Source organism: Danio rerio, chromosome 1 (assembly GCF_049306965.1).
Source record: "Danio rerio strain Tuebingen ecotype United States chromosome 1, GRCz12tu, whole genome shotgun sequence".
NCBI lineage: Eukaryota > Metazoa > Chordata > Actinopteri > Cypriniformes > Danionidae > Danio > Danio rerio.
In genome coordinates, this window is record NC_133176.1 from 30,109,201 (window position 1) to 30,253,379 (window position 144,179).

Here is a 144,179-nt window from a genome sequence, read left to right on the forward strand (position 1 = left end):
CCCCTGCTTTTAGAGTGAGAGCTATCTAGTCCTGAAGATCGGTCAAGCAGCAGGTTCAAAGTGCAGTTAAAGTCCCCTGCTAGTAAAGCTGCATCTGGAAGAGAGGCTAACAATATAAAAAGATTTTCAAATAATGTTGGATTATCCTCATTTGGACCATAAATATTAACTAAATTAATAACCTTACTTATATAGGTTTCTTGTAATATCAAATATCTTCCAGCTTTGTCTAAAATGGTATCGTTTACTATAAAGGGTATAGACTTATGGATTAACAACATAACCCCTCTAGAATGAGAAAAATAACATGAAGCAAAGACCTGGCCTGGCCATCTTCTTTGCACCTTTAAAAGCTCTTCTTTTAGTAGATGAGTCTCCTGCAGAAAAACTGTAGAGGATTTTTTTAGAGATTGTTTAATCCTTGTTAAAACTTGTTTAATCTTAGTCATATTTGTCATCCCCTTAACATTCCAAGAGGTGAATTTAAGTTTAGTTTGTGAGATTTTCTTTAAGTTCAGATGCATTGTGTATCTTTATCTACATACATGTTTAACAAATAATATCTAAATGTAGAAGTTAAGTAAGAGATTTGCCTGAGTATGGTGCAATTATTAAAATAATACATCTGGATCAAAATTTCAAAAACCTGCATTGAACATACTACCCTGGCTGTCTAGACAGCCTGTCCCCCCTGCCCTCCCCACATAAACATCTTGGAGTACAGTTATGTACCACCACTGATCCAGTATCCAAAAGGGAGCAGTTAAATAAAACTAAGCAATTAGCAAGAAAGAGAAAAAAAAATGAAGTAACTTTGTGTATATCTCCTGACATCATTCTATAGTTTTATAAATATTCACCCCAGAATGGTCTTAGACACTGGAAATTAACTCTTTAAGGAAATCCTTTAGTGAGAATAATTCTCTAATTTAGTGACCCATGGACTAACGTTAATGTCAATAAATGAAAAGAAAGAAAAGACAAATCTGCGAGAACGTATTTAACACAGAACAGACTGCATTTGAAATCACTTCAATTGATCCTATTAAATTTGAGAATCTGACAAACGTTCCTTCAAGTCTTTTATGCATCTGATGCTTTCTGTAGTCCCTGGATGAATTTCTCGGCACCCGTCGGGTCATTGAACTCCCGGGTTTGTCCATCAACTGTCAGACGTAGCTTTGCAGGGTAAACCAGTCCATAGTTAATGTTAAACCATTGCAGCAGCTGTTTAATACCGTCAAAACGCCTCCTTTGGCAAAGCAACTCCGTGGACAGATCAGGAAAGAACTTGACCTCCTGCTCATCATACATAATTTTGCCTTTAGCCCTGGAAGTGCACATTACTCTGACTTTATCCTGAAAGTGTTATCAACACTCTCTGAGATCCTCGCTCGGATTGTGGCCTAACCGGTAATCTGCGCTCTCTCTATAATGGGTGAAGAGGGAAAAGTATCTAGACCCAGGGATTCGGGTAGCAATTTTTCCAGGAAGGCAACTGCATTCGGATTTTCTACCTTTTCGGGAAGATTAACCAACTGAACGTTCGATCTCTGTAAGCCATTTTCAAGGTCGTCAAGTTTGCGTGTGAGGTAGGTAATGTGTTTTGTTGCTTCTTTCAGCTTTCTCTTTTCTGAGTTAACCACATCTTCAACGTTGCTTAAGCGATCTTCTGCCATATCCATGCGTCCAGAAAAATCTTTCACATCCCTTTTAACATCATGAATCGCGCTTAGCACTCCATCAAGCTTTGAGATAAAGTCACTTCTCATTAGATCCAATTTCTGAATTACATCTACCTCTAGGCAAGTGATGTCACAGGTTGTCTTTTCCTGAGGTTAACTGCGCACGGTATCAGATGAGCTAATGCTGCTAGCATCGTCTTCCTCGCCACGTTCCGTAGCTCGAGAAAAGTTTAATTTTGACTTGATTTTACTTCTTTTTTTGATGGCGTCTTGGTTGTTGAAATACCACGAAAGGTTTATAAATCAAGTTAATAATAATAAAAAGGCTGTTATTCAGGATTTTAGACGAAAAATGTCAGGAGCTCACAAAAAAAACGTGTGCCTGGCTCGGAATCATAACCACGCATAACCACTTTTATTGCCATGTTTAAGAATCAAGAGAGTTTGTCCGTAAATAATCTAAAAAGGGGCGCCACTACTTGTCAAAGGTCTTTAAAGAGCCAGTAAGTGATAGTCTAATCTTTTCCAATTTAATACAAGTAAACACTTCATTCATCCATGCATCAAAAGATGGTGAAGAGACAAGTTTCCACTTTAAAAGGATGAGACGTCTCGCTTTTAAAGCAGTAAAAGCTAAAGCCTTCTGGACCATTACTGAAAGGTTGCCATCTACTGCCAACACAAAATGGCCAGAAGTGGATTTGTATCCAGATCTATGTCGAATGCATCTTTTAGAGTTTTAAATATTTTAGTCCAATAATCAAATAATTTAGGGCATTCCCACAACATATGGATGAGATCCGTTGGTGACTGTTTGCACCTATTACATGCATCGCTGACAGAGGGGTGTATTTTAGCAAGTCTAGCATTAGTGTAGTAGACCCTATGTAGAATCTTACATCGTATAAGCCCATGTCTTGCACATGTGTAGAGGTATGTGTGAGGTCAAGAATATGCTCCCAGTGTTCATCAGAGAACTCAAAACCTAAGTTCCCCTTCGGGTGGAGAACACCAATGCTATTAGTGGATTTGAATTTAGGAAAATCCACGAATTGGGAGGATTCGGTTCAGAAGCCGCTTGTCTGAAAGAGTATTGAATGGGCCAATGAATGCCAATGAATTGGCAGCATAAGCTTGCACAGGTGTGCTTCATTGCCAATTAACCCAGCTTATAAGCACACGTGGAGCAAGCAGACGCCATCCTTTTCGCTTCAGAGACTTTTCCGATCGAATCGATGAGGGTTCCTCTTGCTGGCTACAGTGACTTCCGAGCGAACAAGTGTCTCCCGGTCCAGAGTGGGTATCCGCGGCGGCAGATGGTCGAACTGGGACTCTCCCTTGCCTGCCGTTCTTTGGGTTCGTTTCTCCAGAGCGGTGTGTATAGTTGCATTTTTCCTAAAAGAGCAACAGAGTCGTGCAGCACATCCTTTTCAGGGCACTCGGGCAGTTGCGAGGGTCTCAGCGGGAGCTAATCTGCCGCCCAAGGGCTTGCGGACCTCCCTCCAAGTGCTCCATCCAAGCTTCGGACACTGGGAGTGATCCGTCTAATCAGATGGTAACTCTTACACTCGCTGACACCGGAGATCCACTAGCACAATGGTGCTAGATGTCAGCGCACAGTACCACTAGGCTACCGGCGCCGACCCAACGGCACTTTTTATTGCCATGAAAACATCAATGAAAGAGCATTTTTTCCTTCCCCGGATGTGACAGCACAAACCTTGCCAGTCCGGGACGCGCTGCCTTCTGGCTCGCATGTTCTACGTGCTTTGCCAGTGGCTCACGAGCGCTGGGGGGACGGTCTCCTTTCCCTCAGCCCTCTAGCCCCCTCTCCGGAGTCAGGGTGCGGAGCCAGAGCGAATCGCTCTCCTCCAGCTCTTCCGCGGGACCCTTGCGCTTCCCGGATCAGCACACCCATTCCGAGCTGCCCCAACGCTGGTACGTCAGCGATTGTAGCGATGACTCCATTAGCGAGGGCTCTGCCTGCCTGGTTAGCGCAGGCCAGCCCCTCACGGTGGCTCATACGCACAATCAGACTCGGTTACGCGATTCAGTTCGCGAAGCGGCCCCTCCGCAAAAAGAACGGACCTTTTTTAAAGGAGATGTGGGAGTAATAAGGTCGCACACACGCGATGTGTTTCTTTCCCAGAAAGAGTCACAACTCTCTGCCCACTTTCCATCGGGAGCTGGTTGCATTTCTATATTTATGTTCGGTCGATTTTTTTTCGTGGGAAGCGCAACCAGCGGGATGTAAAGTTCAGTTCGATGTTCAAGTTCATTTTTCTTTATTTTTTGACAGCAGCAGATATTATGTTTTAGGTATACACTTAAATAGAGACAGTAATGCTAGCGTTTTTTGTCTGTTTTTTTGCCTTTGTAAATTCAAAGGAGCACTTCATCTAATTGACAGTCATGGAGAGTTTAACTTGCGTTAGCTATAATGTGAAGGGAATTACATTAGGAAAAAAATACTGAATCAGCTTAAGACACTAAAATGTGGTGTTGCAATGTTACAGAAAACAAAACCACATGGAAGCTATTCTAGACTGGACCTTTTCTGCATTTCAAAAAATGAAACTGCACAGAGTAATAGAGTGCAACATAGAGCCCATTACTTTATCAGATCATAGTCCATTTGCTTTAAAATTACATGTGGGCCAATGTAATCAGTTTAAATATTGGAGGTTCAATGTTTCAATACTTAATAATGAAACACACAAAAAGAAATACAGCAAGAATGGAAAGATTATATTAAAACAAATGATAATGGATCTGTCACTCCATCTATCTTATGGGACGCTGCCAAAGCAGTAATGAGAGGAAAGATCATTGCACTTACATCCAGAATAAAAAAGCAAAGGGAACTCAAACGAATCAAAATTGAGAAGGAAATAAAACGATTAGAATATCAACATAAAAATACTGGAAATACAAATCTCCTGGAGCAATTGAAGCAAAATAGACAAAAACTAAATGACCTACTGACTTATAGGGCAGAAGGTGCTCTAGGATATACAAATAGAAAATATTATGAATTTAGTAATAGGGCAAGTCGGCTATGGCAAGCCGTTTTAACTTTTATTCCTCATCAGGATATGTATTCTTCATATCAACAATTCAATTTTTGATATCAACAATTAACATTCTTGATATCAAAAACGTAATTGTTGATATCAAAAATGTAATTGTTGATATCAAAAATTTAATTGTTGATATCAAGAATTACATTTTTGATATCAACTATTTAATTTTTGATATCAACAATTGCATTTTTGATATCAACAATTACATTTTTGATATCAACAATTCAATTTTCACTAGTTAAAAGTCACCAAAGACTGCCATTCAAATTTAATTGTTGATATCAAGAATTGAGTTTTTACTAGTTAAAATTAAATTCTTGATATCAATAATTTAATTGTTGATATCAAGAATTACATTGTTGATATCAATAAATAATTTTCAACTAGTAAAGATGCTCATTTTTGATATCAACAATTCTTTTTTCACTAGTGAAAATGTTAATTTCTGATATCATGAATGTAATTGTTACTAGTGAAATTAGTAATTTTAGATATCAAAAAATTTATTCCCTAATTGTTGATATCAGAAATACAATTTTAGATATCAGAAATAACAATTTTAACGTGTTGAAATATAATTGCATTTTTACTAGTAACAATATAATTATTGATATCAATTTACCTTTGCAACTAGTGAAAATATAATTATTGATATCTATAATGACATTTTAACTAGTAAAAATACTCTTGCAGATATTTAGAATTGTAATTTTTACACATAGAAATAGCTATGGTAATGAGCTCATTAATATTCATGTGATTTGGTTTTCCCACAATTCCATTGGGCCAGACCAGGAACAAAGATGGTGGAAGCAGATGCACAAAAACGACTGTTGTCTAGTCAAAGATCAGTTTTTAATTTAGTTTTTTAAATCTACAATCATAACAATATATGTTTAACCTTAAGACCAAAAACTATTAATTTATAAAATAAGTATTTTAAAAATAAAATAAGTAAATGCTTGATTTGTGAACTGCCTATATCATAGTGTTATATTGACAAAACAATATATCAGATTGGAATAGACAGGGTATATTAAAACTCAAGAGATAAAACTGTGTCCTTAGTTAAAATAGGGTGTAGAACTACATAACTAATTGTGTCTGAAAATTTGACATCAAAGTGGACAAAAAAAGTTATATAGAAAAATGTCACCCTGGCCTGCACACTCCTTGTCACTTGTGCAGTACATTTTTATGGAACAGAATTGTACAAATCTGATGCATAATTGTACCATTACAGTGACAAGACACTTTGTACTTTAACAGTGTCAAATCTGTTCCTTTAAGAACTATTTAAAGGCATTTTGCAATATATAAAATCATGGGTCAATTTATTTTCAGTAAATATAAAACATCAAACATATTTATAAACATTTTTTTTTCTTTTTGTGTAAATGCACCTTTCTCCTTTACAATAAAGAATAAAATATACTTTAAAATAAATCAAAAGATCTATTTTTTCTAATAATTTCGCAACACTTTTTACTAAAATGTGGTACTGAAACACTTTCTCTTATGTACAATATTTTTTTCTCCTATTTTTACACAATAGCTTTGTAAATGAATTTACTTAATATTAAATTAGAAATTGAATTATGCAAAAAGTACTGTAACGAGAAGGCGATGCAGTGGCGCAGCACATTCGCCTCACAGCAAGAAAGTCTCTGAGCCTCGGCTGGGCCAGTTGGCATTTCTGTGTGGAGTTTGCATGTTCTCCCCGTGTTTGCGTGGGTTTCCTCCAGGTGCTCTGGTTACCCACAGTCCAAAGCGGTACAGGTGAATTGGGTATGCTAAAATTTACCATAATGTATAAGTGTGTGTGAATGAGTGTGTATGGATGTTTCCCAGTGATGGGTTGCAGATGGAAGGGCATCCGCTGTGTAAAACATTTGCTGGATAAGTTGGCGGTTCATTCTGCTGTGGTGACCCCAGATTAATAAAGGGACTAAGCCGAAAAGAAAATGAATTGTAATGAGCTACTGTATGCACAATGTTTGATTAGTTTAACCATAGTAAAATGTCTGCATGAACACTTTGCAGGACTTTTGCCAGCTCACGTGCACAGTGGAAAGCAAACAGCAAAAGGTGCAGATATCAATAATGAAACTGTATTTATCAGAAAATGCTTCTCAATGTTTATTAAAATGCCTTAAATGTTTAGTTACATTAGCTTTGTTTTACCAGTATTTTTGTTTCTCGAAACATGCTTTTAAATGACGGTTCATGTTTTAATATGGAAATTATTCATACAATCAATTTGCCTTTCCAGTCATATATATTTTCATAGATATTGTAAGGAGGAGTTGTCCAACACTGATGTACCGTTTTTAAAAGAACAATTGTGTATCTTCATTTCAACTGTACCATAAAAGGTACAGAACAGCATCATAAGAGGCCTTTTCTGTACCATATAAGGTACAACTTTTACAAAGGTACACAAATGTTTCTTAAGGAGCCTTATTTGTACCACATGTACCTTTTTCTGACAGTGTAGATAACAAACCAGTCTTATGTTGCATGGATGTATTTTTACCTATAATGGGTAAAAAAAAAGTATTAATTTTTATTTTGTCAAAAAGCATCAGTAAAGATTATGTGCTTGTGCAATTTCCTACTGTAAATTAGTCAAAACTTTGCTGCTTGATTAGTAACATGCATTGCTAAAGGCTTAATTTGGGCAAATTTAAATTATATTTTCTCAATATTAAATTATTTTGAACCGGGAGATAGCAATCATGTGTTACAACTCACATAAAAAGAAATATAACTTATTACTTATTATTTGGCACCCTAGGCAAGATTTTAGGTGGCGCCCGTCACATCGCAGTAAATTCCACTGCTAGTGTATAGTCATAAGAAACTAAATCGCTTTTTGATCGACTACTACAAGCTGGGAAAACATCAGATAAATATGCCAATGCAATTAACGTTATTGCTGAATAGATCTAATATTTACACATTTGCTTGAAGAAGGAATGATGGGGGTAGTTACATTACTATTATTATTTTCCATAACATCTATGCCCTTAACGTTAGCTAATGTTAAAACTAACAGATAGCACTATAGCTGTTTATTGAATAGCAATATGTCAACATTGGGATGTAAAAAAATATGGGACAACAAATAGCTTCAAATATTATAATACATAGCAAACATTAAAATGGCCTATACAGAAATTAAATAAAGCTATACAATCTATTTCACTTTTAATTTGCATATTGATTATGAAGTATATGAAGTTACTATAGTAATTAAGTGAAGAGCAGCAAATGAATCTCTCATTGTGTTTTGTTTGATAACAGAGGTGTTCATGTAAGAATGCACTGATCTATAATGAAAGCATTCGACTTTAGTAACTGTCTGTGGTAAATTAAGAAAAAAATGTGTTGTGCTTAAAATAAAACACGCAGGACAGAGCAAAAAGAAAAAAGAAGCACTTTTCCGACGGTCTCTTAAGCTGCTTTTCCACTATCGTGCCAAACCGTTCTAAGAACACTTCGGTACGGTTACGGTTGTTTCTCCACTTGAGCCTGGAACGGCGCGGCACGATTACAAACCGTTCTCGGCCCGGAATTCTCGGCACGAGCCACTTTTCCACTATCGTGCTGAATCGTTCTTTAAACAGAACTGTTCCATTCCGTGCCAAACCGGACCAGACAGCACGGATACGGTTTCATTTTCCACTGTCGTGCTGCGACAAAGCTCTTTAAAACATTACACAAACCGCATCACTAGTTGCCTTGGTAACGCAATGTAAACGGCTCCCTTTGTTCAATTAAAGTTAAATAAGAGCCGAAACTAGTTTTTTTTTCATAAAAGCGAAAGCAACCATGTGACTAAACACTGTTATACCGCTCTATCAAATAGGTGCTAAATATAGGTACATGTGCACCCTTATTTATCTATACATTGCGCAGCTCTGGCTAAATTTATTTGGAGGGAAAATTACCAAAATGTACCGTGATGATTTAAAATAATTGGAGGGGAAATAAATAGTATTTAAAATCTCTGAACATAACAGAAAAATAAACAATGATAAGACAACAATAATAGTGCATTTGCATTATAGTGGCAAATATAATTTTGGACAGGCCTTGTGAAAGGTGAGCGGGCACTTTCACTAATAAAAACACAGCACATAAATTATTTCATTTTTAACAATTAATTAAATTACACTGCAAAAGTTGATAATGATATAAAATATATTACATTTTTTGTTTTACTATTCAAACATTAAATAACGAATGCAGCAAGTGAAATAAAAACGAATATGAAACACATATATAGCAGGATTTAAAGCATATAAAGCACTATTATATTTAGCAAAATGCTGCTCTATTATCTTTTTATTTTGATCATTTTATTTTTATTATTATAATTATTTTTTGTGTTCATAATTAACTAACAAGCTGTAGGCGAATTATTACTAGACGTTTTAGAAAATATTTGCGTAGCTATATTAAAGATCACCAAGAACAAAAAAACAAAAACACAGAAACATGTTACATGCCTCATAAATGTCATATAACTTATGTATAACTGAATCATTTAATTGCCTAAAGCTGAAATGATAAAAAATTGCTAATTTTATTTTTATCAAACATTTGTCAAAACGTATTGATATTTTTTTGAGTAAAAGCAATACTGACATTTAAGAATCCATATTTATTTAATTCATTCATTCTTTTGACTTGTTTATTAGTGCATATGCTATAATATAAATCATACAACAGTACCTTGGACAGTTACAGTGCCGCTCCGTAAAGTTTTCAAGCAAAGTCTTTTGGACGGCCGACATTACAACACGAACACGCCGTCCTTCAGGTGGTCTCGCCGGTATTAACAAGCTGTCCTGGCTTTGAATTAAAAAGTGCAATTATTTCCTCGTTGTTAAAAGAGTCTGCAAGTTGGTGTTCCATGGATATGGTGATGTTGTTGTGGAATTTGGACATCGACGATGTGAAGCGTGACTTTATTCGCTTTATTCGCTTTATTCGATGCGCAGCAGGAAAAAAAAGTCAGCAGCGCAGGTCGCTGACATGTCTCTCCCGGATCCGAGCGAGTTTTGTGCTGTGAAATACAGTGCTGCGTGCAATAAACTCACATTCAGGCAGGCGAAGTAGGTTTGTATTCAAGTCAATGAAATAATAACTTTAATGAATAAAATATCTTCGTAAGAATGTGATGAGTTATTCACTTCTCTGCCAGATAGGCTATATATACTGCTCTATGGTTTAAAACCCTTTTCAAACTGTATCGTTTAGACCTGGATCATTATTTTATATTAAATGTACAGTAGTTTATTGAGGATGTCTGATGACTAGCGCGCTTCTGCTGAGCCAGCTGTGGTAGCTTAGCAACCGAGTCGCGACGTCAACACACAGAATCTGTCAGCACAGTTCAGCACGGTTGTCCAACCGTGCCGAGAATTCCGGGCCGAGAACGGTTTGTAATCGTGCTGCGCCGTTCCAGGCTCAGTGGAGAAACAACCGTAACCGTACCGAAGTGTTCTTAGAACGGTTTGGCACGATAGTGGAAAAGCAGCTACGGTTAGACAACCGTGCTGAACTGTGCTGACAGATTCTGTGTGTTGACGTCGCGACTCGGTTGCTAAGCTACCACAGCTGGCTCAGCAGAAGCGCGCTAGTCATCAGACATCCTCAATAAACTACAGTGCATTTAATATAAAATAATGATCCAGGTCTAAACGATACAGTTTGAAAAGGGTTTTAAAACCATAGAGCAGTCTCTGGCAGAGAAGTGAATAACTCATCACATTCTAACGAAGATATTTTATTCATTAAAGTTATTATTTTATTGACTTGAATACAGACCTACTTAGCCTGCCTGAATGTGAGTTTATTGCACGCAGCGCTGTATTTCACAGCACAAAACTCGCTCTGATCCGGGAGAGACATGCCAACGACTTGCGCTGCTGACTTTTTTTCCTGCTGCGCATCGAATAAAGCGAATAAAATCACGCTTTGCATCGTCGATGTCCAAATTCCACAACAACATCACTAAATCCATGGAACACGAACTTGCAGACTCTTTTAACAACGAGGAAATAATTGCACTTTTTAATTCAAAGCCAGGACAGCTTGTTAATACCGGCGAGACCACCTGAAGGACGGCGTGTTCGTGTTGTAATGTCGGCCGTCCAAAAGACTTTGCTTGAAAGCTTTACGGAGCGGCACTGTAACTGTCCAAGGTACTGTTGTATGATTTATATTATAGCATATGCACTAATAAACAAATAAAAAGAATGAATAAATTAAATAAATATGGATTCTTAAATGTCAGTATTGCTTTTACTCAAAAAATATCAATACGTTTTGACAAATGTTTTATAAAAATAAAATGAGCAATTTTCATAATTTCAGCTATAGGCAATTATATGATTCAGTTATACATAAGTTATATGACATTTATGAGGCATGTAACATGTTTCTGTGTTTTGTTTTTGTGGTGATCTTTAATATAGCTACGCAAATATTTTCTAAAACGTCTAGCAATATTTCGCCTACAGCTTGTTAGTTAATAATGAACACAAAAATAATTATAAAAATAAAAATAAAATGATCAAAATAAAAAGATAATAAAGCTGCATTTTAGTGCTTTATATGCTTTAAATCCTGCAACATATGTGTTGTTTCATATTCGTTTTTTTCACTTGCTGCATTCGTTATTTAATGTTTGAATAGTAAAACAAATAACAGCCATCGCTTAAATGGTTTCATTTTACTATCAAAATGTAGTATATTTTATATCATTATCAACTTTTGATATAAATACGCAGTGTAATTTAATTAATTGTTGAAAATGAAATAATTTATGTGCTGTGTTTTTATTAGTGAAAGTGCCCGCTCACTTTTAACAAGGCCTGTCCAAAATGATATTTTTGCCACTATAATGCAAATGCACTATTATTGTTGTCTTATCATTGTTTTTTTCTGTTATGTTCAGAGATTTTAAATATTATTTATTTCCCCTCCAATTATTTTTAATCATCACGTTACATTTTGGTAATTTTCCCTCCAAATAAAATTTAGCCAGAGCTGCGCAACATATAAATAAATAAGGGTGCACATTTAGCACCCCTATTTGATAGAGCGGCATAACAGTGTTTAGTCACATGCTTTTGCTTTTATGAAAAATAAATAAATAAATAGTTTCGGCTCTTATTTAACTTAAATTGAACAAAGGGAGCCGTTTACATTGCGTTACCAAGGCAACTACTGATGCGTTTTGTGTAATGTTTTAAAGAGCTTTGTCGCAGCACGACAGTGGAAAATGAAACCGTATCCGTGCTGTCTGGCCCGGTTTGGCACGGAATGGAACAGTTCTGTTTAAAGAACGATTCAGCACGATAGTGGAAAAGCGGCTTTACTGAGAGAGCTGAGCTCCAGAGAGGGGGAGCTTAAGCTTGAGCTCCACCTTTTTTGCACTTCTTCTACGAGTGATGTCACTGGGGGTAGGGTTAGGGGTGGGGTTGGTGTACGCATTAAAACAGCTTACAGGAGGAGGAGCGACAGCTCATGCTCCCCTTCTCTGGAGCTCAGCTCTCCTAAAATGGCTCTGCAGCGAGCACCACTTGCCTCGTGGCGCGAGCTCTCCTTGCAGATTGCGAGGGCTTTAACGGAGTTGTGGTCGAAATGTCAAGCGAAACATAGGAAAGAGAGGGTCGCGGGATTTTGGGGTTTTAGTAACTGTAGTACCATGGGACGGAGAGCAGAGGGCGGGGTGTAGGAGACTGTACCAAAAAGATGAGGACCAAGGGGTGGAATTACGGGAGTTTTCCGGGTGAAATAACAAAAAAGGGTGGGTGGAGATAGATGTAAAATAAGGGAAACTCTTTGAAAATGCAGACAGACTGTGGTTTAACTACAAGCGCTGCGTTCAAGTGAGCAACCTGCGCGCACGCAAATGGGAGTGGTTTGTCGAGTCGTAACACCAGCGGCGGCCTATAAGGGAGGGCAGAATGACACTCGTCATTAATTTATGCACAGATCCAAAAAGGCAATTGTTGATATCAAAAATAGCTACATATCCTGAGAATGAATACAAGTCAAAACGGCTTGCATTGGCAAGCCGTTTTAACTTTTGTTCATTCTCAGGATATGTATTCTTGATATCAACAATTACATTTTTCATATCAACAATTAAATTATTGATATGAAGAATTTCATTTTAACTAGTAAAAACTCAATTCTTGATATCAACAATTAAATTTGAATGGCAGCCTATGATGACTTTTAACTAGTGAAAATTGAATTGTTGATATCAAAAATGTAATTGTTGATATCAAAAATTAAATTGCTGATATCAACAATGTAATTCTTGATATCAACAATTCACTTTTTGATATGAACAATTACATTTTTGATATCAAAAATTAACTTTTTGATATCAAGAACTGAATTGTTGATATCAAGAACGTTAATTGTTGATATCAAAAATTGAATTGTTGATATGAAGAATACATATCCTGAGAAGGAATAAAAGTTAAAACGGCTTGCCATAGACCACACAACACATACACTTTATCCACAAATACGCTTCATTAAACATGTACACAGACATCACCTATTTGCTATAAAACTGTAGGTTAACTATGTTCATTTATAATTAATTTAAATTTTATTGCAACTTTACCTTAATTTGATTGTAATGCAATAATGTGCATCTTTAGTAAAGCTACTTTGAATAAATAAATACGGTAAAAAAGCACTATACAAATGAACTTGAATTGAATAATTTATGTTTAAATGTCCATGTACTGAACACTTATAATTCAATTATGCGCATTGTATGCCCATATTTTTTTAGGGCACCACTAATTCCACATATGACCTTCAAAACATAAAATTTTTCTTTAAAATATATATATTGTTTTATTCCAGATTGAAATACAAAATTACAAGAAAAATGCAGCATTTAACTTGCACAGGAAAATGTAGATAATGGACATACACAAGACATGCACATTAATAAGAGAAGAAAACAATGAGAATGAAACAAACAATGTGAGCTTTTTTATAAGCAATCCATCCACACATTGCACACTACATATTACATAAGACAGGAGCCTTATTGAATAAAATTGTTATAACATTCAAACAGAAATTAATAAGCACAATTTGGCTCCAATTACAAAATTGAAATTACTTACTCTTTCAAAAATTCCCACTTAAGAATCAATTTATGACAAAATAATCAAGACTTAAAAAAAAAAAAAACGTGGTTATTACTATATATAATTAAGGCTTTATTTTATCTTTGATAGTGTGTGGCCTATAAGACCATTTTAAACCCATGGGGAAAAATACACATTGGAACATTGGAATTTATTACAAAATGTAAATGTATATAGTCTCTGAATTATGTAAATAAACATGAAAAACAATGGAGGCAAAGTAGGATCATAATACATGTCATTTTAAATGAAGTAAAATTAACTTTTACTTTAATCATCATAGATTTATATATGGGAATAAGATTACTACTCTTTTTCCAACATTAAGCACATGATTTTGTTTTAATAAATTCAAGACCAGTATTCAAAATTAGGGAACACTTGTAAGCTATTTAGCTACAATATTTAGTAACAAAACAGGTTTTTTTTTTAAGCCTAGTTCACACTACATGGCTTTAAACATTGGCAGATGCAGTGCCGTTTACACTACAAGACTTGATTTTTTGTCTTTAAATCTTTGGTGTTCGCACTATGCAACGCTACTTAAATGATCCACAAAAGGGGGCTCACACACTACATAATCTGACAACAACCCGTTCCCCAACAGCTCAGTCAAGCTACCAAACCACAGCCAATGAAATGTTGAGGGAGGAGCCGGCAGAAAATCCTAAACACTATTATCTGCTTGTGTGCTGATGACATCACTCACAGCTTTTCAAACTTCTATGAAAGCTTTCAAGAGAGCATTTAAAAACAATGTCAGTCAGCTGATGCATACCTTTAATGACCATATCAGACTGCATTGCTGTCTGCTACTTTTTGCCGTGACTTTAAATATGTGTGCCTTTTTTGCCTAGCAACTTCCTGCTTATATAAACATAACTTTCTTATAGCAATAACATAAATTTACTTTATACATATCTTTCAAAACAGCACATTCTGTGCCGTAAAAAAGCTCCTGTTTATCAAAGTAAAAAAATGAAAGTGAGGCCCAGACCTTTATGAGTGTTCTAGTATCTTAACTACATATTTATAGGCTGTTTTACCAAAAAGATCATATTTTTAGGGTGACTGTGTCATAAACTTTAAAGACAGACATTCAAAGCTTACTTTTAATATCTCAATAAAAGCTTTAAATGTATAGATGACTGGACAATATGACGTCTTATATGGAACAGTCAGAATGAATGCTTTGGTTAGATTCTGGCCAATCTCAGACATTTCTGTTGAGCTCCTGGGCACAACGGCCATTCAGCTCATGCTGATATGCTCACATATTGGCTGCATCTCGTCATTACATCTGACCGAGGGGTTAAGTCGGCTGAATGGTCTAGAATATTTAACATGCTTGATATTGGATCTCCATTAGCGATTTTTTTCAGATCACAGCCTGATTTATTGGCAAGCTCATTAACTTTAAAATCAGGCTCAAATCATGGCTTAAAATCCTGTAGTGTGAACAAGGCTTAAGGGACAGAAAATGGAAAATGGGTCCCACTGTTTTTATGTTTGTTGCAACTGTAAAACTCTTTTACTGCTACTGAACTAAATGAGAGCATTCCAATGTAAACCATCAGTGACAAATTCTTTCTTGACTTTGCATGACTAGACTATAATCCTCACCGCTGTTCATTGATGAGTGTAAATGTATCTTTTTTTTATTACTAATTGATGAGGGTTTGTGCTGCAATGCCTGACCAAGATGGTTGAATTAAGATACTTCCATGACTCCAGCTAGACGCAGCATTAACTTAAACATAAGTTCAATTTGATGACATTTAGGCCAAGCCCTAGTTTTCATCGAGGCCGCTTGCGAGTTACAAAAATGAGGACTCTGCGAATTGCAATCAGTCTGCCTTTAAGAGTGTTCATCGCAAGAATTGTAAGCTGGGCTTTGTTTTCCAGTGGTAACACAGCCAACAGCCACCAACACCATGCAGGACCATTGGGGTTTCCCTAAGAAAAATAAGACCAGAATCAAATGTTAATTTATAGGATTTCTGCCATTTTGAATATACACTTATAAAAAGAGCAAATAGCAAAAATATTAAATATGTCAATAAACTGGTGTAAAATTAGCAAAAATCAAGCTGGATATTACACTTCAATACATGTGGATGTGATTTGATGTAATCATTCACCTGTGGGTCAGGGTCTTTGACAGGTAGTGGTCCAAAATGGCTGATGATTTGATTCTTCATGTCATCTTTAAGGGAAGTGAACCAGGCCATAGCCTGATCATACACAGAGTCATGCAACTTCAGGAGCTCAGTCAAGTCCTCTCCTTCAGCCTGAACACACATGCAGAAACAGTATATTGTGTCTCGCTCTCCTTTTGTAAGGTGTTTAAGGGTCACGAAACACCAAAACACATTTTTTGAGCTGTTGACAGTCGTATATGTGTCCCACACTGCTAAAAACACTATTAGGACACCTATATTTCACTAAAAAGTGTAAATTGGTTGTTTTTGCGTTATTTCAAGCAAATTCGTACTTCCTGTTTGAAACAAATTTTTGAAGCTGCGTCACGGTCATGACATAATAGCCTGTATTCCAGCGGCTCTAGTTGCTGGTGATTGTCCTGTCTCTACAGATTTGGTAAGTGAGCGACCAGTGCTCTTTGTTTATTCAGTTTGTTCGTATTAAGTTGACTATTGCACTGAGTGCAAACATAGCACCGCATTTTGTGACCGGAATAACACGTGCGGCTTTCTGACGCTACCTGCCGTGTGCATCTAAGATTCCGGGAAATGCAGAGTTTTTTTTCTCTCATTCGCCGTGCGGTATCAAACATTGCATGAAAAATACACGCTTAGAGCAGATCCTCGAATCAAATATCGCGTTTGTCGCGAGGGGCATGAATGAATTCCCTGAATGAAAGAGCCAAACTGCAATTAAAGTCCAACATTTAATAATTTGGCAAATAATTCGAATACAGATGTCCATGTAGGTTAAACACCATCACTTTCTCATGTGTGTGTATTTTGACTGAAACTCACGCGTGCCCATATAGACACTCCCACACCATCCCACTTTAGTTCCTCCGACACTCCCCCCTAAACAGATCTGGACACGCCCACTTTTCTGACTTTTTCCAAAGTAGAGGTGTGAAAACACCCTGCTGAAACGAGGGGGTTTCATGGCCCTTTAATAGTTGTCTTTTGAACAACTGTAAAATCAGCCATCCTCCCCAAGATTCTGTAGCCTATATAACTAGACTGAGAGACCAACCATTTAAAGGGCTTTGTAGATGTTTTAAGTTAATAAGCTGATTTGACCAGCGCCCATATATAAATATAAAAATAGAGCATATCTTGTGCTAACAAACTGAAAAAATATAATACCTTTTTATCCTCCAAATATTCAATCTTGGCTGTGTGGTATCCATCTCTCTGCCCATGACTGAGAACTTTAAAACGAGCAATGCCTATGGTGTCCACTACTGAGCGCCCATCTGGAAAAAACTTGACATCTCTCACTGCCAGCATACAGCCGTGGTCTGCAAACCTGTTAATTACACACACCATGCATTTTATTTTATGCCATGTTAAAAATTTTAAACACCTCATTGTGTAAAATCTTTTTAGAAATCACAAAAATGTATACACAGAAACAAATCACAAACATAGTTATCACTGAACCAAACAAATAACATGTCTTGTATTTTCCTTAACAGGAACATGGTCATTTTGCTTTTGTGAAAAGTGTATACAATGAACAAAACAATCCTCTCAAGTAATTTACCCGACTGCCACTAAACTTGGTCAACATTATGCAGCGACACTGAATATCATGAACATTATGCAAAGACATGACATTTCATGTATCAGTAGTCAGTAGATGAGTAGTGCTTTTTTTTTTGACCGATCGCCACAAAACCAGTGCTGTAAGAATATCTGGACTGCCCAGGTCAATAATTATCAAAAAAAAGTTTAATTTTATACTTTGGAAAGCTGTAACAGGCTGATTTACTAAAGGGGTGTGCCTACATGCACCTACATTCTTGCAAACACATAATGACAACTCAAAACTTCACAAAATCTAATGTGGACAGGTGGCATATAACTTAAGCAGGCAAAATTTTGTGGAGACTGGATAATAGGTGGCACTATGACAGTTGGAAATGTTTTAACAACATGTTAAATGAAAGCATTAAATGTACTTCATCTACACACTTTTTTTTACAAATATTCTTGATCTGCATATCATATGATAGGGCTGCTTATACTGAACACTTTGACACTAAAACCACTGCTGTCACTCAAGTTCATTTAAGATTCTTCAATATGTGCAAAACCTACTTTTGCAAACTAGTCCCTGTTGTTTTGGTCAATCACCACAAAACCAGTGTTATAAAAATATCTGGACTGAGTAGATTAATAATTATTGAAAAAAGTTTATTTACAAAAGGAGCACTTACATGCCTGTAAACGTAAAAAAAAAAAACTTTATAACATTGGTTGTATCCAGGTGACATATGATAATATGTCAATATTAAGCAAAATGTGTGAAGTAAACACAATAGGTGGTGCTATAACAGTAGAAAAGGTCTCAAAAAAGTTTCATTGTGTCTTTATGCTTATTTCAGTGGTTAAATTACCATTTTAAGGGTTAGATGAAAGCACCAGACCATTTATTGCTGTTGTCTAATCTTTTCAGTTCAAATTGACATAAGACTGCAAAAACAAATGCTCATTTTACACAACTTTTTATAAATACTCTTGATCTACATATCACATGGTAGATCTGCTGTTTCTGTGCATGTTTTCTAAAATATATCTGCTGTCAGTCAAACAGTTTATAAAGTAATGTATATTACATTTTTAATCTTGCAAACTAGTTATACTGTTTTTTTGGCTCTACATCAGCATAAGCAGTATGTATATATGTGTGTATATATATATATATATATATATATATATATATATATATATATATATATATACACACACACATATATACATATACATATATACATATACATACACACACACACACACACACAGGCGATCAAAATTAGAGAACAATTTATAAATAATTGAACAATTCTGAAGTAATATCATCTCTACTGCTCAACAGTTGAAGGATTTTTGACATGCTACCAGAACACCTTTTTCCCAAAATAATAAAGGCATTTCAACAAAAAACATTATTTTGCAGAAAACGCACTGATCAAAATTAGAGAACAACAATTACTGTAGCATGGAAAAAGATTACAGCAAAATTTTCTGAAGGTTACAACACTCAGCAATTAGTAGGAAGTGTACAGGCCTCTGCTCTGAATGACTTCAGCAAATCTGTGGCCACAAGACAGCACTAGTCTCTCACACTGCTCTAGTGTGATTTTGGCCCACTCTTCTTCCAGTCTTCTTGACGGTTCAGTAACAGTAATGGGTTTCTTGGCCATAACTTTGTCGCCAAAGATTTTCCAGAGGTTCTCTATTGGGTTGAGGTCAGGACTCTAGGCAGACCATGTCAATATTTCAATGTTTTCAGTTTCAAGGAACTGCTTTACCCATTTTGCTGTGTGACACGTTTTCCTGCACTAACACTGCGGGCTGATTGGGTAATGAATGCAGGGAAGCAACTATATGTCGTTGAAGAAGGTTCTGATAAACATTTGCATTCACTCTGCTATATACCTGTAGAGGCCCAACTCCTGCTGCAAAAAACATGCCCCAAACCATGACACTTCCTCCTCCACTTTTTTACTGACTTCTTTATACACTTTGGGTTCAGTCTTTCTCCAGTTTGTCGCCGAACATAATGTTTCCCATCGGACCCAAATAAATTAAACTTGCTTTCATCACTGAAGTAACTTTAGAGCGGTTCTCCTCCGTCCACACAACATGCTCCTCAGCAAAGCTTAGTCTAGTCTTTTGATTCTTTCTGCTAATGAGAGGTTTGGTGACTGCAGAGTGGGCTTTCAGTCCAAATGCTCTTAAACGTCAAGACACTGTATGACGAGACAGATCTTTACCCTTTTCAGTGCCGAACTAGTGAGCAGTTCCAGCTGTAGTGTAAAAACGATTGCCCATTGAGGTCTTCCGCAGTATCCTGTCCTCTCTTCTGTGGATGACCAGCCTTCCTGAGAGACTTGAATGAACTGTGATGTTGTAAAGAATCAATATTCTATGATTCGTATGTTAGGTCGAGAGACGCATTGTTTAAAGTTATTTTGTTTATATTGTGTCATGTCTTTTTCCCTGTTCTTCTTTTGTTGCCTTGACTCCTCCCCTCCTGAGTTTCAAGCAGGTTGCTGATTGCTTCCCACAGCTGTGTTCACTTACCATGGAGACGTGAGAGGGGATAAAAACACAGGCCAAACACTTGGATGTTGAGAAAGGAGCTAGAGAGGAACCTTTCTCCAGAGCACTAGCTGGGTTTCAGTTAAAGCTGTTGAGAACTGTTGAAAAGTTGAACTGTTGTGATTTAAGATCTGACTTGTGTATGATTGGTACTTGTTCTCTGTTGTGGCTAAGAGCAGTACCACGGTTTAAACTTTGATTTCTTTCTTTTGCTTTTTCCCCCAGGAAGCAGTAAGGAGGTGGACGGCCATTCCTTTTTGTTAGACTTTTTCTCCTGTTTTGAGGTCAGTCAGGGAGTCAGTGTAGTTTTGTTGTTGATTTTCATCATTGTTCTCTTGTAGTTTATTTAGAGGCTTTACTCCCAGACAGAACCCTGTTTTGTTTGTTATTTTGGCTGTATTCCACTCCTGAAGTTAGAGCTTCCTTAACACTCATTGTGTGACTCTTTGGTTTTGTAAATAAACTTTTGGAACTTTACTTTTTGTTGTGTTGTGACTGGTCCCAGTTTAGTGCTCTTTAAATTAATATTGCTGCGTTCATTGTATTTTCCCCTAGACTTGTGTAAGACGTAACAGTGATGTTGTAAAGAATCAATATTCTTGAAATCACAGATTTGGAACAACCAACTTGTCTTGCTATGGCTGTCATCCCTTTGGCCTTTATCTGGACAACCTTCTGCCGAAGGCTTTCAGTCACTTGAGGAAGGCCCACCATCTTGCAGAGTCAGTGAAACTGGAAATTAGGCTGCCAGGTAAATAGGGGTTGATAGATAATCAAGGGAATTAGCACCAGATACCAGATTGACACCAATAACTGGGAGGTATCTGAATGTGTTCTCTAATTTTGATCAGTGTGTTTTCTGCAAAATAATGTTTTTTTGTTGAAATGCCTTTGTTATTTTGGGGAAAAGGTGTTCTGGTAGCATGGTATAGGCGAGACGAAAAATCCTTCAACTGCTGAGCAGTGAAAATGACATTATTTCAGAATTGTTCAATTATTTATAATTTGTTCTCTAATTTGGATTGAGTGTATATTTGTATGTATGTGTATATATATATATATATATATATTTTTTTTTTTTTTACCCTGGTGTAAGCCTGTAAATCCTACAAGAAATCTCAAAACCTCAGTTCCCCTTTAGATGGGGAACTTCAATGCTATTAGTGGATTTAATCCACGTATGGGGATTTCGTTCAGAAAGCCAATCGTCTGAAAAAGTATGTAAACGGGCCAATTAAATGCCAAATGAATTGGCAGCATCAGCTTTTGCACCTGATGAGGGTTCCTCCTACTGATATCCAGCATTTTTGAGCGAACAAGAGCGGTCTCCTGGTCCAGAGTGTATACACGTGGCGGCGGACAATCGAGCTGGGATTCTCCCTTGCCTGGCGTTCTTTTGGGTTCTTTGGGTCCGGTCCTCCAGAGCGGTGCGTATAAAGTTGCAAATTACCTAAAAGAGCAACACAGTCGTGCAGCACATCCTTTTCAGGATGGCGCTCCAACCGTGCATTTCTAAATGCAGTGGTTTCCTGTCCCCTGATGATGGGCACGAGCACTGCGTTTCATGTCTGGGGGTCCAGCATGGTAATGCATTGCTCGTGTGCAGTTCATGTCATCATTGCGATGCCATGTCTGTTGTGCAGTTAAGATCACGCTGTCCCCAGCTGTCCCACTTGCACTGCAGCGGGCAATCGGGCAGGTCTGAGGGTTCTAGTGGGAGATTATCCGTCCCCTCTTGGCCCCTCGGACCTCCCACTCCTCTAAGCGCTCCATCCAATCTTCGAGCGGAGGAAGTGATCCGTCTAACCAGATGGTAGCCCTTACGCTCGATGACAAAGGGGAAGTCCACTACTGCATTGGAGGGTGGGCTTTCATTGTCCGATGATAATTCAGACCCGCTCACCCCCTACGGGCAAGTGAGCGCTGTCAAAAAAAAATCCTGAAAAGGACATGTTAGGCCTGCCTTTCCGGGCTACTTCACGCAGCTCACGGAGTCCTGGAGGGCACCTTTTTCTGCCCATGCTGCGTGTCCCTCCGCCCTCACCACTCTTGACGGTGGAGTAGCCAGGGGCTATGAGGCAATTCCTCAGGTGGAGCGCGCACCTCTTTTCAGCAGGGTCCGCCTTGTCTCCCGTCCAAAGCCTGTAAGTTATCTGCCTCCCACCGTGTGCTTCCGCCTTGCACGCTATGGCCACCTACCAGCACTACCAAGCACGGCGTTGTCCCAGCTGCACGAGAGTGGGTCTGACGCAAGCTTGCTATACGAGCTCCACACCGCAACGACTATGCCACTAAATCAGCTGCGTGTGCGTTGGGGAGGACGATGTTTACATTAGTGGTGTAGGAGCGCCACCTCTGGCTAAACCTGGCTGATATGCGCGAAGTCGACAAAGTCCGCTTTCTTGACTCCCCCATATCCTAGGCTGGCCTGTTCGACGACACTGTTGGTGAATTCCCAAGGAATTCAAGGCGGTGAGAAAGCAGTCTGATGCGATGGGTAATGTCATCTATCAGCGGGACCGTAAGCCCGCTCTGCCTGCCGAGCCATTCACACCTGCTGCTCCTCACCTCCGGTGAAGCAGATGCATCAAGCACCTCGGAAGCAAGCAGCCTCCACTGCCCAGGGCGCCATTAAGTCTGGTAAATGGGCTGGGAAGCGTCCCTGAGATGGGTCATTCGGAGACATCAATGAAAGAGCACTTTTCCACTTCCACTTCCTGGATGTGACAGCCCGAACTCTGCCAGTCTGATACGATATGCCTTCCAGCTCACAGGTTCTGTGCAGTTCGCCACTGGCTCACAAGCGCTAGGAGAACGGTCTCCTTTCTCCCACCCCTCGAGCCCAACCCCTCCAAAGCTTGGGTGTGAGGTGAGAGTGATCCTTGCGCTTCCCGGATCAGCACACCCACTCCTCGCTGCCCCACTGCTGGTACGTCAGTGATTGTAGCGATGAGTCCATTAGCGAGGGCTCTGCCTGCCTGGTTAGCGCGGGCCAGCCCTTCGCGGTGGCTCATACGCACAATCAGACTCAGCTATGTGATTTAATTCGCAAAATGGCCTCCCAAGTTCACGGGTGTGTATTTCAACAGGGTCAGCCCCCTGTCCGCCCCTGTCTTGCGAAAGGAAATTGCTGTCCTCTTGGCGAAGGATGCAATCGAGCCGACCATCAAGCCTAGATGGAGAACGGGTTATACAGCCCGTACTTCATCGTGCCAAAAAAAAAAAAAAAAGAGCGGTGGGTCATGGCCAATCCTAGATCTGCACATTTTGAACCGTTGTCTGCACAAGCTGCTGTTCAGAATGCCCACGCAGAAGCGCATCCTTTGGTTCGTTCGTTCTCAGGATTGGTTTGCAGTGAAAGACCTAAAGAACGCATACTTCCATATCTTCATTCTTCCCCGCCACCGTCAGTATCTGCAGTTTGCTTTTGAAGGTCGAAGTTGGCAATACAAAGTCCTCCCTTTCGGGCTCTCTCCATCTCCGTGGGTCTTCACTCTCGAGAGCAATTGATTATGCCCAGAGAAAAGGCACTCCAGCACCTCCACCTGTTGGGGCTTCAGGTCATCAAAAGAGCAAACTTGCCCTCGTGCAGAGGATCTCTTTTCTCGGGCTGGAGCTGAATTCGGTCACCATGACAGCGCGCCTCTCCGGAGAGCACGCTCAGCTAATGCTGAACTGTCTAAGTTCAACAGCAAAATAGTGGTCCCACTGATTTCAGAGGCTCCTGGGGCATATGGCATCCGCAGCCGCTGTCACACCGCTCAAATTACTCCATATGAGACCTCTTCAGCACTGGCTTCACAATCCCTAGACGCGCATGGCACACGGGCACAAACCGAGTCACTGTTACTGCGCTGTGTCGCCGCGCCTTCAGCTCTTTGAATGACCCCTCATCCCTACAGGCCAGAGTGCCTCTAGGACAGGCATCCAGTCATGTTGTTGTCTCAACAGATGCTTCCAGCATGGGCTGGGGGGCTGTGTGTTGCGGGCATGCAGCTGCGGGCCTGTGAAAAGGAACCCAGTTGCATTGACATATCAATCGCCTAGAGCTGTTGGCAGTGTTCCTCGCTCTCCACAGTTTTTTTTTTCCGATGCTGAAGCAGCAGCACGTGCTGGTTAGGACAGTTTTTTTTTTCCTGACAGAGGGCTCTCTCGGCATGGATGCACTGGCCCACAGCTGGCCTCGGGGCATGCGCAAATATACGTATCCCCCAGTGAGCCTGCTCGCGCAGTTACTGTGCAAGATCAGGAACGACGAGGAGGAGGTCTGGCTAGTTGCGCCCCTCTGGCCCAACCGGACCTGGATGTCAGAGCTCTCTCTCCTTGCGATGGCCCTCCCCTGGCAGATCCCTTTGAGAGAGGTCCTATTCTCTCAGAGACAGGGCACCATCTAGCACCCTCGCCCCGATCTTTGGAACCTCCACCTGTGATCATTAGACGCGAGGAAGACTTAGGTAACCTACTGACTGCGGTGGTTAATACTATCACTCAGGCTAAAGCCCTCTCCACAAGGCGCACCTACGCCCTGAAGTGGAGTCTACTTACTGAATGGTCTGCCTCTCGCTGCGAAGACCCCCAAAATTGCCAGATCAGCGTCATGCTTTCTTTCCTCCAAGAGAAGCTGGAAAGCAGGCTGTTGCCCTCCACACTCAAGGTTTACATGGCTGCCATCTCCGTTCATCATGACGCGGTGGCTGGCGGCACCATGGGAAGGCAAAACCTCATCATCCGGTTCCACAGAGGTGCTAGGCGAATTAATCCACCCACCCCTCTCTCATGTCCTCTTGGGATTTCGCCCTTGTTCTCACAAGCCTGCGTGCAGATCCCTTCAAACGACTCAACTTAGTATCTTTAAGATTTTTGTCCCTGAAGACAGCTCAGCTGGTTGCGTTGGCATCGATTAAAAGGGTCAGGGACCTGGAGGCATTTTCGGTCAGGGACTCGTGCCTGGAATTACTCTCATGTTGTCCTGAGACCCCACCCGGGATATTTGCCCAAGGTTCCTACCAAACTGTTTAAAGACCAGGTAGTGAGCCTGCAAGCGCTGCCCCCGGAGGAGACCCAGACCCAGCCCTTTCATTACTTGGTCCAGTTCGTGCTTAGGGATTTATCTGGACCGCACTTAGAGCTTTAGATCATCTGAGCAGCTCTTCGTCTGTTATGGTGGTCGGCAGCAGGGAAGTGCCGTAACGAAACAAAGGTTGGCCCACTGGATAGTGGATGCCATCTCCCTCACTTTCCAGAGCCAGGGCGAGCTGTGTCTCCCAGGAGTGCACCTCTAACAGATATCTGTAGAGCTGCGGGCTGGGCGACACCTAATACGTTTACAAGGTTTTACAATCTGTGAGTGGAGCCAATTTCCTCAAGGGTATTAGGTAACCCTTGACGATTGAGGAAACAACTTGGTTAAGGTGTTGAAACACGTTTGCTGCGCCATTCTCACTAACACGGAGATATGTGCGCTTATTCACTCTGTCAGTAAAGTTCCCGGCTTGGATGAGCCCTGCAGATTCCTCCGAGGCCCCCAGCACTGACTTGGGAATCACTCGCTGGCCCATTACGTTGTAGGTCTGCCCTCTGGTCAGCCCGCGTTTTGGGTATAGGTGCCCGCTTAGCGTGATCCTTACTAGGTGATCCCATATGCTTATTCAGCCACGGTGCAGTTCCCCCTCACAGGCGTAACCTTGTCTTCCCTTTCCGATTACCATTTTACATATGCGTACTCCCACTTCTCAGGGCTAGTCCATATATTCTGCCATCATATCTCCCCATTAAATAGCACGTGGCCTCCACAGCGTCCTTCTTATCATGACTGAACGCTTTCCCAATGTATTGTCGTATTTAAATTCCTAGAAATTATCTAGAAACTTGCGGCTCCCATAAATATATCCAAATCTGTAAATCTTCTCTGAAGTGGAATAAGTAAGGGCCAGGGATCACGTTGGAAGGCCGCACCTCTCTATGATGCAGGTGTGCTCACGCTATGCCTGGCTATCCTCTCATAGGAGGCGAAGGTAAGGTGCAGTCATTATGGCGTTTTCCAGACATTTCCCCATACGGGGATTAAATCCACTAATAGCATTGAGGTTCCCCATCTGAAGGAGAATGCTCTGGTTACTAAAGTAACCCCCGTTCCCTGAGGAGAGGAACGGAAAGGTTATATTGCATTGCCATAATGATTGTTCCTTAGCTGTAGGTATCAGTCTCTTCAGCTTAAAAAGATTGCCTCATCTTGCTTTCGCTGTGCTTTTATGCTAAATTGATTGAAACAAGCATCTGGTGCGCAAGCTTATGCTGTCAATTCATTTAGCATTTCATTGGCCCATTTACATACTCTTTCAGACAATTGGCTTTCTGAACGAAATCCCCATACGTAGAATAAATAAACTAATAGCATTTCCGTTCCCCGGGGGCTACTTTAGTAACCACAGCGTTATTCAAGCACATGTGACATATTATACACAAATATGCTAAATTTAAAGGAGTTTGAAGTTTAAAACCATTAGAAGTGTTAATCAAAAGTCATTTCATTTCATTATCTTAGCCATTAGATGGTAGCAAAAGACTACTGATTGGTTACTGAGATCTTTTTTTATGGTAAAAACACTATTGCGTTTAAAATAAGTCATAGTCCAAGCTTACCATTCATATGACAATATTTTTTTTTCCAACTTATGACATAATTACACTGAAATCTGATTATCATGTATATAAAATTCACATAAGTCTTAGTAATAAACATTGTCAACTTTAATTTAGTTCAAATATCTACATGTGGCACAAAGTGTGTATAAGAATGATTATTGACTATTGTTGATATAATATTTTAACCTAAGATTTCCTTGTATTTAAGTGAGTCGACATTGTCCATTGTGGATGTGCTTGTCACAGATGAATTTTGGCTTGTCAAAGACTTTGTAAGACCAAGATGCATACTGAACCTAGAATTTTGTATAGTTATACCAATACACAAAACGGATTTAAAAAAAAAAAGAAAAGAAAAAAAATTATATCCACATTAAAGATTTCAACATTACTTCAAGTACCATAACAGAACAGCTCAGTATCTTAACATATGTTTATGGAATAAATGCAAGTTTGCCTAGAATACGTTTGTGAATAACTACATACCACCTTTAGTGCAACTCGTCTAGCATCATGATGTACACACATCCACACACAGGTTTTGATTATTATGTTGTTCAAGGGAGACGAAAGAAAAAAAACTGTGTTCCTTGGGAAGTTATAGTAGGGTATTAATTGTTTTGTCTATTGCACACCAAGAAAGTCCTAGCAGTGTCATATGTTTTGTTTTTAACTGGTAACTGGTCATGTTGGCAGGGCCTATCTGCACAAATTTCATAATAGAAGTAGGCGAGTTTTGAAAACTATTACAAATCAAACAGCTGTTATCTAAAGTGCATCCCAGGATCTAATGATAAAAGAGTTAGACTTGTGATTTTAAGGTCGCAGGTTTACCACGACTGACAGGGATTGTGGGGGGTGGGAGTTCTCAGAGCTCTCACCACCCTCAATACCAAGGCTGAGGTGAGTCCCTTTGGCAAAGCACACTCCAACTGTTCCCTGTGCAGTGCAGCAATGGCTGCCCACTGTGTAATGTTGATATTTAACTAAGCATTCATATATAAACACTAATAAGCAAAGTTTCATACAGTGGAGTATTTCAAACAGTGCATATTAAATATATACATGATTATTTTAATCTAAATGTGTATGGAGCAGCATATTCCATTTTGTGCCCACTTCATGGGATGGAAATATTGTAATCCGCAGTCCCTGTTTGTCTCTCTGTGTCTGAGATCATGTAGATTAGAAGGAAAATGTTGATTGTGTCAAGAACTTTGTCTTTCGAAAAAAACAATGTCAAGAACAAAGGTTATTCACTGCCTCCATTGCCACTCTAAACTTATAAGCTTAAACAAAAGGGGCAGGGCTAGATCAGCCTTCACCCACAGAAGGGTTCCACTTATGATCTCTCATTGCCCACAATCATCTAAAGCTAGTCTCAGCTGCTGCTATTGTCCCTCCAGTATCCAGCCCAATGCTCTGTAAAAAATAGCAAAGAGATGCAGCTGGAAATCCACAGCAGCCTACCTCAATGGGAAACAGAGCTGCTTACCATGCTTAAATAAAAGCTTCATCTATTAAGTTTTGGTACTTTGCTTTCATTAATCAATAAGAGACAGTTAGTCAGTCCTCCCAAAGCACAGTTAGATCAACCACTTAGGTAATTTTTGAGCCAAATCGGGCCAAAGTGAAGTCACTGATACTTCCTATGGTAAGACGAGTATCATTATTAGGTCAAATTGCATCTCCCAGCCAGATGCTTGACACAAAATGAAGGGCAAAGTTCTTTAATTTTTGCTTGATTTAAAGCAAAAAAACGATATAACTAGAGAAAACTCCACTGTGCTGCTGAGTGAGAGTGCTTCTCACTGAACAGCGCAGCATCGATGATGTAAGCGTGCCCAGGCCCGATTGTGGTGTGAGTGCGGGCCGTCGGGGGAGACGGGAGGGGGGACAAGCGTGCTTTGGCCTGGTTCGAGGCAACGGTAAGGTATGAAAACTTTTTTTATAAGCTTTATTTTTTGGAAATTTTTGCCTTTAAATGCTTAAAGCTCGCCATCACCAGACTGATCAGTGAGTGGAACTTTAATATAAGCTTATTTTGATAAGCTTATATTATATGAACTTAAATTTGATTCAAGGCCTCTTACCCTTTCAGTTCATCAGCAATACACATGCCAAACTGTTTGGTCCCTGTTTCCAATGATCTGCGAATCATAAGCCTGTATCGAGGCTCAAACACATGCAGTGGACAGGGAATGGTAGGAAATGCCATGGTGCAAACAAAGATGGGAACTTCCTGGTTTAAGCTGAAAAAAAAAAAAATTATATATTTATATATATAATATATATATTAATATATATATATATATATATATATATATATATATATATATATATATATATATATATATATATATATATATATATATATATATTAATACAATAGAAATATACATATGAACAACAAACAGTTCAGAACAAGAAAACAAATAATTATTACTCGCATAACAAACACATATGCAATGATTTTAAAAAACACATCTGAAAAGAGGGTGTAGAAATGTCAGAACAAAATTCCAGAAAGACACGAAAAAAATGTAATAAAATAAGGTAACACTATAATAACTGCACACTATGAATCACTTATTAAGCAAATAGTTAATGAATCATTTGTAAACTCTACATTAACACTACATTAATAGACAGTTTAGCAAAATGTAACAAATGCTGTATTCTTGACTTATACACACATATATAATGTGCTTAATCCTCAGGGGTCTGAGGTGATTTTGGGGCCCCTAAAGCCTAGTTCACACTACAGGATTTTAAACATCAGCAGATCGCTGTGCCGTTCACACTACATGACTTGACTTTGTGTCTTTTAATCTCTGTGGTGTTCACACTACGCAACACTCTGTAAATGATCCACAAGAGGTGGGTCACACACTACATGATCTGACAACAACTCATTCTCCATCAGCTCATTCAAGCCATCAAACCACAGCCAATAAAATTTTGAGGGAGGAGTCGTCAGAAAAAGCAGAACACTATTGGCTGCTTGTGTGCTGATGACATCACTGACAGCGTTTCAAGCTTTGGAGAAAGCATTTAAAAACATCGTCAAATTAGCTGATTTATCAGTGGATTAATCACTCATCTGCAAGGTTCCAGTGGATAGATACAGAGAGTTTTTAATTTTTGTAATTTTATAACTGTTTGAAATAAAACTAACATATTTATAACACCCTGCCGTTTTCTAACTATCAGTGTATTTCTTTCTGACATTGTTATTTTTTTTTACTGTTTTTTTACAAAACAGTAAAGAACTGAGCATTTCTGCCATAAATTACCATATTGGACAAAAGACTGCATGCATGTCTGATACTTTTCGCTGTGACTTTAAATATGTGTGCATTTTCTTGCCTAGCAACTTCCTGCTAACATAAACAAAACTTTCTGATCGCAAAAACATCAGTTTACTTCAGATATCTTTCAAAACAGCATATTCTGTGCCGTGAAGTAGCTCCTGTTTGAAAGTGAAAATGAAAGCCAAGACCTTTAAGTGTTTTAGTATCTTAACTACATATTTATAGGTTGTATTACCAAAAAAATATGATATTTTTAGGGTAATGGTGTCATTAAATATGATGCCAGACATTCAAAGCTTAATTTTAATATCTCAATAATAGCTTTGAATGTAAATATGTTGTGACAATATGGCGTTTTATACGAGAATGGTCAGAATGAGCAGTATGGTAATTCTAATAGTTACAGAATTCTAGTTCCACTGTTATATAGCCTACTCTCATGTCTGTGCTAACGCAGAATGAAGCGAGTGCATCGATGCCCATTCTGACCAATCACAGATGTTTCTGCTGAGCTACTGAACACACGGGCATTCAGCTCATGCTGAAATGCTCTCTCATTGGCTGCAGCTCGTCACTACATCTGACCACACGTGGGGTTGAGTCGGCCGACTGCTCTGGAATATTTAGCATGCTAAATGTTGGATTTCCGTCTGCGAGGTGTTGGCGACGCATCAGCGAGCCTCGTTGATGCGTTGTTCAGTAGTTCACACATAAAGAGCGGTGAGCACCCGCAGATTTCTTCCCGATCACAGCCCGATCTGTCAGCGAGCTCGTTAACTTCCAAATCAGGCTTAAATCAGGCTTAAAATCCTTTAGTGTGAACTAGGCATAAGATGTTTTGACATGCCCTTGACATTTTGCTTATTACAGCTACTTATTACATAGTACTGGCCAACATGTTTTTCTTTTGTATTCAGCACAAATTATGTGTGGTTAGTTGGTTTTGGAGGAAAAAATGTAGCTGGAATAAGGTCCAAAAAGCACACTGAATGGGCCTGAACAAGACTTTTGAGTAACCACTCTTCGGCAATTTGTTAAGTTTGTTTTGGTGATCTCGGCTCTATGCATGAGTGACAATGATCATGAATAAATCACACCTTGAGAGACAAAAGACACCCCCTACTCACCCATCAAGGTCATTGTAAAGCAATGTCCAGCTGCAAAAGCTAGCCAAAACGAAATGCTTGTTGTAATACTTGCTGTATGACCATGTAAACACTCTAGAAAACAATATACAGTGCACTCCTCACAAATTTATCTTTAAATTCATATTTTAATAGGAAGCTATACAATTATATTTGTGCATATACACTAGATTAGTCAGTACTGAAGCCAAATCAGGAGTTTCCCTGCAGAGAACTGCTGTGTACTCTGCATCTCTATTAGGAGATACTATGGGATACAATCCCTCTCTTATAACTTCACCGCACAGGTGAAATCAATCCAATTTAATTGGTGGGACTGTATGTGTGTGTGTGACGTCAAACAGGGAGGTTTAAAAAGCACCACGGAAGCAAAAATCCATTTTCTTCAGTTATTTCTCTCTTCATTCAGATGCATGAGTCTTTTCCTCCTACTTACAAGCACTGAAAAGGCACTACATTAAAACATTAAACTGACTTACAAACACATGCTCTCTTTTTGCATCACTATAAAAAATAATAGGCTATTAGAAATATAACATTATTAGTTAGTTATATTTCTAATAGCCTATTAGAAATATAAATCCTGCGCTTCCCCGTGTCCTTGTGTTATCACGGATCAGGACACGCACGATTTGTGTGTGCGCAGTGCCTTTGTCCAGGAGCATGTACAATCAGTCCTCGAGAGGGGTGTTTGTACTCGTTTTAAAAAGCCCTGGCCGAGTGCTGTGAAGCGTTTTCCGCGGCTCATTTCCACTCGCTCTGCGGCCGAGTGGCGCATGATTTCGCGGGAATTACAGCTCGATCTGAAGGTTAAAGAGACAAAACTCAAGGGTTTTCTTCTCCCCTTTGTCCTCCAGATCGGTGTCCTTTCAGCACGAGTCGGATGCCTGCTACGACTGCCTTTCCACTAGCATTGTGGGATTGTGGCTCCGCCTCTGTTGTTCCCCCATTTATCCCCAGGTCATGATGAACTGGCTGAGGTTAAGCCTGTGTTGCTTAAATGAATCCCCCAAAAATATTATAACATATATTATAATATAGAACATAACAATAATAATAATAACAATTATTATTATTGGCGAGGCTGTGGCACAGTAGGTAGTGCTGTCGCCTCACAGCAAGAAGGTCGCTGGGTCGCTGGCAAGAATATGCTGCAGGTGAATTGGGTAGGCTATTGTCCGTAGTGTTTGAGTGTGAGTGTGAATGTTTCCCAGAGATGGATTGCGGCTGGAAGGGCATCCGCTGCGTAAAAACTTGCTGGATAAGTTGGCGGTTCATTCCGCTGTGGCGACCCCGGATTAATAAAGGGACAAGAACATGAATAAATATATAATAATAATTATTAATATTATAAATGTAAGGGGTCTGATTTTTAATGAGGACCTGCACAGGGAAGTATTAACCTGGAGCAGGTCTTACACAGCCTGTATGATTAGCCTTGTATTAAGCTATGGCTTGTTTAGATTACACTGTTGCAGAGTAATGCTTCATATCAAGGAAATTATCATCTGCAAAGACCCTGCTTTGCCATCAAAGCCTGTAAAGATAATAACATCGGCTCTGACTGGTGAAGTGTATGAGGCAGTAAGTCAACTGGTTAGTTGTTGGCATACAATTATACAATCATACCAAATAGACCGTCCAATGGACGCCTATGGGAAGGGTAAGGGCCGTTGTCGAACGAGACCTGATTTTGGCTTAGGACCTGTCTCTCTGTGCTAAATCCATCTGGTACTAAGAAAAAGGACAAATCCCTCTTCTTTGACATCCCCATTTCACCCGCTGGCTCATTATAGAATCTGTTGAGCGGGCAGAGGGGGGTGGGGCTCCTACTTGAGTTTCCTTCCCTAAGAAACCGTTCTTCTGAGGCAATTTATCCGCTCAGAATTGTTGGGCAGAATAGTGTGTTTCATCCATTCAGCCCACAAAAACAGCTGGGGTGGGAAGCAGCACCCTCAGGAGACTTCTAGAAGAAGTTCAAGCATAAGATAATTCTTCGGGCAGCCCCTGTGAGGAGCAAAGGCCACCTCCTCGTGCCCCACAGGGAATCCATCCGCCAAACCTCCCACCGCTTGTGCCTCATGGCGTGGAGACCCCCGGTGTCTTCGACCAACGTTTTATACCAAAAGTGGTGGCGCTAGTGGACTCACCCCATCTACAGAGGGTCCAAAAGCAGCTAACTTGGTGGCCTTCTGTCGTGAGTTCACTTCAGTGCTCAGAGTTAGCTATCTATGGGAGCATAGAGGCCAGTCTTGAGGGACTGGTACCCCTGTGGATTTTTCTGGCAGAATGGGAGCGGCTGCCAAACGTTTCGCAGTAGGGTCATTCCTACATTAAAAAGAAGCTATGTAATGCAGTTTGGTTTACATCCCACTTGTTGCAATAATGTGGTTTACATTTTTAGTAAAGTTAAAGCAGGCTCTAGTTATGGAACAGGAAGTAAACTCCCTTCTGAGGAAGAAAGTCATAGAATAGATCCTCCTCCAGACATGGAGTCAGGGTTTTTATATTGTTACTTAATTTTTCCAAAGAAGGATGGAGGGTTTTATCCTTCATTACATAAAGACGGCTAAATCACTCTGATCAAATGCTGAAGTTCAAAACAATGAATATCAGCACCATTGTGTCACAAATACAGTCTGAGGACTGGTTTGTCACATATCCTTCCTTCAAAGTCACAGAAGGTTATTGAGTTTCGCCTTCAGAGGCAAGGCATATAGGGTTCTTTCATTCGATCTGGCATTCACACCCCATACGTTCACCTAAGTAGTAACGAGCCATTGATTTTGCTTTGGCTTTTTATTCCAGTTAAAGGAGTTAGCAATTACACATAGAGGTGTTGTTCTTGCTTATTTAGAGAAGTTGAGGTTGCTGCTAATCCTAAGGAAAAGTGTTATTGTGCCAGTTTGTGTTGAGACAGAAGTTGGCAGATCATTTTTAGATGTTTTATGGGACTCCACAACGATGTTCGTGTGACTGTTTCCCTACTCAAATCGAGTTAATCTGGATGGCCGTAAAGAGTTTCAGGCTAGGCCTAGCTATCACTGTCAAACAGTTTCAGAGGCTGGTTAGCAGCAGCCACAAAACAGGGTTGGGTCTGCTACACATGAGATTGTTACAGTGGTGGCTCAAATCCAGGGATTTCGCATAATCAAAGCCTTGTGACATTATCTACAAGCTTTATTGATAAAGTGACAGCCCTGGTTTCTGTCCCAAAGCCCTACATTGGGAGTAATCTCTCAGCGCATGGCACTGACCTCAGATGCCTCTCGTGAGGGTTGGGAAGTGACCCTGAGGTGCCTTCCCACAATGGGGCAAAGAAGGGACCATCTTTTCCACATGCATTTTAATTGTTTGGAGATGTTATCAGTGTTTCAGGCTCTGAAACACTTGCTTCCATCAAGTAAGAGGTCACTATGTGTTAGTGAAAACCGACAACACATCGGTGGTCTTTTATATCAACCATTAGGGGGTCTGAATCCGCACACACTGTGCTGGTTGGTGGAGCAGATCCTTTTGTTACTGACACAGCCAGCACCATTTGGGCTGGATGTCATGGTGCAGACATGGCTGAGGCTTTGTCTGTATGGTTTTCCCCTAATCGCTCTGCTCCTGGAAGTTCATGAGAGAGTCCATTAAGGGGGCTGAACCTATTATCGGTGGCCACTTATAGGCCTATATGAGTGTGGTTCTCATGCCTAATGTCTTTCCTTAAAGGGCCATGAAACCCCTCGTTTCAGCAGGGTGTTTTCACACCTCTACTTTGGAAAAAGTCAGAAAAGAGGGCTTGTCCAGCTCTGTTTAGGGGGGAGTGTCAGAGGAAGAAAAGAGACATGGTGTGGGAGTGTCTATTTGTGCTGAGTTTCAGAGTCAAAATACACACACAGGGAACAAAGTGACTGTTTACATGGACATATGTAGTTGAATTATTTGCCAAATTACTAAATGGTGGACTTTAACTGCAGTTTGGCTCCTTCATTCATGTCCCTCGCGACAAAGAGATATTTGATTCGAGAAACTGCTCCAAGCGTGTATTTTTTATGCAGTGTTTGATACCGCACAGCGAATGAGAGAAAAAAACCCTCAGCATTTCCCTGAAAGTTAGATCCACACAGCAGGTAGCGTCAGAAAGCCGCATGTTATTCCGGTCACAAAATGCGGTGAAAATCATACACAAGGTAAAAGTTTGGTTATAGTGCCAACATGTTTACACTCGGTGCAATAGTTTGTTCGATACGAACAAACTGAATAAACAAAGACCACTGGTCGCTCACTAACCAAATCTGTAGAGACAGGACAATCCACAGCAACTAGAGCCGCATCTTTATTAAGAGGAGACTACAAGCGAATCCGGATCTCAGCGTTTGCAGATGAGAACAGCTCATCTAAAATCATCAGGTAAACAATAATCCTCCTTAGACATGCAAGTTAAGTTATTGTTGTCGAGCGTCGCGTACACTGTTAATCCACACGTGACTCCAGCTGCACTCTCACAGAGAGAAAATGAAAACAAAACTTAACTGCAGCAAACTATTAAAGCAACACTTCACGCATGTTTTGTCAACACAACGTGGCGTCTCTGTCGTCTAAACACTGTGACAGTAATAAATATTAATGAAGTTGCACAATAGAGCACGCTGATTGGTTTGAACCAAGCTTTACTCATGCAGTAATGCATCACACTGTAAGACGTATTAAGACACACTCTGGTACAGATGTCCAGTCTGCACGCTGGAATACATCCTATTATGTTATAGCCGTCACGCAGCTTCAAAAATTTGTTTCCAACCGGAAGTACGAATTAGCTTGAAATAACGCAAAAACAACCAATTTACACTTTTTTAGTGAAATATAAGTGTCATAATAGTGTTTTTAGCAGTGTTGGACACATATACGACTTTCACCAGCTCAAAAAATGTGTTTTGGTGTTTCGTGACCATTTAATGGCCTCCCATGGGAGATTCTCATTAAGAGTTCTTCTGTCCCAGGCGGGGGAGTGATACAACCTCGTCCGGACCTGTGGAAGCAATGGGTGTGGCCTCTGAGGGAACCCATCTCATAGATCTTTGTTTTTCAACTTGCGTGTTCAAACCATACTCAGCTCCAGAGCCCCTTCCATGAGGAGATTGTATGCCACCATGTGATATTTTTTCACTTTGTGGTCTACCGAACACCACCTGGGTACAGTTTCACTGCCTGTGGGGTTGGTGCTGGAATTTATCCAGGAGCATTTTTATATATTTCGCTTTATGTACAGTTTATGTAGCAGCAATGTCCGCAAATTGTACAGATGGTCTTGGCAGAGACTGGTGGTCAGATTCCTCCATGGATCCAGGAGGATGAGGCCTAATTGCACCATTAGAGTTCCCACTTAGGATTTGTTGATAGTGCTCAAAGGGCCTGTCGGCAGTCCCTTTTTTTAAACCCATTGAAGAGGTGTCAAAAGTTTCTAATGCTCAAATGGCATTTTTCTCTCAAAAGAGAAGACTTATATATACTGTCTGTAGCTTCCTCTTGTTTGAAATTCTCTCCTGGCATGGTGAGAGCATTCCTGTACCCCAGAACAGGGTACTTCTTTAAAGGTCTTCAATGAGGTGGTAGGACCTATGGTGCTGCAGGTCTTTAATCCTCCACCATTTATGACGCAGATCAGAAGAGTTTAATACCTCTGGATGGCGTTTAATGTAAAAACCGTTCATTGTGTATGACCCACCTAACATGGGTGCATCTGCGTCAAAGCAGATGCTGAGCCGGTGCATAGTCGAGGCTATCTCACTGACTTATGGGGCCCTGGACCGTTCTCTATCAGAGGCAATAAGGGCCTATTCCACCAGGGGTATGGCGGCTTCAAAAGCCTTATTTATTCTGGCCAGTATATGACTGGAATTTGCAATACAGCAGGGTGTTCTACCCTGCAGACCTTCAAAAGGTTTTATCAATTAGATCTGGATCCCACTTCCAAAACCAGTATTTTTTCTTGAATTAGGAGAACTCATACCTGGCATATCAAACTATGGTGTGTTTGGGCATTCCCATAGTGTCTCCTAATAGAGACGCAGCGTAAGAGTTTCTGGCAGGAAACATCTCAGGTTACGCATGTAACCATGGTTTTCTAAAGGGAATGAGACACTGCGTCGCTCTGCCATACTTTTTCAAGCCTGGTGCGCTTCATTAGAGTGAGGGGTTGTATCCCATAGTGTCTCCTAATAGAGACACAGCGTCTCGTTCCCTTTAGGGAACCTTGGTTACATACGTAACCTGAGACGTTATCTAACAAAATAACTTAAGATAAGGATCCAAAAACTACTACACCCAAATGTATATGCTATAGAAAAATATTAAATAGTAATTGGAAAAAAAAAAAAAAAAAAAATCAAGAAACAAAAAACAAAACAAAAAAACAAAACAAAATTTTAATTGAAATTTTGTAGGTTGTAATTTTTTTTTGCAATATTTAGCTTGACTTTAAATTGTATTATCTTTCTGTTTTGTTTAAATGCACCAAAATACATTGCCTATACTGCCACTGAGAAATTGATGGGGTGTACTCAATTTTGCTGAGCACTGTGTTTGCACTCATACAGCATGCACAAAAATATATATTTGAAATGGTATAAAACACATTTGCAAAACTGTTGTAATACAAACTTTCTTGTGCATTAATCCAGCATTTTATAATAATGTATTATATATAGCGTGCTGTATTTGTGGGCATGTGTTTGTTTGTGGGCGTGTGAGCAGCTTCTGTCATTGTAATAATGGCAGACGCGGGAAGAGCCGGCGTGATGCACGCTCTGCTGGGAGAATACTATGCATTACCTAGCGAGACAACAATTGTTTTCAAAATGAGTTGTAAAAGTTCACCTACTAAGCTTTATGCAGGTATGTCTCTCATGTATTCAAAGAGCATGTATGTCACATGGATGAATAACAAAGCCTTGTGGGTGTGGACCTCAGACTAAGAAAACTAGACAGTGTTGGCTTCATACTGATTACTTTATCAAACAATATGTTTTCAAAATGCACTCACTGCATTTAGAAATAGACATTTCAAGCTTTCTAGAAATATATGTCTCATGTCTCTGTGTTCTGTTTTTGCTTTTTTTGTTTCAGTGCATTTTAGTGATGCATTTCTAAAAACAGTTTATGTTCCTTATTTTGCAAAAGCACACTGTTTTGTTGTTATTGAGAGTGTACACAAAAAAGTAGACACCTAACAGATTCGATTGATGTATTGTTCTTATCTGTACGATCAAAACTGAAAGTGTAATTTAAGTTCATTTCGGCGTTATCAAGAGAAGATACCTCAAAACATGCATTCGCGTTCTTTGACCCCTGAGGGTTAATGATTGAATTTTCATATTTTCTTAAAGATTTTTTTAATTACTAAATTAAGTATTTCATTATTTACAAAGCAAATACAGTGCATTTGGAAAGTATTCATAGCGCTTTACTTTTTCCACATTTTTTTTTTTGTTACAGCCTTATTCCAAAATGGAATCAATTAATTTATTTCCTCAAAATTCTACACACAATATCCCATAATGACAATGTGGAAAAAGATTTTTTGAAATTGTTAAAAATTAATAAAACTAAAAAAAATAAAAATTAAAAACCATATGTACATAAGTATTCACTGCCTTTGCTCAATACTTTGTGGATGCATTGTCAGCTGCAATTACAGCCTCTAGTCTTTTTGAATATGATGCCACAAGTTTAAGCAAACATGGGCCCCGTTTACACTAGTGCGTTTTAGTTTTAAAACGGCGTTTTAGAATGAAAACGGTCCGCTTCCACACTCTCGTTTTACCCAGCGTTTCTAAACAGCTCTCCGTCAACACCAAAATGCTGAAAACGCACATCATGTGACCACACTCACACTCTCGGGAAAGCGCTGCAGCCCATCTACCCAGATGAGAGCTGTGCTAGTCGGACTTCTCATCAAGCATCTCCCGCTGGATCTAATCTCACGATATTTATTAAACGGGATATTTCATTCATCTTGTTGTCTTTATCTAACGACATATTCCCTGACTTTGGTCATTGGAATCTATTACTTGTTCTCAGGTAATGTGTTTTGGCTGAAAAGATAAAAAAGATGATTAATGATTAATGATTAACAAAGATAAGTTAATGATTAATGTAAGCACGTAGCCTATTCTGTATATTGACTGATCGCTTGCCTTTATTTCCTATAATGTATAAACGTATTGTATATTATACTTTTATAATGGCCATCATTGATTATTAAAAGTGATATTCAGCAAAAGAGAGGGAATGTTTCGTATTTTCACTAAAATTGAAAAGAAGGCGTTTTCGAAACGCTCCGTTTTCGGCACTTAAGAACTCCGGCGTAGTGTGGACGGTTGGCCTAACCGTAGCAAAACTTATGCGTTTTCAAACTAAAACGCATTAGTGTAAACGGGGCCTTGTATTTGGGAATTTTTGACCATTCCTCTTTGCAGTACCTCTCAAGCTTTATCATGTTAGATGGGAAGTGACAGTTTACTGCCATTTTCAGATCTTTCTAGAGATGTTCAATAAAATTTAGGTCTGGGCTCTGACTAGGCATTTAACAAGTTGTTGTAAAGACACTCCATTGATATTTTAGTGGTGTGCTTTTGGGTCATTGTCTATCAAGTAACCATTGGGTTGTTGATCACCTCCCTGACTAAGGCCCTTCTCCCCCGATTACTCAGTTTAGATGGCCGGACAACTCTAGGAGAAGTCCTGGTGGTTCCAAACATCTTCCACTTACAGATGATAGCGGCCACTGTGCTCATTAAAACTTTCAAAGCAGCGGAATTTTTTTTGTAACCTTCCCTAGCCTTGTGAATTGAGACAATCATGTCTTGGCAAGCTACAGACAATTCCTTTGTCTTCATGCTCGGTTTGTGCTTTAACATGCACTGTCAACCCTAGGACTTTATGTAGACAGGTGTATGCCTTTTCAAATCATGTCCAATCAACTGAATTTACCAAAGGTGAACTCCAATTAAGCAGCTGAAACATCTCAAGAATGATCACTGGAAACAGAATGTACCTGAGCAAAATTGTACCTGAGCAATTTAGGCTATGAATACTTATGTAGATATGTTTTATTATTTTTAATAAATTTGCAACAATTTCAAAAAATCTTTTTTCACATTGTTATTATGGGGTATTGTGTAGAATTTTGAGGAAATAAATGAATTTAATCTATTTTGGAATAAGGCTGTAGCAAAAATTTTTTTTGAAAAAGCGCTATTAAAACTTTCTGGATGCACTGTATTTAAGGGTAGCTGGTGGTTTATAAGATCATTGAGAACATGTAAGTAAATAATGTTTAATGTTTAGTTATTCCCCGATGTACTGACACAAACAAGTTTTGACACAAGATAAAGTATAGATATAGATATATGGAATCCATGGCTATCCAAGCGTTTTTATCGATTTCCATTTATTAAAAAACTGTGAAAACTCAGACAACAATCTAATTAATTCTTGTTGACTAGCATCTAGATGTTTAAGTTCAAATAACAACTTTTTATTGTTCTAAGAATTCCTCAACCTACCTGCAATGCGCAATAATCAGGCGACTTCAATTATCTCATCTGCATGTCAGTCACAAAATGTAAATAGTGCTCAGGAATGCCACAGGACTTACCTGTATAGTTGTGTAACTTTCTCTATTATTATATGGTTAAAATCATAATATCTTATAAAGGTTCACGTTTATCACAACCTTGTGATTTTTTTGGCCTGGTGTTAAAATAGTGTAGTTATCTGTGTATCGCCACTGTGTATTACCTTATGAGGTTCAGCGTACTTGGTTTGGAAGAGTGATTCTAATACAGGGGGGAGCACTACAAATTGGTCACCCACATTAAACTGTTGATGTTCAGTGCAACAATCAAACAGCCATTTTATTTTTCTAAGAACTATCAAGCTGCTCTTTAGCCAGTTCCTAGGCCAACTAAAACAGCAGTTGACGAAAACCCAAAACATAGTATGACAATTTTCCAGGCAGATACAAAATGGTCCTTTGATAGTGCAAGACAGCCAGCAAACCATGGACATTATGTGCAAAAACAAGTTTGTTTGGACTATAATCAATACTTTGTTGGCTGCCAGCATTAGCTTACCCTCCACCAAATCTCTACCCATCTCTACACAATTAACCTAAAACAAAAATTTTAAACTAATATGAAAGCCCCTGTTGTGCATGATACACGGTGGCCAAATTGTGTCTAATCCCCAGTTGATAAAGACTTTGAAAAAAAAAAAATAAGTTAAACTACTTTCCTGATTGGATTGAATAATCTTAGGTGAACCAAAAATTTAAATTAACTGAGTGAGGGCTTTTATAATAGACTTTGTGTTAATAGAATGCAAAGGAAATGCACATCACTGGAAGCAGATACTCACTCAAGCGAATTAGTGGCCCAGCACATAAGGCTGTGATGGTCACCATGACAGCCGGGATTGTCTATGCAACTGGGGTGGTAGTACGTGACGTCACGCACTCTAAAACACAAATTTTCGTTATGTTGCTAAGTATTACATTTCTGTTAGAATATAATGTTAGGCATGATTCAGCAAGTTCAAGGTCAAGTTCAGCCATGAATCTCATTGTAAAACTAAATGTTACATTAAAAATCTGGGAACATTTTGGATCCATGGCGAATGAGAAAGGCAAACCAATAATTTGAATTAAACTATTTGTAGGGTTTGTTTAAAAAAATGTGCTGAATGGGCAAACACGTCAAATCTCCAGAGCCATCTCCGGTCATGTCACCCAGCCACGTATCAAGACAAGTCTTCTACAAACGCCCAGCTAGTCAGCCCGGTATTGCAGAGGCCTTTTCAAAAATGGCCAGATACAAAAAAAAAATGTAACAACATATTTGGTAACGTTTTGTTGACAACACGCCGCTCACCAATGTAGAAAAAAAACTTCTTCCAAAAAAGTAAGATACTCCTAACAGGCCATGGTTGCGAAAACGTATCTGTGCATTTGCACTACAAGCACACCGTCTGAACATGTAATGAGTGCTGCTGTAAACATTGTAACCCCAATTAGGTTTTCGCTTAAACTGTACAATGTCAGCATCTTAGTTTTCTGGCAAAGATTTTAAAATATGATAAGAAAACAAAAGGTGGACATTTATACGCAACCCAGGCTCATTCTGGGAATGTAGCCCCGCAGACGTTACTGGAGACCGCGAAATACGTCCCGGGAGGTACGCAATTGTGCTGTTTTTTCCGTGTCTTGAATGTCTTTCGCAAGCGTGCGCTGTTCTAGCGTAAAAAGCCGCTGGAGGCTGCTGTTGAGCAATCGTCTGTCCGACTGTCTGAACTAGAGGTCTGCATTCCCGCGGCTGGAATAAATTTCCGAATAAATCGCGGGAGCGGTCGGTAACGGGTTTAATTTGGGACGGGAGCGGGCTGTCTAGCAATATATGCGAATGTGAGAGAGAGAGAGAGAGAGAGAAAGAGTGAGAGAGAGAGAGAGAGAGAGAGAGAGAGAGATTATTTCCAGATAGCAAAATACACTCGGGCCAGTTCCGGCTAGATTCTCGCCTGCCGGAGACTTACCACTCAGCCCGGCTCCGGCTGTCGGACTCCAGATGCTTGTGGACTCATCGAATCAATCGGGCCAGATGCGGCGGCCGTAAGCGAGCCGACGCTGCCGCATCCGCGCCGGAATCAGCCCGAGAGTAATGTGCGCTGCGGCCCGGAGCTGGCGCGACTCAGTATTTATATACCTTTATATAAAACCTTTTGGTATCACATCGGTACTTGATACATGGTATTACAAGCCTTTGAGTTGATATAACAGCAAACGCCTTTGTGTCTGCTTGGTGCTTGTGTGTGTGTTAGTGCGCGCGCACGCGTATGAGAGAGAAAGATTTGTCTGTGTGTGTGTGCTTGGTGCTGTGTGTGTTTATACAGACAGCTTGGCTGTCTGGACTGTATAGCTGGGGGATTTTCGGTTTTATTCTCCCCCTGGCGCGGCGGCCAGAAATCGAGGCGGGTCAGGCAGCGGGACAATAAATTCTTAATAAAAGCGGGAGCGGTCGGGTTCGGGCTAAAACCTGGCGGGTGCGGGCGGGAGCAGGATTCAAAATTTAGTCCCGCGCAGATCTCTAGTCTGAACAACTGACTGGGCGGCTGGCCAATCCAGCCACCCTCCTCCTCCTCCTTCTTCCCTAAACCCAAGTGACGATTTACAAAAGCCGTCCAGAAAAAGAAAAGCCCTCGTCCGATTTTGACCACGTTTTCAGATTGCAGCGCATTCTCGCCCCGTTACGAACTTGTTCACTGTAATTTTTGGATTCTTCCCCGTAGCGTTCGCTTGAAAAAACGAAATGCGTACCTCCTGCCACGTAAATCGTCCGCGGGGCTACGTTTTCAGAATGAGCTTGGGTTGGTTATACTCTCTTTTTTTTTCCAACATCTGACTTATATTGTTACTTGTAGGCTAATATTTTTTGTTCTTCTTATTATTAGTTAATATTTATAATATTACTGATTAGTAAATTGTCATTAAGGCTAAATGTCAAGTTCTTAAAAATGTGACGTTTAATTATAATTGTAACTATACTGTTTTAAGCAGTTAAAGTTATTTAATATTTAGCAACACATTTTATTGGCTGTATTGTGTTGTTTCAGTAACGCAGGTTTAAAAAAAAAACGTGTGTTTGTATGGATATTTTAGCATAATTCTTTGGTCTTTGTTATTTGTTAATATAAATATAACTAAAATGTAAATTAACTTAGGCAGGCTACTTGGGTAAATTCAGAGGCGTAATTTGTTGGTGGTAGGTTACGGGGGGAACATTTGCCAGTGAATATTGTCCTATCCACTTAGGAGGAGAAGCTTATTTTATTATTATATTAATTGTTAATTTTAATGATTATAAACAACAACTGCCTTCGTTTGAGAAACACCATCACGGTGTCATGTCTGCAATATTTTCTCGTTGAATAACAGATAATTCATGTTATGAATTTTCCACGTCATCTCCCCAGCCAGGTTTTCATCTACAGTTTCCGCTTTAGTTTCTTCTCCCTACAATAAAGTATATATAGCATGCTCTGTGCCGCAGGATGTCATAACTGAGGGGGCATTTTAATCCCATAGAGGCAAACTTGACCTGGTGACTGATTTTGATCCCTCTTGCTCCTTTCATTTAGGCTATAAATTCACTTATTTTTTTACTTTGCATTACTGCCTAAGTAACTGACTTAATGCAGTAATATACTTTTACTGTAATAAAAGTATATTATTATGGTAATAATAATTTTATAGTAACAATATTAATATGCAGTTTCGCTATTACTGATTTATTCAATGAAGGTTTTGCAATGATGCATTAACGCAGACAGATCATGGCTTCAGTGCCAAATGTGTGCTTTAAATTATACATTTTTTTCTCCTTATTTCTTTCCGTTTTATTTCAAATAACATACATTTCAGGTAAAGACGCCAAACTATTTCTACACATGCAAGCTAAACCACGATCGTATAACTAGTAAATAAATGATGAACGAGTCATAACGCTTCATTAACCAACCAATATTAGTGTTAGGAAAAAGTTAAATGTTCCAATTTAATGTCATTTAAAAAAATATATAGCTAAATGTGTTACTTAGTTACATTTTTATCTATTTATTTAGATTTCAGATTCATTATAGAGCCATGAACTTATAAAATCAATATGCTAACTGTATTTTAGCCAATAAAATTGGCAGACAATATATTTTCTGGTGTTTAATTTTGCATGAGCAAATAGCAGTATAGCCTATTTTGCATTTTTTTAGATTATTATTCAGCCTGCAACCTGCAGCGCATGTGAGAGATTTATCTGAGGCAAATGCACTCCCTTTTTCATTTATAACACTGTAAACTTGACTTATTAATTACTTTGAATACTATTTATAATAATAAATATAATACATTACAATATGAATTAGAGTAGACTACTATAGAACTATGCAGTGTTCAACTAAACATTTTTTATTAGGCTAATATTAATCCCTAACTGAAAAACTATTGTAAAAATGTAAAAATGACTGGCAGTTAATTTAACGGCAAATTTTGTTTGCGTTTTTCTCTTCAGATTTGCTGCTCACCTAATTCATCCTGTCATTAACTAATCCAGTTTTTGCCTGTGTGAGTTTAGAGTGCGCCTCCCCCGCCGCATTCGCATTTATATGGGCGCACCCTGACCTGACGTGGGGACCAGATCTTTGGAGATCTCTGTTGCTTTAAATTCACAATTTTCATAATTTAATTACTTTTCAAATTATAAAATATCTAAATCTGTGTTCTGAAGGTTGGATGGAGGGGATGTTAGTAATTAATGACAGAAAGAATCTTCACTTTTGAGTGTATGAACTTCTGTCACAGATTATTTTACAGCACAATTGACAAAATTGACATTGGACTACGGTGATGGTATCTATGTGCATGCTCCGTCTAAAAGTCTGAATGCATTGGATATTGTTTACCATGGTGCACTAAGATTTATAACTCATTTTAAATCCCTAACTCATTATTGTGTGCTGTATACTACCACTCAAGCATTGGCATATCCTTGTTTACAAATCTATACTGGGATTACTTCCATCATATCTACAGAATTACATTTGTAAAAAGACTGTTCTTAACTATGGTCTTCGGTCACAGGACATTTACTTACTGTCTGTTCCTGAAGTGCAGACTGAGATGGAAAAAAGACTTTTAAGTACCCAGCACCTTTTGCTTGGAATAATCTGCAAACACAGTTGCAGTTCAAAGAATTGATTTCTCTACATGCTTTTAAAAAGAATATCAAAGATTTGGAAGTTGAAACAGGTTTGTAGATGTTTTGAATAGTTTGTCAGTGTGTTTCATGTTAACTGTAAGTTGTTTTTGTCTGTTGGACTCATGTGACTTGTGTACTGCCTAATCTTGGCCAGGACGCTCTTGTGAAAGAGATTTCAATGTGTCTTTCCTGGTAAAATAAAGGTTATAATAATAATAATAATAATAATAATAATAATAATAATAATAATAATATTAATAGTGGTAATCAAAAATTGTCACCGTCACAGCACTACCAACACAGTCAATGATGATATAATTCTTTACAAATGATTTATTAACTATTTGCTAATCCTAAATAAATGATTCATAGTGTGCAAATTAAAGTGTTATTTTACTTCACAATAAAAAAGACAGCTTACTTTGACAGTTCTTTCATCTCTTCTTCATAAACTTTTCGCCTTTCTGTTAGTTCATCACTCAAGTACTGCTGCAATAGTTCTTCAATTAGAAGAGTTTTGCAGTACGCTTTAGTGGCCAGATACTGCAAAAAAAGAAAGATATGTTCATGTTGGATAACTTTAACAACTTCATGAAACAACATAAGGATTAGTATTCATTCAACACATGAGGACTGAAATAGGGAAGAGAAAAAAGTTTTTAGGCATTATGGTTTGACATCAGTTCATTAGTGCTTCCCATTGCGCTTGGCCTTAATGATAACTCTGAATGTAAAAAAAAAAAAAACAACTCAATTTTACATAACTTTTTTTATAACATTATAAAGTCTTGTCAGACTATAGATAGATGGTTTATATAGATCTGATAACTCTGCAGACCATAGGAGATGTTCAAATTCACTTTTATGTTTATCAAACCACTCTGTTACCAGTCTTGCTGTGTGTATTGGTGTATTGGTGCACTATTATCCTGATACATCCTGATGCACCACCCTCAGGATCCTGCCTATCTAGCACAATTACTGGGCCTAGGGAATGCCATGTTTTTGCAGACCAAATTATTACTGATCCACCGACATGCTTCACTCTGGGTATGCAACTGACTGGGTGTTTCACTTTTTTGGGGCTTCTCCACTATTTAACATGTGGGAAAGACAGTGAATGTGAACCCGTCAGAGAATAATAAATGTTTCACACTGCACATAGCCCAAGATATTTGCTCCTGGCACCTTTGAAACCTATGTTTGGCATTGGCATGAGCTACCAGCGGACAGTTTTGGTGGAAACACAACAGTTAAGTTACACAATTCTGCAGTGAGTTGTACAGCTGTGGTTTTGTGTTTTTTGGATACAATCCATGTTAGTACATGGACATCCCTTTCAGAAAGCTTTCTCTTGTGTCCACAGTACTCTTGTTGGATGTAGTTTGTCCTCCGTGGTGGTATGCAGACTTACCTGTATTCACCTTATTCTTTGCGCACGAGCGGGCGTAGCCATTTAAATCTTTTGGCTCGAGACTTTTGGTCTCTTTCACTTCCATTCATTTTAAGAAGTTAAAAACAGCTTTTTATGCTGCTTGATGTTGCAAACAGATTTTTTCTTATTATATTATTCGGTCCCACTTTATATTAAGTGTCCTTAATTATTATGTACTTACACAGGAACTAACAGTTTGTTACAATGTACGTATTGTGTAAATACATGTATTTATTGTGTAGTTATGCTTAATTTAATACCTGTATGTAATTACATCTGTAACTAACTTCTGTAATTACATTTGTAAATACACTGCTGACCATTCCCTACACCTTAACCCACCCTTAAACCTACCCTAACCACCAAACCTATGCATAACCCAACCCCTATCCCAACTCAAGAGCACCACAAGTGTTCTCAAATACATTATGAACACAGTAAGTACATTGCATTTATTTTTTGATGCAACTACATAGTAGTTAAGGACACTTAATATAAAGTGGGACCTATTATTCTACTTTTTATGTATAGTCAAGCAAACACTTGTTTGTAGAGCAAGTAGTTTGATGCCGTTTTCTGCCGTTTATTATTCCTAGTCATGTCTCCCATAGGCAACTGAATCGGAAGTTCTTAGCAAAATTGCAAAAAAACGCACTTCCGCATTGTAGAATAAAATCAATATCGTGGCTATTGACACATTACAAAGACTTCAGCAAGATGCACACCAACAATCTGTCCTCTTTTGAACAGTAATCTGTCACCCATGATATTGTGTGCATTGCAATATTTCAAGAAAAACTATGGTATTACTCAGCTAATTAAACTTTCACACTCTGCACTTAATGGTTTCAATGAAGATTGGCCACCAGGCCGGTGAAATTTAGTCCTGAAAATCAGAGCTTGTATATAAAATAAAATCATATATATATATATATATATATATATATATATATATATATATATATATATATATATATATATATATATATATATATATATATATATTAGGGATGTGCGGAGCAGCCGGTATTTGTATTTGTATTTGTTGAGGGGGGAAAAGTATTTGTATTTGTATTTGTATTTGTATTCGAGTAAAATTCAAAATGGCGGAAAAATATATATTTTTTTCTATTACACTTCTAATTTACGTTATAGTGAAAGTCTTGTTTAATTATACCCATTATATAAATTATAGATATGCAATATTGGTTGTTGTTTTTGAACATGTGATAAGAAATGTCATTGAACAGAAAATAACATAGAAGCCATTATCTCATCCATGGTTAAACCAACAACTAATAAAATACCATTGTGAATATTATGAACCCCACCACCACCGTTCTTGTTGAAGGACACTGAATAGACAGAATAAAAACAAATAATACTTCAAAAAACTGTTCTTCTTCTGAAAGAACTTCTTTCCAATGCACAGAATTCCAAATACTAAAATTAACTAAATAAATCTAAAAAAAACCCTGCCCGGGAGATCTGGCAGAACAAAAGTATTCTATATAATACTAAAAGATACAGCCCTGCTATTGTCATCTGCCAGACACAAAAAAAGACACAAAGTTTGTTTGTTTGTTTTTTTTTATGTTTGAAACTGACTTGCTGGGGCAGAATGTGGCTGTGTTGATGGTTTGGTGCTTGTGGAGGATTTAGCAGAACATAGCTGTGCTGATTGAGGGGATTGAAGCTTGTGGGGGGTTCACAGACAGTATCAGGAGAGGATGCTTTTAGTGCATGTGATAATACATTACATAGAAGGTTGCGCGGTGCTCTGTTCAGTGAGAAGCGCTCTCTATGGCAAGCCTTTTTAGCGTTTAAATCTTTGTTCTGACTCCATAAATATCTTAGAGATATCTCTAATTATATTTTGACTAGTCATAATTATAATTCCACTACTCAGAATGACAATTAGACATATCTGCAATTACAATTGTACTAGTACGAAATCAGATGAATTTTGACTAGTAACAATTGTAATTAGAGATATCTCTAACTGAGTTTTTACTAGTCATAATACATTTAGAGATATCTTTAATTCATCATATTTAGAGATATTTACAAATATATTTGAAGATATCTCTAATTAATTTACTAAAAGTCTAATTACAGTTGTAGATATCTTGAATTGGATTTTTGACTAGTCAAAATTCATTTGGAGATATCTCTAATTACAATTGTGACTAGTCAAAACTTATTTAGAGATATCTGCAAATATTTTTCAATGGAAGTCAATGGAGGAATATGACTAGTCTATCATAATATATTTGCAGATATTTCCAATCTGACTAGTCGAATTATAATTATGACAAGTCAAAATATAATTAGAGATATCTAAATATATTTATGGATAGTCTGAACAAGGTTTAAATGCTAAAACGGCTTGCCATACGCTCTCATCCAGCAGCAGAGTGGAGAGTTCTCTAGTTATATCCTTTCAGTCGTTTGTTATGCAGTGACATGCAGTCAAATATATCGCCAAACAGTCTTTAGGGATGCGGTGACACGCAGTCAGATATTTTACCGGACAGATCCGCCACTTTTGGCGCGCATAAACAATCATAAAGCTCTCGTGCTGCAGGAATGATGAGATCTGCTGAAGGCGCGCAGCTGACGTGCAGTGAGGGGTTTGCGTCTTTAATAAACTACGGCAGTTTGCGATCACTGAACAGTAAGAATGATTAATAAATCCTATGAAACAGCCCCTTAAAAGTCACGTCTCGCTTTCAGTTTCGGGCTTTGGCGTGTTTTGTCTCTCTCTCTCTCTCACTCACTCACTCACTCACTCACTCACTCACTCACGCGGGCATGCACTGTGGTCTCATGAGGAAACGCTGCTTTTTGATATAGTGTTTTTCTTGCTCCCGAATACAAATAATTTTTCAAGTTTTTGTTCGAATCAAGTATTCGTAAAAACACGCTATTCGTGCCTTTCCGAATACCGTATTCGGGTTCGGCTCCACCCTTAATATATATATATATATATATATATATATATATATATATATATATAAGGGACAATCAAAATAAAGTGATAGCCAATTGATAGCTACTATGATACTGGGTACTGGCTCGCCATGTAAAGCAGATTGAAGATAACTACAATGACGGGGCTCGAGTCTAGTGAGGAATGGTTCCAGAAAGTAGGTGAGACAAAAACAGTATTAAAAAAAGAAAACTAAATCTGAAAAAGTGGTAAAAGTCAGGAGAGGGCTTTTTTTGGATTGCTTTTTAAAATTGTCGGTTGGGTTTAGGGAAGAAGGAGGGTGGTTCAGTTGATTGGTCAGTCAGTCAGTCAAACAGTCAGTCGACAGCGACCTCTGGTGGATTCACGAAAATAAAAATGCAGAAAAACGTAAAAAAAAAAAAACTGCAAAAAACGTAGCTCCTGGCATGTGTTTGGCACACTCTAGAAATGTATATAGAGGAATTTTTTCAGAATGAGCATTGGTTGGCATTAGTTTAACAGTTAAATTATTTTTAGATAATAATGTAAATGATAAGAATTTGATTGATTTACTGTTTACAAATGACCTGCTCTTTTCATCCAGTTGACAAGATTTGTTGCATTTCTCTGTAAGTGTTGCTGGACCAAAGTCGTACATTTGATAACATTGATCATAATGTTCTCCGACATGGGCTCGATTATGTTGGTATTACTGAAACTGCTATAGCTTGGTTGAAGTCTATCGAAACATAATTAATTTGTATCAGTTAATGAAGTGGCATCATATCAATTCAAACTACACTGAGGCTATCACAAGGCTCACTTGCTTTTTACATTATAAATGCTACCACTAGGCAATAACATTAAAAAGAAACATGGAATTAGTGTCCACTGTCATACCAACAATACACAAGTTTATATCTCCTCACAACCTGACAATTTGTACAAATTAACAAACCCAATATATTGTATATCTGATAATAACAATTGGATGACTAATTCATAATGGTTCCAAACCATTATGATTTTCTTTATTGCACTAAAAAAGATGAACACTAAAGAAGATATTTTGGGGGAAAAAAGATGAAAAACTAACCACATTTGTTTTTCTATGCAAGACAATGGTTACAGGTTTCCAAACCTCATAAACTTATCTTCTTTTGTGTTCAACAAAGGAAAGAAAGTCAAACAGGTTTGGAACAAGTGAACAATGGATTAATGAAAGAATTTTACATTTTTGGTTAAATATCCCTTTAAAAAGGTAATTTTATAAAGGGCCTTAAAAAATAATTACCTCTGAGAGGTTCTCCTTACAGAGGGGACAGTTAGGATTGTGGTCCAAGCAACGTTCTAAACACTTGAGGCAAAAAGTGTGTCCACAGGGTGTGGTGACAGGCTCATAAAACAGTCTGGAATAAAAATAGTGAGAGATTTTAGATATGTACACACTTAAGCATTATTTTCAAAGAAAAAACATTATTACCTCATACAAAGAGAACATTCAAAGTCAGCATTGTCCAAAAGCTGCAAAGGAACTTGCCGTTTCACCACCGCAGATGAAAACACATGATCTGTATACAACAAAATCAAGAGAGTCAAAGCAAAAAAAAGTGTTTGTACAACTATCCATAAAAATCGAAATAAAATCAACAATAACCTAAGTAAAATTTATTTATTCATACTAAAGACTATATTATCCAGTATTAGCTATTCATGAAATCATGGCTTTAAACCACATACCTTCTTTGAGCTGTTTACTTGGAGGCTCAGATTGTTTAGAATTTTCAGTCCATTTCCTTTTTAGAACTGGTGGAATAAATAGTGAAGAGAGGCCAACACAATTCACATTTTCAGATAATTGAGAGTTCCCATCTTTGATTTTACTGCAACTGAGAGTCAGATCCTACCAAAAAAGAAAGAAAAATATGGTTTGAGTGACTGTTTGATGGGATTTATTCTGAAATGTGTGTGTGTGTGTGTGTGTGTGTGTGTGTGTGTGTGTGTGTGTGTGTGGCATGAGAGCTTGACAATACTGTCAATCGTGTGAATCTCATGACAATTGCGTGAGAGTTGGTAGCCCTGTTGTATATGTTAAATCATGGTTAAATCATACAGTAACCTTCGAACAGCCTGCTTTGGTTCCATCTCTAGGAATAATGGTATTAAGAGAACTGAGGAGAGATGTGGGTTTAATACGAGAGGTGCAGGCTGGAAGGGACGTAGCCAGACCATCATTTACAAAGACTGAAGAGAACATGTGGCTCAGAATCTGTAAATACACAAATACATAAAACATAATACTTAAAATCATCCACCACTGACAATTTCATAAATATAAGAAATCAGTATGTAATTATGTCTTTAAACAATCTTCATACCTTTTGCATAAACATTTGTAACTGCATAAGTTTGAATCCTAAAGTTTGATCACATACTGTACATACATTCATACATCCACTAGGTTGAACTAGAGAGGCAAAGCACTGTATAAACATTATAGAATTGTTCTCAAATTTATGATAAATGATCAATCATATAATTGTTTAAAATAATTTTTGTTTAACTTGTAACACAGATTTCTTCATGTAACAACACAACCACAATACACAATCAAGATCCTGGCTTGACAGCCATATTTATTACAGAAATTAAAACACAGGCATGTTAATGCTATTCGAATTTTAAAACAATCAATACCAATAAAAAAAAAACATTTTTAAGTTGGATTCTAAGTGGACTGCAAAAAAATTCCAAAATACAGGCATTGCAAATATGGAAGTTGAAAAAATTATAATAAAGTATTAAATACAAACAATTGTTCTCATAGTAAAGTACATTTATCTAGTTGCTAAGACAGTCCAGTTCGTTGACATAACTTATTGATTTAGTGGCTACAGATACTGACGTGTAGGCATCTTTGTTTCTAGGAAACGCAACCGCACGCACACACAGACCAGGGCTGTGGACGGAGGGGGGGGGGGGGGGGGGGGGGGGGGGGGTTGGGGGGGTTGGTGGCCCTGTGGCTAGAACCACTGCCCCTCTGTCCTTCATTGGCTGAGGTGCCCTCAGGAAGCACTTGCTCTTCACTTTGTGATCGCGTTGAGCACCTGACCCTAAGGGTCTGTGCTCTGTGCACGGGCCTGACACAGACAGACACACAGACAGACACACTGACAGACACACACAACGCACACAGGACAGGGCAGCCGGAGCGACTAACTTCAAATCAACACGCATGTTCGCATTCATCAAATTTGCTTAAACTTTGCATTCTAAAGTATGGTTGTATTTCACAAGGATTCAGACACAACAACGCAAAGCAGACACTTTACAAAAGTTGCATTTAAGGAGGAAACGCGTCAAACTTAATAAAACATTTGAGGGCGTGTGCTGAAAGGCAATGGAATGCATCGTCTTTGACAGCTCGCATCTTCATCTGGCACTTTTTTGAGTACATTTACATGGACACCAATACTCCAATTTTAATATGACTAAGATAATACTCTTAATAATAGTCTACCTTGTAAACAGTTATTTTTAATTACCTTAAAGGACCACCGAGTCACGAAATAGAGAGGTTTTTCTTTCCGTTCACCATGGTGTATCAAATTCCATTAAAACAGAAGTCAAAAGTTAAAAATGAAACACCCGAAATTAATTACCAAATACATACAAACTTAGACTTAGACTTAGAGAACTTTATTGATCCCGCAGGAAATTGCTTATGTAATGACTGCCATAACACACAAAACACAGAAACACAAAACCACAAGACAAAATAAATAAATTAAATAAGTGAAATAAGTCACATAAATCCAACCAATCTATAAAAGGAAACAGCCACAATACATAAGTATACAAACTATTATACAAGATATTACACTTAAAAGAATCAGTGGTAACTAATACTATTAAGTCATATATCAAGTAATGAAAATAATATTAACCAAAACCAATAATATTACACATAAAACAATTACACATAAAATATTTCAAGCAGTAAAGTGATTCAGCACTCATTTAAAAAACAATGATATTGCACTAAAAATATTTAAGACCCAGTAAAAAAAAACATACAAATATTGCACCTAGTAGATTATTGCACATCATAAAACATAATGCACAGACTTCCACACACTAAAACCCGTAATAAGTAATATATGGCACGAGCAGCAAGGTATTGCATAGATTACTGTAAGGGTGAGTGACTGAGGGAGACGTTATGAAGTCTGATAGCAGTGGGAAGGAAGGATTTTCTGTGGCGTTCAGTGGAACACTTTAAGCTGGTAAGTCTGTGACTAAAGGTACTTCTCAGCTCGTCAACCACATTATGAAGAGGATGATCTACATTGTGCATAATTGACCGAAGTCTGCACAATGTTCTCTTTTCGGCCACAGTTTCCATATTGTCCAATTCCCCACCCACCACAGAGCCAGCCTTCCTAATCAATTTGTTAAATCTCTTCATATCTGCCACTTTTACACTACCACCCCAGCACACCACAGCATAGAAAATGGCACTGGCCACTATAGACTCATAGAACATACGCAACATGGTGTTGCAGACTCTAAAAGATCGGAGTTTACGTAGGAAATACAGCCTACTTTGACCCTTCTTATATGTGACCAGAGAGTTCTTGGACCAGTCCAGCTTATTGTCAATATACACACCCAAATATTTATAGTCCTGAACAATCTCCACATCCACCCCTCTAATGGACAAGGGAGTAACTGGAGATCGTCGTGATCTTCGCAAGTCCACCACCAGTTCTTTGGTCTTTTGGATATTAAGCTGCAACTGATTCAGCTCACACCAGTCCACAAAACTGTCCACAGCCATCCTATATTCCTCTCAAAGACCTTCATACTGTGTGAAGTAAGTGCTACTGGCCTGTAGTCTGATGGAACACTAGGTCGCGCCTTCTTGGGTACCGGAACCAGACATGATGTTTTCCACATCACAGGAACTTTCTTAATACTGAGGCTCAAATTAAAGATCCTCAGCAGTACTCCACTTAACTGAGAAGCACACAGCTTAAGTACTTGTGTGGTTAATACGTCTGGACCCGGTGCCTTAGCAGGATGGAGTCTGCATAATTCTCTCCACACTTGGTCCTCAGTGATGATCATAGGTGGTTTATAAGAGTCTGAGACACCAATGAAAGGAGGAGAGGCGGTGGAGGCTTCAGTTGGTACGATGGTGAAAGAGGAGGAGGGAGAGGGCGTGAAGTAGGGCAAAATGCTGCAATTTGACGTGACACTGTTGGGGGGAGCAGATGCACTAGGTGCAGTAAGGGCTGTGTCAGAGCTGGAGAGTCTGGAGAGAGGCCTACTGTCAAACCTGTTGAAAAACATATTAAACTGATTGGCCCTATCCACATCACCATCAGTTCTAGGGCTGCTGGTCTTGAAGCCAGTAATGTTCTTCATGCCTTTCCACACATACCTACTGTTGTTCTGTTGCAGCTCTTGTTCCAGCTTTTTCTTGTATCTCTCCTTACCCTCCTTTAACCTCACCGACAAGCGCCTCTGTACTTGCTTAGCTGCTTCCTTATCACCTGACCTGAATGCCATCTTCTTTTCATTCAGAAGGGCTTTGATATCTTTAGTGACCCATGGCTTGTTGTTAGGAAAGCAGCGTATGGATTTTACTGGTACAGTACTATCCACACAGAAGTTGATGTACTCAGTGACACAGTCTGTGAGGTTATCAATGTCCATACCATGTGGCACGCACAGAGCATCCCAGTCCGGAGTCTCCATGCAGTCTTGCAGGGCTGCACTGGCCTCTTTTGACCACTCCCTCACTGTCCTAACAGTAGCTGGCTGCCTCTTTACCAGTGGTAGGTAGGTGGACTGAAGGTACACAAGATTGTGATCCGATCTACCTAGAGGTGGAATGGCTATACAGCTGTATGCCTCTTACACATTAGCATACAGTAAGTCCAGAGTCTTATTTTCTCTGGTGGGGCATTCTACATACTGTGAAAAGGTGGACTGTGTCCTGTTTAGTGAGACATGATTAAAATCGGCTGATATTAAGACGAACGCGTCCTGGTGCATTGTCTGGAGTCTAGCAGTAGCGGAGTGAATGACGTCACATGCCGTCGTAGCATTGGCCGATGGAGGAATGTAAACAACAATGGCGATCACATGTGAAAACTCCCAGGGCAGATAGTATGGACGTAGCCCCACTGCTAACAGTTCAATGTCCGGGCTACAGATACGTTCCTTAATCACAATGTGATTCGGGTGGCACCATCTTTCATTAACAAAAACAGCAAGTCCACCCCCCTTGCTCTTTCCACTCTCACGCCGAGTTCTATCCGCCCGGACACTCGAAAAGCCAGCCACGTCCACGACTGAGTCAGAAATACACTCATGCAGCCATGTTTTAATAAAACACATCAAACTAAACTCACGAAATTCTCTGTGGCATCTGACCCGTGCCGTAAGCTCGTCCATCTTATTTTCCAGTGACCTCACATTGCCCATAACAACAGACGGCAGGTTAGGTTTATACCGTCTTCTCAGCTGCTCATCAGACAATTTCCCATTCCTCGTTCTTTTCCCTCGCACCTTTGATCCTCCACGGCAGCCTCTCTTAGTCTTCCCCCTCCGTAACTCCGCGGGTCCGGGGTATAAACAAAAACCGGATCACAACCGCTAGCTGTGTTAGCATTAGCAGCGTGCGGCAAGCTCAAACAAAGAGCAGTAAACAAAAACAAAAAACACAGAGATGGCTCTCTCTACCCTCATGTTTAAGGAGGGCACAGCTTACTAACACTAATAAACTAAAACAAAAAAATGAAAAATAAAGACAACAAATTAAAAACTCTAAAACACTAAGACAAGACACAGAGCAGTCAAAACATGCTGCAGCAAGCTCGCGCCTGCGCACATAATTAAACGATTTGTATTTAAGAGTAGTTGGAAGTTTTAAAGATCATTCAGAATGAGTGAGCACTATTTGTACTTTATAAATCCCTTATAAATGACAATTAAAGGCTCCGTATTAAATGAACAATAATCTTTGCGATCTTGTCTAAAAAGTAAAATTACTCTAAAGTTTAAACATTGCCAAATAACAGTAGTGACAAAATACGTGATAAAATTGGATAAAAAAGCACAATAATTTAACAATATAATATGATGCAATGCTAAAACTGTACAGTTATTTTATTTTACATAAGGTTGCAAAGATTTATTTTTCATTTGAAGTGCAGTTTCATTTGTGTATCTTCAAATCAATGGGAATGAATAAAGTTGTTTATGTCATTTTTCTTGTGAAGAATTTAACTGAGCCGTTAATTGTAATTTCATAAGGGATTTAAAAAGCATAAATAGTCCTCACTTTAGATTAGGTCAAAAAACTAGATGAAGTTAAGTTAATACAAAATTTATTAACATACAAATTAACTATTAATATATGCCTGAAAAATAGGAATTATAAACAATGATTTCAATAGTTTATTAATCTATTACTAACTCATTCTGAATGATCTTTGAAAAAAACAACTATGCTTAAATAACTGGTTTGTAAATAATGTAATACTTAATTTGGTAATGAAAAATAAATAAAGAATGAAAGTACAAGTATTAGGCACATTATAAATGTGGTTACAAGTCAAGAATAGGGCATTTATGGGGGGTGCTAGTGCGCATGTGTATGGAATAGACGTGTTTGAATAGGGCTCCTCTTTGTGGTTTCTAAAAACTAAGTTTATACCGTGTTTTATTTATATTTTATGTTTAAATTGTATCTATACGTTTTGTTCATCACGAACTGCATCCATTACTGACAATGCCAAAGCCTAGTGCCTTCAACAAAGGAATGAGCGCCGACGACCAAGTTTCCAGAGCTAGTGCTAAAGCTAGCAGCTTATCCGACATGGTAGAAACATTCCATTCTGCAAGGTGTAAATGCCCGCTTTGATGCCTTTGAACATAATTTTCAAAAGCTTATGGCCACCCAGGCCGAGCTACAAACCCGGCTGGCCAACCAAGAGCTGGGGACCAACGACTTTGAGGTGAGGCTTAAAAAGCTGGAATCTAAGTACTCAGAGCCCTGGAGACTTATGATGAAAACTCAGAAAATCCGCCTCATAATTGAGTTATGCTCTCCCACTTTGCAGTTCCCCTTCGGTTAGGGAACTTCAGTGCTATTAAGTGGATTTGATCTTTGTGAAAATCCACGAAATGGGAGGATTCGGTTCAGAAGCCGCTTGTCTGAAAGAGTATTGAACGGGCCAATGAATGCAATGAATAGGCAGCGTAAGCTTGCACAGGTGTGCTTCATTGCCAATTATCCCAGCATATAAGCACACCTGGAGCGAGCAAACGTCTTGATACAAATCATCTGCCAAAGGTATGTGTCCAATTTCATGGTTACCCCATTTTACAATGATGCATAGGTCCACTGGAAGTGGAATGACTGAGGGGAGGATGCTGACATTAGCATCTTGGAATGTTAAGGGGGTCAGAAATACTGTAAAAAGGGAAAAAGTATTCAAACATCTTAAATCTTTATCAGAGGATGTGATTTTCTACAGGAAACTCATATCACAGCTATCGAGCAACGAAAATTGAGATGCAGCTGAATATCACAAGTATACCAGTCAAAATTTACTTCTCATGCGCATGGGGTAGCTATTCTTTTCTGAAAAAATATCCCATTTCAGTTTTCATCTATGCTTACAGACCCTTATGGCAGATATATTTTAATTACTGGATTTATTAATTCACTGCCCCTGACTCTTTTGAATATTTATGGACCAAATACCGATGATCCTAATTTTTTTTACGAAGATATTTGATTTACTCCCTGACACAAATAATTCTAATAATATAATTGGGGGAGATTTAAATTGCTATTTAGATCCTTATTTAGACAGATTATCGTCATGCCCCCCCACCCGGAATCAAATCGGTCAGGGTCTTAAATAATTTGCTCAAATCAAGAAATATGGTAGAAATCTGGAGAATACAGCACCCAACTGATAAAGTTTATTCCTATTATTCACACGTTCACAAATCTTATAGTCGTATAGATTACTTCTTAGTTGACTCCCAGTTAATTTCTCGTGTTACAGAAACTAAATATCACAGCATACTGATTTTTGATCACAGTCCTATTACAATATCTGTTGATCTCTCCCTCCCAAAACAGTCCTATTTTTGGTGTTTTAACTCTTCTTTGCTTACAGACAACAAATTCATAGACTATATGACAACTGAATTGAAAGAATTCTTAGAATTTAATGATAATGGTGAGGTGTCAGACTCCACGCTCTGGGAGACTTTAAAGGTGGTTATCCGTGGACATATTATTTCTTATGAATTCATAACAAAACATACTCCCTTAGTCTAGAGTCAATATATCAGACTTCAAAATCATCTGAAGATTATGATAAAATAGTAAAACTTAAATATGAATACAACTCCATCCTTGGTGATCAAATAAATAATTTACTCTTAAGAACAAGACAAAAATTTTTTGAAACTGGTAATAAGCCAGACAGGCTGTCATAACAACTTAAAGGAGCCCATGCCTCTAAATCAATTCATAGTATCAAAGCTAAAGATGGTACCCTATTGACAAACCCTAAACACATCAACACCCGTTTTAAAGAATTTTATAGTGAACTATACACCTCTAGTAATATGGCTGTAAAGTCTGACCTAACAGATTTTTAGGATTCTCTTGAAACGCCTGTTCTCAGTGATATAGCCAGGAGAGAGTTAGACTCAGACCTAACTTTAGATGAGATAATGTCGGCTATTAACTCTTTTACAGCAGGAAAGGCGGCTGGGCCAGATAGCTTCAGCTCAGAATTTTTTGTCCGTTTTTGTGACATTCTGGCCCCACTTCTTTTTAGAATGATAATTGACTCTAAAAAGAATAATATCCAACCCAACACATTATATGAATCTAACATATCTCTTACTCTAAAAAAAAAAAAAAATAGGGATGAAACTGATCCAGCTAGCTACAGGCCAATTGCCCTTCAAAATGTTGATAGAAAAGTTCTTATTAAAACATTAGCCAATCGGCTAAATAAACGTATATCTTCCTTAATACATTCTGATCAGACAGGATTTATTCCGGGCAGATTTTCTTTTTTATTGTACGTCATCTCCTTAATATATTATACGTTAATCACTCCAAAGTTACTGAACCGGCGATTCTTTCTCAGGATGCACAAAAGGCCTTTGATCAGGTCGAGTGGTCCTATATGTTTGGATCACTACAGAAGTTTGGCTTTGGCGAGACTTTTATATCGTGGGTCAAGTTAATTTATTCCAGATCAATGTGCTCAATTTTAACAAATACTAACAGATCATCCAAATTTCTTTTACATCGTTCATGCAGCAGGGCTGCCCTTATTCACCTGCTCTTTTTGCTATCGCCATAGAGCCCCTTGCTATATCTATAAGACATCATAATGACATCACAAGTCTTGAAGTAGGGGGAGTGAAGCTCTCATCAGCTTATATGCAGACGATGTGATATTGTATTTGAGGAACTCTGGAAGATCTGTTCCCACGCTGTTAGATTTAAATACTTCTTTTGGGAAGCTGTCTGGATATACAATCAACCTCTCAAAGAGCATTTTTGTTCCACTTTCCACCAACTTTAAAGCCGTTTTTTTTTTGGAAAACTTTCCATTTAAAATAACTAGGGACCATTTCACATATTTAGGTTTAACAATTCCTTTAGATCAAAAACACTTATTTAGGCTTAATCTTGCAGAGTTAAAAACATAGAAAATTGGAAAATCCTGCCTTTATCAATGATTGGACATATAAATTCTATAAAAATGGTCACTCTCCCTAGGTTCCTATACATCTGTCAAAATCTCCCAATTTTTCTCACCTCTGCATTTTTTAAAGAGTTGGACTCAATAATCTTACAATATGTTTGGAATTACAAAGCACATCGGATATCTAAAGTTCATTTACAGAAGCCCAGGTCCATGGGTGGTCTGGGTTTACCAATATTTAGACATTATTATTGGGCTGCCAACATTAGGGCTCTAATGTACTGGGAACAGGGGGTTACCAGTGGCCTGACCCTCGAGGCTCCCTTATGGGTTCGGATCGAGACTGGTCTGGCTGCTGGAATTGCACTGCCAGCCCTGCTATTTGCAAAACCAGACAAGCCCATGTTCTCAAATAAGTTAAGTAACTCGATTAGAATTTTAAACCAAGTAAACAAAGTCTTGTCCCTACCAGAGACCTCTGTGTACACACCAATATGTGATAATCATTCTTTTTTACCCCCACAATTTGATAGAACATTCTTTGTTTGGAAGGAGAAGGGTTTATGTTCCATAAAGGATTTCTATGTTGAAGAGAGACTTGCATCATTCAGCCAGTTGAGAGAAAAGTCTAATTTACCACATACACATTTTTTTCGTTACTTGCAAGTAAGGCATTATGTGAAATCTAAAATTTGTAATTTTTAATGTATCCCTGATAAGCATGTGTCTTCTTGAACCCTCCCCAGTCCATTCATCTAATTTCAAAGTTTGTTGGGTTGTTTGAAACCTTTGCCTCAACTTCTAATGAGAAATTTAAACTGGCATGGAGGGATGAACTTGGATAACTGAGATATCAGAGGAACTATAGGATAAGTGCCTGACTGCAGTACGGTCCTGTTCGGTTAACAGTAGGTTCCAGTTAATACAGTTCAAAGTAATGCATCGGCTGCACTACACAAAAAACAAATTACACAAAATTTTTCCTTCTATTTCACCTATGTGTGACAAGTGTCAAATTACAGAGGACACCACAGCTCATGCATGTTGGTTTTGTCCTACTTTGTTTAATTTTTGGACAAACATTTTTGATTTATACTCCAAGGCCTATAATATTTCCTTCCAACCGGACACAGAGCTTGCTATTTTTGGCGTTTCAGAACACTCCCTCACCCTTCCAAAACATCTACAACAAGCCCTTACTCTAGGCATGACCGTGGCCAAGCGGCTAATACTAAAAAACTGAAAATCTTCTTTACCTCCTTCTTTTCGAACCTGGCTAATGGATATGGCCTCCGTTATTCACTTGGAAAGGCTCAGATTTATCAGGTCTAATTCCAACAAAAAATTCTTTGCTCCCTCTGAGTCCTTTCTTGGATACTTTGACCTGAAACGTGCTCTATCCAAATCCTGCACCCTTCCTGAAAACTGATTGGTACACTACCTTATAGGACTTTTTGATGTCTAAATATTGCGTAACACTACATTTTGTATCCCGAATGTATGGCTAAACCCACATGTACGGCAATTCATATATTTACTTGCAAAATGTGTATAATCTGAGACAATATTGTTTGTTTGTTTGTTGTTTTCTGTTGTACTTAAAAAACCTTAAAATAAAAGTATATAAAAAAAAGAATAGGACATTTGTAGCTGCAGTTATAAACTGCTTATTAATGTTTATTAAATGTAGAGTAAATTTGAGTAAACAGATAATGAAGTCACTATTTGCTAATGCTTAATAAATGGTTCATAGCGTGTAGTTATTATAAAGTGTTACCCAGATCGGATACTATTGGCGGATCGACGTCTTAAATTAGTACTGGAGGTAAAATTCTAGGACTCTATTTTGACGGTCCATGCGCAAATCGCAAAAAGCAGGGCGCAAACACTTTCAGGGCGTGTCAGAATGCATTTTTACTAATATAAGGATGGAAAAATTTGCTTTGTGCTGTGGCGCATGGTCTAAAAGGGTTGAGTTATTCAGAGTATCATCTCCCGATCCCTTTAAGAGTCAGTTGCATTGCGCCATAAGAGCATTTGCTATTTACATGACGTAAAGTAAGTGTGAGTGGAAAAACTGAGCATTTCATTTGCAGGAAAACAGTTAAACAGAGCATCTACCGTGCAAGAATGACAGATAAATGATCTACTTTCACTTTCGCTCTCGTGGATAGGGAAACCTTTACGCACAGTCATCAATTAGCCTCTAAATAATTAATTTCGTTTGTTAAGCGCAAATATTTGTTTCAAAACTATTACTAAATTCAGTTCTAATTTCCAGCAAACGAATAAATGAACAATAATAACGAAGTGTGTTCAAAAACCTGAGTTATATCCTAAAACACATGCTGTGCCCCATATGGTCTAAAACCTGCAGGTGGGTAAATCTAAGCTTGTTTTTAATAAAACAAATATAAATACGCATATAATAAATAATACTGCTAATAATAATAACATTATACAAAAGCAAATTGTTATGAATGAACTGGAAAGGCCTTCCGAGATGAAGAAGGCATAAAAGCAGTGGTTTTTCATATTTATATAGGCTAGAAAATATGTTTTGTAATATTTTAATCCTTTATATGTATATCCTATATATGTATATCCTATATATCTCCTTAATAATAAATTTTTTTCATGTAGAAAGATAATTGCGTATTGCTCTAAATCTTGTGTGTATTAAGCAGTGTGTAAGCGAGGCACAACGCTGCGCTGGACTTTAGACCGGATTTGTTTTGGTCTATTCAAAAAATCTATTATAGTTTCTCAAAATAGCAACGTGCCAGTAATGCGCCTCAGAACGTTTTCCTTTTTAGACCAGAACGCCTATGGGCACACATGAGCACAAATGCATTTTCTATTTAAACAGCGTGGCGCAACGCCTCAAAACCACTCTTGCGCCAAGCTGAAACTAGCAAAAAACTATTGTGTCGCGCCTTGCACCACATTGCGCCGGGTGTATGATAAGGCCCATGATCTTACATTAGACTATTGGGTGCTGCTATATGCTCAAGTTAATCATTTATTTAACCTACGCATATTTCATGAAAAAATAAATGAAAAAATAAAACACTAATCATAATGACAAATATGGCCAGGATTAATTTATTGTCACAAAATCTAACAATATTTGTGGTCGTGGTTTTGTTTTGGCCCTGAACACACTTAATTTCACCTCTAATTCTTTCTTCTGTTTATTTTAATTACTACAAAAATACATCAGAATTACACTGAACAAAATTCATTTCCAAAAGAGGACTTTTAAATAAAAGTATAGCAGAGGTTAAATGTTCAAAAACTAGGTCTGACTCGCTCTTTTCTTGAGCGTGTAGACTATGCCGTACCATTAATTTACAATTATTAATTTACAATAATGAACAAATTGCACAAAACAAACAGGGATATTTAATAGTAAAGTAATGAGCTATTTAAAGGTACACATTTATGAGAGAGAGAGAGAGAGAGAGAGAGAGAGAGAGAGAGAGAGAGAGAGAGAGAGAGAGAGAGAGAGAGAGCAATTTGATATACTTTAAGGCACAGCTTTGTCATGCTGCTTTTATTTTTTATTTTAGGTTTTTTTAATGTAGGCCTATGAATTATTTAAGTTAAATATTTTTTGCATGGGGTGTTATATTTAATTGGTCATTAAATCAAAAAAGCGAACTATTTTGTTTATTTGATCGCCTGGAGCGTCAGAAAATAAAGAAATAAACAACCGCAAAATATTTCATTGTCTCGGTTCAGTATTCAAGTATTAGCCATTTATATTAAGAAGATATTTAGACTATTCTACATAATTTTTTTATAATTAATAATTTATATAAGTTTTTTTATTCTTTGAACTGCTAATAATTTTTCCATTAAACATTCTCATAATAAGCTGCTTTAACTTTCTGTCTCCAAGATTGCTATGTAATTGTCTAAGTTAACTAAACTAGACAATTAAAATATGCTGTAAGAAAGTATAGGTTGATAATTATTTTTTTGACTTCAGATGATTTACTGCTGGTTTTGTCTGACCAGAGGAGAACTGCACAATGAAGCAGTAGCATTGTGTAAAGCGCGATGTGACACTGCATGTTTAATCTATGTGCTATTTTATGTGAATGTAATTGGAGTCGATTACGGAGTCGATTCTACTGCCTCCAAAATTAGAAGTCAATAATTGGAGTCGACTCCAAAAAACCCGGAACCGAACACCCTTAGTATATAGATCAGATTGCCAGGAATTTGAATAAGGCACTCACTGTACTGTCAGTGAAATTCTCCACCGTCTGTTCACACACAGTAGTATGTTAAAAAAAAAAAAAAAAAAAAAAAAAACGATCAGGAGAAATTATGCTGGTGATAGAAATTGAGCTTTTCTGAATCTCAGAAAAATAAAGTAATTTCAGTTTTGGTTTATTTTAGTATAATCACCCATGCATATCTTGCTCTAGCTTTTGAAGCCTTTGCAGTGAAATTGGAAGATTTTCAGCAATGAGATTTGTTGTGCTTTCTTTAAAATTTGAAGAATATTATTGAAAATAGTGATTGTGAACAGTAATTTTAATATTAACTTTATCCAACTATAAAGTTGGATAACTATTGTAGCTATCATGTTATTTGCTATTTCATTTCATGTGACTTTGTCCAACTCCTTTGCCAAAACTTTTATTTCAGATTGTATAATCAAGGCAATTTATGCTCAGGGGTGCATTTCCCAAACAACAACATAACTCAATCATACAATCATAGTACCATGCATAGGTTGGAAAAAGAATGATGTAGTGACAAGTGCTTCCCAAAGCCTATAGTTTCTCTTTTGCAGATCCATGGTTTGAACCATGTTAGTTATAATGTAAAACGCCCATAATGATGCTCTAAACGGGGTGGAAAAATTACTTCTTTAGAGAACAACCGTATAATTTCCTTGTGCAAATTATATTGTTTTACACGCACACGTGTTAAAAATTTCAATATTATTCATTCATTCATTCATTCATTTTCTTGTCAGCTTAGTCCCTTTATTAATCTAGGGTCGCCACAGCGGAATGAACCGCCAACTTATCCAGCACGTTTTTACGCAGCGGATGCCCATCCATCCGCAACCAATCTCTGGGAAAAAATCCAATATTAGTTTTGCTAAAAACATGCACTCGTTTAGAGTTCAATAAAATATGCAAGAACATTACATATTCTATTCTAAAACATAAAAACATATCCAAAAGCGAACACATATTCTCATCTCATATACAGGGCCAGACGGAATCTGCGGATGTTTTTTGCTATTTCTGCAGAAAATTTTGGTAAAAATCTGCGGATTTCTGCAGAATTATTTTGGGAGTATCCAGCAGAGTATCATAACTAAAACCTTAATATATGAAATAAAAAGCTATAAATTACTAAATAAAAACTGAATAAATTCAGATTTACACATTTACTCAAGTAAATAAGCAGAATTAATGATGGGCTAAAAATCTGCAGAAATCTGCGGAATTCTGCAGAAAATCTGCGGAATTTTGCACGCGCAGATTCCGTGTCAGCCTACTCATATAAAAATCATATAAATAAATAAATAATGAAGCTATTTAATAAGAAATTAAATTTGATATTTATTATTTATTAGGAAATGAAAAAAATCCTACTTTAATAATAATATTAATGATGATGATGATGATGATTATTATTATTATTAAGTAGGATATTGTTTATTTGTTTGTTTGTTTTTTTGAAAAGTATATTTTTACAATTTGACAACCAACAGACCCATGTCAAATACAGTACAGATACTTAATAAATAATCTACTATAACTTAAAAACATTAATCTATGCTGTCTTTTTGTTTTCACAAGCTTTGGAGACATAAAATAAATTCTGCTTTTAAATAATAGGTCACCTACAGCTTTCGTTATGAGGCTGTGTTCAATATGACAATGTTTTTAAAGTGCACTGCGAAGAGCACAAATCGCTAAAACTGAACTGTAAAAATACTTTGAAACCAAAGAGAGATGACTTTAATGTTTTTTTTTTTTTTGTTTAGTTTTTTTTAAACATTCCAAGTTTAAATGTCAGAATGTTCTAAATGAATAGGCCATGGAGGGATAAGTGGGAAAAACAAAGCCAGGAACTATGTTTTTAAGTACAGCTCCAGAGGTGTAGTTGCAAGTGCACAAGTTTGTGACACCTAAGTTTGCAAGACCTGAGTTGGCTAACAATGGTTTTGGAAAACACACACCCCTGAATGACCATTTCACCATGTTGGTTGAAGAATTCCTTTCCTGCCAAGTCAGGGATTCTCAGTTCTGTCATACAAGATTTTCAGAGTTTCTCTTAATGTGACTGTTAGAGAAACAGGAGTATAGTATATTTGCAATTATTGTTGAAATAAGTTGAAATTGAAATTATTGTCAAAATAAGTTTGTCAGAACTACACTTATGCCATGCTTTGTCCATGAATGCCCCCAGATTTACAATTTTTTTAACAAATTACACAAACCTGTGACCCATTCTTTAAATGATTTATTAGTTTTGTATATGAATGAATCAGCCTTTTGAACTAGTTGTTTGAATAAATGTCTAAAGGCTTATTCAGCAAGTCAGTTACTTGCTGCCTCCTACTGGTAGATTTTAGTTTGATATTGAAATCATAGTTTAAATTTAAATTTGTATGACAAATAATAGAAACGTTCAACAGAAGGCTTTTGTATAACTTTTGCGAAGGATAAATGATCAGAACTGGCTGAGCATAATGTCAGTTAATCACTAGCAAGAATCAGCTGTAAACGGTTAAATGTTAATAAAATCACGGTAGGAATCAAGTCATAATAAAATCATCCCAAAAAGGCTGATGTATGCAAATGAAAGACTAAACGTACCTTCTGAGCCTCCAGTTTTACAGCAATCCAGTCAGGTTTCAAAGCCGCACAGAATAAATACTCCTGCAGAGCCTCTTCACTGCTACCAGCACTCCTGAGTGCTGTAGCCTTAATATAGTGAGCCTGGAAAGACAAAACTGCTTAGTAAAACTGAGTAACAAATTCAACATACAAACGCAACATTTAAAGGGGTAAAAACATAAGTAAATCAAATTGATTTGATAGCTTCAAACATTTGTGGTCTCTGTATATGATTAAAACATTCTCATAGCTTATTATATGTCCTCTTTATAAGAACATTTAATCAAGCTACAAAAACTTCAATTAGGAATGAAGAACATATACAGTTACATGAATGACAATTGCCCACACCTTGTAAGCCACATCAAAAGCAAATAGAACCAAAGTGAATCACTAATGCGGTATAAAGTTGCTCCTGTATACAGATTAATTTTCAGTTTGACATTCTGCATGTACTCGAGTCAGCTGAAAAACAGGGCAAACAGGAAAGTCTTTTGCTTTGACAACTACAGACTTCAGAAGCATACTCAAATAATAAACATGTTCTTTTATTTGCTCCCTGCACTCTCAGAAAAAAGGTACACGGTGGTACAAATAATGTTCCTTAAGAAACAGTTTTGTACAGTTTGTAAAAGTTGTGCCTTATATGGTACAGAAAAGACCTCTTATGGTACTGTTCTGTACCTTTTATGGTACAACTGAAATGAAGGTACACAATTGTTCTCATAAAAAAGGTACAAAAGTGTACCTTAATACCTTAATTACAATAAATATAACTTGAAATTATGAATAATTTCCATATTAAAACATTATATAATTATACATTATACACAAAATGAAAATTATTTATATAAATATTTCAAAAGGCACTTTTACAAAGATTTACTCAAATCTGAAAGTTTGAACAGAGGTGCTACATTTTTAACATTGTTAAAGAAGTCTTAACGGAGATATCAATAGTTAAAAATTTAGTTAAAATAAAACCCATATTTGGCAAGAAATGCCATAGACATGAATCTTGTAAACAAAATCATCATCATATGACAGAAAACACAATGTTCCAGCATTAAGTTAACCACCTTTACTGTAAAAGGCATGTATTTTGACTAACTTGTCACCTTGATCCATGCTGTTTTCATACACACTGCTTCACAACTACACATTACCCTATTATCTTTCTCAACATCAATCATAGGCTGTTCAATAATTTTATCATCCACAGGGATGATGAATTCATGTTCCGTTTCTAAAATTCAAAGAACCACTGACATCACTGTGACTTTTATTGGAAGATGACACATCTGTCTTATGATGAAGATGACATATCTGTCTTATGTCTTATGACCAGTGTGCCAGTTACACAAAATCCATAGTTTTTCCATCTTTACACGCTCTCAAACTCTTATTTTTCTTCCTTTTCTACACATCTTCTGATCTAAAAAATATTGTTCAGCCTTAGCCAGTCTTGCTGACCAGCAGCCGAGCTCAGGTTAGAAGCCTTCAGTGAGGTCATTGCTTTGGCGACATTGCTCTCTTTTCACAGTGACATTTCTCAAATTAATAAACAGAACGTCCTGGTTGCGTTCATAACCCATGTTCCCCGAATAGGGAATGGAGACATGTGTCTGTTTATAAACTTTTGGGAGTGTGAAAGATGACCAATCACTTCTGAAAACCGGCCAATGAAATGCCAATTGAAGCTCCACAGCTGAAACTGATGAGCTCATCAACGCTGTATCAGTCGGCTGTTGGAGTCAGCTCCTCAGAATTTGCCTGCTAAAGAGCCGATAACTCAGCTCCCAGTTAGAGACTCAGGTGCTGTGGCAGTGGAGACACACGTCTCTGTTCTCTATTCGGGAAATGTGGGTTACGAACGTAACCAGAACGTTCCCCTTCATAAGGGAACTCCAGTATGGAAAACGCCACAGCAGCCAAGCCCGTCACGCTCCTGATGTGCAGTTTGCCAAGCGAAGCGTGGGCGCCCTGATCTTCCAAAAGCGCAACCTTCCAACGTCCCCAAGGCCCAAAATATTACCATTCCATGGTAATAATAAGAATTTAGATTGGGGGTCGTAAATGTGCTTTTACCTAGCTAATATATAGACTAGGGATTTTAGAAATACGACAATACGGTGGGAAAGCATGCCAGTCCACGAAGGGGGAGGATGCTGCAGAGACCACCTGCTACCCAGAGGGGGAGACTTGATGGTGATAAAGCATATGGACTAGCCCTAATGAGGGGGAGTGCTACATATGATAAGCTGGTTAGCGGTTAGGGAAGAAATGGGTCTGCCTGATAAGGGGGAACACACCATGGCGCATAGCTGGCATGATCCTCAGTATGCGGGTAGACCAGACAACACACTGAGCCATGTACTCGACTCCTCCACTGAGTCAGGTAGTGGGGGCCTCGGAGGAATTCTCTAGGGTTCACCTAATAAGGGAAACTTACTAGTAAAATAGAAAATGCGCATGCATCTCTAAGTTAGAGCCTGGCGTAGCAAGCGTTTATTGACACCGAGCTTAATTTCCTCCCGATTGACTAGGGAAACCACTAATAGGGAGGAAACTTACTCCACTCAAGGATGTAATCTCAAGAATGTGTTAGATGTCGCCCAGCCTGCAGCTCTACATGATCTGTTTAAGAGGCGCTGAGAGATCTGGCATGTCCGGAGGTTTTCTCAGAGAAAATTTCCTCACAACAAATAGACTCCAGGCCACTGCAGAACATAGGTATGCCTAATAGAGAGCTCTAGCCTGAGTGACGTTGTTAACTATCACACTGATAGGTCACCTCTCTATCGCGCTATGTCTAGAAACAATCCAAGGAGGTTCCAGAGCCCTGCATGGGTGCCCATCCCAGAAAAATTGAAATATTTTACCGGAGAATTTATCAGGAAGGGCCATGATGAGGAGTGTGAGTCCGGAAACTTTGGTCTAGTTGGCCCAGAGAGGCGCAAAGAGCAAGACCCGCTCCTTGCACATTGTCTGTGCGAGCAGGCTCACTAGGGAAAAAAAAGCACATTGCGTAAACCGGGGCCAGCTGAGAGCCATCGGCATTACGAACCTGCTTAATATAAACAGCCCGTCAGCCCATACTGGAAGCATCTGTCAAAATGAAAGCATAACTGGACACTTTTTCTTAGGGCACTTAGGCCCGTAAAAGGCAAGATCCAACCAGGGGCTGAAGGTGCAGGGAAACAACGTGGTGATGTACAAACGATGAGTCTCCGCGCACCATGCCCATCTGGGGACCTGATCGCGACGCCATCGATGAATTGGTCTCATACGTATGAACAATTGAGCGGCGTGATAGCGGCTACAAATTCATTTGCCCCAGGAGCCTCTGAATAATTTCAGTGAGACCACTATAACAGCCAAATTAATTGGACAGAGCAGCGCCAGCCCAGTGCGCTAAAAGCACACCGTGATGCAGACAGAGTCCAGCTCCAACCCAAGATGACCCAAAACCCGAACAGGTCGAGGTCCCTGTGCATAATCGCTTGGTTCAGAGACCTAAAAATAATAACAGTCAATGAATAATCAAAAATGCAGATGTGTATGCGGCAAAGAGGCACAGGTTATTCTCCACGCATGGAAACAGGGAGAGCCCGAACAGCTCCCCCCCCCCCCCCCCCAAGGCGCCCACCACCTAAGGAAATAGCTTTGTACCCACTGGCCACCTCGCCATCAAGGGAGGTAAAGGCAGAAGCACACGTGAAAAGGACAGATAAAAACGTCTTCTATGCCAGTGTACTTGCTGTGCATCCTGGGAAAAAGGGGACAGGGGCTGGAAGATTCATCTTACATAAGCCTGCACATCACACCCTCTGGTCGGTCCGGCGGTAATACTGTGGGACAAGCCATCTCCAGCCGCACTGCCAAAAACAGCCCAGGAACCACAGCCATTATGTCTGATTCGAGAATCGTAACCGCACATTGCACCCTGTAGGATGGAAGAGAGCCCGATCTGTCATCTGAGCATAACAGCTCGCCCTCCGATATCGCGATGGACCTCCGGTGTTATTAAGCGGAGGCACGGGCATCCTGGGGGAACCGCACAACCACCCGAAGCTTGGATGGGGGGTGCTGTGGAGGAGTGGGGAGTCCGCGGTCCCAAAGGCGATGGATAAACTCCCACTGTGATCCTCAGATCTGCCCCTGTGCTAACCGCTTTCACGGGGAGCAACGGGAGCGGCTAAAGCCACAATCCAGGCTGTGCAACAGCCACAACCTTACAGTGAAAGCATGAGCTGTCCACGGGCACTGCATCGTCAAACTGGACCCCCAGACATGTCATGCGGTACCTGTGCACATCATCCAGAGGTAGAAACCACTGCATCCAGAAATGAACAGTCAGACCAGTGTCTTGAAAAAGACGTGTTGATTGACTGGTCGCTTTCTTAAGAAATCTGCCTCTTTAAATGGAAACTGATAGCTTATTTATTAATACATATCAATCAATATGTTAAGTCCAAAAACACACATTTCTAGTCTCTGCTTTATGAGGCCCTCACGTATGGATCTCACTCATGTTTTATCCTTAAAAAAACACCTGTCATTAGTTAAACTGTGGGTATTACAGATTTGACTCAACAGTTGCTGCTTGTTCAGAATGTTTTTTTTTTTTTTTTTGGTTGTAACCCATTACGTCATCTTAAACACTACTGTGACACTGGCTGTAGAGTACACTCATGTTCTGAATGAACAATGTTCTGAAAACTGCTCCATTTACAAAAAAAAAAAAAAAAACATTGTTGGCCTGACCGAGACACCAACTACAGCTGCTATGTCATAATCACGCCTTTAATAGAGCTAGCTCCTGATTTGATAAAGGTGCAGTAGGTGCTTGTCTTTAGAATTTTTTTTTTTTTTGTGCTGGTTAAAAGTCTCTTCACTTTCCAATAGTAATATTTAAAGTAATTAATCTTAATTTATATACTCTGGGTAAGGCATAAGACTAAACTAAGTTTGTCCAATGAAAAATGTGGCTGTCAGTTGTGCTTGCATGTCATAAGCTGTGTGGTCACGTGAATGGTTCTCACCGGCATTTGCCGTTCCTTAGCATCGCTCAGCTGTTAATCGGCGTACCACAGATGCAGCGCATTACTGTACTTTTATCAGTACAGCGTTTCTATTTCACTGTCAGTTCAATGTTGTTCATTTTTGTGTCTGTGCCCTGTCTGGCTCTCGTCCTTGAGGTTGCTGGTAGTGAGTTGCTGTTTGGGCTTTGTGCCTTTGGACTTTGTCTTCACTTCTGATGACAGCTTCATGAACTTTTCCCCACTGTTGATAACGTCTTTATTCTTGCTACACTCGCCTGCTATCACTAGCGGACATCATACCTGCTGTTGAGCTGTGTTTGATTCCAATAAATCATCTTGTTAATACTTACAAGAGTTCTTTTGATTTCATGACAGAAAGAACTGACCATTAAGGACCCAGCAACTGTTTCAGAAATACAAGTCTTCCTCTTACACAGGTTCTGCTCGTCAAGACTAATGGGACAAATAGATGATTGTCAACAGTCAGGCCATTTAGGCCCTGGTCACGGATGTATCGGAGCTCACGACTCAGGTTCAGAGACTGGGTTCTGGACTAAGTATCGATGCTGTCCTGCAAGCTCTGTCCACCATTCCACCCTTAAGTCTTGATGAGACCATCGTCATTAGTTTGCTATCTGGAATAGCGGCACTATGGGGTACCACTGTCTGGGAGTAAAAACTCCCCTTGTGTGTTTCAATTAAAGCCTTTTCTGATGAACTAAAGACAGTTTTTGATTGAGCGGCTTCAACTCAGGCAAAACATTTTGATTGTTGCAGAATTCTCTATTGACTTACGTACACTGGCAGCTGAATGTAAGTGGAATGTTAAGGCTTAGTGGAATGTTTTTCTATGGACTACCGGATTACATAAAGCAGGGGTCTCAAACTCAATTCCTGGAGGGCCGAAGCCCTGCACAGTTTAGTTCCAACCCTGCTCCAACACACTTACCTGTAGGTTTCAAACAAGCCTGAAGGACTTAATTAGTTTGATCAGGTGTGTTTAATTAGAGTTGGAACTAAACTGTGCAGAGCTGCGGCCCTTTTGGAACCAAGTTTGACACCTGTGACTTAAAGGGTGAAATTTATGCGATGGACCTGCCAAAGACGTTAGATGGCCTCATCGATTTAGCCATGAGAGTGGATACCCAGCTGCAATAGAGAGGATCTCACAGGCATGGGCGTAAATCTGATTTAACAGTAGGGGGGGACAATAAATATCAAATTTCTTTCTAGCATTTTTTGAAGGGGACACAAATAATACAGCCGAATTGTACTAATAAAGTTATGTCCCCGCAGTTAAAAATGGTTTCATCATTATTATTATAGCATGGAGACTACGTCATTATGATTTTTAAAAAGTTTTTCTCAGGTTCAACGACAAAGCAAATTTTTCTTCAAACTATTTATTGCATTGTTTGTGTTGTTTACAATCAGCAGACTGACTCCTGAAGCAGAAACAATGCAGGAAAAGACATTTTCCATACTCTTTATAACTAACTTGTTTACATTACACTTGTTAAAATGACAGATCATATTGTAAATCAGTGAGCCTGCGAGGTTCATCTGCTAAACAGCCACAACTCTAAAAACATTAAAAAAATGTTCATCCCAAAAAACTTATCATTATCCCTTCAATAAAGCACAACACCCTTACCTGACACTGTACATCTGACTGACCCTGCTCTGCCTGTTCCTCAAACATTTTTTTCTCCTTTGCCTGTGATTAATATTGTGACATTAGCATTTTCATAAGCACTCATTCTTAAAGCCAAATTTCCTTAATATGTGAACTTTTTGTACTTGGCGTTTAGCTGCACTGAAAAGTTATCTTATGTCCATTTTCTTTGTCATATTTTTGTATTTGTCAATACATGACACTGCAATGCAAGTTTATTTATACTGTAGCACATTTCATACACAATGGTTATTCAAAGTGCTTTACATAAAGAATGCAAAACTATCATAAAACTAATCACAACAATAAAAACAAAGAATTAAAAATGTTACATTTTAATTTCAAATTAATTGAGTCACTTAAAACAGAATAGAAACTGATTATACAAAAATACAGTGGGGTTAGTGTGCACAGTGCTCATTTAGCAAATACAAAACTAAATAATATGCTAAATGTGGTTGTTAATGTTAAGTTAACATTATGCCAAGTCGTCACAAATAAACAGTGCAAGGGAAACGGCTTTAGCGTTAACAACAAGCTAACGTTAACTAGATAAGTTATTTTAATCGCTAATACAGCAGACTCATGGACAATTGCATCTGTAATCAGCATTTTTGCCACGACTAATTTATGAACGAGTCTGTATTAACCACATTGAAGAGAATCGCTTTATTTAAGGTGGATAAAACCCCCTACTTACACAGCCGCAGCCGCACACCTGACGTGTGCGTGTGTGTGAACGGGTGAGATGAGAAAAAGCACACAGTGGACCGAACCACTTTGAGGAAGGGGAGGGGGCACTCAACTGTTTCTAAATGCATTTAAATAATAAATGCTGTTTTCTTTCTACTTAGACAATTATTTTAGGTATATATTAGGCTTGGGCGGTTTTACGGTATTATGGTATACCGCGGGATCTAAAAATAGCAACGGTGTCAGTTTCAATACCGTTATACCGTCATAAAATATTAAATATCTTTTATTTAATGCCTACAAAAAGGTATGTGTGGTTGTCATCACGGGACAGTGTGGAGGAGAGAGGGAGAGGAAGAGGGAGAGGGAGAGGGAGGGAGAGAGGGGGAGAGGGAGGGGGAGAGGTGACGTGACGAGTCACGCTTCAAAGAGTCCTGCAGTTTGGGAGTTTCGACTGAACAGAAGGGAGACGTGGTTAATATGAACGAGAGGTCTGCATTAGAGCTAAAGATCTTTGTCCGAACCCGGCGAGACCCGAAAAAATCAAAATCTCTGCATTAAAATCCATCCCTGCAAAGGTGAAACAAATGATGATGAAGTAGTAAAAAAGCAAATTTTGACGGCGGTCAAGCCAGTCACTAGCTCATAAGGAGCGGTTATTCCAGCCGCAGGTATTTCGCGGTCGCTCATACACTGCGTATTACGGTAGAGCCCTAAACCGCAAGCTGACAGGTAAAAAGAAGAGGCCATTCGCTAAAGTGAACTGCTGTCATGGAAAATTAAATGCATGTTCCTGACTGGTAGAAGATGAAAAAACAATCCTACCCAAAACTTCAGCCGGATCAGAACTCTGCATCTCGACCTGTAGCCGCAGGAAAGGGTGTTCAGCTGCTGGACGCACCATGAGTGAGAGACTGCGCTAAAGCCAGTGGATTTAATAATGTTCCTCCACAAACACACGTAGCCTAATCTTGGTGCGTAAAGGGTTTTTAAATTATAAATAAATATTAATTAAACCATATAATCATAATGTAGACAGAGTATACAGGCTAATGGTGGCATTATTCTTTTATTATTCAGCTTCACCGCCGCCTTAATGCCAGATTGTGAAGAGAAGTGGAGAAACACATCTTGCACAGCCTTTATCTTAATTTCGTTATTGCCAAAATACCCGTCACCATTTAGAGTTTATTTTAATTTGATTTGTTAAGAAAGATTTCTTTTCATTGGTGTGTAGGCTAATTTAAAGGCTAAGTGTATGTACCCAGACCTATAGAGTGCTGAGATGTTACGATGTTACAGAGGACTTATTTTATCTCTTTGTTCCAACTTTCAAGTGGCCTATAGTCTACGCTTGTTACGAATAAATGATGTTAAAACATATAAATGACTCATTCTTGAAAAAAATGCATTAGACATTTTAATGTCGGGCTGTGAACGGGTTCGCGCTGTATAAAGCTGTCAATCAAAATGTACCTGTCGGACTCGGAACCTATCGGGTATAATTTTTATGGCCCGATTACAGCTCTGCATTCCCGCTGCTGTTCCGCGGGAGCCGGCCAGATTTCTTATGGTGTGGGAGTACATTTCTGAATAAATCGCGGGAGAGATGTGTGTGTGTGTGCATGTGTAAAAGAGAGAGAGAGAGAGAGGTGCTGTGCTTCGCTTTGCGCTCTCTCTCTCTCTCTCTCTCTCTCTCTCTCTCTCTCTCTCTCTGCACGAGGTGAAAGAGTGGTGTGGGGTGTGAGAGCAACACGCTGAACTGGTTTCAGGGTTAATCTTTTTTTTGTTTTCTTTTTTTCTCCTTTTTTCCCCCCTTTTTCATTTTTTCTTCTTTTAGAAGATTTATTTTGTATTATTGATTCATTTGTTTGGTTTAAACTAATACCAGCGATCCCCTCTATGATAAGGGAAACCATGGCGTTTCTCTCAGGAGAGGGAACACCTGGTTTCTCTATCAAGAATGGATGCAAAGTTTATTCGGACCAAGTTTTTACGGTTGAAGAAGTGCTTTTGGCAATGGGAGAAATAGTTGAGCACGAAAATATAGTATCTGCCTCAAGAATGAATAAGGCTGTGGTAGTGTTTCTTAAAGATGAGAAACACGTTAATGATCTCGTAGAAAACGGAATTGTTGTTAACGACACGCTAGTACAAGTAGTGCCCTTACGTACACCGGCTACTAAAGTAACAATCTCAAACGTGCCTCCATTCATTCCCAATGAGCAAATTCTTAAGGAGTTGAATCGTTTTGGTAAGTTTGCGGGTTCTGTCAAAATGGTTCCGTTTGGGTGCAAAAACGTCGCTCTAAAACATGTGCTGTCCTTCCGTAGGCATGTATTCATGTTTTTAAATGCACAGTCTAAGACTTTAGACATTTCGTTCCGTATTCAACACGGGGACAGTTCTTATATGGTTTATGCAACAACAGAGAGTTTGCGGTGTTTCGAGTGCGGGGATTTGGGGCACAAAAAGCTCAAATGCACTCATAAGAAACAATTAGAAAATGAAAAAAATGACGGAATGAATGAAGAGCGCAATGATCAAAGCAACAGCAGTCAAAACAAAGAGAAGCGGCCTACAGCGGTGAAAGACGTAGTGATTCCGGGAAAAAAACAGAAAACAACCGGCATTAATGGTAACAGTTCAGGGATGCTAGATGAACCCAGCGTTGTTTCAGAAGTTGGTTTTACAACCGAGCAAAGTGCCGAAGGGTCAAGTTCAACGTTAGAGGTAAGTGCGTTTACTTCAACTCTGAGTGCTGGTGATAATGCTGTAAGCCCGTCTGTTTTGAAGGAAAATACGGCTGTTGATAAGGAAAATGATGGTGTTGGTGGCAATGTTGTTTTAAAAGAGAGATGTTTAGAGTCGGAGGTGATTGCAGAGAATGAAAATAGTGATGAAAATATGGAGGACTGCGATGATAACTGTTCAGAGTTTTCGGAAATTGAGTGTAGTCAGTCGTTGGATGATGTGTATTCGGTAGAAGAATTGAATGCTTTTTTAGATTCAACTAAAGGAAAAAAGACTGACATAGTTAAGCACTTTCCCGATGGCAATAAATTTATTAAATCGGTGCTGATTGCTCAGAAGAATGTGGGCTATGAGGTACTTTCAAAGCAAAAACGTTTCCGATTGAGTAAGTTTGTAACAACGTTACGCAAAGCTCAAGAAGAACAGGGAAGAGTGTCAAAACGAAAAAAGTAAATCACATGGGAGAGGGATCTATTTTTATTTTTGTTTTACTTACCTGTTATTTCCTGTTTTCCCTTTCTATCTTCCCTGCAATGCAGATTCTTAAAGTAGGATCATTAAACATAAATGGGATGAGGGATGGGAGTAAAAGAGCTTTACTTGTTGAATTTCTTAAACTTAAAGAAACACATGTAACTTTTTTACAAGAAACTCATAGTGATCAAAAGAATGAATCTGAGATTAAGTTATGGTGGGAAGGAAAAACTGTATTTAGTCATGGTACAAATATCAGCGCAGGGGTAGCTATTTTGTTTTCAAAGTACTTAAATATAAATATTATATCAGAAGTAGAAATAGAGAAAGGACGTATTATGTTGGTAAAAGCTAAAGTAAACAATCAACTCTTTGAATTTATAAATATCTATGCTCCCAATAAATGCTCAGAAAAATTTGCAGTATTTAAGAAATTAAAAGATTTTTTAAATAATTATACTTTGGAAGGATTTCTAATTGTGGGAGGAGATTGGAATTGCACTCTTAATTTTCTTTTAGATAGAAACAATCAAGAACCACATCCTGCATCGGCATCTTTTTTAAAAAGTTTCATAATTCAGAATGATTTGGTAGACGTGTGGCGAGACCAAAATGCGGAAATAAAACATTATACATGGACTAAAATAAATCTGGGAATGATTAGTGTAGCAAGACTTGATCGGTTTTATGTAAAGTGTAGTGATAAAAACAAAGTAAGTGGGTGCAATATTTTTCCCTGTTGTTTATCAGACCATAATTTAATTACAGTCAGTATTGTTTTAACACAATCTAACTTTAAAAGCCCTTTTTGGAAATTGAATACTGCTTTATTGAAAGAAAAACAGTTTTATGAAAAATTTAAATTATTTTGGGAGGAGTGGAGTTTTAGGAAAAAAGATTTTAAAAATTTATTACAATGGTGGGAGTTAGGAAAGATTCAAATAAAAATTTTCTGTCAACAATATACATGGTTTTCAACAAGAAAAATAAAACAAAAAATTTCGGAAATAGAGCATGACATTTGTCATATTACGTCTGGCATGATACAGCATTCTGATTCATCTTCAGCAGTCTTTTTAAGTAAAAAAAATCAAGATTTAAAATCATTATTGCAAGTGCGGGCCAAAGGTGCTTTGATAAGATCTCGGTTTATGTCATTGCACGAGATGGATGCTCCTACTTCTTATTTTTTTAATTTAGAAAAAGTGTCAAAAAAACAAAATGAAATGTACTGTTTGAAGACCCCTGAAGGACTAAAGACTTTTGATCCAGAAAAAATGAGAAAGATTGCAGTGGATTTTTATTCAGACTTATACAAGAAGGAAGAAACTAATATTGAGTGCATGTCACAAATAATGGAGAAAATCCCTACTCTTACTGAAACACAGCGCAAGTTTTTGGACAGTGCTATACCATATCAAGAATTAATGGATGCAGTAAAACAGATGAAGACGGGTCGAGCCCCGGGAATTGATGAACTGTCTATTGATTTTTACAAGTCTATGTGGAATATTATTGGAAATGATTTTTATGAAGTGATTCAAGAATGTTTTAAAGAAAAAAGTCTTCCTACAAGTTGTCAAAGAGCTGTCTTAACACTTTTGCCAAAAAAGGGGGATTTGAGTGATCTTAAAAACTGGAGGCCTGTGTCTGTTTTAACAACTGATTATAAGTTAATGGCCAAAGTGTTGGCTAATAGGTTAAAGACTGTACTTGGTGATTTAATACACCCAGATCAATCCTATTGTATCCCAGATAGAACAATTTATGACAACATTTTCATGGTAAGAGATATTTTAGATTATTCTAAACTAAATGATGTGAATGTTGGTTTTTTGTTTTTAGATCAAGAGAAAGCATTCGACAGAGTGGACCATGGTTTTTTATTTGAAACTATGAGAGCTTTTGGTTTTGGAAATGTTTTTATTTCTTGGATCAAACTTTTATACACAAATGTTTCATGTGTTTTAAAAATAGGTGGTAGCTTAAGTAAACCAGTAAGAATACTTAAAGGCATAAGACAAGGATGCCCTTTATCAGGCCAGCTTTATGCTTTGGCAGTAGAACCATTACTGTGTTTATTAAGAGAAAATTTGTCTGATTTTAAACTTGATGATATATGCAACTCAGTTAAAGTAATAGCTTATGCAGATGACATCGCTATTTTAGTAAAAAATCAAAAAGATGTTGATGTTGTTAAAAACAGCATCTCTTTATTTGAGAGGGCTTCATCTGCAAAGTTAAATTGGATTAAAACAGAGGCTTTTTGGTGCAATGAAAAAAGTACAATGAGGTTACCTGTTATTCCTGAAAATGTAAAATGGAAAAAACATGGTTTTAAGTATTTAGGTATTTTTTTGGGATCCGAATAGTATCAAAGAAATAATTGGGAAAATGTTAAAGAAAAAGTGTGCAATAGATTATCAAAATGGAATTGGATTTTACCACAACTTTCGTATAGGGGTAGAGTACTGGTTATAAATAACCTTGCTGCATCTGTTCTATGGCATAAATTAATTGTGTTAAATCCACCAGATGGTTTTATTAGAGAAATTCAAAAAGTGTTCATAGATTTTTTCTGGAATGGAAACCATTGGCTAAAAGAGACAATATTGTATCTACAATTAAATGAGGGTGGTCAAGGCCTCATGGACATTAAGTCCAAAGTAGCTGCTTTCAGATTGCAGACTGCACAAAAACTCCTTTATCAAAAGTCTCTAAACTGGACTGCTATTGCTTGCACCTTATTAAACAGAGTGGGACGGATGAATTTGAACAGACACCTTTTTTTAATGAATTTGAAAGATATTGATTTTAATGGGCTTTCTTCTTTTTATACATCAGTTCTAAATGCATGGCAAATATTTATAGTTAAAAGAGAACTGACCGAAGTAACACAAGAATGGGTACTTGAGGAACCATTAGTTTATAATCCTTTATTGGTTGAGATTTTGAAATCAAAGGCTTGTTCCACAAGATTAATTCAAGCAGGAATATGCAAAATCTGTCATTTAAGAATACAGGATAGTTGGATTTCTGCAGAAAAACTTGCTGTGAAAATCAATGTTCACTCTATCAGGTTTATTGAAAAATTGTTATATGAGGTTCAAAAATTGTTTCCTGTAGTACCATTGCAAATAGAAGTAACTAAGACTGCATTTCCCAGGATTAGTGTAAAAGTAAATTTAGAAGATTGGCAGGAGGATGATACTAGATTACTTTCATTTAAAACACCGCAACTTGGTTTCTTTGATGAAATATCTAAAAAGTCTTTATATTGTCTTTGTGTTAAATTTCTAAATTTAAAATCTTTGAGAGAAATTCCAGAAACCAAATGGGGAAATTTTGTTGAAATTGGTACCACTCCAAAAGGATGTTGGAGGTCATTATATAAAGTACCAATTGAAAAAAGAAGCGGAGATTTACAATGGCGGATCTCTCATTGGATATTGGCAACAAATCGTTTTAAGAATCATCTAAATCCGGCACAAGGAGATGAATGTATATTTTGTGGCCTGTCAGAAACAATGGCTCACCTATTTATTGGATGTTCAAGGCTTTTTAGATTGTTTGACATGTTGAGAGACTTGTGTCAGAAATTTGGTTTCATTTTTACTAATAGTCTTTTTATCTTTGGACCAAAATACAATGCTTTAAATAAGAAAAAAATTGTTTTAACAAATTTTGTATTAGGTAAGGCAAAACTGGCAGTATGGCTGACAAGAAAAAATAAAATACTGTTAGATAGCAATACTGATCCTTTGGACTTGTTCAGAATATTGGTAAAAAGCAGGCTAGTAATGGAGTATAAATATTATGAATTGGTGAATGATGTTGATTCTTTCTTTCTTGTATGGGGTGTTGAAAATATTTTATGTCAACCTAATGAAGAAGGAGGTTGTGATATATTGCTGTAAACTTGGTGGTATTAGTTTATCATTGTTTTATTATTATTTATTTTGTGTGTTATTGTTTTATTTTTGATTATTATTTTTTTGTGTGTATTTACATGTTTTTGTAATAAGCTGTAATTGTTTTTAAACTGATACAGTTTTTAAACTGTTGTAATTAAAGAGTTGTTAAAAGTCTCTCTCTCTCTCTCTCTCTCTCTCTCTCTCTCTCTCCCTCTCTCTCTCTCTCTCTCTCTCTCTCTCTCTCTCTCTCTCTCTCTCTCAGCCTAAGGTCGCATAGAATGTATTCAGTTTCTGAATGGTTTAGGCTTAAGCCAACAGTTTGGTGATGCTGTCTGAGCCTTACGTCATAATTTTTTTTTTTTTTTTTTTATTACGCCGGTAATACCGGATACCGGGGTAAAATATGGAGGCGGTTTGACGGTATCACGTATATACACGTATGTTTTTCACAATTCAGAGTTTTTTTTTTATAATTGAAAAAAGCCTAGGATGGGAGGGGACATGTCACCCCCATACCCCCCGGGATTTACGCCCATGCTCGCAGGGTACTTCACACTCAACACCTGACCACACAGATGTTTCTCTTTGCTTCTTCTGAGACTGCTTCACCCGACCTCTAGTCCGAACCCATGCAGATGGGCAGATTTCGCCTATCTGTGGAGGAAAGGCGTCGATGCTGTTCAGAGGGGCTTTATATTTACTGTGGAGTCGCTGGACATTTGTGGCCACATGTCTAGCCAAAAGCAAGAATCAATTTATGGGTAAGAGCTTACTGGATTTTGAATGAATATTCTTTTAACACAACTATGTTGGCAGTTAAGCTGTGTTTTAACTCTTAACATACACGATTGTCATTCGCTCATTGACTGCAGAGGAAATAGAAATTTTATCGATTCGAAACTTGCTTACAGTTTTAAAACTGTTTTTCCTTTTTCCCTAACTATTGCTGTATACGCCCCTAGCGGTCTTTCTCTTCCTACCGTCACACACTCCACTGGTCCCATAAAACTCATTACCTCTAGTAACCATTCTGAATTAATTAATTTTTTTTTTTTTTTACAGAGACTATCGCCACCCCTGTGATCCCATGACATCCCTGGCCTAACATTAATTGGGTACATAATGCAGTGTTTTCTTTGAGCGAGAGCTGTAATAAGTCCTGTTTATTGTCTGCTTGTTCTGCTGTGTCTCGTTCGGTGTTTCAGCAGGAACATATGGATCTATCAAATGTGCCTCATTGGTACCATGACCTGAAGAGAGTGTTCAGTAAGTCCCGGGCTGCTTCTCTGCCTCCTCATCGTCCCCAAGACTGTGCAATAGATTTATTACCAGGTACGTCTTCGCCTAAAGGCAAATTATAATCACTGTGTGTTCCAGAGAGGGAGGTCATGGATAAATATATTTCTTATTCTCTAGCAGGCAAGATCATCTGTTCCTCTTCTTCACTTCTTCCTCCGCCGCGTCTCATAGATGGGGAGTAGGGATGAAACGATTAACCGGTTTCACTATTTACCGCATTTTGATTCGTTACGGTAAATTAATCGTAAAGGCTTTTCAACACCATGTTTCTGCACGGAACAAAACTGTTGCAACTAAACTGCGCGCTAGTTTGACTAATAACCACGCACACTAGAATAATTATGACTGAGGCTATTAACTAAGGCCAGCTCATGCATTATTTTTACTGGAGGGACGCGCACATGACGCAGTGCGGTCACGCTTTTCAGGCACACCTCGTTGGGATGACAGGGGGCATTTGTGGCTAAAGTCTGAGGAGGAAGCAGTACATGAGAAGTACACAGGTTAGCAAACCCAGTCAGAGTTATTATTAATGGCGCCGATAAGAGCGATCATGTAGTGCAGGGGTCTCCAATCCTGATCCTGGAGGGCAAGTGACCCTGGAGTGTTTAGCTCCAACTTGCCTCAATATACCTGCCTGGGTGTTTCAAGTATACCTAGTAACACCTCTATTAGCTAGTTCAGATGTGTTTGATTAGGGTTGGAGCTAAAATCTGCAGGACACTGGCAATCCAGGAACAAGTTTGAGGACCCCTGATGTAGTGAATGTTAATCCACCAGCCAAGATCAACCAAGTGATTTTGGAGAGAAGGCTGAAAGAATCCTGCTCTGCCCCGCTTATATGGGCCGGCTGACTTGCCGGCTTTTTTTAACAAACACAGCACAGGTGCAGCGCATTACTGCGCCTTTATTAGTCCAGCGTTTCTGTTTCACTTTGTCAGTTCGTTGTTGTTCATGTTTGTGTCTGTGTCCTGTCAGGCCCTCAACTAAACTTTTTTTTCTTTATTAACTTTTGCCATCACATTTTTAGTAGTCAGGATACCAGAGAAAACAACTAAAATTAAATAAATACCTCCAATATAGACCAGTAAGAAAAAACAATTCTCTTGAGTGAAGCCATTTGAAGTAAGCAAACTAAAAATAAATAAATAACTGCAGTGTTTTCTAGTAAAAGATAAACAGGCTTTTCCTCTCTAAGGACATGTGGAATATTCAATTAAGTTTTAAGTTATTTATCAAAAACAGCATAATGTCCACCATTCTCAGATGAGAGGCTTGATCTCTGTGCAGACACAGACATAGTGATGCTTATTTTTGATTATCTAAGTTCTGATTTAGATAGGTAGGTTTCCGTTTAAATTAATGAACAAAAAAACATTTAATGTTTTTATTAAATTAATGTTTTTTTACATGACATATTCACCATTAAAATTGCAATTTTGTCAGGAACCAATGTTACAGTTGTAGACATATAGGTTGTATTTTTGCCTCCCGTTCTCTCTCTCGCTTTTTCCATGCCTGTCATTTCTGTAGCTCTGCCTTCACAACAGCTGATTGGTCAGGAGACCGATCTATCATCATTGGGATCGACGTGACCCAGGGATATAATGAGGATGTCAGAAAAAGAGGAGGAGAGTGCTTTTTCCTTTGATCTCGTTTTCGTGTATTTTGCTGACATGATTATGATTTTCGTTATTTTTGCTTAACTTTCATTTGAGCAAAATTATAATTTTTTCTTTTGCCCACTTTGAGAAACTGTGATCGTGTGTGTGCGTGTGTGTGTGTGTGTTTGATTTTGTGTGTTTTTGGCTCAGCTCTTTCCTGTCATATTCAGCTATACCTCATGTTCACTCTTTTCTCAGAGTAAGGTGGATAGCGAAGATGTCGTATGACTTCCATTTTGCAAACACATAGAAGATGTATTGTTAAAGACATCAGGTCAAAGGTGAACGTCATCTTTGTATCTATTTTATTCTACAATCCAGTATAGGGAAGAATACGGCGCACATCGCTGAGGACCTTTTCATCAGTTTATAGCGAGGTAGGGGGTTATTCATGAGTTAGAATTGTTTCGTTATATTTCTTTCTTTTGTTTGGCTTCACTATCAACCCCTTACTCTTGAGTTTAACTAATTTTTGTTTCATACCTTGTTTGAATTTGCTACTTTATTATATTCTCTTTATTGTTGTGAATATTTTTCTTTTGTGTATATATTTGGGCATTATTCTTGTTTCACTTTGTACACTTTTGCTGGCAGTTCTGTTGTCAGTGTTTTTTGCTTACACCATCACATTGTGAAATTACCACAATTTCTAAATGTTATTCCTTATAAGTAAGTTTCGTGAAACGGTTCCGACAGATAGTGTGCACTTTGTCTTTGACACAAATTCCATTCCTGTACTCCACTGGAAAACCAAAATATTACCACACAGGCAACTTAAATGTGTCTGGGGGATCTGCAATCTCAATATATGCGAAACAGCCATCCTGCGTATACATTTGTAACCGAATGTGATCGCTTATTCAAGTCAAATGACATGACATGCACATGGAAAATACTTACTTTAGAATATAAAATTTAGAACAAAAGCTCATCAAAATATAAAACAATTTAATCAAATGTGATAAAATAAAGATGTGTTTTAAATTGGTTCGTGATGCATATCGTGGTTGATGTATCGCGATATTCAGTTTGTAATATCGTTACACATTGTTATATATAAGTGCTGTCAAAATTAGTGCGTTAACGTATGCGATTTAATTTTTTTAAATATTAAAAAAAAATAAATAAAATAAAGCAGTTTTTTTTTTTTTTTAGTTTGATGCGTTTCCTCCTTAAACTCAATGAAAGCGTAATGGATGCTCTAGCCACCAGGGATCCCCCTGAGCAGTGCCCTGGTTTGTGTTTGTGTGCGTGTGTGTGTGTGTGTGTGTGTGTGTGTGTGTGTGTTTGTGTGTGTGCGTGTGCGCGTTTCTAAGCAACAAGCCTGCCTAAACTTCGTTGTCTGTATCTACTAAATAAAAAAGTTACGAATTGCTGTGAGATTGTGTTGCATTCTCAGCTCACATTATTCAAAAGAAAACACATTATTCCCCGATAATGTCAACAGACTGGACTGTCTTAGCAACTGGATGAATGTAAAGGAGGACTAAGCAAAATTGTTTCTACTTTATAATTAATGCTGTCAAAAAAAAATATTAATATGTTAAAATTAATATCTTACATTACATGCATGGTTTCTAGAGTTAATGGTGTGTTGTAGCAGAACATACACAAGGATGTAAACAATGGAAATGTTGTTTGCTTCACCAGTGCGGCCACTTTTCCTGCATTCTGAAATAATGAACTCGCATTTGCAAAAGATATGTGAACATTTCATATTACTTACAGATGCTTATAACCCAAATATGCATCCATCTATCTATCTATCCATCCATCCATCTATCTATCTATCTATCTATTAGGGTTGTGACGGTGAGGAAATTTCCCCACCGGTTAATCAACATGTGACAACACCGGTAATACCGGTATCACCGTGGGAGTGGGCGTTTCTTCATTGCCTCTTTTTTCTGCTTTTAAATAGCTTGTAAATGCGTGCGTATAATACTTTCACTTTCAGTTTTGCGGGAATTGCCAATTCGGCGTAAATTGTTTGAATGGACGAAAAGGAAACTACAAAAAAAATCCCTGTTATTAAACAAAACATAACTTTTATTAACAACGAATAAAACACAACAATGCTACAGGCTGAAAAAACTGTGGAAGTTGAAACCATACAAATAACAACCATAAATGCCTGTATTATATATTAACAGCTTAGTCCTTATGAACAATCCATTTATAAAATACATTATTAACGAATCTATAGGCTATTGAAGAATAAACCGAATATAAAATATGATCCTTGCATAATTATCACAACTAAACAAGCGAGCACTCATTTTATATATAAACTATATAATAAAATGTTAAGAATTGGAACATTATGTAAAAAATCCAAAGACTACAGGCTAAATAAAAGCGCCTCGTCAGAGCTAAACATCACCGCACACCTGTCAGTTTACAGCTTCTGGAAAGATCAGACAACCTATACAGATCACACAATCTCATTAAACAACATGTAAATGTATAAATATTTCGATAAGTATTGTTATGGAATATTTATAACTATATGATCTTGCTTTTTGGTTATATCGATACAGCTTTGATCTCTCTTACAAGCGGCAGTTACAGCCGCAGCATAAGGGCGTCTCACACTGTTAGTGGCGGAACACACACAGCACTGGCAAGACGTTTTATTTTTATTTGTTGCAGATTTGTGCGTTGTTCCTTTTATTTTTTAAATCTCTCAAGTTAATGTTGTCTATCGAGTAACTATCGAGTCCCGTCAATTGGAGTTCAGTGCGCAGTAAGACTATTGACCAACTGCCCTGTAAGTTTAAACACTACAGGTCCACAGCTCTGGTGTGTTATGAATTACATGTTTTAAATGACAGCGAGACATGCTACGTTTAGTTTTTTATTGTAAAATATACATAATAACCCAGTACACAATAATGTGTTTTGATTGGCTTGTTTATTGAAGCGTATATAGCCATTAATTAAATAGACTGAGCATATTTTCACTAATATTAATACACATTAATAGCCAACAAATTAGCCACCCTTTGATTTTTTTTGTTTACGTATATTTTTATCAAACGAAAAATGAAATGAATTGTTAAATTTAGTTTTCATTTTATTATAATTAATAGGCCTATAATTTATAGGCTACACAACTCATTTGGTTCCAATTGCGTTTTTATCCTACCAATAGACTTTTTTTTTTGGCTCAAAGACATTTATGCTTATTAATTTCAGTGGTGCATTTTGACAGATTTCGTAAAGGCTTCAGCTATTCTACTTGTCAGCTGCACCTGCCTAAGTTTTGCAACTTGAATTGTGTTGCGGCTCGATGTCTGAATGAGAGAGAGAGAGAGAGAGAGAGAGAGAGAGAGAGAGAGAGAGAGAGAGAGAGAGAGAGAGAGCGAAATCAGTCCTCAGATTCGATGTGTGGCTGCACGTCTCAGTTACTTTATTGCAATTTTTAATATTGGCTCATCTAAATAAACTTTTCATATAGCCTATTAAGAATTTTGCCAGAATATTGCCAGACAGAAGAAGTAACTTTCGGTTTTTGAAGAGAGCGTCCTCAGTGATAAAAGATGCGCGCACACACAGGATGCGCTCTTGTCGGCCTATTCATTGTGGATTTTTTTGACATTAAACACATAATCAAGTGCAAAAAAGAACAGCTGAACTTCGGAAAACTACTCCCGTTGCCACGATGTTTCTCTGATGTTGGATTGTCAATGGCACGGCATTGCTAAATCACTCGTTTTAATAAAAAAAGATATTTATTATTCAACATTGTGTGTTGATGGTCGCGTGATTTTTTTTTAATGAGAGTATGCGTTGTGTATTTATGGCCATTGATCTATCCGCGACCCACCCATAGTTAAACATGAAGGTGCGTGTATAAATTAGTTATGTTTCCAGATGCTGACACCTTTGTCAGGCAAAGTTTGCAGATTGCCTCATTAACGTCTTCAGGTTCTCTTATGCATTTGGGTTGAACCCAAAATATTGCCAAACAGGCGCTTTTGCATTGCGTTTTGACAATAAATCGTCCGCCATCCTCTTTCTGTAAAATCGACTCCTTGTTTCACCTCACGTGGTAAATGAAATATGACGCACTATAGCTATGTTTAGATTTTAATTATAGAGCATGCTCTTGTTTTAAGTCAATTATTTATAATTATATTTTCTATTTATTTCAAATAAATGTTTAATAAAAAAAAATAAAATAAAAAACGAATACTTAAAAAAAAATGTGGGGACGGTGTCACGGTGGAAAAGTGATGTCAACGGTGTTGCGTCTTAACACCGGTATCACCGTCAACATCGTCTATCGTGGCAAGCCTACTATCTATATGCACAGCAATATAACTTTACAATGAGTACAATTATTTGTATTCAATTCTTTATTGCTTTTATAATTTTCCCTTTTCCATATTTGCAATGCCTGTATTTTGGCTTTTTATTTTGTAGTTCACTTAGAATCCAACTTGGAATTTTTTTTTCTTTATTGGTATTGACTGTTTTAAAATTCAAATGGCATAACATGCCTGTGTTTTTATTTCTGTAATAAATATGGGTGTCAAGCCAGGATCTTGATGGTTTATTGTGGGTATGTTGTTTACATGAAGAAATCTGTGTTACAAGTTAAACAAAAAGTCTAATAAACAATTAAATTTTGAATTTAAATAGTTTTTGTCTTGCGTTTACATTAATTTTCTATTTGAATAGGCAAATTTACAAGTTTCAGTATTTTAAATGTGATTAATCGCGATTAATTAGTTAATTTTTTTAATCGATTGACAGCACCAATATATACAATCTCATTAAACTTCACAGCCACAAATATAAAAAACAACTTTTAATAAAAATGGGCGAGGATAAGATACTAAGAATCGGATACTTGTTAAATCATTTAAATTTTGATTCCTCTTGTCCAATTTCTGCATGCATATTTTTTTTAATAATAATTTTAACATTTGTTTGGAGATAAACCACAAAATGTGTTCAAACAAGTGGCTAAATGTGGTAAAGAACGCTGGTAACGCTAAGTGTAATTATTGCAATAAACTAATAGGTTATAAAGCAGGGTGTTGCGACTAGGGTTGTAACGGTATGAATTTTTACGGTATGATAATCGTCTAAAACAATACCACGGTTTGACGGTTTCGCGGTATACGGTATTAAATAGTAATTCTCATAGCAATACCCTGAAAAGAATAAGAACACGTTTTCTGACTGAACAAAGGTTATATTTCAACAAACTTTTGAAAAAACCATTTTAATAGAACTATAGAAGTCTTTTATAAAAATAAACTGGAAAATCTCCCATTTTAATAAATTAAATTAGAAGGAATAAACAAGCAGGGTCTTTTAAGATTAGACAAAAATAAACTTAAACTGTCCTTCCTTATAAGCAGGATAAATGGGAGACCAAAAGTGCAATACCAAGTTTATGGCTGTAAACATGTATTTAAAGCGTTGTTTTTTTCAGTCTAGGTTGTGATGAAGAAATGTAAGCATGTTGAGATTTTCAGGACTTAATCTTGACCGCTGAGGTGAGAGAATGTGTCCACTTGTACAATGAACAAATAAAAAAATAAAAAATAATGTGTCAAAGTCCAAATAAACATGGTGCAAATCCTCAGTAAAAAAATAGATATAAATATTTACTATACTATAAATAGTTACATAACGAAACTAGATTCAATATGGAACATCCTTAGGTTTTATGTGCCAGCATGGATATGGTTGTCTGTGGATATGGATTTGGATGTGGTTGTATGCAATGCAGACAAACAGCTGCACCTTCATTTGTGTCTTTTGAAAACAGCAAGAGCAGCAGTTCGTCTTTGCTGTGTCACTGTTTTGTCATGTTTCTGTGCTGCTGTGCATGCAAAAGTACTTAGTATGAGAATTATTTCATGCAAAACCTTTTTTTTTTGCGTTTTATTTAGCCGCTCAGAAATGTATGCCTATCTCTCATTCCGTGTTGTTCAAAAAGCTCAGTGTTGGTCCACAAACAAAAGTGAAACCTATGCTTATTGGTTGTGATATAGCGAGTTTGAACCAATCTGGCCATGGAGGAGGGACAATGCATCAATGTATCATGTCTGGTTTGTCCGGAGACACAGTGACGAGCGTTTCTTTGTCAAATCAGCGTTGTCAAATTTTGATGACGTAACCGCACTGATTCCGGAGCCTCTGAAAGTCCTATCACAAACATATCACAAATGTTATGTGATACAGCACTGGAAAGCTGAGATTCTCTTCTTTATGCCAATCTTTGAATTGTATGAATCGGATCAGCGGATCAAAAGTTATTAAACATTTAAGAGCAATACTTATTTTTAGCCGCAGGTGGCTGTCTCGGTCTTTAAGGGTTAAAACCGTTGATATGCAATTGTTCATGGTATGATAATCGTGCAGGTTCAAATCGTGGTAAACCGTCATACCGGTATATTGTTACAACCCTAGTTGCGACCAAAATGACAAAGCATCTGCGGTTGGTTCACATATTTCACAAATATCAAATTAATAGAATGGCACTAGGTTCATTGTACATCCTGCAGGTACAACCAACAAGAGTTGAGCAGTTCAGTTTCTATTTAAATACCTTGAGATGAAACTAAACAGTGCATTCTCTCCTCCTTCTCATTCACAAACAGCAGGATGCGCTGCTGAAGCACACAGGAGAGACGACTTTACTATCCGTCATTCATAATCTTAGCTGTTGTATTGGAGTTAAAAGAATATATTCAAGTAGAATGTTATTTTAACAGCTCCGATATACGTTTAATCTTTTTCTTTTGCAAAATTTCTGTCATTTCTCTTCTGCAAATTAATAATTTTTTTATCTGCTTGATTCTTTTAAAACCAAAAGCAGTGCCCATCAATTGGTGCTTTTCCTTAAGATACACCTTTGTAAATGTTTTTTTTTTTTTTTTATGAGTATAGTCTTCAATATGTTTTTAGTCATTTTATTCTATTCAAAGCAGCACTTAGATGCGAATTTATCCATGAAAACGTGACATGAGAGCGATGCATGTGTTTGGATTGTTTTTTTTTTTTACATGCGCGATCAATTCCTGATCTTTTGCACTGAGTTTTAATCAAAAGGCAGTAATTTAATTACTTTCAATGAGCTAAAATATTTGTTAAACGAATGTTATTTAAAAAAAAGCATATATACATATTGAAACTGTAAAACAAAATGTGCAGTCTAATCCGCAATAAAGTAAACTAGTTATCTATTTCATTATTTAATGCATAAAATTATTTATAATGTTTTAATTAAGTTTAATTAATCTGAAACTTTTAATTACATTTTTTTTTTTCCTGTAAATATTAAAAGTTGCATTAGATTGACGAAAACGAACCTCAATACCTGGGTGAACAGGGCCACAATGGCTTTTTTTTCTTATTAAAACAATATGATGCAGTGTCCTCTGTCTACATGACTGGCAAAGACGTCAGAAAAAAAAACTGCTGAATCTCCACGAATATTTAGTTTCCTAATACAACAGTTTAGTGATGTTAGTAATGCATAAAATTCTCCTGAACTCACTGATGACAGTCACTTTGTGGTAGCTTTTAAGGTGGTTAATAAGGGTCTTTATGTTACCTTGGGAAGTTTGGACTGAACAGGAGCAAAGGCTATCAGATCAACATTGCACTTCTCGAAAAAACACTTGCAATCTATACACAGTTACCCTTATGCTTGTGGTGCGGTAAAATCCGTAAACTCTGCCCATTAAAATACCGGCTTGGTCATTATACTGTATAAACACGTCTAATCTATTGAATACTATTTAATAATTGATATTTAATTATTGATTGTGGGCCACAAATATCGTTATTTTGATAATAATATGATTATTCGTGCAGCCCTTTATAGAGGTGTTTTTCAAAATGTCAGCTGAAATATTTAATACCTTTAAGTTTATGCGGTATCTTTTACAGCATCGATAATATTGTCAGTTATGTAACAATTGTGGCTGATCAGACCCATGATTATTTTACTTTATTCAACAAATAATACATCATTAACCTCTTACCCAGGAAAAGACTGGATAGTCAGTGTGTAATATGATTCCAAGGTATTTAGGACATGAAAGGAGTGTGCTCAGAAATGGAAACAAAAAGATTTGGTCAAACTTCTGTACACTCCTTGCTTAAGACTGATACTTTTAATGTAAACTTTTAATCTCTCTCAGGTGTTTGGCAACAAAGTCTCTTGCTCATGTACTAATATTATGGTATTAATCTGCAATCAATGTTAAACCCTATCACAGCTAAACACGATCATAAATGGTTCGGTTCATGTTTGATGTCCCTGCAAAGCTATTTTGGTGTACTGAACAATTGTTTACATTTTATGTCAATACGTGTGCAACATATTAACATTTTAAGAAACTTAAACATTTCTACATTGTCTAACACTCAGTATGCCTATGAAAATCACCATGCTTTGGAGCCAAGACTATAAAACATGCCTTGGGGAGTTAACTTCTCATTGGTCAACTCGGCTCAGGAGGGTAGGTACAAAACCATTCCTATAAAAGCTTGTGACCTAAGGCCACCACTCAGACCAGAGTCAACCCAGAATAGAATCCAGGAGAACCCCCAGAAACTCAAGGGAGCAGGCGTGGACCCTGACAAAATGGGTTAACTGCACAGCTCAGATAGTCCAATATCTTATAACTTTCATTCTTTTCTTTCCATTGAGAGTCTGTTCAAGTTTAGTGTGCCGTGAAACCAAAAGTCAAAACGACTACAGTTTTTGCAGCCTCAACTGAAAATCCAGACTCCACCCAACTCTAAACCTCATGAGGTCAAAGAACTGACTGAATTCCTCACATCAAAAAAGGTACACAAGTAACACCTCCAGATTACCACTGAACTTGTGTAAATTAAATGTAACCCTAAAGAAACCATAGAAGGGTTCTATAAATTATTTTTTATTATTTGCTTGGTTTGGTCTTACAATATCCAAAGTTTTTCCATCATTAGACTCTTAAACTCTTATTTTGTTCCCTTTCTCTTCTCTACAACTGTAAAAATGTGTTTATGCTTAGCTTCTGTTAGATTAGTCAATAAAGTTTCATTTACATAAAGAAAAGTTTCAGTACATGTTGATGAATCTAATGTTAAAAATTCGATCTTGTTACCCTGCTTGAACATAAATGGGTTTTTATTTTTGACGGCAATAGCCGTAATTGAAATCTCGTCTTAGCAGACCATTGAATTGATTTTTAGAAACGGAATTATACTTCTTAGAAAGAAGATTAATCATTCGCATGAATCATTTAAATCATTAGCATGTCAATTGCACAAAAACATTCAATTTGTGCCTCATTCCTGTAAATAATGCTGAAGGATGTCTAATTCCATCTTTGAATGAACTTTCATGTAAATCCCCTGCACTTGACACTTCATCAATGTCTGATGTAAACATACCATTAGGCATTTTTAAATCTATCTTTTTAAGGTCTTTATTGCGGAATTTGATATGTATATTTCTCTTGCCTGATCTCGACATGCTTTTTCCTTATAAAAGACACATTGTATCACGTGACCCAAGACAATAAGTATATTAAACTTTAATAAACTTATCTCAAACTATTTATTCCGCAGTATTAGTTAAATTCTTTGTATTTATGTCTACGAAGATTTACGTGTGCTAGTGTTGATGTGCGGCAATTATTTCTGCTGATTAATCTATGGGCAGATATATAAAAGATTCACAAAATGATCAGCTGATTGACATGGCTTTCCAATCTCTTTTGCACCTCACAGATACCTACCCTTGGCCACAGTGGACGGAGTTGGCACATGGTGTCCCCATCCTTGATTGCTTGACTGAAATTCTTCATTTCCATACACAACTCTGCCCGCTGAGCCAGGAGCCTACCTATAGAGGGCTCTGTGAAGAAATAAAGATGTGTTACTATCAGAAATCAAATGTAACAGAACTTTAAGTCATTTTAAGGTTTAAGCTAAAATAATGTAGCTAAAATGTATTAACAAATGGTAATGGTCATCCTTTGACTAAATAAAAGCAACAAATTGTTGACAAAAATGTGAGTACAATTGGTAGCTACAGCACATATCAAGACACTCAAACACTTTAGGTCAAATATCCTAAATCAATTTTTATTTGTTACAGGCACTCAGGCAAATTTGCAACTGACAGACAACAAAAAAATACTATGTCCATGAATTTGGAATTTAGTTTAACCATGGTTAAACTAAAATGAGTGAAAGAACTCTTCAAATTTTGTCACAATATCTATTTTTATTCACATGAAATGCAATATAATTATATATACAATACTATTTAAACAATTGATTCTACCAGGGCTGGACTGGGACAAAAATTTTAAAAATTGCCCTGGCATTTTGGGACAGAGCGGCCCACTGCATTCAATCAAAATGCTACCTATCTGTGCACGCCAATATGTTTACCAACTCCCATTCTATAAAAACACAAAAGCATATATGCATATGTAGGAAATAATGAGAGTTGACATTAAATTTTTTTTTTTAAATTAATTTATTATTATGATAAAATTATAATTTACACCGGAAGTCCATCTTTTGTGTGCCTGTGTTTTGAGAGAGCCTATATTAAATAATGAACATAACAAAAACTGCCTGCTGATGCACACAGTTAATGTTGATTACCAAAATAAAGATAAATAATATAAGCAATGTGTCAGAGACCCTTCAATGAAACAACAAACATAGCTTAAAGATTGTACAAACAATCAAATGAACTCAAACAATTAAAATTGCAACAAACATTTGTTTGGGCCTGAACTGCAAAACTAAATGTAAAAAAATGTATAAGTTTTGCTTAAGTTGCACACTAGTTTAGTCATGTATAAATATCATAATAACCATATTTTATAAATATTATTGTAACTATAAGCCTACATCATGCAGACGAACAAAAAACATTTCAGCCATACAGTAATTCAGAAGTCAGAGTCTTCATTTAAAACCAAAAGGTTATGGGCTCAGAAAGCTACTGTAAAGGTCTGTTGAACCGTCTTTGCTCATTTAATCAGAGAGTTTGAAGATCCAACTCTTGTGTTTGGAAAGCGTTATTGATCAGTTCCAAAAGAAAACATGGGCAAATAAGCTAGCATTGAGGCAAAAACTATATTCCTTTCAATTAAAAGATGAAGACTCGGACAGAAACATTTGACGCCCTGTCAGTTGTGGAAGATCATATTGAAGAGGAATCCATCTCAAATGCATTTTGGAGAGCATTTACACATGTCCATTTCATGATCGTATAGCCATCCGATCAGAAAAAAAAATTTATGAAGTGACCGGGTGTAAACAGCCCTATAATTACTTCGTTTGCCACACAAGTGGTTCTAGTTGGATTTGCGTTGTAAACTTTAAACAAAAGTTTTAAAAGGTTATTATTATATATATACCTCATATTTATCAATGTGTTAAAAATTGACAAAAATATTTGCAGATTCTGTTTAGCCCTGTATATGACTCAAGGTGGAAAATTATGTTTCTCAAGTCATAGACTGAGTCAGATTGTGTGACCGCACTGAGCAAGCAGGCAACATATTTGTTTTCTGTCAAACTGCCTGAACGGCATATTGTGAGAAAAGAAAACATGCAGCCCACAAAATGACTACACAGCAACCATGTGCAAGACCATATTATTATTACATAATATTTCAATTTACAAATGCTGAAGGAATTCCCACTACAAGACACAAGCTTTTATGTGATTAAGCTGTTTGTCTAAATAACAAGCCATCATCAAATGCAGACATTTGGGCACTGTCTAACTTGTGTTAAGATAAATTTTTATGGCCCTAATCAAGATTGTATTTAAGTATTTTGTATTTTTGTTTTTATTTACAGATTCATGTAACCTACTAGGAAAAACACATTCTACTCCAAAGATGCTACGAAAGGTGAAAATAGATATATTTTTAAATATACAGTTGAAGTCAGAATTATTAGCCCCCCTGAATTATTCGTCCCCCAGTTAAATTTTTTCCCCAATATCTGTTTAACGGAGAGAAGATTCTCAACACATTTCTGAACATAGTAGTTTTAATAACTCATTTATAATAACGGATTTATTTTATCTTTGCCATGATGACAGTGCATAATATTTTACTAGATATTTATCAAGACACTTCTTTTAAGACTACAGCTTAAAGTGACATTTAAAGGATTAACTAGATTAATTAGGTTAACTAGGCAGGTTAGGGTAATTAGGCAAGTTATTGTTTATTGATGGTTTGTTCTGTAGACTATCGATAAAAAAATTTGCGTAAAGAGGCTAATAATTTTGTCCATAAAATGGTTCATAAAAAATTAAATCTGCTTTTATTCTAGCCAAAATAAAACAAACAAGGCTTTTTCCAGGAGAAAAAAAATTTATCAGACATACTGTGAAAATTTCCTTGCACTGTTAAACATCATTTGGGAAATATTTAGTGTGTGGCTATGTCTGTGGTTGTGTCTGTGTGTGTGTGTGTGTGTGTGTGGTCAAGTGATGTGAGTTTTCAGCCGGAAAGAGGGCTGTTCAGAAATGCTATTTAAAACGCCAGTGTGGATGTGGATCATTTTTGTTCTAACTTGCCATTTTAAAACTAAGACGTATTAGTGTATACAGGTCCTAAGTGTGTATTTTTCGAGAGCGGGTTTGCGACGGGGGCGGGGCAGAGGATCGGCGATGTCAGTTCAGCATCGTGTTGTCTATCAGCCATCAGCGATGGACGATGGCATCGTCTATCAGCCCAACCTTAATCTATAGTCTATTAATTTTCATCTCCTTATTTAGTGTTTAGTAAAACAAGTTTAGTCAAAACAAAAGTGTAGAATTTTTTTACATTGAGTGAAAGACTTACCTTTAGATATCTTCGATATGTATCACACAACTGCAGTATACAGGATTACTTATAGCAACACTTTAATAACACTGTAATTGTGACATAAAATACTGTTTCATATTTACATTTATTTTGGTTCTTTTCTATCATACAGTATTTTTATTGTGTTACTATTTAAGTGTTCCTTTTTTACTCTGACAATGTAGCTGTTTTCTATGGTTCTATTTACTTTTTTATTTGCACAACAGCATAGTAGTGCTGTGTGTAGTGTTAAGCAGGAAAAACACTCTACTTTATTTATCAAAGATTTTTATTTAATTTGAAATGAAATGAAATTTGCTCAAAAGAATGTTTAATAAAGACTTATTAAAAAAGGCTTTAACTTTCAAGTAACCGTTTATGGGAAAATACCGAATATATATCGTATACCAGGGGTCTCAAACTCAATTTACCTGGGGAACGCAGGAGGCAAAGTCTGGGTAAGGCTGGGCCGCATAAGGGATTTCACAAAAAAAAGTCCTCAAATGTCATGAGCGCTCTCTCTCCCCGCTCCGCTGATTCTGTCAGTGTACAGAGGTCGGCGCGGGCCACAAAATATTGCACTGAGGGCCGCAAATGGCCCGCGGGCTGCGAGTTTGAGACCCCTGTCGTATACTGTCATTCCTCAAAAAAATACTGGGATATGATATTTTGCCCATATCACACAGCCCTAATATATATATATATATATATATATATATATATATATATATATATATATATATATATATATATATATATATATATATATATATACACACACACACACACAAAAAGATTAGACCTACTTTTCAAAAGAAATAATCACAGAGGGAAACATTACGCAGGCTCCAATATGATATTGTTTTGTAACAACGTGACCAATATAATTTACTAACTGGCTTTGCATTGTTTCATAAGGTTGTAAAGATAGTGAAAGGTGCAATTATCTTAATCACCATTAAAATCATTAGTTTTGTTGCATATAATCAAACCAACTTTAAGTCTTTTATATAAATAAATAAATAAATAAATAAATAAATACAGCCATATCGCACTGCTACGAGTGTGATATTGCGTTTATACAACTGTTTGATGGCATAATTGTGTATATAAAAACAAAATCAAACATGAAGAGTCTCAAAAATCCTTTTTTTTTGAGGAACTACTTTCTTCCGCATTGGATTCAAATCATAAGCGGACAGTTAAACAGCTGTTAAAACAGTTAAAAGCATCTCTTAAACTTTAGATCTGTACTGTCTGCTTTTTGCTGGCTGTATGTGGGTGGAGTAATACACAAAGGGTAAAGAGGCTGTAGGAGTTCTGATATTGCAGAATATCGCACGGCTTTCAGCCCATCAGATGTAAGAGCCAGACAGAACTGTTGTTGTGTGTATATCAGAGGTGTGGACTCGAGTCATGTGACTTGGACTCGAGTCAGACTCGAGTCATGAATTTGATGACTTCAGACTCGACTTGACAAAATATGAAAAGATTTGCAACTCGACTTGGACTTGAACATAAATGACTCGGACTTTCACTTGGACTTGCGCCTATTGACTTGTAAAGACTTGCTACTTTCTATAAAAAGCCCAAAGATAAAAAGTATGTTGACACGGAAGGCTCTATCTCTGCGTGTGTGAGACAGAGAGCATGCACGCATACTTTCGACCACTAGCGCTTTGTGGCGCACTTCCGTGTTTTTGCACCAGCGGGAAATTTGAAGATGCCATTTTCATTCTGACTCGGAGAGTGAAATAAACACATCCGCGATCTCCTTCTTTTGTTTTATTCAGCGGATTTACAACATCTGTCAAAGGTAAGAGACTTTACTACTCGCAATGTGTTACTGTTGTGCAAAAGCATTGTTTTACTGTTGTGCATAAGTCAATGAACTTCAGTTTTTTTTAAACCAAATTTACCCTCTCGTGATTTATTTCACATAATTATGAACGAACATGGCTGTAATTTATGCTTTTGCACTTGGTCGTTTGTGTCAATGGGCATATTATGTTTTATTTTTTGTGTTTTGCCCATCGTCTGACAGTATTTTCTAACTATTTAATTAGTAGTAACATTAATTACATGCCATATATAACAACAAGATATATATATAATTTATTTTTAAAGCTCTTAAAACTGTGAAGAAAGTGTTTTGTTATTTTTTGGTGACATTTTGCATTAAGCTTTTTTTAGTAAATCTATGTACTAACATGAACTAATAATGAACTATACTTTTAAACCTTTATTAATTATAGTTTAACATTTACTATTGCATTATTACAATTTAAAGGTATGCTTGTTAACATTAATGTTAATGCACTGTGATTTAACAAGAGTAACCAATAATTTTATTTCCATTAATTAATGAATACTGTAATGAACTGTAACTGTACTGCACTGCATTGTTTGTTCACATTAGTACATACATAAACTTAATTAATTAATACAACCTTATTGTAAAGTGTTACCTTTTTCATATTTTGGATTGATAATATTAATTTTATTTAGTATTTAAAACCTTAAAAGTATTTGTATTATTGTTGATGTTATGCCTCTTAGCAATATTTTAGTCCTCTATATGGTTTTTAATTAAATTTGTATTGTGAGATTGTAATGTAATGCATCTATATTGTTGAATTTCTGTTTGTTTGTTTTTCTGTATTTCCCCCTCTATATTTAACGCTTATCTACTATTTTTAAAGTACTTAAAACCAACCATCTAATAAAAAATACAATTAACAATCACATTTTGTTTCATGAGTGTCTTTGTTCCTGTTTTGTAGGACTCTTATTTTAACAGATTTCATTTGGAAACACTTGACTGATCATTCAATTAAAGTTTTACCTTTATTATTCCATCACTCAATGAGATCATCTAATTGAGAGTTGAATTACTCCATTTGTAATTGTTTTTAAATAAACTAAAAACGAAGACTTGTTTTATTCAGTTTGTTGAATGTGAACTTCTCTACTTTACATATTAAAAGATATTCAAAACCACTATGAATGTATTTAAACTAATATTTAAATTTATATAACTGTTTCACTGTGGGTATTTCTATTTTAATTTATTTAGCACATTTATTGGCTATTCAAACATGAAAACAAGTTTTAGATAATTCGTGGCTCTAATAAATTGTTAAACATTACAATATCCCTGCAGAAAAATCCAGCTTAAACCAGCCTAGGCTGGTAAGCTGGTTTTAGCTAGTCAACCAGGCTGGTTTTAGAGGGGTTTTGGTAATTTCCAGGCTGGTTTTCAGCCATTTCCAGCCTGGTCTTAGCTGGTCAGGCTGGAAACTGACCAGCAAAATCCAGCTAAAACCAGCTTGACCAGCCTGGTTTAAGCTGGACATAGCTGGTTTTAGCTGGGCTCCCAGCCTGGCTAGGCTGGTCAAGCTGGTTTTATATGGTCATCTCCCAGCCTGACCAGCTAAGACCAGGCTGGAAACCAGCCTGGAAATGGCCAAAACCCCTCTAAAACCAGCCTGGTCGACCAGCTAAAACCAGCCAACCAGCCTAGTCTGGTTCAAGCTGTTTTTTTCAGTAGGGATTTTTGACAAAATAGTCTAAAATGATAGTTTACAAGTGCCTAAGTGGGATTCGAACCCCGTTCTTTATGAAAAGAAAGAAAAATCTGGTTAACTCTGACATTACTTTCACCAGTGGGCAGGTACTTCAATCTGATTGGCTGGTCTCTTGCACGCGTATTCAGTCTCACTGCATTTGCTTGACTTTTGTCCACACTGGTGCCTCAAACCTTTCCTGCTTTTGCTCTCCAGAGATCCTCCTGGTAAATTGATTATTTCAGAATGTTGATATGGTTTATATATTGCTACACTATTTAGTAACAATACATAAAAACTATGAGGTTAAGGTAAATTCTATAATAAATACTAGTGTTTTTGAGAGTTAGGTATACTGCTTATGTTTTAGGCTAGTATTATTTACAAGTTGTTAATGAATGCTTCAGCATACTGTAGTATTAAGAATAGTGAACTGATAAAATAAAATACAGAGTGTAGTTTTTCTACAGTAAAGTGTGGTGAATTGTAGTATAATATACCGTATATTGTAAAAAACTACAGCACTGGGCAATTTGTTTATATTACACTTGTGTTACCATAGCAACTATAATATGACCCCAACAGATTAACTGAAGTACTTTACTATAGTGTTGTTCAAAACACTGTCCATGCCAATAGATGTGTTCAGGGGCCCTGTGGAACAGCTTTTCCTCAAAATGAAGAGGATGACATGGAAAATGTCCTCCACAATCTCATCAATAATGTGGAAGACAGCAGAGACGTGTTCACTTTATTTTAGTTGCCATGATAAAATGGGACTGATAGTGAGATTTATTTAAAGAGTGAATAGTACAGTAGGCTATAATACCTAATCAAGTTTTTCCTTATTTTTATCACAGTTACATTTCTGCTTGCGTTAGTTATATTTTTGTTTAAATGTTTTTTATTTGATTAGTATGGTGCACCTTTTGGATGTTTAATAAATGTTTGTAAAACAAAATGCATTCTTTACATCCAACATCTATTCTCTGTGTCTTTAAGTGTTTGTAACTGGAAATATCTCATCATATAACATACTTTTCAATTCAATTCAATTCAATTCAGCTTTATTTGTATAGCGCTTTTACAATGTAGATTGTGTCAAAGCAGCTTCACATAAATGGTCATAGTAACTGGAACAGTGTGGTTCAGGTTTTAGTGTTTTAAGTTCAGTTCAGTTCAGTTTAGCTCAGTTCAGTGTGATTTAATCATTACTGAGAGTTCAAACACTGAAGAGCAAATTCATCGATGTGAGAAATTCAAATTCAACATACAGCCAAAATGTTATGGTTTATTAGATAAAAAATTTAATATGTAAGTCTATTTTAGTATTTTGGTTATTGTTAATAAATAGTGCCTCAATATAAATCATATCAAAAAGCACGAAAGGAAGAGGAAACACAAGACACAAATTCTGTATATAATCTCTGAGAGCACGCAGGAAAATGTGTGCGTGAGCAGTGCATATTTGAGAGCGAGAAAATGTGCGCGTGAGCAGCGTATATTTGAGAGCTCGCAAGCAGTTTTGTCCACAGAGGAAATCGGTGCAGGAGCATCACACAAGGTAGAAAGCAAAGTTCTTCATTGTTATGTGAAGAAAAAAACGTTATTGTTTGTATGAAGTAGCCTACTTTATTGAGAATATGTGCCACAATTTTACATTGCTGCTAGACATATTTGCATCTCCATCTCTTCAGCACACACGAGATTCAATTGACAAAATACCAAGTTCACTCAATTTTACTTTGCAGCATACAGGAGTTGTTGGTCTACTGCTGCCTCATTGAGGTCGTTTATGTAGTTTTAGTTAATCACAAGTTGATCACCGAAGACATAACATAGCACAACTAAACTTAATGAACTAGACAGCAGTAGACTGAGATATATCCAGCTGCAGGCCCGCAGAACCACACACGTTTGAGGCACACACAATCTAGGCAAACCATATATGGTAACTAACTCTTTAGCATTATCGCCACCTATTGAATTTCACAAATATGGTTTCCCATTTCAGTCAATTTTATTATTATATCGTAACGATCATTTTAAAGTCTCTGCAGTTTCTGAACTTAAATTATGTCAATAAAAATAATTGGTTAAAGACACTTATGACTTTATTCATGTGTCCATATACACAAAGAAAACATAATAGACCGTCTAATTATTGGATTAAGTGTAATAAACTAATTCAAGCTCTTATTATCATACTTCGTTAAAATCACGTTGTTGTAAAATATAAAAAAGCAAACAATAATGTCACTTTAAAATAAATTAGCCTACTATAGTTAACCAATACTATAGTTTAAACAATATAGTTATAAACTGATTATCTTAACTGATTATAATTATAAGTTTATATATAAACTACTATCTTTTACTAAACTGACCTTGTAAAGCTGTTACATATATATATATATATATATATATATATATATATATATATATATATATATATATATATATATATATATATATRTGTGTGTGTGTGTGTGTGTGTGTGTGTGTGTGTGTGTRTATATATATATATATATGTGTGTGTGTGTGTGTGTGTGTGTGTGTGTGTGTGTGTGTGTGTGTGTGTGTGTGTGTGTATACACTTATGATTTTTTTAATAATAGTTAATATTTTATTAATAGTTTTATTAAGAGTATTAAATGTGGGAAATCATTCATTAAAAGGTTATTAGAAAATTAAGCTAATAAACACCGCTTGAGTAAAATATTAATATAGTGTTATACATTTGTTACATGTAAAAATATTTTATTACATATAATGTATTATTGCCTATATTAACTTGCTATTATTTCCTTCATCATAAATTAATCCATTATATAAATTAAACCGGTCCAAATGAGATCATTCAGCAAGGCCAGCAAACGTGTATCTGCCAAATTATTGTCAGGTAATAAAGACTGATCAGCTATAATGACTGATTAAAAACTGTTCACTCTATTATATTGAATGGCGATCGGAAACAATGCTCCCCATTCGGCCGTCTCAATCGCAATATTTGTGAAATAAAGTAAAGTAAACACTATTGTTTATTGTGTACAATATTTATTAATCAAATATATCAAAATATATCGATGTCCAAAAAGACGTTATAACTTTAACATCCGTCATAACCATATATGGTTTGCCTAGATTGTGTGTCCTAGATTGTGTGTGCCTAAAACGTGTGTGGTTCTGCGGGTCTGCAGCTGGATATAAACGTGTGTGGTTCTGCGGGTCTGCAGCTGGATATTATTGAGTAGACCTGCAATTTCTGTGTGATGTGAGGCAAAATGGACTCTATTGTGGTGGAACTCGTTCTTGTGCAATATGCTGTGGAGACGAGACGCAGCACTGTTTAGCACTTTTCAGAAAATTACATTTGTATTTTTATATATCTGAGCAATGTTCTTTTATTTAAAAAAAAGTTTGTTTAATACATACAGATCTTACAACCATACATAATCTGTTTACATTTTATTTTTCTGTTAAAAAGGCTCGAAAAGACTCGAAAATCAAACTGTAGGACTTTGGACTTGACTTGAGACTTGTTGCCTTTGACTTGGGACTTGAAGGCAATGAATTGAGACTTACTTGTGACTTGCCAAACAATGACTTGGTCCCACCTCTGGTGTGTGTGTGTGTGTGTGTATGTGCGTGTGTGTATGTATGTATGTATATATATATATATATATATATATATATATATATATATATATATATATATATATATATATATATATATATATATATTGCAGCTCTACTTAAGACTTAAAGTTGGTTTAATTATATGCAACAAAACTAATTATTTTAATGGTGATTAAGATAATTGCACCTTTTATTATCCTTACAACCTTATGAAACAATTCAAAGCCAGTTAGTAAATTATATTGTCACGTTGTTACAAAACAATATCATATTGGAGCCTGCGTAATGTCGCCCTCTGTGATCATTTCTTTTGAAAAGTAGGTCTAATCTTTTTTTTTAGTGAAAGGCCCCGTATACATGTGATTAAACATTTATTTACCTTGGTCAATCGCCGTGTTGAACTTCAGCATGGCGTTGGATAAGTCTTGCTTTTCCCAAAGATATTCCCCTTCCATCCAGTATCGTCTGACTTTGCTTTCCGTATTAAACCATTTGTCAATCAATCCACTGATGATAACATTTACTCTGAGTCCGTCAACATTAAATTGTTTCGGTGACTTGGTCGTTTTTAACAGACAGCTTCTACACTCTCTTTTCAGATCATTTTCCAAACAGCGTTTACAAAAAGTATGCCCACATACTAATGTTGTCGGTTCAGTTAACAAGCACTTACAAAGACAGCATGAAAACAAATCTAAGTTATGTTCTTCAACTGACTCGTCACTCTCAAAACATCTGACTTCCGAGTTACAGCCTACGCTTACGTTCTTACTCTCACACTGCTCTTTCGTGCGTATCGTATTTGTTATCACTTCAACTAAAATCTGCAGTTCATCGGGCTTTAGTGCCTGGATATTTGCAGCGATGCAGTACGAGTCTAATGCATCAGCTATTCGCCCACCACGGGCAAGAGCGTCAGCTTTACGCAAGCACAGGCCACGGTCTGTATGCTCGACCTCAGCCAGCTGAGAGGAATATATCTCCGCGGCTAGATCGAAGTCTCCAGCCCTGCATGCCTCGTCCGCTACTCCGAGCATTTCCGTACATAGACCCGGTGCAGTAGGATTTGAGAGGTCGTGAACATAATGTTCGACATGATTCTGTATGCTAGTATCCATTTCTGCTGGACAGTACAAAATGGCAATTTGTTTATTAGGTCTATGAAAAAGTGCAAAGCTCTTGACTAAAGCTTTGGTGTAATCCAGGTTATAAATAAACGAACGCCATCCTGTTTTCAGCTACTTAAAAAGCCCCATTTTCAATAAAACACGATCGGCAAAACCCAATAAGGAAATCAAATGCCAAATGTTATTAGACCTATAATATTTTCTATATTTCTAGGTCTTTACCTAATCGCCGATAAGCCTACTCCCAACTCTTAAACGACTAATGGTTCATTTCCTAATGAAGAAAAACAAATGTCTTTACCAAATACACCAAGCGAAGTTATAATGAACTGAGCTTAGAAAAACAGACATAACTTGCAAAATTGCAGAACAAGCGTTGGGTTTGGATTAAAAATTATCACAAGTATCCAAAAACTACGCAGCTATTTAAGCAATCTACAAGAGAAAATCAGATTCACACATATACTCCAGTTCTGATGACGACTTTCGCGATCTCGTCCTGAATGAAGCATATTCACCGTCGGCGTTTAAGTAACCCATTTGTTTTTATGTAAGACCCGATGTCTCCGGCATTGGCACTTCCTCGGGAATCCTTTCGATCAAAATCCAGTTTAACCTGTTTTTCGGTTTAGTCATTCTATACCATGTCCATATTTCATATGAGTCAGTTGAAATTGTAAAAATGCATTCCTTGATTTAATAAAACGAAGACAATAAATACGAGAAAGTGTGATACAGTCCGCCTCGCTCTCACAGAAGCACGTGACATCAGGGACGAGGCCCTATTGGTGTGTTATATAGCTCACTTATATAATGATACAAACAGTTGTATAACAAAAGGGGCAGGGTGTCTTGAAAATAGGATATATCACACTGAAATAAACAATTCACATTTTTTTATTACCAATAACTATTCTATGGCACATAAAAACCATTCAAAAAGTTTGAGGTTACCAAAAAATGATAAATTGAAATTACTTGCTAGAATACGGAGACCTAACAATAATGTTTTAAGTAATTATTTATTTTGAATAAAGTGTCATTAATAAGCATAAATTCAACGTGTAACAGCAAGGACTAGGACCACCACACAGGATAGAAAATGAACATGTTGAGAACATATTATTATTATTATCAGTATTATTATCGGGTATTATTATTATTATTATTATTATTCATTACTACACGCTAAAATATACGGACATTTAAAGGTTCTTTGTACACAGCATGTTCTATTTTGAACCACGTTATGCCAAAGAGCACGTTTTATTAAATAGCTCTTTATGTGAGTTTAGCATTCTTTATTTCCTGTCTATTTGTTTTTCAAATCTGTAACTGAAAAAGCACATGCCACCATGCTATATTAACAGTCCTCCATAAAATGTTTAGCATATGTGACTGTATGGGCTGCTTTTCACTGTACATCGTGACAAAAAAAGCAATACTCAATGTTGCTCTGTGTCCATGATGATGGAACTTACAGATAGACTTCCTCCTCACGCCTCATTTCTGTCGTCTTTTAAGGTAAACGGGCTGTGTGCACTGCACGCTAGCGATACACTTATTTAATTATGTCTTGTGATAACACTATGTAGGCAGATTTATACACACAGTTTTAAAACTTTTAGAACAACTGTAAAGCAAAACATTTCCCACTTCAAAACGATCCAAAAGGCACCTATGTGTTTTTGCGTATTTATTTGTTTATATTGTATATACCGTGAATTTTAAAATATATTTAATATATAATAAACAGAGAGAATAAATCTTTGTTATGGACAATATTTCTAAAAAATAAGCTTGATAAATTGTCTGTAGCAGGGTGGGGCTGACGTCACAGACGAGCGCCCCGAGGGCAGTGTAGTCCGTTTATAGTCTAATGTTAGCTTTTCAGTTCTTGCGTTTGTATTTCAGATCCAAAAGTGCTCAAAATTTTATTTTCGTGTGACGATTATCCGGCTGGACAAAACGTGTAAGTGTAACGAACAGTGTTTGAACACAGAGCTTATTATTCGCAATCTTCGAAAAGCCTATGGGAAAATCCCAAAGGGATTTTCACGAGGGAACCAGTATTATGCTAGCAGCCGATTAGCCTACAAAGTGACGTCATAGTTCCTCCACTCTATTACACTACAACGAATTTTGTGGTACTCGGGGGGCGGCGCAAGATGGCGGCTTGATTAGACGCACATGCTTTGGCTCTGAAAATAAAAGCGGGTATCTTACAGATTTCGATGTAATTAATCAGTCACACTTTTTATTTAAGTTTTATATCAGTGGTTAGAACGTGTTACAGTTGAGTAGTCATATTTACATGTTTTTTTACTCGTATTGAAAACTCCTGAAAGTTACCATGGACTTGTCTGACTCCGTAAAGATGGACATTGAACTTCAGCGATCGACGGAAAAAAGGCTCATTAGTGAAACTCATTCATATAGTTGTCACGGCAAAGAAGGAAAAGAAAATTATTCTGCTCCGAATACCCCATCCAAAGCACCTCCAACGAAAAGGGTGGCAAAGGGTGATGCAACGGATGACCTCACATTAAGCCAGGTACAGCAAAGTATCATTCAAATAATTCGACAGTCATCTGAAGAAATAAAAGACATGGTTAAAGAAAATTTGAATAGCATCAACTTATTGAAAGAAGCACTAGAGGCGGTCCATTCAGAAATATTCGACATTCGGAAGGAGAACGAAGAGTTAAAAAACAAGAATGAAGCTAATCTGAAGCGCATCTCTGAATTGGAGGACAGAATGAATGAGCAGGATCGTTACGACCGGAGATGGAATCTTCGTTTGGAAGGGATGCCTGAGCGTCCAGATGAGAATGTCAAGGTGTGAATAATGGAAATTTGCAAAGAGGTGGTCGTCGAGCAAGAGCGTGATTTTGTAGCAAGTAATGTGGACATTGCTCATCGAGTTGGAAGATCCAGTGCAGATGGCGGCAAAGGAAAGAAACCAAGGCCAGTGATAATAAGATTCACTTCCAGAACATCGCGAGACCTCACATGGAAAGGAGCCAAGGGAAATGACTTTCTCAAGAAGAACAAGATGTACTTCAAAGAAGGCTTCACAATCAAAGACAGGGCTACGCGGAATCTCCTTTGGCCGTCAATCGACAAAGCCAGGAAAGAGGGAAAAAAGCCCTTTTTTGTTGGAATCAAGGCAATAGTTGATGGTAAAGAAATTAAGATATAAATTTCTCTAAATATAGGTTTTGGACACTGATTTTTTGTTGCACAAAAAAGCTCTAGCTACATTAGATTGTAATTTTGTAAATGATGTGACCTCTTTAAAAATATATAATTTGTTTTCCTTTCACTCTTTAGATGTATACATATTTGTTACTGATAATTTTATATTTTCCATAAAAAATGGTTACTTTGTTTTGTGGTACACAGAAGAAAAAAAAAACAAAAAAACAAAGGAGGTCATTTATTATTATTTTTTTTAATCAAAGCGAAAAGGATTTCAGGACTAAGTTAACGTGACTGATTTTTCAAAGACGGAGGGAATTTTTTACTCGTTATACACTCTCAACACTCTTAAACCTTATTCGGTTGTTGTTCACTTGTTCACTTGATTGTTTTTTATAATTAAGGATTGTATATTTTTTTTGAGTTATGTCAATAACAATATTTTCTGTTAATGCCAGGGGTATACGAGATTTGCTAAAAAGAAAGGCTTTGTTTCTGTTTTGTAAAAGTAAAAAGGCTGACTTTTGCTTTATTCAAGAAACTCATGCCTGCAAAGAAGATGTGTCTTTTTGGAAGAGTCAATGGAGTTGTGACATTTGGTTTTCTTTTGGCGCTTCAAATAGATCAGCAGGTGTCGCTATTTTAAAGGATAAGTTTTTAGGGAAGACAATAACTCAAAAATCGGATGATAATGGCCGTTGGGTCATTCTACTTGTTGAAATAAACCAGGTACAATTTATTATTGTAAATATTTATGCCACCAACAATAAAAAAATAAATGGATTAATTTATCAAGATATTGAAGGTCATATTAATAACTTGCAATTAAAATTCCCTTCAGCTGAAGTTATTTGGGGTGGTGACTTTAACACTATTTTTGATGGACAACAAGATAGATTGCCCCCGAAAATTGACTATAGTGCAAATTAATTAAGCAACGTATGTTTAAGGTTAAATATAGTTGACATTTGGAGTTATAAGAACACAAATTCCTTAGCATATACTTGGTCTAATAGGGATGGATCTCTCCAATCGCGTATTGACTTTTGGCTTATATCAGAAAGTCTGAAAGAAAACGTAGAATATGTGAATATTGAACCATCTGTTTTAACTGATCACAAGGGCATATCAATAAAAATTTGTATTTCAGGCCATCAGTCAGACAGGATTAAGAGGGGATACTGGAAATTAAATAATAATTTGCTGAAATGTAAAGAGTTTGAAACTCAAATTAAAACCTTAATTATTAAATATTGGAAACAGGCATGTATGACCCAAATGTATGGAAAATACTGGGAACAAACTAAATTTGAAGTAAGAAAACTCGCTATATCCTATGGAAAGTCTATTGCAAAGAGGAAAAAAGAAAACGAAAACAAGATATTTAGTGAAATTTATTCTATTATGTGCAGAAGTAACCAAGATATGTCAAGCAATGATGTAATAAAACTTACAGCATTGCAGAACGATCTAGACAATATTTATGAAGAAAAAGCAAAAGGTGCATTTGTTAGGTCAAGAAAACAATGGATGGAAGCTGGAGAAAAGAATACTAAATATTTTTTTAGCTTAGAAAAAAGGAACGGGAAATTTCATCTGTTAACAAATTAAAAATAAATAATTCTATCAATGAAAATCCTAAGGAGATTTCTAACTATGTATCTCAATTTTATAGTAAATTATATAGTTCCTTTAATCAACCCACTAATATAGAACTTCTCCTTAGCAGTTTATCAGAAAATACTAATAAAATTGACTCTGATTTTAGAAATTCATGTGATGAAGATTTAAATTTAGTAGAAGTAATAGATTGTATAAATAGTCTTAAAGAAAATAAATCTCCTGGAAGTGATGGGTTGACAGGGGAATTTATAAAACTTTTGGTAATATTCTTGCACCTTTTTTACTTGCTGTTTATAAAGAATCCGTTATAATTCGCGAGCTTCCAGCTTCACTAAAACAAGGCGTAATTACACTAATACCAAAATCTAATAAAGACAAATTGTACTTGGAAAATTGGAGACCAATTAGTTTGCTAAAAAATGATACCAAAATTTACTCTCTGATATTGGCCAAAAGAATTAAAAAATCTTTAAATATGATAATTGATCAAGAACAATCAGGCTTTCTGAAGGGACGGTTTATTGGAAATAACATTAGATTAATTCTTGACCTAATTGACTATAACCATTTTATACTACAGGACAGTTTAATATTATTTATCGACTTTTATAAAGCGTTTGATACTATTGAACACTCTTTTATATTCAAAGTTATTGAATTTTTTGGCTTTGGCATTTTTTTTCAAAATGCAATTCAAACTCTTTATAATGGTTGTAATAGCTCAGTCCAATTATCTCATGGGACTTGTCCAAGATTTAAAATGAGCCGTGGGATAAGGCAAGGTTGCCCTATATCGCCTTTTCTTTTTTTATTAGTTGTACAAGTAATGGCTACTCATATTAAAAAAGCTGATTTTCAAGGAATTTCAGTGTTTGACAAAGAAATAAAACTCAGTCAATTAGCTGATGACACTACAATTTTTGTAAAAAATAGTAAAGAAGTGAAGAGTGTTATTAATTGTATTGAGGAATTTTCTGAGGTCTCTGGATTAAGGATGAACAAGAGTAAATCTATTTTATTTGCTCTTAAAGACTGTCCCTTAAAAGAAGTTAGTGGTATTCCAATAAAAGACACTGTTACACACCTCGGTGTAATAATAAGCAAGGATTTGAAACAAAGAAATGAATTAAATTTTACGCCCACCATTGAAAAGATCAAAAACAGATATAATATGTGGTTAATGAGAGATCTGTCCTTATATGGTCGTGTGTTGCTGTCTAAAGCAGAAGGAATTTCAAGGTCTCTATATATATATAAATTATTGTCAATGGAAAGTAGTCTTATAATACACACAGTGTCAAGATGATTTATTGCCTTATGTCAATAATTTATGAGTATGTTTTGGACGGTATGGTAATAATTTATGGTATGGTTTGTCCAATGTGTTTCATGAATGTAAGACTGGTGACCAATGACAGGCAGCTTTCCCCAGTTCACAGGCTTAGGGTCCCTGCTTAGTGGTAGGATTTATGACGGTTTGTCCCAAATTGACAGTTGAACCAAGTGTCGGGCTGATTTTGGCAAAGAATTACAGTATAGTTAGATGTGTGGCAATGTGTATGGTTTGTCATTTTTACAACCTATGCCGCTCTTCTGGCATTCCAGCTCCTACCAATCTGTGAGTGTAAGCAGTGGGGTTTCAGGTTGGGGGTGTAATGGGTAAGCACATTTAGAATGAAAGAATGGCAGTAAATAGTTTTTTGTAATTTGACCCATACACATGCAAAGCTGGCTATCTGGTGTGTTTGCGATGTTTTTACTTTTTTTTTTCTTTTCCTAAAAAGTCGTTTGATTTTTTTTTTTTTGTTTAACCATGATTCCCAAGCCTCTGTCCTATCTGTGGCCCTTTTCTGTGGGGGAGAAGAAAAGGTGTCATGTTTTGTGTGCCCTTCTCAGAACATCAGCATGTGTTTATCTCAGTACTATCAGTACAACACGATCTAGAGGCTAATGTAAAAACTAAAACATTAAGCAGAAACAAAAAGTATTCAAACAAGTATTTCCATTGTTGCCTTGTCCAACTTCAGTGTGTTTGAGCCACATTTTTGCAGATGTACATCAAGACCTTTTAACCAATTCTTTGAGTTCACATATACATTTTAGCATGTCAATGTACTGAAAGTATGTTGTGTTTACATTTTTATTTATTTTTTGCTGTTTAACAAATGTTTTGGGTATCTGCTTTAGGAGTCAGATTTAAGATGCTTGTTCCAAAACTGACAGTTGAACCGGGTCGCAGTCGGATTTGGGTTAGACAAACTTCTAGTTAGAATTGTGGCAATGTATGGTTTGATGTAGCATCTCATTCCTTTTTTTATGACGGTGCTCCTTTCCTGACTATCTGGATTCTTCCAGTCTGTGAGTGTAAGCAGTAGGGATTTTGGTTGGGGGTGTAATGGGTAAGCAAATTTGTAATGAAAGAATGCCAGTAAATAGTTTTTTGTTTCTTTTTTTTTTTTTTTTTTGTAAACAGGCCTATACACATGCAAAGCCGGCTATCCAGCGTGTCTGCGATATTCTTAATTTTTTTCTTAAAAAAAGATAGTTTGATTTTAAAACATTTAGGGTTAAACCCTGCTACCTAGACCTCATCTATCCTATGTGCCATCCTACTGTGCCTGGATGGTGACTATGAGTCCAAATTCTGTGGGGGAGAAGAAAAAGTGTCATGTTTTGTGTGTTTTTTCTCATAAACTTCAGCAGTTTTTATCCCTGTACTATCAGTACAACACACAATAGAGACTATGTATAAACAAGAAAACGACAACAATAACAACAACAACAACAACAACAAAAAAGTCAAAAGTATTCAAACAAGTATATCGCTCTTACATATATTGTCTTTTTACATGGGGATCATGTGAAATTAGCAGTGTGGTAGTGTTAATGATTTTTACGATGGCAATTTTGTGTATATGTGCATCAACACTTTATTACCAATACTTTGAGTTAACATACAACGTTGAGCAAACTGATATACTAAAAACAAGTTGTGTGTACATTTGTGTTATTGTTTAACAAATGCATTCATTCTGATCTGGCCACACATATAGTATGTAAATTATAAAAGGAACAAACATAAACCACATTTCGCTATGTCAGAATATAAATATAAAAGGAAACTGTGATTTTTAAGCATACCTCAACATATCGCACGTCACTATATTAAGGTGCTTTTGTCAATCCCCTTCAAAAAACTGTTTTACTTTAGATTGTTGTTCAAAACGAAATTCAGCACCATTTTCTTCAAGTGCTTTTTTCACTTCAGTAGAAACATCATGCCCAGTTTTTATGACAAACTTTAATTTAAAAAAAATCTATTAATTTATTACTGAACATTTTCCTCAAAAATGTGTTAAAAATGCTTTATGCGTCACGATCAACTGAACTGTAGGTAATTGGTACAATAGTGTTAGGTTTTTTCACCTATTTCTGTATGTGTAAATATTTGGGCTAAAAACCTCTCATGGGATTTTACATGCCTACAAATATATGCCACACCCATGTTCTATACACACTTAAACCCATATCTAACGGCGATATTCTTGTCCATAAAACACTGATGTAAATTTTAAAGATGTGTAATTTACAGCGAAAATCTTTTTGTATTCATTTGAAAATACTATTGTAAAATCTTAATTTGGAAACTATGTTTACACCACTAGATTAATTCTAGATTTGTATCAAGATCATGGACAACACTGTGCATGTTTTTGTTTGACAGTGTTTTTAGGTGAAGTCTCGTTTCTGATAGCTGTCAGCATTGTATTTACAGAAAAGATACAAGAATAATTTCAATATTTTTGTGAATAATTTACAAGTTTCATCATGAAAATGTTTTTTTTTTAACATGTATGAACGGAATGCTTTTTTTTTAGAGTAACATGTTTCAAATTATTTACTTTCATTTTTGTTTTCGAATTAAACAGGTATAGCTCATGCGACCACGGCACAATCATGGTGTATTATTACATTTCTGAGGGTACACTCAGAACATCAAAGCTTTGTTTGAGGAATTTTGAAAAAATTGTTCACACCAAAACATAGAAAAGAACAGCTGTAAGATATGTCTGTTTCGAAAAGTGAGTACACTTCAACATACGCTATACAAAACCTTTAATCAAGAACTAATCTTTTCAACATCTACCATAAAGTAAAAGAGCTGATAAAAGATGTTTTATCTTTACTACCAACTTCTAGAGTGAACGACCACAAAACATTTTTTCCCCCAATTGAACACAGCACAAATAAATGTGTTACATTTTTAATGTCTTACCACCTCTAACTAGTATTGTTTGTGATGCGAAAATCCATGTGTGGTTTTTTAAACTGCAAACAAATTGATGCTATGCCTTAGTAAAACATTTTCATTCTAAAATCTCCCATGTTATGTATAAAACCTACATATCTAACTAAAATATAGTCATGCACAAAATCACGTATGTAAATTAGAAAAATGTGCAATTTACTATGAAAAAAAAACCCCCAAAAAACATTTGTAATTATTTTACAATGTGCTGATTTGTAAATGATGTTTCCTTCTCTTAAGATACAATCTTGATATCCATCAAGATCATGGACAACATTGCACACATGTTTTTGTTGGGCGATATGTTTGTAGGTGAGGACAATGAAATGAAACACAACTAAATTTTAAATCCAACTAAATTTAGAATGTTTTCATTATCGAAAAAACTTTTCAATGTGTAACAGTATTCTTTAGAGTAACACGTTTCAATAATTTACCTGCAGGGACTACATTTTGTTTTATACGTAAGCAACAGGTGTACACACGACTACGACTATAGTACGACGCTATGATACGATTATTGTGTTTCTAAGGGATCACTCAGAAAACAAAACATTTGTTTTAGGAATCCGGATACGTCAAACATGCATCTATCATGCTAAACAAGATAGAAATACATAAATGTATGTGAATATTCACAGAACAAACTGATTATACTTTAAACTGTATTATAAAAAATCATTAACCAGCATATAATTTTTCAACATCTAGCACAAATTAAAAGAGCCGGGAATTACTCAACTACTTTTCTGAAAACATCTACACTGTAAGAAATGCAAGGTTCCACACAATTCATACATGTTGTTCCAACAAAAATTGATAAAGTTAACTTAACACTTTCAACAAAATTTATTTGCGTTGAACATAAAAAATTAAGGTTGTCCCAATGAAATCTCAAGAATTGTTTTTGAGTGTAGAGTGAAAGTCCAACAAACAGTTAACAGATTTTAGCACATGAAAGAGGTAGTGCTAAAAAAAAAAAATGTTTATCTCTTACCATCTTGTTAGCGGTGTAAAAGCACACTATTACAATACAAGCAGATTCAACAACTATGATGTTAGAAGGGCTTGCAAAAGTGTGCACAAAACCGTGTGAAACTCAGAAGGCTGAATCTGAGATTCTAAAACAGGAAAAATAAAGTAATTTTTAGGATGCAAGTACAGGTTCTAAATGGTCTAGTGTTCGACTCTCGGTATGGGAAGCCCACCCCTTATTGCCCTCCTGAACAATAACTTGGTAGGACAAGACACTATTAATCCTAAAAAAAAAACATTTTTCACCACTAGATTAGTTATCTGCATCAGAGAATAATTCACAGTTGTTATTGTTTGGCTTCATATGTTTTTAACAGTGTTGACATTGTCAACAAAACCATGTTAATAACAAAAGTGTACAATGAACACCTTTAAGAAATTCAACTTCAGACTTTTTTTTAAACATGTATTTCAAATCATTCAGCATCAGGTGTTTAACAAAATTTTCTTTCTTTTTTTCACCCTCAAATCCATATTCTCCATCTCAAATAAAGCAAAAGCTCTGGTGCACATAAGATTCTACAACTCGTGTCAAAGTCTTTTTTACCACTGTCAGTGTGATTATGTTATACTACTGATGCAAACACGTTTGGAAAAACTACAATGGTCAATGCTTTTTTAAAGCAAAAATGTTAACAATTATGCATGAGGAAGTAGTAAAAAAAAAAGTTATTTCACAAAGATGTATTTTTCAATAAAGGTGTGTGCTGTGTATTAGAAAAGAATATAATTAACATGTCTTTTTTGAAAATCCACTCTTCTGAACTGTAATGGTAGGTTGGATTGCAAAACACCATGTTTGGTGAACGGTATTGCAGTCAAACAAGAAGTGTGTGTTCAAAGAAATTTCTACAAATTAAAACCCACCTAGATAAGATTCTTTAAAACTAAAAGTTTCATTTTTCTTTTTTTTCTTTTTAGTTTATCTTTTTGGCCCGTCTACTCTATGGTTACAAGACATAGAATGAAAAGTAGTCAACATGAAAAGTAAGTCTCACTGTTTCTCATGCATAACATAAACTATTACACTTAAACCATATCTATATACTACACTTACAGCTACACATGTATGTCTTAGTCAAAAAATGTCATACATTTATTTTTCTATAGTAAAAAAGCAGTCAATTAATTGAAAAAGTATATATTTTCATGCAGACCCAACACATTAAAACATAATAAAGACATTGTTCTGACCTACATGTCTGATCCAGGAAAAGGGTATAACCGCTCGCTGTAGTGCTTTTGTCTACTTGAATAAAATAAAAATCATGTAGTCGATCATTTTAAAGCATGTAGTTAACAGAACAATAACATGTTGTAACATATCTACATTGTTCTACATTTTATTTTGCATAAATATTGGTTTTACCAAGTTGTCATACAGCAATGTGCTTTAAAGAAGTGTGATTTTTTGTAAAAAAAAATATTAATTTTATTTTAATTTTTGTTTGCTTTTGATATAATTTAGGGCATATATATATATATATATATATATATATATATATATATATATATATATATATATATATATATATATATATATATATATATATTTTTTTTTTTTTTTTCTTTTTTCTTTTTCTTTTTTTTTTTTGACATTTCACCATGATTAAAGGACATTTGACTATGCCTAAAAGAGGTAACACATTAGAAAAAGCTATTAGAATTCTCTTAGATGGTCTATGCCATATGCTATAATCTATATACCAAACAATATTGGTTACTGTTTATCACAGTGAGCACACACCATTGCGGATGTATGTATAAAGCATTTCATAGTTGCAGATTTGATCCTTTGCTCTTCTTTTGCACAGCAGTGTTTTAATATTTCTGTAATTTTGGTCACACACTGTAAAAAAAATTCCGTTGTTTTTACAAAAAAAATTTGGCAGCTGTGGTTGCCAGAATAATTTTGTAAAAAATACAATAAAATTGTAAACCTGTTTACAATTTAAAACTGTTTATGTACAGAATAATTATGTAAAAAACTATTTAATAATATGTAAAATTTACAGAATTTTTTGTAAGAAATAATTACATTTTTTGTATTTTAACAAAAAAATCTTGTTTTTACAAAAAAAATTTGGCAGCTGTGGTTGCCAGAATAATTTTGTAAAAAATACAATAAAATTGTAAACCGGTTTACAATTTAAAACTGTTTATGGACAGAATAATTATGTAAAACAAATTAATATTATGTAAAATTTACAGAAAGTTTGTGTAAGAAATAAGTACATTTTTAGTATTTTAACAAAGAAATATTGTTGTTTTTACAAAAATATTTTGGCAGCTGTGGTTGCCAGAATAATTTTGTAAAAATAACAATAAAAATGTAAACCTCTTTACAATTTAAAACTGTTGAACATATAGAATTACTTATCTGGCAGCTGTGGTTGCCACAATAATTATGTAACAAAAATACTGTTACGTTTCAGTGAGAGTCAGAGAAGATCCAATAGCAAGTGTACAAGTTTATTGTGAAGACAAATACAAATAGTGTCAGGCTAGACGGACGCAGGACGCAGGGCAGGAAACAGAACGGGGAAAACCAGATCCAGATTACTCCGCAGGGCCTGAGTACAGACACACAAACATGAGTGATAACAACGAACTGACACAGACACACAAAGGCGTCGCCCAGATATAGGCACCATGATGAGCCTCAGCTGGCGAACTAATCAGACCAACTGAATGACGTCATAACACGTGAGCCTAACAAATCCACATGGACAACCAAAACAAAACAAACCCACGTGATCAACATACACTCCGGAGAAGCGCACAAACCTGCAACCGTGACATTACCTCCTCTCCTACGAGCACCTCCTGGTGCTTCCAGAAGAGCTTACCTGGCGATTGTAATCATCGATAAGAGAGTGATCCAATATGTCCTTTGCAGGAACCCAACTCCTCTCCTCCGCACCATAACCTTCCCAGTCCACCAAGTACTGAAATCCTCGTCCCCTCCGTCTCGAGTCCAGAATGCGCTTAACCGAATAAACGGTCTCCCCATCTACGAGACGCGGCGGGGGGGGAACCGGAGTGGGCGGGTTAATGGCCGTATGAAAAACGGGCTTTAATTTGGAAACATGAAACACGGGATGTATTCTCCTGTACGCTGGAGGAAGTTTGAGGCGGACTGCCACCGGACTAATGATCTTGATGACAGTGAATGGGCCAATAAATTTAGGTGCAAGTTTATTACATACGGAACGCAAGGGAATATTCTTAGTTGAAAGCCACACTTTTTGACCGACGACGTAAACGGGAGGCTTCGACCGGTGGCGATCGGCTTTAGCCTTGGTGCGCGCACCCACTTGGAGGAGGGTCTGTCTGGCTCTGCTCCAAGTGCGTCGGCACCTCTGGACAAAGGCGTGGGCAGAGGGGACCGCGATTTCGGATTCCAGACTGGGAAAAGCTGGTGGCTGGTATCCTAAACTACACTGAAACGGAGAGAGGCCCGTAGCCGACACTGGTAATGAATTGTGTGCGTACTCCACCCATGGGAGCTGCTGACTCCAAGAGGCGGGATTTTGGGAAACCAAACAACGTAACATACGCTCGAGATCTTGATTGGCCCTCTCTGTTTGTCCGTTACTCTGAGGATGGAAACCAGAAGAAAGGCTTACAGTCGCTCCCAATAAATGACAGAATTCTCTCCAAAATTTAGAGACAAACTGGGGTCCCCTGTCAGAAACCACGTCCGTCGGGAGGCCATGAATGCGAAAGACGTGATTAATGACAGCATCCGCTGTCTCTCTGGCTGAGGGTAATTTGGGCAGAGGAATGAAATGAGTAGCCTTCGAGAACCGGTCCACAACGGTCAAAACAGCCGTATTGCCACCAGATGGCGGGAGACCAGTGACGAAATCTAGCGAAATGTGCGACCAGGGTCTCGAAGGCACTGACAGCGGCTGAAGGAGTCCAGCAGGGGGGCGATTAGAAGTCTTAGAAACAGCACAAACAGAACAGGCCAAAACAAACTCGCGTATGTCCCGTGCCATAGCTGGCCACCAAAACCGCTGTTTAACCAAAAATAATGTACGACTCACCCCAGGATGACAAGCCACTTTGGAGGAATGTCCCCACCGAATGACGTCAGACCGAATCTCCTCCGGCACAAACAAACGACTGGGTGGGCATCCGACCGGGGGCGTTACCCCGTCCAGGGCTGTGCGGACCCTGCTCTCGATCTCCCATGTTACTGCAGAAATACAAATCCTCTGGGGAACGATGGGCTCAAGAGACGTATTGCGCTCGGAAGAATCAAAAAGACGGGATAACGCGTCGGGTTTGATGTTTTTAGAACCCGGTCGATATGAGATGGTAAAGTCAAAACGTCCGAAAAATAATGCCCACCGAGCCTGCCTGGAGTTAAGTCGTTTGGCGGACCTGATGTATTCGAGGTTCTTATGATCGGTCCAAACGATAAAGGGAACCCCCGAACCCTCCAACCAATGACGCCACTCCTCCAAAGCGAGTTTGACAGCCAACAACTCCCTATTACCAATGTCGTAATTTCGTTCAGCGGGAGATAATCGGTGAGAGAAAAACGCGCACGGATGTATTCTGTCATCCGAGGCTGCGCGCTGGGACAGGATAGCGCCCACCCCCACCTCTGACGCGTCAACCTCCACCACGAACTGCCGGGCTGGATCAGGTGTCACCAGAATAGGAGCTGAAACGAAGCGGCTCTTTAGTTTAGTGAATGCAACCTGTGCTGCACTCGACCACCTGAAAGGCGTCTTGGCGGAGGTTAAGGACGTCAGAGGGGCGGCGAGCTGGCTGAAATTGCGAATAAAACGCCGGTAAAAATTAGCGAAGCCCAGAAATCTCTGCAGGGCCTTACGAGACTCGGGGATTGGCCAATTCACCACAGCCTGAACTTTCTCTGGATCCATGCGCACCCCCTCGACTGACACAATGTGTCCTAGAAAGGGAACAGACTGTGCATGGAACACGCATTTCTCCGCCTTGACAAAAAGCCCATTCTCTAGCAGCCGCTGAAGCACTCGCCTGACGTGCTGCACATGTTCCTGGAGAGAACGAGAAAAAATCAGAATGTCATCCAGGTAGACATAAATAAACTGATCTATCATGTCTCGCAACACGTCATTTACGAGTGCTTGGAAAACCGCAGGAGCATTAGAAAGCCCGAACGGAAGAACACAATATTCAAAATGCCCCCTGGGGGTCAAAAACGCGGTTTTCCACTCATGACCCTGCTTCATGCGAACCAAATGATATGCGTTACGGAGATCTAATTTCGTGAAAAACGAAGCCCCTTGCAGACGCTCGAACGCTGAAGACATCAGCGGCAAAGGATACGTATTCTTCACCGTGATGCTGTTCAGCCCTCGATAGTCTATACAAGGTCTAAGAGACCCATCCTTCTTTTTCACGAAAAAGAACCCCGCCCCCGCCGGAGAAGAAGAGGGTCGTATGATCTTGGCCGCTAGAGAATCAGAAATATATTTCTCCATGGCCTCCCTCTCAGGAATGGAAAGAGAGTATAACTTGCCTTTAGGCGGAGAGGTACCTGGCAATAAATCTATTGCACAGTCATAGGGACGATGAGGAGGCAGAGAAGCAGCTCGAGACTTACTGAACACTCTCTTCAGGTCGAGGTACTCACTGGGCACGTTTGACAGGTCCATGCGCTCCTCCTGAAACACAGAACAAGAAACAGCAGAACGAGCAGACGAAAGACAAGACTCATGACATTTCTCACTCCACGAAAATATGGAATTAAGACCCCAATTAATGTGAGGTTTATGAAGAATTAACCATGGATGTCCTAAAACCACCGGTGAGTTGGAACAGTCTGTTAAAAAAAATGAAATGTGTTCAACATGATTTCCAGACGTGATAAGTTTTATGGGTTTGGTGGAGTGAGTGATGGTGGGAAGGGAAAGCCCACTGAGGGCGCGTACTGCAATGGGTTGTGACAGTGCGATAACCGGAAGTTTAAAACTGAAAGCGAAACTGGAGTCAATGAAATTTCCCTCCGCCCCGGAATCGACGAGGGCATGGGTGTCACGACTTCCGGAACCCCATGATACAGTGACGGGCAATAAAGTGGCAGCCGTAGAGGATTTTTCCAAATTAATTTCACCCATCAGTAACCCCTTACCTACTGATGGGTGTCGTTTTTTACGGGACAGGAAGCCACCCGATGACCCGCCCCTCCGCAGTAGAGGCAGAGTCCCTCCGTTCTCCGTCGGCGCTTTTCTTGCACGGACAAGCGGGATCTCCCCAGCTGCATGGGTTCCGGGTCAGCGCTTACCGCTTCCGGTGTCGCAGTTAATGCCGGAAAGTCAGGAACGGGATCCGAAAATCTGCTCTGCTGCAGGCGAGTCTCACGCCGGAGCAGTCTGGTGTCCACACGGATGGCCAAATCCACCAGCTCGTCCAGAGTCTTCGGAAGATCTAAGGAATAGATCGCATCTTGCAGACGATCAGACAATCCGTGCAGGAACATGTCCCACTGGGCCTCCGCATTCCAGCCGCATTCAGCGGCTAGTGTTCGGAACTCAATCGAGTACTCCGCTACGCTCCGATTCCCCTGGCGGAGTTCAGCGAGGACTCGGGCGGCCTCTCTCCCGGAAGCGGCTCGATCAAAGACCTTCTTAAGTTCTTTTGAGAACAGGTCAAACGTAGAGCAGCATGGTAGCTTTTGTTCCCAAGCTGTAGTTCCCCACTGAGCCGCCTTTCCCGAAAGGAGGGTGATGACAAATGCCACCTTAGATTGTTCAGAGGAAAATAATGACGGCTGCAGTGAGATGTAAAGGGAACACTTAGACAGGAAGGATCGGCACAAGAGAGGCTCTCCAGAATAGCTGGTCGGAGGTGGAAGACGCGGCTCAACAGAGCGACCAGGAACCGCAGGCGCTGGTGACACTTCCGGGGTCGGTGCAGTCTCGGGGGCAGGTGGAGTATCAGCCTGTGCAGCACGAGTAACCAGTTGTTGGACCTGGGATGTGAGCAAGGAAACTTGGCCAACCAGGGCCTGGATCGCCTGAGCCGTGGTGGCCAGAGCCTCATCCTGACGGTCGATGCGAGCGTTGCTGTGGGAGACGAACTCGGAGATCTGGGAAACACTCGCTGGATCCATGTAAAAGGTCAGTTCGTTCTGTTACGTTTCAGTGAGAGTCAGAGAAGATCCAATAGCAAGTGTACAAGTTTATTGTGAAGACAAATACAAATAGTGTCAGGCTAGACGGACGCAGGACGCAGGGCAGGAAACAGAACGGGGAAAACCAGATCCAGATTACTCCGCAGGGCCTGAGCACAGACACACAAACATGAGTGATAACAACGAACTGACACAGACACACAAAGGCGTCGCCCAGATATAGGCACCATGATGAGCCTCAGCTGGCGAACTAATCAGACCAACTGAATGACGTCATAACACGTGAGCCTAACAAATCCACATGGACAACCAAAACAAAACAAACCCACGTGATCAACATACACTCCGGAGAAGCGCACAAACCTGCAACCGTGACAAATACATTGTAGAATGTAAACAACTTAACAGCATAAAATCATCACTTTAGTCAATTGTGTTTATTCATAATTATCAAAAAGTAAACAAGTAAATCTTTTCTGAAGTGGCACAACTACACCTAAACCAATTATTTTAAAAAGACCACTGTTGTTTCGTATACTGAACATAGTTTGATTTCAGTAGCAACTGTAAATCATTTGCTTTACCCTTGACCATTAATACGATAACTTGTATGTTACACATTACTTAGGAATATAAATTCTAGATATGCTTAGACCAGAAACAGCACTTAAAGACTTAGTAACCAAACTATAATTTGTATTTATTAACCATAAACAAGTCAACACTGTCAGTTCACATTTGTATTGCTTACTTTCCTTAAAAACTATACATTCACCATTTTGAGAGCATGTGACAGATTAATGATTGTCTTCTTTAAAAAAACAAATAAGGAAAATTATAGACAAAGACATGGGAGACATTGCCAGTAAAACTAAAATTGAAATGGCAATAAAATGAAAGACTATTCGGTAACACTTTGTAATACCTACACACTATGATCAACCATTAGCATATAGTGAATTAACTATTCACTATATGCTATTAATATTAATAGCTATTAACATTAACTGTTAAGCATTAACTCTACATTAACAGACGTTAGTAAGCAGTTTATATCTAAGGCTACAATTGCTGTATTCTTGACTTATGAGCACATTTATAATGTGCCTAATAGTTGTACTTTCATAATTTGTGAGTAATTGATTTTTCATGACTAAATTAAGTATAGCATTATTTACAAACCAGTTATTTAAGAGTAGTTGGTGGTTTTTTTAAGATAATTCAGAATGAGTTAGTAAATGACTAATAAATCATTGAAACCATTGCTGGCTGAGTAAAGCTCATTTTCAACGTCCAATGCAGAATGTGATAAAACCAGATCCAGCTACTAAAATGCATCATTCTTTTTGTTTTAGACAACATTTCATGCACTGTTAAACATGTTAAAGCAAGTTGCAAGTGAAAATCTATGTCTCTGACTGAGTTTGCATTACTGCTTATTTTGACCTCTGCTGGCTGAGAAAAGCTCATTTTCAACGTTGAATTCAGAATGTGATAAAACCAGATCCAGCCACTAAAATGCATCATTCTTTTTGTTTTAGACAACATTTCATGCACTGTTAAACATGTTAAAGCAAGTTGCAAGTGAAAATCTATGTCTCTGACTGAGTTTGCATTACTGCTTATTTTGACCTCTGCTGGCTGAGAAAAGCTCATTTTCAACGTTCAATTCAGAATGTGATAAAACCAGATCCAGCCATTAAAATGCATCATTCTTTTTGTTTTAGACAACATTTCATGAACTGTTAAACATGTTAAAGCAAGTTGCAAGTGAAAATCTATGTCTATGACTGAGTTTGCATTACTGCTTATTTTGACCTCTGCTGGCTGTGAAAAGCTCATTTTCAACGTCCAATACAGAATGTGATAAAACCAGATCCAGCTACTAAAATGCATCATTCTTTTTGTTTTAGACAACATTTCATGCACTGTTAAACATGTTAAAGCTAGTTGCAAGTGAAAATCTATGTCTATGACTGAGTTTGCATTACTGCTTAATTTGACCTCTGCTGGCTGAGTAAAGCTCATTTTCAACGTCCAATACAGAATGTGATAAAACCAGATCCAGCTACTAAAATGCATCATTCTTTTTGTTTTAGACAACAATTTATGCACTGTTAAACATGTTAAAGCAACTTGCAAGTGAAAATCTATGTCTCTGTCTGAGTTTGCATTACTGCTTATTTTGACCTCTGCTGGCTGAGAAAAGCTCATTTTCAACGTTCAATTCAGAATGTGATAAAACCAGATCCAGCCATTAAAATGCATCATTCTTTTTGTTTTAGACAACATTTCATGAACTGTTAAACATGTTAAAGCAAGTTGCAAGTGAAAATCTATGTCTATGACTGAGTTTGCATTACTGCTTATTTTGACCTCTGCTGGCTGTGAAAAGCTCATTTTCAACGTTCAATTCAGAATGTGATAAAACCAGATCCAGCCACTAAAAAGCATTTTATTATTGTTTTAGACAACATTTCATGCACTGTTAAATATGTTTAAGAAAGTTGCAAGTGAAAATCTATGTCTCTGACTGAGTTTGCATTACTGCTTATTTTGACCTCTGCTGGCTGAGTAAAGCTCATTTTCAACGTCCAATGCAGAATGTGATAAAACCAGATCCAGCTACTAAAATGCATCATTCTTTTTGTTTTAGACAACATTTCATGCACTGTTAAACATGTTAAAGCAAGTTGCAAGTGAAAATCTATGTCTCTGACTGAGTTTGCATTACTGCTTATTTTGACCTCTGCTGGCTGAGTAAAGCTCATTTTCAACGTCCAATGCAGAATGGGATAAAACCAGATCCAGCTACTAAAATGCATCATTCTTTTTGTTTTAAACAACATTTCATGCACTGTTAAACTTTTTAAAGCAAGTTGCAAGTGAAAATCTATGTCTCTGACTAAGTTTGCATTAATGCTTATTTTGACCTCTGCTGGCTGAAAACAGCTCATTTTCAACTTTCAATTCAGAATGTGATAAAACCAGATCCAGCCACAAAAATGCATCATTCTTTTTGTTTTAGACAACAATTCATGCACTGTTAAACATGTTAAAGCAAGTTGCAAGTGAAAATCTATGTCTCTGACTAAGTTTGCATTACTGCTTAATTTGACCTCTGCTGGCTGAGAAAAGCTCATTTTCAACGTTCAATTCAGAATGTGATAAAACCAGATCCAGCCACTAAAATGCATCAGTCTTTTTGTTTTAGACAACATTTCATGCACTGTTAAACATGTTAAAGCAAGTTGCAAGTGAAAATCTATGTCTCTGACTGAGTTTGCATTACTGCTTATTTTGACCTCTGCTAGCTGAGAACAGCTCATTTTCAACGTTCAATTCAGAATGTGATAAAACCAGATCCAGCCACTAAAAAGCATTTTCTTTTTGTTTTAGACAACATTTCATGCACTGTTAAATATGTTTAAGAAAGTTGCAAGTGAAAATCTATGTCTCTGACTGAGTTTGCATTACTGCTTATTTTGAGCTCTGCTGGCTGTGAAAAGCTAATTTTCAACGTCCAATGCAGAATGTGATAAAACCAGATCCAGCTACTAAAATGCATCATTCTTTTTGTTTTAGACAACATTTCATGCACTGTTAAACATGTTAAAGCAAGTTGCAAGTGAAAATGTATGTCTCTGACTGAGTTTGCATTACTGCTTATTTTGACCTCTGCTGGCTGAGAAAAGCTAATTTTCAACGTTCAATTCAGAATGTGATAAAACCAGATCCAGCCACTAAAATGCATCATTCTTTTTGTTTTAGACAACAATTCATGCACTGTTAAACATGTTAAAGCAAGTAGCAAGTGAAAATCTATGTCTCTGACGGAGTTTGCATTACTGCTTATTTTGACCTCTGCTGGCTGAGAAAAGCTCATTTTCAACGTTCAATTCAGAAAATGATAAAAACAGATCCAGCCACTAAAAAGCATTTTCTTTTTGTTTTAGACAACATTTCATGCACTGTTAAATATGTTTAAGAAAGTTGCAAGTGAAAATCTATGTCTCTGACTGAGTTTGCATTACTGCTTATTTTGACCTCTGCTGGTTGAGTAAAGCTAATTTTCAACGTCCAATACAAAATGTGATAAAACCAGATCCAGCTACTAAAATGCATCATTCTTTTTGTTTTAGACGACATTTCATGCACGGTTAAATATGTTAAAGCAAGTTGCAAGTGAAAATCTATGTCTCTGACTGAGTTTGCATTACTGCTTATTTTGACCTCTGCTGGCTGTGAAAAGCTCATTTTCAACGTTCAATTCAGAATGTGATAAAACCAGATCCAGCCACTAAAAAGCATTTTCTTTTTGTTTTAGACAACATTTCATGCACTGTAAAATATGTTTAAGAAAGTTGCAAGTGAAAATCTATGTCTCTGACTGAGTTTGCATTACTGCTTATCTTGACCTCTGCTGGCTGAGAAAAGCACATTTTCAACGTTCAATTCAGAATGTGATAAAACCAGATCCAGCCACTAAAATGCATCATTCTTTTTGTTTTAGACAACATTTCATGCACTGTTAAACATGTTAAAGCAAGTTGCAAGTGAAAATCTATGTCTCTGACTGAGTTTGCATTACTGCTTATTTTGACCTCTGCTGGCTGAGTAAAGCTCATTTTCAACGTCCAATGCAGAATGTGATAAAACCAGATCCAGCCACAAAAATGCATCATTCTTTTTGTTTTAGACAACATTTCATGCACTGTTAAACATGTTAAAGCAAGTTGCAAGTGAAAATCTATGTCTCTGACTGAGTTTGCATTACTGCTTATTTTGACCTCTGCTGGCTGAGAAAAGCTCATTTTCAACGTTCAATTCAGAATGTGATAAAACCAGATCCAGCCATTAAAATGCATCATTCTTTTTGTTTTAGACAACATTTCATGAACTGTTAAACATGTTAAAGCAAGTTGCAAGTGAAAATCTATGTCTATGACTGAGTTTGCATTACTGCTTATTTTGACCTCTGCTGGCTGTGAAAAGCTCATTTTCAACGTCCAATACAGAATGTGATAAAACCAGATCCAGCTACTAAAATGCATCATTCTTTTTGTTTTAGACAACATTTCATGCACTGTTAAACATGTTAAAGCTAGTTGCAAGTGAAAATCTATGTCTATGACTGAGTTTGCATTACTGCTTAATTTGACCTCTGCTGGCTGAGTAAAGCTCATTTTCAACGTCCAATACAGAATGTGATAAAACCAGATCCAGCTACTAAAATGCATCATTCTTTTTGTTTTAGACAACAATTTATGCACTGTTAAACATGTTAAAGCAACTTGCAAGTGAAAATCTATGTCTCTGTCTGAGTTTGCATTACTGCTTATTTTGACCTCTGCTGGCTGAGAAAAGCTCATTTTCAACGTTCAATTCAGAATGTGATAAAACCAGATCCAGCCATTAAAATGCATCATTCTTTTGTTTTAGACAACATTTCATGAACTGTTAAACAAGTTAAAGCAAGTTGCAAGTGAAAATCTATGTCTATGACTGAGTTTGCATTACTGCTTATTTTGACCTCTGCTGGCTGTGAAAAGCTCATTTTCAACGTTCAATTCAGAATGTGATAAAACCAGATCCAGCCACTAAAAAGCATTTTATTATTGTTTTAGACAACATTTCATGCACTGTTAAATATGTTTAAGAAAGTTGCAAGTGAAAATCTATGTCTCTGACTGAGTTTGCATTACTGCTTATTTTGACCTCTGCTGGCTGAGTAAAGCTCATTTTCAACGTCCAATGCAGAATGTGATAAAACCAGATCCAGCTACTAAAATGCATCATTCTTTTTGTTTTAGACAACATTTCATGCACTGTTAAACATGTTAAAGCAAGTTGCAAGTGAAAATCTATGTCTCTGACTGAGTTTGCATTACTGCTTATTTTGACCTCTGCTGGCTGAGTAAAGCTCATTTTCAACGTCCAATGCAGAATGGGATAAAACCAGATCCAGCTACTAAAATGCATCATTCTTTTTGTTTTAAACAACATTTCATGCACTGTTAAACTTTTTAAAGCAAGTTGCAAGTGAAAATCTATGTCTCTGACTAAGTTTGCATTAATGCTTATTTTGACCTCTGCTGGCTGAAAACAGCTCATTTTCAACTTTCAATTCAGAATGTGATAAAACCAGATCCAGCCACAAAAATGGATCATTCTTTTTGTTTTAGACAACAATTCATGCACTGTTAAACATGTTAAAGCAAGTTGCAAGTGAAAATCTATGTCTCTGACTAAGTTTGCATTAATGCTTATTTTGACCTCTGCTGGCTGAGAACAGCTCATTTTCAACGTTCAATTCAGAATGTGATAAAACCAGATCCAGCCACAAAAATGCATCATTCTTTTTGTTTTAGACAACAATTCATGCACTGTTAAACATGTTAAAGCAAGCTGCAAGTGAAAATCTATGTCTCTGACTGAGTTTGCATTACTGCTTATTTTGACCTCTGCTGGCTGAGAAAAGCTCATTTTCAACGTTCAATTCAGAAAATGATAAAAACAGATCCAGCCACTAAAAAGCCTTTTCTTTTTGTTTTAGACAACATTTCATGCACTGTTAAATATGTTTAAGAAAGTTGCAAGTGAAAATCTATGTCTCTGACTGAGTTTGCATTACTGCTTATTTTGACCTCTGCTGGCTGAGTAAAGCTAATTTTCAACGTCCAATACAAAATGTGATAAAACCAGATCCAGCTACTAAAATGCATCATTCTTTTTGTTTTAGACGACATTTCATGCACGGTTAAATATGTTAAAGCAAGTTGCAAGTGAAAATCTATGTCTCTGACTGAGTTTGCATTACTGCTTATTTTGACCTCTGCTGGCTGTGAAAAGCTCATTTTCAACGTTCAATTCAGAATGTGATAAAACCAGATCCAGCCACTAAAAAGCATTTTCTTTTTGTTTTAGACAACATTTCATGCACTGTTAAATATGTTTAAGAAAGTTGCAAGTGAAAATCTATGTCTCTGACTGAGTTTGCATTACTGCTTATCTTGACCTCTGCTGGCTGAGAAAAGCACATTTTCAACGTTCAATTCAGAATGTGATAAAACCAGATCCAGCCACTAAAATGCATCATTCTTTTTGTTTTAGACAACATTTCATGCACTGTTAAACATGTTAAAGCAAGTTGCAAGTGAAAATCTATGTCTCTGACTGAGTTTGCATTACTGCTTATTTTGACCTCTGCTGGCTGAGTAAAGCTCATTTTCAACGTCCAATGCAGAATGTGATAAAACCAGATCCAGCCACAAAAATGCATCATTCTTTTTGTTTTAGACAACAATTCATGCACTGTTAAACATGTTAAAGCAAGTTGCAAGTGAAAATCTATGTCTCTGACTAAGTTTGCATTACTGCTTAATTTGACCTCTGCTGGCTGAGAAAAGCTCATTTTCAATGTTCAATTCAGAATGTGATAAAACCAGATCCAGCCACTAAAATGCATCATTCTTTTTGTTTTAGACAACAATTCATGCACTGTTAAACATGTTAAAGCAAGTTGCAAGTGAAAATCTATGTCTCTGACTAAGTTTGCATTACTGCTTAATTTGACCTCTGCTGGCTGAGAAAAGCTCATTTTCAATGTTCAATTCAGAATGTGATAAAACCAGATCCAGCCACAAAAATGCATCATTCTTTTTGTTTTAGACAACAATTCATGCACTGTTAAACATGTTAAAGCAAGCTGCAAGTGAAAATCTATGTCTCTGACTGAGTTTGCATTACTGCTTATTTTGACCTCTGCTGGCTGAGAAAAGCTCATTTTCAACGTTCAATTCAGAAAATGATAAAAACAGATCCAGCCACTAAAAAGCATTTTCTTTTTGTTTTAGACAACATTTCATGCACTGTTAAATATGTTTAAGAAAGTTGCAAGTGAAAATCTATGTCTCTGACTGAGTTTGCATTACTGCTTATTTTGACCTCTGCTGGCTGAGTAAAGCTAATTTTCAACGTCCAATACAAAATGTGATAAAACCAGATCCAGCTACTAAAATGCATCATTCTTTTTGTTTTAGACGACATTTCATGCACGGTTAAATATGTTAAAGCAAGTTGCAAGTGAAAATCTATGTCTCTGACTGAGTTTGCATTACTGCTTATTTTGACCTCTGCTGGCTGTGAAAAGCTCATTTTCAACGTTCAATTCAGAATGTGATAAAACCAGATCCAGCCACTAAAAAGCATTTTCTTTTTGTTTTAGACAACATTTCATGCACTGTTAAATATGTTTAAGAAAGTTGCAAGTGAAAATCTATGTCTCTGACTGAGTTTGCATTACTGCTTATCTTGACCTCTGCTGGCTGAGAAAAGCACATTTTCAACGTTCAATTCAGAATGTGATAAAACCAGATCCAGCCACTAAAATGCATCATTCTTTTTGTTTTAGACAACATTTCATGCACTGTTAAACATGTTAAAGCAAGTTGCAAGTGAAAATCTATGTCTCTGACTGAGTTTGCATTACTGCTTATTTTGACCTCTGCTGGCTGAGTAAAGCTCATTTTCAACGTCCAATGCAGAATGTGATAAAACCAGATCCAGCCACAAAAATGCATCATTCTTTTTGTTTTAGACAACAATTCATGCACTGTTAAACATGTTAAAGCAAGTTGCAAGTGAAAATCTATGTCTCTGACTGAGTTTGCATTACTGCTTATTTTGACCTCTGCTAGCTGAGAACAGCTCATTTTCAACGTTCAATTCAGAATGTGATAAAACCAGATCCAGCCACTAAAAAGCATTTTCTTTTTGTTTTAGACAACATTTCATGCACTGTTAAATATGTTTAAGAAAGTTGCAAGTGAAAATCTATGTCTCTGACTGAGTTTGCATTACTGCTTATTTTGAGCTCTGCTGGCTGTGAAAAGCTCATTTTCAACATCCAATGCAGAATGTGATAAAACCAGATCCAGCTACTAAAATGCATCATTCTTTTTGTTTTAGACAACATTTCATGCACTGTTAAACATGTTAAAGCAAGTTGCAAGTGAAAATGTATGTCTCTGACTGAGTTTGCATTACTGCTTGTTTTGACCTCTGCTGGCTGTGAAAAGCTCATTTTCAACGTTCAATTCAGAATGTGATAAAACCAGATCCAGCCACTAAAAGGCATTTTCTTTTTGTTTTAGACAACATTTCATGCACTGTTAAATATGTTTAAGAAAGTTGCAAGTGAAAATCTATGTCTCTGACTGAGTTTGCATTAATGCTTATTTTGAGCTCTACTGGCTGAGTAAAGCTCATTTTCAACGTCCAATGCAGAATGTGATAAAACCAGATCCAGCTACTAAAATGCATCTTTCTTTTTGTTTTAGACAACATTTCATGCACTGTTAAACATGTTAAAGCTAGTTGCAAGTGAAAATCTATGTCTATGACTGAGTTTGCATTACTGCTTATTTTGACCTCTGCTGGCTGAGTAAAGCTCATTTTCAACGTCCAATACAGAATGTGATAAAACCAGATCCAGCTACTAAAATGCATCATTCTTTTTGTTTTAGACAACATTTCATGCACTGTTAAACATGTTAAAGCAAGTTGCAAGTGAAAATCTATGTCTCTGACTGAGTTTGCATTACTGCTTGTTTTGACCTCTGCTGGCTGAGTAAAGCTCATTTTCAACGTCCAATGCAGAATGTGATAAAACCAGATCCAGCTACTAAATAGCATCTTTCTTTTTGTTTTAGACAACATTTCATGCACTGTTAAACATGTTAAAGCAAGTTGCAAGTGAAAATCTATGTCTCTGACTAAGTTTGCATTAATGCTTATTTTGACCTCTGCTGGCTGAGAAAAGCTCATTTTCAACGTTCAATTCAGAATGTTATAAAACCAGATCCAGCCATTAAAATGCATCATTCTTTTTGTTTTAGACAACATTTCATGAACTGTTAAACATGTTAAAGCAAGTTGCAAGTGAAAATCTATGTCTATGACTGAGTTTGCATTACTGCTTATTTTGACCTCTGCTGGCTGTGAAAAGCTCATTTTCAACGTTCAATTCAGAATGTGATAAAACCAGATCCAGCCACTAAAAAGCATTTTCTTTTTGTTTTAGACAACATTTCATGCACTGTTAAACATGTTAAAGCAAGTTGCAAGTGAAAATCTATGTCTCTGACTGAGTTTGCATTACTGCTTGTTTTGACCTCTGCTGGCTGAGTAAAGCTCATTTTCAACGTCCAATGCAGAATGTGATAAAACCAGATCCAGCTACTAAAATGCATCATTCTTTTTGTTTTAGACAACATTTCATGCTCTGTTAAACATGTTAAAGCAAGTTGCAAGTGTAAATCTATGTCTCTGACTAAGTTTGCATTAATGCTTATTTTGACCTCTGCTGGCTGAGAACAGCTCATTTTCAACGTTCAATTCAGAATGTGATAAAACCAGATCCAGCTACTAAAATGCATCATTCTTTTTGTTTTAGACAACATTTCATGCACTGTTAAACATGTTAAAGCAAGTTGCAAGTGAAAATCTATGTCTCTGACTGAGTTTGCATTACTGCTTATTTTGACCTCTGCTGGCTGTGAAAAGCTCATTTTCAACGTTCAATTCAGAATGTGATAAAACCAGATCCAGCCACTAAAAAGCATTTTATTATTGTTTTAGACAACATTTCATGCACTGTTAAATATGTTTAAGAAAGTTGCAAGTGAAAATCTATGTCTCTGACTGAGTTTGCATTACTGCTTATTTTGACCTCTGCTGGCTGAGTAAAGCTCATTTTCAACGTCCAATGCAGAATGTGATAAAACCAGATCCAGCTACTAAAATGCATCATTCTTTTTGTTTTAGACAACATTTCATGCACTGTTAAACATGTTAAAGCAAGTTGCAAGTGAAAATCTATGTCTCTGACTGAGTTTGCATTACTGCTTATTTTGACCTCTGCTGGCTGAGTAAAGCTCATTTTCAACGTCCAATGCAGAATGGGATAAAACCAGATCCAGCTACTAAAATGCATCATTCTTTTTGTTTTAAACAACATTTCATGCACTGTTAAACTTTTTAAAGCAAGTTGCAAGTGAAAATCTATGTCTCTGACTAAGTTTGCATTAATGCTTATTTTGACCTCTGCTGGCTGAAAACAGCTCATTTTCAACTTTCAATTCAGAATGTGATAAAACCAGATCCAGCCACAAAAATGCATCATTCTTTTTGTTTTAGACAACAATTCATGCACTGTTAAACATGTTAAAGCAAGTTGCAAGTGAAAATCTATGTCTCTGACTAAGTTTGCATTACTGCTTAATTTGACCTCTGCTGGCTGAGAAAAGCTCATTTTCAACGTTCAATTCAGAATGTGATAAAACCAGATCCAGCCACTAAAATGCATCAGTCTTTTTGTTTTAGACAACATTTCATGCACTGTTAAACATGTTAAAGCAAGTTGCAAGTGAAAATCTATGTCTCTGACTGAGTTTGCATTACTGCTTATTTTGACCTCTGCTAGCTGAGAACAGCTCATTTTCAACGTTCAATTCAGAATGTGATAAAACCAGATCCAGCCACTAAAAAGCATTTTCTTTTTGTTTTAGACAACATTTCATGCACTGTTAAATATGTTTAAGAAAGTTGCAAGTGAAAATCTATGTCTCTGACTGAGTTTGCATTACTGCTTATTTTGAGCTCTGCTGGCTGTGAAAAGCTAATTTTCAACGTCCAATGCAGAATGTGATAAAACCAGATCCAGCTACTAAAATGCATCATTCTTTTTGTTTTAGACAACATTTCATGCACTGTTAAACATGTTAAAGCAAGTTGCAAGTGAAAATGTATGTCTCTGACTGAGTTTGCATTACTGCTTATTTTGACCTCTGCTGGCTGAGAAAAGCTAATTTTCAACGTTCAATTCAGAATGTGATAAAACCAGATCCAGCCACTAAAATGCATCATTCTTTTTGTTTTAGACAACAATTCATGCACTGTTAAACATGTTAAAGCAAGTAGCAAGTGAAAATCTATGTCTCTGACGGAGTTTGCATTACTGCTTATTTTGACCTCTGCTGGCTGAGAAAAGCTCATTTTCAACGTTCAATTCAGAAAATGATAAAAACAGATCCAGCCACTAAAAAGCATTTTCTTTTTGTTTTAGACAACATTTCATGCACTGTTAAATATGTTTAAGAAAGTTGCAAGTGAAAATCTATGTCTCTGACTGAGTTTGCATTACTGCTTATTTTGACCTCTGCTGGTTGAGTAAAGCTAATTTTCAACGTCCAATACAAAATGTGATAAAACCAGATCCAGCTACTAAAATGCATCATTCTTTTTGTTTTAGACGACATTTCATGCACGGTTAAATATGTTAAAGCAAGTTGCAAGTGAAAATCTATGTCTCTGACTGAGTTTGCATTACTGCTTATTTTGACCTCTGCTGGCTGTGAAAAGCTCATTTTCAACGTTCAATTCAGAATGTGATAAAACCAGATCCAGCCACTAAAAAGCATTTTCTTTTTGTTTTAGACAACATTTCATGCACTGTAAAATATGTTTAAGAAAGTTGCAAGTGAAAATCTATGTCTCTGACTGAGTTTGCATTACTGCTTATCTTGACCTCTGCTGGCTGAGAAAAGCACATTTTCAACGTTCAATTCAGAATGTGATAAAACCAGATCCAGCCACTAAAATGCATCATTCTTTTTGTTTTAGACAACATTTCATGCACTGTTAAACATGTTAAAGCAAGTTGCAAGTGAAAATCTATGTCTCTGACTGAGTTTGCATTACTGCTTATTTTGACCTCTGCTGGCTGAGTAAAGCTCATTTTCAACGTCCAATGCAGAATGTGATAAAACCAGATCCAGCCACAAAAATGCATCATTCTTTTTGTTTTAGACAACATTTCATGCACTGTTAAACATGTTAAAGCAAGTTGCAAGTGAAAATCTATGTCTCTGACTGAGTTTGCATTACTGCTTATTTTGACCTCTGCTGGCTGAGAAAAGCTCATTTTCAACGTTCAATTCAGAATGTGATAAAACCAGATCCAGCCATTAAAATGCATCATTCTTTTTGTTTTAGACAACATTTCATGAACTGTTAAACATGTTAAAGCAAGTTGCAAGTGAAAATCTATGTCTATGACTGAGTTTGCATTACTGCTTATTTTGACCTCTGCTGGCTGTGAAAAGCTCATTTTCAACGTCCAATACAGAATGTGATAAAACCAGATCCAGCTACTAAAATGCATCATTCTTTTTGTTTTAGACAACATTTCATGCACTGTTAAACATGTTAAAGCTAGTTGCAAGTGAAAATCTATGTCTATGACTGAGTTTGCATTACTGCTTAATTTGACCTCTGCTGGCTGAGTAAAGCTCATTTTCAACGTCCAATACAGAATGTGATAAAACCAGATCCAGCTACTAAAATGCATCATTCTTTTTGTTTTAGACAACAATTTATGCACTGTTAAACATGTTAAAGCAACTTGCAAGTGAAAATCTATGTCTCTGTCTGAGTTTGCATTACTGCTTATTTTGACCTCTGCTGGCTGAGAAAAGCTCATTTTCAACGTTCAATTCAGAATGTGATAAAACCAGATCCAGCCATTAAAATGCATCATTCTTTTGTTTTAGACAACATTTCATGAACTGTTAAACAAGTTAAAGCAAGTTGCAAGTGAAAATCTATGTCTATGACTGAGTTTGCATTACTGCTTATTTTGACCTCTGCTGGCTGTGAAAAGCTCATTTTCAACGTTCAATTCAGAATGTGATAAAACCAGATCCAGCCACTAAAAAGCATTTTATTATTGTTTTAGACAACATTTCATGCACTGTTAAATATGTTTAAGAAAGTTGCAAGTGAAAATCTATGTCTCTGACTGAGTTTGCATTACTGCTTATTTTGACCTCTGCTGGCTGAGTAAAGCTCATTTTCAACGTCCAATGCAGAATGTGATAAAACCAGATCCAGCTACTAAAATGCATCATTCTTTTTGTTTTAGACAACATTTCATGCACTGTTAAACATGTTAAAGCAAGTTGCAAGTGAAAATCTATGTCTCTGACTGAGTTTGCATTACTGCTTATTTTGACCTCTGCTGGCTGAGTAAAGCTCATTTTCAACGTCCAATGCAGAATGGGATAAAACCAGATCCAGCTACTAAAATGCATCATTCTTTTTGTTTTAAACAACATTTCATGCACTGTTAAACTTTTTAAAGCAAGTTGCAAGTGAAAATCTATGTCTCTGACTAAGTTTGCATTAATGCTTATTTTGACCTCTGCTGGCTGAAAACAGCTCATTTTCAACTTTCAATTCAGAATGTGATAAAACCAGATCCAGCCACAAAAATGGATCATTCTTTTTGTTTTAGACAACAATTCATGCACTGTTAAACATGTTAAAGCAAGTTGCAAGTGAAAATCTATGTCTCTGACTAAGTTTGCATTAATGCTTATTTTGACCTCTGCTGGCTGAGAACAGCTCATTTTCAACGTTCAATTCAGAATGTGATAAAACCAGATCCAGCCACAAAAATGCATCATTCTTTTTGTTTTAGACAACAATTCATGCACTGTTAAACATGTTAAAGCAAGCTGCAAGTGAAAATCTATGTCTCTGACTGAGTTTGCATTACTGCTTATTTTGACCTCTGCTGGCTGAGAAAAGCTCATTTTCAACGTTCAATTCAGAAAATGATAAAAACAGATCCAGCCACTAAAAAGCCTTTTCTTTTTGTTTTAGACAACATTTCATGCACTGTTAAATATGTTTAAGAAAGTTGCAAGTGAAAATCTATGTCTCTGACTGAGTTTGCATTACTGCTTATTTTGACCTCTGCTGGCTGAGTAAAGCTAATTTTCAACGTCCAATACAAAATGTGATAAAACCAGATCCAGCTACTAAAATGCATCATTCTTTTTGTTTTAGACGACATTTCATGCACGGTTAAATATGTTAAAGCAAGTTGCAAGTGAAAATCTATGTCTCTGACTGAGTTTGCATTACTGCTTATTTTGACCTCTGCTGGCTGTGAAAAGCTCATTTTCAACGTTCAATTCAGAATGTGATAAAACCAGATCCAGCCACTAAAAAGCATTTTCTTTTTGTTTTAGACAACATTTCATGCACTGTTAAATATGTTTAAGAAAGTTGCAAGTGAAAATCTATGTCTCTGACTGAGTTTGCATTACTGCTTATCTTGACCTCTGCTGGCTGAGAAAAGCACATTTTCAACGTTCAATTCAGAATGTGATAAAACCAGATCCAGCCACTAAAATGCATCATTCTTTTTGTTTTAGACAACATTTCATGCACTGTTAAACATGTTAAAGCAAGTTGCAAGTGAAAATCTATGTCTCTGACTGAGTTTGCATTACTGCTTATTTTGACCTCTGCTGGCTGAGTAAAGCTCATTTTCAACGTCCAATGCAGAATGTGATAAAACCAGATCCAGCCACAAAAATGCATCATTCTTTTTGTTTTAGACAACAATTCATGCACTGTTAAACATGTTAAAGCAAGTTGCAAGTGAAAATCTATGTCTCTGACTAAGTTTGCATTACTGCTTAATTTGACCTCTGCTGGCTGAGAAAAGCTCATTTTCAATGTTCAATTCAGAATGTGATAAAACCAGATCCAGCCACTAAAATGCATCATTCTTTTTGTTTTAGACAACAATTCATGCACTGTTAAACATGTTAAAGCAAGTTGCAAGTGAAAATCTATGTCTCTGACTAAGTTTGCATTACTGCTTAATTTGACCTCTGCTGGCTGAGAAAAGCTCATTTTCAATGTTCAATTCAGAATGTGATAAAACCAGATCCAGCCACAAAAATGCATCATTCTTTTTGTTTTAGACAACAATTCATGCACTGTTAAACATGTTAAAGCAAGCTGCAAGTGAAAATCTATGTCTCTGACTGAGTTTGCATTACTGCTTATTTTGACCTCTGCTGGCTGAGAAAAGCTCATTTTCAACGTTCAATTCAGAAAATGATAAAAACAGATCCAGCCACTAAAAAGCATTTTCTTTTTGTTTTAGACAACATTTCATGCACTGTTAAATATGTTTAAGAAAGTTGCAAGTGAAAATCTATGTCTCTGACTGAGTTTGCATTACTGCTTATTTTGACCTCTGCTGGCTGAGTAAAGCTAATTTTCAACGTCCAATACAAAATGTGATAAAACCAGATCCAGCTACTAAAATGCATCATTCTTTTTGTTTTAGACGACATTTCATGCACGGTTAAATATGTTAAAGCAAGTTGCAAGTGAAAATCTATGTCTCTGACTGAGTTTGCATTACTGCTTATTTTGACCTCTGCTGGCTGTGAAAAGCTCATTTTCAACGTTCAATTCAGAATGTGATAAAACCAGATCCAGCCACTAAAAAGCATTTTCTTTTTGTTTTAGACAACATTTCATGCACTGTTAAATATGTTTAAGAAAGTTGCAAGTGAAAATCTATGTCTCTGACTGAGTTTGCATTACTGCTTATCTTGACCTCTGCTGGCTGAGAAAAGCACATTTTCAACGTTCAATTCAGAATGTGATAAAACCAGATCCAGCCACTAAAATGCATCATTCTTTTTGTTTTAGACAACATTTCATGCACTGTTAAACATGTTAAAGCAAGTTGCAAGTGAAAATCTATGTCTCTGACTGAGTTTGCATTACTGCTTATTTTGACCTCTGCTGGCTGAGTAAAGCTCATTTTCAACGTCCAATGCAGAATGTGATAAAACCAGATCCAGCCACAAAAATGCATCATTCTTTTTGTTTTAGACAACAATTCATGCACTGTTAAACATGTTAAAGCAAGTTGCAAGTGAAAATCTATGTCTCTGACTGAGTTTGCATTACTGCTTATTTTGACCTCTGCTAGCTGAGAACAGCTCATTTTCAACGTTCAATTCAGAATGTGATAAAACCAGATCCAGCCACTAAAAAGCATTTTCTTTTTGTTTTAGACAACATTTCATGCACTGTTAAATATGTTTAAGAAAGTTGCAAGTGAAAATCTATGTCTCTGACTGAGTTTGCATTACTGCTTATTTTGAGCTCTGCTGGCTGTGAAAAGCTCATTTTCAACATCCAATGCAGAATGTGATAAAACCAGATCCAGCTACTAAAATGCATCATTCTTTTTGTTTTAGACAACATTTCATGCACTGTTAAACATGTTAAAGCAAGTTGCAAGTGAAAATGTATGTCTCTGACTGAGTTTGCATTACTGCTTGTTTTGACCTCTGCTGGCTGTGAAAAGCTCATTTTCAACGTTCAATTCAGAATGTGATAAAACCAGATCCAGCCACTAAAAGGCATTTTCTTTTTGTTTTAGACAACATTTCATGCACTGTTAAATATGTTTAAGAAAGTTGCAAGTGAAAATCTATGTCTCTGACTGAGTTTGCATTAATGCTTATTTTGAGCTCTACTGGCTGAGTAAAGCTCATTTTCAACGTCCAATGCAGAATGTGATAAAACCAGATCCAGCTACTAAAATGCATCTTTCTTTTTGTTTTAGACAACATTTCATGCACTGTTAAACATGTTAAAGCTAGTTGCAAGTGAAAATCTATGTCTATGACTGAGTTTGCATTACTGCTTATTTTGACCTCTGCTGGCTGAGTAAAGCTCATTTTCAACGTCCAATACAGAATGTGATAAAACCAGATCCAGCTACTAAAATGCATCATTCTTTTTGTTTTAGACAACATTTCATGCACTGTTAAACATGTTAAAGCAAGTTGCAAGTGAAAATCTATGTCTCTGACTGAGTTTGCATTACTGCTTGTTTTGACCTCTGCTGGCTGAGTAAAGCTCATTTTCAACGTCCAATGCAGAATGTGATAAAACCAGATCCAGCTACTAAATAGCATCTTTCTTTTTGTTTTAGACAACATTTCATGCACTGTTAAACATGTTAAAGCAAGTTGCAAGTGAAAATCTATGTCTCTGACTAAGTTTGCATTAATGCTTATTTTGACCTCTGCTGGCTGAGAAAAGCTCATTTTCAACGTTCAATTCAGAATGTTATAAAACCAGATCCAGCCATTAAAATGCATCATTCTTTTTGTTTTAGACAACATTTCATGAACTGTTAAACATGTTAAAGCAAGTTGCAAGTGAAAATCTATGTCTATGACTGAGTTTGCATTACTGCTTATTTTGACCTCTGCTGGCTGTGAAAAGCTCATTTTCAACGTTCAATTCAGAATGTGATAAAACCAGATCCAGCCACTAAAAAGCATTTTCTTTTTGTTTTAGACAACATTTCATGCACTGTTAAACATGTTAAAGCAAGTTGCAAGTGAAAATCTATGTCTCTGACTGAGTTTGCATTACTGCTTGTTTTGACCTCTGCTGGCTGAGTAAAGCTCATTTTCAACGTCCAATGCAGAATGTGATAAAACCAGATCCAGCTACTAAAATGCATCATTCTTTTTGTTTTAGACAACATTTCATGCTCTGTTAAACATGTTAAAGCAAGTTGCAAGTGTAAATCTATGTCTCTGACTAAGTTTGCATTAATGCTTATTTTGACCTCTGCTGGCTGAGAACAGCTCATTTTCAACGTTCAATTCAGAATGTGATAAAACCAGATCCAGCCACAAAAATGCATCATTCTTTTTGTTTTAGACAACAATTCATGCACTGTTAAACATGTTAAAGCAAGTTGCAAGTGAAAATCTATGTCTCTGACTGAGTTTGCATTACTGCTTATTTTGACCTCTGCTGGCTGAGAAAAGCTCATTTTCAACGTTCAATTCAGAATGTGATAAAACCAGATCCAGCCATTAAAATGCATCATTCTTTTTGTTTTAGACAACAGTTCATGAACTGTTAAACATGTTAAAGCAAGTTGCAAGTGAAAATCTATGTCTATGACTGAGTTTGCATTACTGCTTATTTTGACCTCTGCTGGCTGTGAAAAGCTCATTTTCAACGTCCAATACAGAATGTGATAAAACCAGATCCAGCTACTAAAATGCATCATTCTTTTTGTTTTAGACAACATTTCATGCACTGTTAAACATGTTAAAGCTAGTTGCAAGTGAAAATCTATGTCTATGACTGAGTTTGCATTACTGTTTATTTTGACCTCTGCTGGCTGAGTAAAGCTCATTTTCAACGTCCAATACAGAATGTCATAAAACCAGATCCAGCTACTAAAATGCATCATTCTTTTTGTTTTAGACAACAATTTATGCACTGTTAAACATGTTAAAGCAAGTTGCAAGTGAAAATCTATGTCTCTGACTGAGTTTGCATTACTGCTTATTTTGACCTCTGCTGCCTGAGTAAAGCTAATTTTCAACGTCCAATACAGAATGTGATAAAACCAGATCCAGCTACTAAAATGCATCATTCTTTTTGTTTTAGACGACTTTTCATGCACGGTTAAATATGTTAAAGCAAGTTGCAAGTGAAAATCTATGTCTCTGACTGAGTTTGCATTACTGCTTATTTTGACCTCTGCTGGCTGTGAAAAGCTCATTTTCAACTTTCAATTCAGAATGTGATAAAACCAGATCCAGCCACTAAAAAGCATTTTCTTTTTGTTTTAGACAACATTTCATGCACTGTTAAATATGTTTAAGAAAGTTGCAAGTGAAAATCTATGTCTCTGACTGAGTTTGCATTACTGCTTATCTTGACCTCTGCTGGCTGAGAAAAGCACATTTTCAACGTTCAATTCAGAATGTGATAAAACCAGATCCAGCCACTAAAATGCATCATTCTTTTTGTTTTAGACAACATTTCATGCACTGTTAAACATGTTAAAGCAAGTTGCAAGTGAAAATCTATGTCTCTGACTGAGTTTGCATTACTGCTTATTTTGACCTCTGCTGGCTGAGTAAAGCTCATTTTCAACGTCCAATGCAGATTGTGATAAAACCAGATCCAGCTACTAAAATGCATCTTTCATTTTGTTTTAGACAACATTTCAAGCACTGTTAAACATGTTAAAGCGAGTTGCAA

At 37.1% G+C, this 144,179-nt stretch overlaps 1 protein-coding gene across 1 annotated transcript; it reads right to left on the minus strand.

Moving 5' to 3' along the window:
• Positions 1-14,997: 14,997 nt before the first annotated feature.
• si:ch1073-440b2.1 lies at positions 14,998-106,677 on the minus strand. Its single transcript, XM_073951882.1, has 12 exons — positions 106,158-106,677; positions 95,481-95,599; positions 68,181-68,303; positions 52,680-52,829; positions 52,301-52,463; positions 52,044-52,131; positions 51,855-51,969; positions 46,594-46,715; positions 29,015-29,173; positions 17,313-17,475; positions 16,110-16,259; positions 14,998-15,924 (listed from the first exon to the last, which is right to left on the minus strand). Exons 1-12 carry the CDS (start codon positions 106,231-106,233, stop codon positions 15,766-15,768), a joined length of 1,587 nt encoding a protein of 528 aa, XP_073807983.1. The 5' UTR covers positions 106,234-106,677; the 3' UTR covers positions 14,998-15,765.
• Positions 106,678-144,179: the final 37,502 nt, after the last annotated feature.

What these genes read in the sequence shown, in the direction of transcription:
- si:ch1073-440b2.1 (XM_073951882.1), bottom strand. Translation starts at nt 106,233, where the DNA reads ATGGAAGGGGAATATCTTTGGGAAAAGCAAGACTTATCCAACGCCATG. An exon ending in TAAAACTGGAGGCTCAGAAG is followed by an intron (nt 52,830 to 68,180) that starts GTACGTTTAGTC and finishes GTGTATTTACAG; the next exon opens with ATTCTGAGCCACATGTTCTC. An exon ending in GAGATGAAAGAACTGTCAAA is followed by an intron (nt 29,174 to 46,593) that starts GTAAGCTGTCTT and finishes TTTTTTTTTCAG; the next exon opens with CTTAAACCAGGAAGTTCCCA.